Source organism: Cervus elaphus, chromosome 20 (genome assembly GCF_910594005.1).
Source record: "Cervus elaphus chromosome 20, mCerEla1.1, whole genome shotgun sequence".
Classification (NCBI taxonomy): domain Eukaryota; kingdom Metazoa; phylum Chordata; class Mammalia; order Artiodactyla; family Cervidae; genus Cervus; species Cervus elaphus.
Genome location: NC_057834.1, coordinates 77,105,007 through 77,238,938, shown reverse-complemented (window position 1 = coordinate 77,238,938; position 133,932 = coordinate 77,105,007). Strand labels below are relative to the sequence as shown.

The 133,932-nt window shown below is 39.4% G+C and overlaps 2 protein-coding genes, 1 long non-coding RNA gene and 1 pseudogene across 4 annotated transcripts; 1 reads left to right on the top strand and 3 right to left on the bottom strand.

The window, feature by feature from the left end:
* Positions 1-14,219: 14,219 nt before the first annotated feature.
* On the bottom strand, positions 14,220-14,320 carry LOC122678417 (annotated as a pseudogene).
* Positions 14,321-23,830: 9,510 nt separating this feature from the next.
* KYAT3 (kynurenine aminotransferase 3) lies at positions 23,831-97,616 on the bottom strand. Of its 2 annotated transcripts, XM_043876539.1 has the most exons (14): positions 97,481-97,616; positions 89,940-90,039; positions 66,401-66,459; positions 65,752-65,896; positions 56,118-56,267; positions 50,497-50,583; positions 49,337-49,462; positions 49,121-49,241; positions 43,452-43,528; positions 39,801-39,890; positions 36,240-36,426; positions 31,478-31,554; positions 30,983-31,069; positions 23,831-24,026 (listed from the first exon to the last, which is right to left on the bottom strand). In XM_043876539.1, exons 2-14 carry the CDS (start codon positions 90,036-90,038, stop codon positions 23,964-23,966), a joined length of 1,368 nt encoding a protein of 455 aa, XP_043732474.1. In that variant the 5' UTR covers position 90,039; positions 97,481-97,616; the 3' UTR covers positions 23,831-23,963. The 2 variants fall into 2 exon arrangements, with proteins under 2 accessions (XP_043732474.1, XP_043732475.1); XM_043876540.1 differs by lacking the exon at positions 89,940-90,039 and having other exon boundaries at positions 97,481-97,604.
* Positions 97,617-97,682: 66 nt separating this feature from the next.
* On the top strand, positions 97,683-125,792 carry LOC122676936. The gene is made up of 3 exons (XR_006335675.1): positions 97,683-97,804; positions 121,564-121,706; positions 125,674-125,792. It is a non-coding gene; the product is annotated as an uncharacterized LOC122676936 (long non-coding RNA).
* LOC122676934 (guanylate-binding protein 1-like) lies at positions 113,271-128,216 on the bottom strand. The gene is made up of 11 exons (XM_043876538.1): positions 128,059-128,216; positions 125,767-125,966; positions 122,983-123,110; positions 122,018-122,127; positions 121,554-121,750; positions 120,708-120,950; positions 119,593-119,873; positions 117,156-117,368; positions 116,494-116,596; positions 116,058-116,251; positions 113,271-114,928 (listed from the first exon to the last, which is right to left on the bottom strand). The coding sequence occupies exons 2-11, from the start codon at positions 125,954-125,956 to the stop codon at positions 114,812-114,814; spliced, it is 1,776 nt and encodes a 591-aa protein (XP_043732473.1). The 5' UTR covers positions 125,957-125,966; positions 128,059-128,216; the 3' UTR covers positions 113,271-114,811.
* Positions 128,217-133,932: the final 5,716 nt, after the last annotated feature.

Genomic DNA, 133,932 nt, shown 5'->3' with positions numbered 1-133,932 from the left:
ATATGATTAATTAATTTAAAATGTTTATTCAAATCAATTATTGAAACTAACATTTTTAAAAACAACTTTATTTTAAAACTTTATATCACTACTGTGAAATCACAACTTAATAGGTTATAGCTCTTCTCAAGTATAAAATGCTTTACATACCTAATAAATTTTTTTAAGTTTGTGATCCACTTAGATATATATTTTTTTAATTTATTGAAGTATGATTCCACACCATAGAATTTACCTGTTAAGAAATCAGTGATTTTTAGTAATTTTACTGAGTTGTGCAACCATCCCCACAGTCGAGTTTTAGCACAATTCCGTCATCCCATTAAGATCATTCGTGACCATGTACAGTTAATGCCCACTCCATTTCCAAGACTAAGAATCACTCATCTACTTTCTGTCTCTATGTTGTTGCTGTTTAGTGGCTAAGTTGTGTCCAACCCTTTGCAAGCCCATGCATTGCAGCATGCCAGGCTTCCCTGTCCTCCACTGTCTTCCTGAGTTTGCTCAAACTCATATCCATTGAGTCAACGATGCCATCCATCTCATCTTCTGTCACCCCTTTTCCTCTTGCCCTCAGTCTTTCCTAGCATCAGCTTCTTTTCCAATGAGTCAGCTCTTCACATCAAGTGGCCAAAGTATTTGAGCTTCAGCTTCAGCAGCAGTCCTTTCAATGAACATTCAAGACTCATTTCCTTTAGGATTTACTGGTTGGATCTCCTTACAGTCCAAGGGACTCTCAAGAGTCTTCTCCAAACACCACAGTTCAAAAGCATCAATTCTTTGGTGCTTAGCTTTCTTTATGATCTGACTCTATAGATTTGCCTTTTCTGTACTTTTCATGTAACTGGAACCATATTAAATGTGGTCTTTTATGTCCAGCTTCTTCCTCTTGGTTTAATGTTATCGAGGTTCATTAGATTTATCTTATGGCCTCAATTTTGGAAGCATTGATATGTAAGTGTCTGTTATAAAAGTGTCATATGATGATATTGCAGAAGAGGACAAATTCCTAACTTAAGCAAGATTTGACAAATATTTGACTGGAAATTATGGCATATTTGAAATATGTCATGTGACATATTCTGCTGGACTAGGAATAACTGAGGATTCACTGAAATGTGTGACTGGCTCTGACTAGGATTCTTTTGGAAATGAGATAAAATGCCTGGAACATTAGACAAACCTTGCTTGCCTGGTGGCTGAGTGGCCTTATTATTACTCCTAGAAATGTGAGGAGTTCTTATTTTAATTTTTAAAATGTTTTATTATGTATGAAGAGTTTTCAAACACACTAAAAATTAGAGAAAATACTATAATCCTCATATACCTATTATCCTGATTAAACAGTTATCATGGTTATCATAAATTTGCCACATTTGTTTTGTGTATCCTTTTCTTCTGTGTTTTCTCCTTTTGCTAGAGTATTTTAAAAAACAAATCCCATACATCATCTTGATGCATACATTACATTTCTAAAAAACCTGGACTTTTAAACCTTTTTATGTAGCTAAATTGTTGTTGTCATTGTTCAGTCACTAAGTCGTGTCCGACTCTCTGCGACCCGATGCTTTCATGGTGTTCTCATGGTAAGAATACTGGAATGGTCTGCCATTCCCTCTTCCAATGGGCCACATTTTGTCAGAACTTTCCACTATGACCCGTCCACCTTGGGTGGTCCTGCATGGTGTGGCTCATAGCTACATTGAGTTATGCAAGCCCCTTTGCCACAACAAGGCTCTGATCCATGAAGGGGATAGAGCATAATAACACTTACAAAATGACCAATGGTATTTTTGCTCACTAAGTTTCCAGGTGGTAATGGTCCTGGGCCTGCTTCTTTCTGGTTTGGCTACACTGGGCAGAAAGGTAAAGCCCTGCTGAAGGTGGCAGGGGGCCAGAGAGGGAAAGGGAAGGCCCCACATGGAACTTCAAGACCTAGGTAAGTTCTTAAAAGTAACTCTGAGATTCTTCTACATTGGGCCATCTGTCAGGCTCCTTACATTCATCATCTTACCTAGTTCTTAGTTATCTTGTCAGGCAAGAATTATTAGTCTCCTTTTAAAACCGTAAGTTGAATAGGTACATTGCCCAGGGTTACACAAATAAGTTAGTGCTGATGGTAGAGTTCAAAGCCAGGAATGACTGACCCCAAAATTGTCCTACTTCTCTGCAGGCCTACTATGTAACTGTTACTACAGGACTATATTTTTAAACCCAAATCACAGTGCCCGGGAAATACAGGTTACATCTGTAGAAGCATTCATTATCCTTTTGATTCTTTAATAAAGGCATATAGTTTTATTTAAATTCAGGTAGAAGTAGTCATAAACATTAATAATCATGATATTAATAGTATTAGTAAGCACTCATATAGCACTTACTATGTGCCAAGTACTATTTTAAGGCTTTGCCTATATTAAATATTAACTTATTTAATCTTTCCAACAACTTTATAAGTTGGATACTATTATTATCCCCACTTTATGCATGGATAAATTAAGGCACAGAATGGTTAAGTAACTAGCCTGAAGTCACACAGCTAGTGAATAGAAGAGCTTGGATTTAGAACCCAGCAATTTGGCTCCAGAGCCCTATTAGAAACTCAATTTACAGAAATTCAGCTTACAGATTTTAAGATCAGGAAATGAGTTTAACAAGCAGTGTACCTGCAGCTATTGTGTGGGCTTGATTTTGTGGGGCAGCTGTACTCCAAAATATTCTAGCCAGCTGTCTGCCTAGGGACCCTTGTGTTTGTCAGTTACTACACAATTACAGTAATTACAATTATTACCTAAACTGAAATGTGCTTGGCTCATGTGCTTAGTCCCTGCCTGGCTCATATCCTATTGCTAAATGTACTTGCATATGTGATCCTGAATTTAACCTTTCCATTTGTTTGTTGATTTATTTAAAAGCTTTGATTCTCCCATACTGGCAGCTTGTTGTCCATTTGAGAATAAATCTATTTTTCCATTGAGAAAAGGCAGCAGCTTCTTCAAGTGTTAGGAAGGAGAATATAGGTTTAAAACATTAATAATCTATAAGTAGAAAATATTGTCATTATCTCCTTACAGAATCAAGGAAGAAGAGTGCAGAAATTAACTCACTTTTTAATTCAGTGTTCAGTGGGCAGTAGTTTCTTTTAAACTTCTAAATTACTCTGCTAAAAACAAAACAGAGCTAAACAACTTTAAGGGGTTCACACTAGTAGCTTGTGACTTTTAATATCAATACTTTTTCCAAAAAGATGTCATTTGACAATAAGTATATGACTTCAAAAGTTATGCTACACTATTTAATGTCATTCTATTATATGTCTTGAAGTCAGTATTTTTTCCAAAAATAACAACATTCTCATTTTATAATTTTAAAAAATGGGGATATTGAATGCTATATGAGACTGTAATTTTCTAAAAATGTTTCTTAAGTCATTTATTTAATGTAAATAAGATTTGGCTTTAAAGTCCTACAATGGTTTTTGTGTAATGAACTATTGGGAGAAAATGAGAACATGAAATACATTCATGTGATCCATTCAGTTCAGTTCCATTACTCGATACTTTTTAAAGGCAGAATTTTAACACTACTGTTTCCATGAAAATCACATGCTAAAAACCTTATTGTATAAAATGCCTATTTTCAAATAATCTCTTATTTGTGTATTAAATTAAGTTTATTAATTATAAAGTATAACTATGTGATGAGAATATAAAATTGCTCTCATTACTGTTTCTCCTAATGGCCACGCATTGCTCACGGTATTATAAATTGATACAACTCCTTTAGAAAGAAATGAAATGATACTCCAAAACTATTTAGATGTAAAAGCCTCTTGAGCCAGTAATCTCACTTCTGAGATCTGGAGTAAGGAAATAATCTAAAATATGAGATACTATATTCATGAAGATATCCATTGCAATGTTATTTATAATTTTAGCAAGATAAATGATAAAAATAGGAAAATTGCAATTTTTGTTGTAACGTTATAAAACAGAAGCAACATTTACCTTTGAAACAGGAGAATAATATACAGACAGTCCCTAAAATCTGAGTACAATTTAGGCAGCAAAACCAATGCATGTGCCGAGACCCTTTTCTAAGCAGCGCTTTACCAGGGTTGATTCTGTTACTACAGGTGCTTGAAAATGAATGGTGGTGAGCTCACTGAGAGGTGAAGTATCCTAATTTATTGTTTGGACCTTTGTGACTAATTTTTCACATAGAGAAGACATCCAATAACTGTGGTTTAAGTGAGCTATTGGTTGATTGAATGAAAGAATAGAATTTAAAATATCATTATTCCGACTATTCTTCACAATAATTAAACCAAATTAGTGAAGTTTTACAGAGTTTTCCCATTGTGGCTAACTTTTCCTTTTTTTCCCCTCTAGTACTTTCTCTTGTCTATAGAATTGTATATTACCTGCTCATTCTTCCTATTTTCTGATCTTTTTCCTACTACCTAAGATTTTGCTCTTTTGCATTAACGAGATGAAAGGACCCTACCCACACTTGTGAAATAAAGCGTTTTTCACCCCGCCTTGCCACTAATCTCAGCCAAAATGGGTAGTCTCTCCTCAGTTTCTCATGTTCAGACATCAAAAGAGTCCATGTTATCACTACTAGTATCATTATTATCTGAGCATTAACAATCACTACTAGTATCATTATTATCTGAGTATTAACAGTGTGCCCACTATTTTTTCCTTTATTTTATTTATTCGGTTTTTTTTTTGGCTGCTCTGCACAGCATGTTGAAGAAGGCAATGGCACCCCACTCCAGTACTCTTGCCTGGAAAATCCCATGGACGGAGGAACCTGGTAGGCTACAGTCCATGGGGTCGCTGAGTCGAACACGACTAAGTGACTTCACTTTCACTTTCACTTTCACTCATTGGAGAAGGAAATGGCAACACACTCCAGTGTTCTTGCCTGGAGAATCCCAGGGACGGGGGAGCCTGGTGGGCTGCCGTCTATGGGGTCGCACAGAGTCGGACACGACTGAAGTGACTTAGCAGCAGCAGCACAGCATGTGGGATTTTAGTCCCCTGATCAGGGGTCCGATCCACATCCTCTGCACTAGGAGCGAGGAGCCTTAACTACTGGACCACTAGGGAAGTCCCAACAAGGTGCCCACTCTTAATGAGTATTTTAAACAACAGTATGGTAAGCTCCATATATAGCTTAATAGATGTGGTGTTTGATACACTATCAGTTATTTAAAATACTTTTATTGGGATGGGTTCTTTCAAGTTAAAAAAAAATGAAAACATGATTGTAGTTTTTCTATTAAAACTGCAAAACTGACAAAGGGTTGGCAATCTTCTACTGTTTTAATGACTTTATGGCATTTATATCCAGATGCAGTATAAAAAGCTGCATAGGAAGCCCCTGCCACTTAATTGAATTTATCTGTTCCCACCCAGTATTTCAACACCTCAGGCTAATTTTGTAGCATTCTCATCAAAATGCTCACTCCTAATATGTCTTTGGACTATCATCTTTACTTTTGCAGTTAGGTTAAACTCTGACTGTAGTCTGACGTTATTGTCTATTTTGTGAGTGAGGGATTGACTATGTCTTTCTGAGTTCTTTTCTGTTATGTGGAAGTTAATGTTAAAAAAAAAAATTCCCTACAAACCCGAGGTCAGTAGTTTGATTTTACAATACAGATCCTAAGAATTTCCCACTAAACTAAATGGTCTCAGCTTTCTACATCTAAAATAACTAAACTTGCTTGAGTCTTTCAAATTTTCATAAAATTGTTACAGAGTAAAATGATACAAGCTACACTTTAAGTTAATGAGAATTTAGTTATAACTTGCTTTCAGACAGCTACATACTCTGTGATAGATTATTCCTTTTACTCAAAAGTATTTGGATCTATTAATATGGCAATATACTTTTCCACTTAATTGATTATGAAATAGAGAGAGATAGATATGTAACTTCTTAAGATCATTTGTTGAGCACTGTATTCAGCTATTCCTATTTCCTGAACAAAACACTGAGCATGGGGATGTCACATCACACTCGCAGTCATTCAGTTCCTCTGACTTCCCAAGCTCCTTTCACCTCAGCATTTGGGCCAAAAGATGTCACTGTTTACAGCTCAAGTAATACTGCCATGTTGAAATTGTATAACCAATGGCCTGACAGTCTTGAAGTTATGTATTTTTTCAAATATTTTATTTGAGGAAATGAAAACTAAATTCTGAGCATAAGAAAGATTTTATTACTATTTTGATATGGTCCAATACTAATTTGCAAAATTCAAATTCATGTAAAAGGCATACATATCCTGCCTGGGCATAATCATCTATTAATATATTTTTATTTTCTTTGCACAAACAGGTCATATTCAATACTCTATTCATTTTTTTCAAGTAATGGAGATGAACTGCATTCTTTGACTAGATACCATAACCTAACAATTTTGCCAATAATGAAGGAATTAGTTGTTTCCAGTTTTGTGATATTATAGGTAATGCTGTCATGAACATCCTTGTTCATAATTTTGAGTGAAGTTTTGCATGTTCAAAGTGTAAATACCTAACAACAGAATCAGGGTATCAAAGGACATGTGTTACAACATTTTGATAGATATTGTGGAATTGCCCTCCAGAGATGATGCACCATTTCAAGTGTCCATTTCCCATGTTCAGAAGGAGATGAGAGAGCATTATCAGCATCATTTCAGACTGAGAACCAAGCCCTGATTTATTTCAGTTTAGTTAATTTGCTCAGTCATGTCCAACTCTTTGCAACCCCATGGACTGCAGCTCGCCAGGCTTCCCCATCCATCACCAACTCTTGGAACTTACTCAAACTCATGTCCATTGAGTCAGTGATGCCATCCAACCATCTCATCCTCTGTCGGCTGCTTCTCCTCCTGCCTTCAATCTTTCCTAAAATCAGGGTCTTTTCAAATGAGTCAGTTCTTCACATCTGGTGGCCAAAGTATTGGAGGTTCAGCTTTAGCATCAGTCCTTCCAATGAGTATTCATGACTGATTTCCTTTATGATGGACTGGTTGGATCTCCTTGCTGTCCAAGGGACTCTCAAGAGTCTTCTCCAACACCACCATTCAAAGCATCAATTCTTCAGCGCTCATCTTTCTTTATAGTCCAACTCTCACATCCATACATGACCACTGGAAAAACCATAGCTTAGACTAGATGAACCTGTGTTGGCAAAGTAAGGTCTCTGCTTTTTAATATGCTGTCTAGGTTAGTCATAACTTTTCTTCCAGGGTGCAAGCATCTTTTAATTTCATGGCTGCAGTCACCATCTGCAGTGATTTTGGAGCACCCCAAAATAAAGTCTGTTACTATTTTCCATTGTTTCCCCATCTATTTGCCATGAAGTGATGGGGCCAGATGCAATGATCTTAGTTTTCTGAATGTTGAATTTTAAGCCAACTTTTCATTCTCCTCTATCACTTTCATCAAGAGGCTCTTTAGTTCTTCTCTGCTTTCTGCCATAAGGGTGGCATCATCTGCATATCTGAGGTTATTGATAGTTCTCCCAGAAATCTTGATTCCAGTTTGTGCTTCTTCCAGCCTGGCATTTCTCACGATGTACTCTGCGTATAAGTTAAATAAGTAGGGTGACAATATACAGCCTTGACGTACTCCTTTTCCAATTTAGAACCAGTCTGTTGTTCCATGTCCAGTTCTAACTGTTGCTTTCTGAACTGCATACAGATTTCTCAGGAGGCAGGTCAGGAGGTCTGGTATTCCCATCTCTGGAAGAACTTTCCACAGTTTGTTGTGATCCACACAGTCAAAGGTTTGGCATAGTCAGTAAAGCAGATGTTTTTCTGGAACTCTCTTGCTTTTAAGTGATCCATCGGGTGTTGGCAATTTGATCACTGGATCCATGCCTTTTCTAAATCCAGCTTGAACATCTGGAAGTTCACGATTCACATACTGTTGAAGCCTGGCTTGGAGAATTTTGAGCATTATTTTGCTAGCATTAGACATGAGTGGAATTGTGCGGTAGCTTGAACATTCTCTGGCATTGACTTTCTTTGGGATTGGAATGAAAACTGACCTTTTCCAGTCCTATGGCCACTGCTCAGTTTTTCAAATTTGCTGGCATACTGAGTGTAGCACTTTAACAGCATCATCTTTTAGGATTTGAAATAGCTCAACTGGAATTTCATCACCTCCACTAGCCTTGTTCATAGTGATGCTTCCTAAGGCCCACTTGACTTCACATTCCAGGATATCTGGCTCTAGGTGAGTGACCACACCATTGTGGTTATCTGGGTCATGATGATCTTTTTTGTATAGTTCTGTGTATTCTTGCCACCTCTTCTTAATATCTTCTGATTCTATTAGGTCCATATCATTTCTGTCCTTTATTGTTCCTATCTTTTCACGAAATGTTCCCTTGGTAGCTCTAATTTTCTTGAAGAGATCTCCAGTCTTTCCCATTCTATTGTTTTCCTCTATTTCTTTGCACTGATCACTAAGGAAGACTTTCTTATCTCTCCTTGCTATTCTTTGAAACTCTGCATTCAAATGGCTATGATTTCCTTTTCTCCTTTGCTTTTAGTGTCTTTTCTTTTCTCAGCTTTTTGTAAGGCCTCCTCGGACAACCATTTTCCCTTTTTGCATTTCTTTTCCATGGGGATGGTCTTGACCACTGCCTCCTGTACAATGTCACGAACCTCTGTCCATAGTTCATCAGGTTCTCTATCAGATCTAATCCCCTGAATCTATTTCTCACTTCCACTGTATAATCATAAGGGATTTGATTTAGGTCAGACCTGCATGGTCTAGTGGTTTTCCCTACATTCTTCAATTTAAATCTGAATTTGGCAATAAGGAGTTCATGATCTGAGCCACAGTCAGCTCTCAGTCTTGTTTTTGCTGACTGTATAGAGCTTCTCCATCTTTGGCTGCAAAGAACATAATCAATCTGATTTCAGTATTGACCATCTGGTGATGCCTATGTGTAGAGTCTTCTCTCATGTTGTTGGAAGAGGGTGTCTGCCATGACCAGTGAGTTCTCTTGGCAAAACTCTGTTAGCCTTTGACCTGCTTTGTTTTGTACTGCAAGGCCAAATTAATCTGTTATTCTAAGTATCTCTTGACTCCCCACTTTTGTATTCCAGCCCCCTATAATGAAAAGGACGTTCTTTTGGGGTGCTAGTTCTAGAAGGTCTTGTAGGTCTTCATAGAACTGTTCAACTTCAGCTTCTTCAGCATCACTGGTCAGGGAATAGACTTGGATTACTGTGATGTTGAATGGTTTGCCTTGGAAACAAAGAGATTCTGTCATTTTTGAGAGTGCATCCAAGTACTGCATTTCAAATTGTTTTGTTGGCTATGATGGCTACTCCATTTCTTCTAAGGGATTCTTGCCTACAGTAGTAGATATAATGGTCATCTGAGTTAAATTCACCCATTCCAGTCCATTTTAGTTCTCTGATTCCTAAAATGTCGATGTTCACTCTTGCCATCTCCTGTTTGACCACTTCCAATTTGCCTTGATTCATGGACATTCCAGGTTCTATGCAATATTGCTCTTTATAGCATCAGACTTTACTTCTATCACCAGTCGCATCCACAACTAGGTATTGTTTTTGCTTTGGCTCCATTCCTTCATTCTTTCTGGAATTATTTCTTCACTGATCTCCAGTAGCATATTGGGCATCTACCAACCTGGGGAGATCATCTTTCAGTGTCCTATCTTTTTGCCTTTTCATACTGTTCATGGGGTTCTCAAGGCAAGAATACCGAAGTGGTTTGCCATTCCCTTCTCTGCTACTGCTAAGTCGCTTCAGTCGTGTCCAACTCTGTGAGACACCATAGACAGCAGCCCACCAGGCTCCTCCATCCCTGGGATTCTCCAGGCAAGAACACTGGAGTGGGTTGCCATTTCCTTCTCCAATTCCCTTCTCTAGTGGACCACATTTTGTCAGAACTCTGCACCATGACACATCCGTCTTGGGTGACCCTACACAGCATGGTTCGTAGTTTCATTGAGTTAGCCAAGGCTGTGGTCCATGTGATCAGATTGGTTAGTTTTCTCTGATGGTGGTTTTCATTCTGTCTGCCCTCTGATGGAGAAGGATAAGATGCTTATGGAAACTTCTGATGGGAGCGAGTGACTGAGGGGGAAAGTGGGTCTTGTTCTGATTTCTCACCTGACCTGCCTCTTGAGAAATCTGTATGCAGGTCAGGAAGCAACAGTTAGAACTGGACATGGAATAACAGACCTGTTCCAAATATGAAAAGGAGTATGTTAAGGCTGTATATTGTCACCCTGCTTATTTAACTTCTATGCAGAGTACATCATGAGAAACACTGGGCTGGATGAAGCACAAGCTGGAATCAAGATTCCTGGGAGAAATATCAATAACCTCAGATATACAGATGACACCACCCTTATAGCAGAAAGTGAAGAACTAAAGAACCTCTTGATGAAAGTGAAAGAAGAGAGTGAAAAAGTTGGCTTAAAGCTCAACATTCAGAAAACTAAGATCATGGCATCTGGTTCCATCACTTCATAAAAAATAGATGGGGAAACAGTGGAAACAGTGGCTGACTTTTTTGGGGGGAGCTCCAAAGTCACTGCAGATGGTGATTGCAGCCATGAAATTAAAAGACACTTACTCCTTGGAAGGAAAGTTATGACCAACCTAGACAGCATATTAAAAAGCAGAGACATTCTTTGCCAACAAAGGTCCATCTATCAAGGCTACGGTTTTTCCAGTAGTCATGTATGGATGTGAGAGTTGGACTGTAAAGAAAACTGAGTGGAAAAATTTATGCTTTTGAACCGTGGTGTTGGAGAAGACTCTTGAGAGTCCCTTGGACTGCAAGGAGATCCAACCAGTCCATCCTGAAGGAGACCAGTCCTGGGTGTTCGTTGGAAGGATGGATGTTGAAGCTGAAACTCCAATACTTTGTCCACCTGATGTGGAGAGCTGACTCACTGAAAAGACCCTGATGCTGGGAAAGATTGAGGGCAGGAGGAGAGGGGGATGACAGAGGATGAGATGGTTGGATGGAATCACCAACTCAGTGGATAAGAGTTTGGTAAACTCCAGGATTTATGATGGACAGGGAGGCCTGGCATGCTGCAGTCCATGGGATGGCAAAGAGTCGGACAGGACTGAGTGACTGAACTGATCTGATGGCCATGCTTATTAAATCTTTAATCCAATTTTCTGTTGATGGTCGGGGCTGTGTTCCCTCCCTTGTTTGACCTGAGGTCAAACTATGTAGAGTTAATAAAGATAATGGCAGCCTCCTTAAAAAGGTCCCGTGCATACACTGCTTCACTCAATGCCCCCAACCCTGCAGCAGGCCATCGCCAACCCATGCCTCCACCGGAGACTCCTGGACACTTGCAGGCAAGCATAAGTCAATCTCTTGTGGGGTCACTGCTCTTTTCTCCTGGGTCCTGGTGCACACAAGATTTTGCTCGTGCACTCCAAGAGTCTTTTTGCCCAGTCCTGTGTAAGTTCTGGTGGCTCTCTGGTGGGGTTAATGTCCACCTCCTCCAAGAGGGCTTATGCCATACCCAGGTCTACTGCACCCAGAGCCCCTGCCCCTGCATTAGTCCACTCTGACCTGTACCTCTGCAGGAGACACTCAGACACAGTTCTGTCTGTCTCTGTGGGGTCTCTGGGTCTCTGTGGCTCAAAATAAGGTTTGTTTGAGCCCTCCGAGCATCTCTGGTGGATACAGGGTTTTATTTCTAAGCCCTGATTAGAAATATTTATTTGCCAGGCCAAAGGAAAATATATGTAATTCCAAACTTGCATACGTGTGTGTGTGTATGTATACAAATTTATGTGTATGTGTACATGTGTGTGCATGTACATGTGAGTGCATATGCACATGTACATATGTACTCACTGACATAAAAATGCTTGCAGAACACTACTCTATTCAATTTAATTGTCTTGGAGCCAGGAACCAAGTGCAACTTTGAGTCCTGTATTCTGAGGTTGGGCTTCCAGAGGTCAGATAGAGAGTCCCACATAATTGATTAGCTGAGGCCTTCAGCACAGGTGATTCAGAAGCCTGGCTAAGCATATCTGCAGTTTTAGGAACAATATTTGGCACTTTAGAAAACTATTATTAAATGAAAGACAAGGGCCAAAGAAAGACCCAAGGTTAAAAACAAATCAGTATTAAAAAAATAACAACAACAAAAAAAAAACCAGTCGTGTTCTGAGGACCTATTTCAATTGCAGATACTCATTTATTCAGTGCTACTTTTTGCTGGAGTCTGCTTTAGGTGCTGCTGATACAGCCTTGAACAAAAAAATAAAAATTCTTGGCTTCATGGTATGTAAATTAGGAGGGGATAAAAATGATAAACAGATTGAGAGAAACATTTTAAGTTTAATAGTAGTAAATGCTAAGGAGAAAAATAAGGCAGGGAAAAGGGATGAGAAGAGCCAGGATTTATGATCTTAAATGGGAGATCAGGTAAGTTCTCCTGAGGTGACATCTGAGTATAGATTGGAAGAAGCCAAGTGGACACTGGGCAAAAAGTATGCAGGCAGAGGGAACCTTGGGGACAGAGGACCTAATCTGGAGCAGGTCCGGTGTCAGGGATGAGAAAGTGCACGGGGCGGAGGGTGGAGTGGTAGGAGGTGAGGTTAGGGGAGAGCGGGGTCAAGTACAGGGCTCCAAGGTCAGAGTGAGGATTTTGGCTTTTATTCTGAGTGAAACCAAGTCGCGTTGAAGGGCTTCCACAAGCAAAGTGTCATGTGCAGACTTTCCTTCAGAAATGTTCACTTCCCAGGGTAGAGCAGGCAGACAAGTATTTCACCAGGGCATTTCAGAGAGAAAAAAAGACTTCAGAAAACAGAATGGTTTTTATGAATTTAGTACTCTTCCATATATATATAGGTCAGCAGAATGCTCCAAGAATAATTATAAAAGTAGTCTTATAAGTCATCGGGGGAAATTCTCTGGCAGTCAAGTGGTTGTTAGGACTTGGCGCTTTCACTGCTGAGGGCATGGGTTCAATCCCTGGTCAGGAAACTAAGATCCCACATGCCATGCAGCACAGCCAAAAAAAGAAAAAACAGAAGTCGTTTCAGTAATTCACATAGAAAATGAGGTTATGTTGTTAGAAGTTATAGATCTAAGTTTTAAGCTAATATATGATTTTTATACTTCCAATGGATAATGAGAGGGGTAGATTTTAAAAGGATAACCACTCTCATTGACAAAAGGACAAAATTATTAATCTTTTTTACTATGAGATTTTGCTACAAATGATGTTTTACATATAAGAAAATGATGCTGTATTAAATATAAAAGAAAGTAGCAGCTGTATAATATGATAAAGTTAATATTGATTAGAAAATCCAATTATTTCTACAATTTATTCTGATCTATCCCAAGATAGCTGTTTGTCAGCAGGTGGAAGTTCCTATTTAATTGGCATGATTGAGTAATTAGATGTATTCTCAGAGCAGCAATAAAATGAAATTCTTATGTCTCAGGGACGTGGTTGAGGTTTTTGTTTTGTTTTACCCAGGTTTATCCAACTGAAACAAGACTTGTTTTATTTGGGGACAATTTTCGATTTAAAGTATTTGTTAATTGTGTCATTATGTAATTGCTTTTTATCATAAGAATGATGGGGAAAATTGTATGAATTTGACAAATATTTGTGATGATGTATCTTTCTCTCATACAAAATCCTTCAGGCCCTCACTATCCCCTTCCTGTAAGACCCTTCTGATTGGTCTCTCTCACTACCTCCAGGCCTTTTCATCAGATCAATTTATATTCTAGAAGAAAAAATTGATCTCTGTATCATATCTTCTATATCAGGTAGTAATTCATAATCATCTGTAAATAACAAAAAAAATGCTATTCTGGTGGATTGAAAAGTAGGGGTTCATTTGTCTCATGCATTGCAAACTCTGGAGATACAGTAACTCTAAATAGCTTCCAGGGTCTGGAAGCTATGTTTCTGCTCTATAGTTCTTATTATGTAGGCCTTCACTATGATGCCATTTGCTGCCTGAACGCAAGATGGCTGTTGTACCTCCAATCCTTACTTCCAGAAAGTTAGGAAGAAGGTAGAAGGATGAAGAGGACAGGAAAGACAAAAAAGTCTCAGGATAACTTTGCCTCTTTTTCCACAAAGAGGCTCTTTTCACGCACTTTTGACTAGTTCCAGGGAAGCTAAGAAAATTGGATACTTTGACTTTTAGCCTCAATAGTAGACACAGTCAAAGGAGAAAGTAGATTATTATTGGCTTTTGGATAGGCAAACTTATCTTCCACGGAAATCTTTAGTAAAAGGCGAAAGATTTCAAACTTATCTTCCAGAAAGAATCTTTAAAAATTCATTCTTGCTTACTGTGTGAAGTCCATATCTCTCATTATTAAACGATATAATGTCACAGAATGAGTTCTTACATAACTGGGAATCTGTAGACATCTTAGGGCTTCCCAGGTGGGTCAGATGGTAAAGAATCCACCATCAGTGCAGGAGACCTGGGTTTGATCCCTGGGTTGGGACGATCCCCTGGAGAAGAGAATGGTTACCCACTCCACTATTCTGGCCTGGAGAATTCCACGGCAAGAGGAGCCTGGAGGGCTACAGTGCACAGGGTCACAAAGAGTCAGACATGACTGAGTGACTAACACAAGTACATAAATACAAGTACACAATAGATTGCCTACATTAACCATGATTGAAGGTTAGGAAATGACGTTTGCTAAAAGGCAGAGAACAAAGGGCTCACTTAGAAACTGACCTGAGTTCAGTAAGACTGGACATTTGAGTAGGAAAAGATGAGAAAGATGCGACTGGGGGAGGAAAAGGGAAACCAGGTCATACAGGGCGCTGTAAGCCCTGATGAGGAGAGTTTGAGTAACTGAGGAGAAATGACCTCCAGGGGTGATTCCCTTACCTGACTAAGCAATGAACTCATTCTTTCCTCAATCAAGAAGAGTTTGCATCAGAGAATGATCTTCTAAAACCCCCAAACACCAAAAAACAAAACAAAATCGCAAAGCAACAGCAGCAAAAGACTAATTATGTCAAGAGCAATGGGGAGTAAAAAGTTTTAAGTCACTTAAGACATTTTCACATCCATTTCCTCCCTTTGTCATTCTGTCCCTTCTTTGAACCAATGTAGTTCATGTAGAGTTGATCTTGCATTGGCCTAAGTTATTTAGCATGTCCATTCCCATGGCTTCAGGAAGTAGCTCAGGAAAGAGCCAGTAAGACACAGTATACCATTTGCTGGAGCTTCCAAGAAAGTGTCCCCTTATTTGCTGGATTTTCTAGTGTCACCATATGATACTCATAAACTGCTGCAGCCATGTATCCAAGAGGTACCAGCTGGAGATAAAGCTGACACAGAGAAGACAGAATTACAAGCTGAAGAGCTTGGTTACATATTACAGTCTGAGTCTTGGATCAGTTCAGTTCAGTTCAGTTGCTCAGTCATGTCCAACTCTTTGCGACCCCATGGACTGCAACACGACAGACCTCCCTGTCCATCACCAACTCCCGGCGTTTACTCAAACTCATGTCCATTGATTCAGTATTGCCATCCAACCATCTCATCCTCTGTTGTTCCTTTCTCCTCCTGCCCTCAATCTTTCCCAGCATCAGGGTCTTTTCAGTGAGTCAGCTCTTTGCATCAGGTGGCCAAAGTATTGGAGTTTCAGCTTCAACATCCGTCCTTCCAATGAACACTCAGGACTGATTTCCTGTAGGATGGACTGGATGGATTTTCTTGCAGTCCAAGGGACTCTCAAGAGTCTTCTCCAACACCACAGTTCAAAAGTATCAATTCTTCAGCACTCAGCTTTCTTTATGGTCCAACTCTCACATCCATACATGACTACTGGAAAAATCATAACCTCGACTAGACTGAGCTTTGTTGGCAAAGTAATGTCTCTGCTTTTTAATATGCTATCTAAGTTGGTCATAACTTTTCTTCCAAGGAGTAAGCATCTTTTAATTTCACAGCTGCAGTCACCATCTGCAGTGATTTTGGAGCCCCAAAAAATAAAGTTGGCACTGTTTCCACTGTTTCCCCATCTATTTCCCATGAAGTGATGGAACCAGATGCCATGATCTTGAATGTTGAACTTTAAGCCAACTTTTTCACTCTCCTCTTTCACTTTCATCAAGAGGCTCTTTAGTTCTTCACTTTCTGCCATAAGGGTGGTGTCATCTGCATATCTGAGGTTATTGATATTTCTCCTGGTAATCTTGATTCCAGCTTGTGCTTCATCCAGCCCAGTGTTTCTCATGATTTACTCTGCATAGAAGTTAAATAAGCAGGGTGACAATATACAGCCTTGACATACTCCTTTTTCCTATTTGGAACCAGTCTGTTGTTCCATGTCCAGTTCTAACTGTTGCTTCCTGACCTGCATACAGGTTTCTCAAGAGGCAGGTCAGGTGGTCTGGTATTCCCATCTCTTTCAGAATTTTCCACAGTTTATTGTGATCCACACAGTCAAAGGCTTTGGCATAGTCAATAAAGCAAAAATAGATGTTTTTCTGTAACTCTCTTGCTTTTTTGATGATCCAGCAGATGTTGATTTCTGGTTCCTATGGCTTTTCTAAATCCAGCTTGAACATCTCGAAGTTCGCGGTTCATGTGTTGTTGAAGCCTGGCTTGGTGAATTTTGAGCATTACTTTCCTAGCTTGTGAGATGCGTGCAATTGTGCGGTAGTTTGAGCATTCTTTGGCATTGTCTTTCTTTGGGATTGGAATGAAAACTGACCTTTTCCAGTCCTGTGGCCACTGCTCAGTTTTCCAAATTTACTGGCATATTGAGTGCAGTACTTTCATAGCATCCTCTTTTAGGATTTGAAGTAGCTCAACTGGAATTCCATCACCTCCACTAGCTTTGTTTGTAGTGATGCTTCCTAAGGCCCACTTGACTTCACATTCCAGGATGTCTGGCTCTAGGTGAGTGACCACACCATTGTGGTTATCTTTTTTGTACAGTTCTTCTGTGTATTCTTGCCACCTCTTCTTAATAGCTTCTTTTTCTGTTACGTCCCTACAATTTCTGTCCTTTATTGAGCCCATCTTTGCATGAAATATTCCCTTGGTATCTCTGATTTTCTTGAAGAGATCTCTAGTCTTTCCCATTCTGTTGTTTCCCTCTATTTTTTTAAGGCTTTCTTAACTCTCCTTGCTACTCTGCATTTAAATGGGAATATCTTTCCTTTTCTTCTTTGCTTTTCACTTCCCTTCTTTTCACAGCTATTTGTAAGGCCTCCTCAGATAGCCATTTTGCTTTTTCACATTTCTTTTTCTTGGGGATGGTTGATTCCTGTCTCCTGTACAATGTCAGGAACCTCCATCCATAGTTCATCAGGCCCTCTGTCTATGAGATCTAGTCCCTTAAATCTATTTCTCACTTCCACTGTATAGTCATAAGGGATTTGATTTAGGTCATACCTGAATGGCCTAGTGGTTTTCTCCACTTTCTTCAATTTCAGTCAGAATTTCGCAATAAAGAGTTCGTGATCTGAAAGCGCTGCACTCAATATGCCAGGAAACTTGGAAAATGCAGCAGTGGCCACAGGACTGGAAAAGGTCAGTATTCATTCCAATCCCAAAGAAAGACAATGCCAAAGAATGCTCAAACCACCACACAATTGCAATCGTCTCACACACTAGTAAAGTAATGCCCAAAATTCTCCAAGCCAGGCTTCAACAACACATGAACCATGAACTTCCGTTCAAGCTGGTTTTAGAAAAGGCAGAGGAACCAGAGATCAAATTGCCAACATCTGCTGGATCATCGAAAAAGCAAGAGAGTTACAGAAGAACATCTATTTCTGCTTTATTGACTATGCCAAAGTCTTTGACTGTGTGGATCACAATAAACTGTGGAAAATTCTGAAAGAGATGGGAATACCAGACCACCTGACCTGCCTCTTGAGAAACCTGTATGCAGGTCAGGAAGCAACAGTTAGAACTGGACATGGAACAACAGACTGGTTCCAAATAGGAAAAGGCGTACATCAAGGCGATATATAGTCACCCTGCTTATTTAACTTCTATGCAGAGTACATCATGAGAAACGCTAGGATGGAAGAAGCACAAGCTGGAATCAAGATTACCAGGAGAAATATCAATAACCTCAGATATGCAGATGACACCACCCTTATGGCAGAAAGTGAAGAACTAAAGAGCCTCTTGATGAAAGTGAAAGAGGAGTGAAAAAGTTGGCTTAAAGTTCAACATTCAGAAAACTAAGATCATGGCATCCGGTTCCATCACTTCATGGCAAATAGATGGGGAAACAATGGAAACAGTGTCAGACTTTATTTTTTGGGGCTCCAAAATCACTGCAGATGGTGACTGCAGCCATGAAATTAAAAGACGCTTACTCTTTGGAAGAAAAGTTATGACCAAACTAGATAGCATATTAAAAAGCAGAGACATTACTTTGCCAACAAAGGTCCATCTAGTCAAGGCTATGGTTTTTCCAGTGGTCATGTATGGATGTGAGATTTGGACTGTGAAGAAAGCTGAGCAGAATTGACACTTTTGAACTGTGGTGTTGGAGAAGACTCTTGAGAGTCCCTTGGACTACAAGGAGATCCAACCAGTCCATCCTAAAGGAGATCAGTCCCGGATGTTCATTGGAAGGACTGATGCTGAAGCTGAAACTCCAATACCTTGGCCACCTCATGTGAACAGTTGACTCATTGGAAAAGACCCTGATGCTGGGAGGGATTGGGGGCAGGAGGAGAAGGGGACAACAGAGGATGAGATGGCTGAATGGTATCACCGACTTGATGGACATGGGTTTGAGTAAACTCTGGGAGTTGGTGATAGACAGGGAGGCCTGGTGTGCTGCGATTCATGGGGTCACAGGGTCGACACAACTGAGTGACTGAACTGAACTGACTGAACTATGATCGATGTGATTAGATTGGTTAGTTTTCTGTGATGGTGGTTTTCACTCTGTCTGCCCTCTGATGCAGAAGGCTAAGAGGCTTATTAAAGCTTTCTGATGGGATAGACTGACTGAGGGGGGTACTGGGTCTTTTCTGATGGGCAGGGCCATGCTCAGTAAATCTTTAATCCAATTTTCTGTTGATGGGTGGAGCTGTGTTCCCTCCCTGCTATTTACATGGGGCCAAACTATGGTGAAGGTAATGAAGACAATGGTGACCTCCCTCAAAAGATCCCATCCTTTTACTGCTACAGTTCTTTCCCCCAATCCTGCGGCAGGCCACCACCAACCCACGCCTTCGTCAGAGACACCCAGACACCCACAGACAAGTCTCCTGTCAGGTCACTGTTCCTTTCTCTTGGGTCTTGGTGCACAAAGTTCTGTTGTGCCCTCCAAGAGTCTATTTCCCAGTCCTATGTAAGTTCTGGCGACTCTATAGTGGGGTTTATGGTGACCTCCTCCAAGAAGACTTATGCCATACCCACACCCAGAGACCCTGTCCCTGTAGTAGACCACTGCCGACCCATACTGCCGCAGGAGACGCTCCAACAGTCTTTGACCAAGCTTTAACAAAACTAGACTACCCCTAAAATGCTCAGTTGAGACAGACAATTCTTTTTCACTTGATTTAAACCCATATGGGTTAGGCTTTCTGTCACTTGCAACAGGAATATTCTTAAGTAATATATGTAACATGATTACATTTACATTTTATAAAGCTTGTTTGGGCTACATGGATACATTGTAAGCAAGAAGGCTGGGAGAACTGTTAAAGAGTTGAACTGGTTGAGAGATGGTATGGCTGGTGGGGGCAGGGATGGGGGCAATTGGAGCAGAGAAAAGTGATAGATTTAAGGGATATTTAGGGTACTAGTTAGAGGATTTGGATGGAGAGAAAAGTTAAAAATGATTTGTGTCAATAGGCTTTCTGACCTGAGTTAGTAGATTGGGGGCACCATTCACTGAGGTGAGGAGATTGGATATTGTTTGCCAAACAATACTGGATATTGCTTATCCAATCCAGACTGGATAAGGTTTGCCTATAAAATGTCTGTGTGAGATGACAAATGGGGTGCTGGGTATATGGGTCTGAAATTCAACAGACAGGACTAGGCTGTTACAGATTTAAGAGTCACTAGTGGGCTTCCCCTGTGGCTCAGAGGTTAAAGCGTCTGCCTCCAATGCGGGAGACCCGGGTTAGATCCCTGGGTTGGGAAGATCCCCTGGAGAAGGAAATGGTAACTCACTCGTTTTCTTGCCTGGAGAATCCTATGGACGGAGGAGCCTGGTAGGCTACAGTCCACGGGGTCGCAAAGAGTCGGACACGACTGAGTGACTTCACTAGTGTATTCAGCGGAGAAGGCAGTACTCTTGCCTGGAAAATCCCATGGACGGAAGAGCCTGGTAGGCTGCAGTCCATGGGGTCACTAAGAGTCCAACATGACTGAGTGACTTAACTTTCACGCATTGGAGAAGGAAATGGCAACCCACTGCAGTGTTCTTGCCTGGAGAATCTCAGGGATGGGGGAGCCTGGTGGGCTCCCGTCTATGGGATCGAACAGAGTCGGACACAACTGAAGTGACTTAGCAGTAGCAGCAGCAGCAGCAGCAGTGTATTCAGAGTAAATGAAGTTGTTTACTGAGAAAGACAGAATATCAATATCTAAGAAAAGGTGAAGGAGATGAAGAAGGAACAGACAGAAGGTAATTCACGAATGTGCAGCATCACAGGAGCCAAAACAGAAAAAAAAAAGTGGGCTTACGAAGGCCGGAGTGGCAAATGCTGTTTTGTTCAACGCTCTGTGACCCCATGGACTGTAGCCCACCAGGCTCCTCTGTCTATGGAATTTTCCAGGCAAAATACCATAAGGGGTTGCCATTTCTACTCCAGGGGATCTTCTAGACCCAGGAATGGAACCCACATCTTTTGTGTCTCCTGTAATTACAGCTGGATTCTTTACCACTACTGCAACGTCGGAAGTAAGAGGTAAAGTTGGATGGAACTGGGAACGTTCTTTTAAATCTTAAGAACATGGAGGTCATTAGCAAATTTTGATCAATAATGGGTACAATCTAGATTATAGCAGGTTGAGGGTAAGTGAGGAGTGTGTGTTTGTGAGAAAGTAGAATCATCAAATGAGAAGAACTTTTTCAAGTTATTCCACTTTGCAGTCACATTTTTCAAAAAGTCCAGAGCTAAGTCATCAGCCCCCTTTAGTTTCTAATACTGACCTATTTGGTGCTCTTATCCAGTCTCATGTCTTTTGGGTGGTTACCAGTTTGGAGTAATTAGAAACCATGCTCCAATAAACGTTATTTTACTCATTAAAAAAAAAAAGTATGGATGAGATGGTATCAAAACATTATCCTTCCTCTAGTCCTTGAGGTCCTATGCTGCTACTCTGCCCTAATACCTACTACTCCATCCCTTGGTTATTTGGTACTCATCAAACAAAAGACGCCTTCCTGTTGTAGACCCTTTGCACTGGCTATTTCTTGTTCCTGGAGTGTTCCTCCCTAAGATCTTCACAAGGCTCTCTCCCTCTCCTCTTCTAAGTCTGTTCCTATGGCACCTCCATGAAACTCACCTGACCACACTATTTAAAATACCAATTTGCTTCCCTGATACTCTCATTCCCCTCTACCCTGCCTTACTTCTTTTCTTCACACAACTAACACGTATAAGTTTAACAAACAATGAATTTCATTATGTTTATGACAAAGATAAAATATTAAAAGCAACAAGAGAAAAATGACAAATAAGATACAAGGGAACTTCCATCAGGTTATCAGCTGATTTCTCAACAGAAACTCTACAAGCCAGAAGAGAATGGCATGATATATTTAACTGATGAAAGAGAAGAACCTACAACCAAGAATACTCTACCCAGCAAGACTCTCATTCAGATTTGATGGAAAAATCAAAAGTTTTCTGAAGAAGCAAAAGTTAAAATAATTCAACACCACCAAACCCGCTTTACAACAAATTCTAAAGGAACTCTAGGCAGGAAACAAGACAAGGAAAAGACCTACAGAAAATAAACCCAAACAATTAAGAAAATGGTAATAGGATCAAACATATCGATAACTACCTTGAATGTAAATGGATTAAATGCACCAACCAAAAGATACTGATGAAAACATGTGCCATACATGTACTTCCACTTACTACATCACTCTGTTTGATCCCCAAACTGTATGTAATTATTTTATAGTTAGGTTAATCATGTTCCCATCATGGCTTGCAATTGTCATTATCTTTTACTTTTTGTCTGGCTATTGATTGTGAAAACTGATAAACATCTTTTATTATTGTGATTGTGTAACTATTATTCACTTAATACCATTGTATCATGATTGGTCAACAGAAAAATAATAGAATTCTATATCACCAAAACTGTCATTTAATAGAAAAGCCTGTAATCACTTTTTAAAATCTAGATGCATATCAGAAGTATCTTAGAAATTTTTGAAAAATACAAATGCCCAGATATTGTTTTTTTGCTCCAAAACTCCAGATATGTTTCTAGAGAGCAGTCATGTTTAAAAACAACTGGATTATATGATGATCTTTTACTTTTATCTAGTTTTCTTTCACTTTTTCTATTTCATATTCAGTTCTCTCATTTCATTTAGTTTATGTTTTCCAATTTCTCCATCTCTCTTTTTTTGTTCTTTCTCAAGACTTTATCAAGTATAGTAGAAAAACTTTTGCATACATATATATATAATATGCATAACATACATCTTAGATAACATGAATTTTTGCCTAATTAAGAAAATTATGGCGTTAAATAAATCTAAGTTGGATAAGGAAGGGGGTGAAGATATAAACAGGCTGAGACGAATCAAAAGGTTCCACAAGCTACAGCAGTGACTGTCAAACTTTAGTGGTGTAAGAATCACCTGGAAAGGGGCAGATTCTGAATTATTCAGTAGGTCTGGGCTGAAGACCAAAATTTATTTTCAACAACGATTCTAGTTGATTCTGATGTCAGAGGGCCATGGACCGATTTTTGAGTAGTAGTGGATTTGAAATGATAATTTAAAGTGCTGTTTTGAAAGAAGCTGAGAGAAAGAGAGAGGGAAATAGTGGGGGATGGTGATATTTACTGCAGGAATAGGTGGTTACAGTGTGAGATGATTAACTTATTATCTCAAAGATGGAACAGCCTGGAATGATGAAAGGTTTAGAGTATGCCCAAGGGAGTGGGTGGCTGAAGTGGAGAGTGAAATGGAAATAAATATCACCAAAGGGGAGTGTCAAAAGTCTAGGTAATAATCCATGTGGATCCTAAAGCTGCCCCAGATGATGGCAGTACTTGTAAGCAACAGGCAAAAGTATGAACAAAGTTCAAAACCATTAGTAAATGAGGGGAAGGAACTATAGGTGGGTAGAGATCAAGCAAAAATATAAAGTTGAAGGACCTGTAATTAGCCAAGAGTTTTTACGCAATGGCAGAGAAGTGAAACTGGCCAATAGTATGTGAGTCCTTATTGTCTGGCAGGCTTTACATACATCAGTCCATTTCACTCTCACAAACAACAACTCAAACTTCATATAAAGTGAAAGTGAAGTTGCTCAGTTGTGCCGGACTCTTTGTGTCCCCATGGACTGTAGCCTACCAGGCTCCTCCATCCACGGGATTTTCCAGGCAAGAGTACTGGAGAGGGTTGCCATTTCCTTCTCCAGGGGATCTTCCCGACCCAGGGATCGAACCCAGGTCTCCTGCATTGTAGGGAGACACTTTACCGTCTGAGCCACTGGGGAAGTCGTATAAATAAAGTAGGTGCTATTTTTATTTCACTGTTATGAGGAAACAGAAGCTGTTTTAATACAGTTCAGCAAAAAAAAAAAAAAAAAGATCTCCAGAATATTGTTAGGGGTGAGATTACCAATGGAAATGTTCCTTTAAATTTTATTTGTATTGAAAGATTTTCTTTTCAATATCCAGCAAGTGGCAGCACCAAGTAATTTTACATTAGGTCACTGAATAGAAACAACACACTCTGTATGTATCAAGAGTTCTGTCTACTCCACGCCTTGATGATTTCTTCAGCAGCATCCAATGTACTGTCCTTCTGTAAATTAATGAAATAGTCATCATTACAAATCAAAATAAATTCAAGACAAAGTAAAGATTTAAATACAAACAGTATACCAAAGTCAGTCCATCTGTAAGAGTCATGTAGTGATTTGGGAACTGAGTGGTCCTCAACCCCTGATAACTTGACCCAGGCTTTAGCTGGTCCTTGGCCTCAGTAGCTGAGACAGAGTCCAACAGCATGGCATGGGGATGGGGGATACCTTGAGTAGTGTCACTGGAAGTTCTACCCCATTTTAAACCATTTAACCTTAGCAGGAACACAAAAACTGGGAAATGGCATCTACAGCATCATCCTTTGCCTTGGTGGCCAAATACACAAGTCACAAGCTCTTTAAGGAGCCTAGCAGCAAATCAAACAGGCCGAATATTTATAATGCTATTATCCCATTCCTGTCAGGCTAGAGAAGTGTATGAACCTCATAAGAATTCAATGTTGGGGAGCTATAGAAGTGTCAAAAGCAATCATTACATTATACTGTTTTGTGATGCTGGCTGCTGGTTCAGAGCACTTTATTACTACTATCCTGACACCAAAAGAACTCTACAAATTAACTAGTATGGGGCCAAGGAACATTACCAAGAAAATGATGAATAATCTGTATATACAGCTCAGTCTGAAAACAGCTTAACCTAATCCCAGCCAAAACCATGTCTGTCAGTGTGGACGCCCTCACTGCCAAAGACACAGACTTATAAATAACATTGATGCAGGAGGAGAGCCTGAAGGATGTACTGATGAGATCCTTATTTACTGTTTAGTTCATTTGCGTAGGAAGAGCACAAAATCACAGACTTCTTTCAAAGAGCCTTGTAGACAACAAAAGGAAACCCCTCCCTTAGCTCCCAACAAAGAGGATGCCAGGCGGAGTGAGACTACAGTAATAAATTAATATACAATTATAGAAAAAAGTCAAAGAATACAGAAGAGTTTACATTGAAAAATAATCATTGTTTCTTCCCTTCTCATGCCTTCCTACTACCCGCATCATCCTCTAAGTCAACTTCCTATGGCAATTTTGATTTTAGTTCTAGTGATTACCAACAAAATCTAAATAATGTATGCTCCTAGTTTTTTAATTTATCAACTTCAGACAATGTTTACCGTTCTCTGCTCTGAATGAGGATAAATTGGTTCTTTCACACTACTCTGCTCCCTCCTATTGAAGTCTCACAGTTACAAGCTCCTAACACCACAGTTAGAGGGCCAGCTGTAAAGATACAATTTATTTGTTTTTTGAATAGGTAATATGTACATATGATGTAAAATTAAATTGATGGATAAACTTCCTGTTGCTTTCTCCACTCTTTTCCTTTCTCTTCCATCTCTACAGAATGACTTACTCCAAAGCCGTTAGGTGGGGCTGAGGGAAACAGGAGATCACGTATGGGGGTGGGAGAGCCTCAGCAGCCTGGTGCAGGATGCCACAGCCAGAGTGAAGTAAGCAGACCTTCCAACAGCGGGGCGTGAGGTGGCGGTGAAGACGGTAGTGGCACTGGTCAGGAATAGGGCGTCAGAATCGACGGGGTAAGTAAGCAAGGCATCTGCATGGCAGGGTAGTTCCAGGCAGCACGCAGCCTGGAGGGGATGAGGCAGGCATCTGCCAGCGCAGACGGGTATGGAGCGTCAGAGCCTGTGAGGGAAGAGGGGCGCTGCCATGCAGTGGGTGACGGTGGCTTCGTGTGTGGTGGTGGAGACTCAGAGGAGGGTATCTCTGCAGGGAGGTGACGGAAGCAGGTCAGCACATGTGCTGAAGCTGAGGTGAGGCGAGGATGGTGACCGTACAAGGGACGGGGTGGAAGACTGGTCAAGTGGCAAAGCCGAGTAGGGAAAGGGTGCCTGTCGGGGTGGTGGGTGGAGCGGCAGCAGCACTGAGGAGACTGGTCACGCGCAGAGGTCCTGTTCAAGAAGTGGTTAAATGGTGAGCAGGTGTTTCCACTGTCAATACTGGCAAAGACGGGACTGACTAACATACATAGGGAGAAAGCGGGAATAAACTAGGAGGCGGTTTCTATGTATTTAGATAGACATAGGAATAAGTAGAATAGACAGACATAGAAAGTATGGACATACATTTACATGTTCCCTATCTCTGTCTTCTGGGAGGGCCTGGGAATACTAATACCCCAATGAGCACTTGTCATGCCCAGATCTTGGTTTCTTAACACCATTCTCCAGTAAAAGGTGATTTCAGGTTGAGTTGGACAATGACAAAGTGAACCTACTGCATCTTGAAATGCCAGAAAGTAAGAAAATGCTCAAAAAATTATGGAAGACAAGTCAAAGGAAACAGAGACCAGCTTAACAGGGCTCCTAATGGCCAAATTTTGGAAAATTTGAGCATTGAAATAAGTAATAATAATAAATTTTAACCCACTGAATAAAACAAGTTTATGAGTCCTTACATATATGAATGGCTAAATGAATAAATTATTTGATGTGATATGGAATATTTTCATAGTTTTAAAGTACTTTACCACAAAACATTCATTATTCATCAAGGAAAAAGTGAAACTTTACAGTAGAGAAGCCTGGCAGACACCACCTCAATAAAATGATTAAACTTAACATCACCAGTTGTAGATAAAACTAAAATCACATGCTATCTGATAGGATGCAAAACGAACAAAATATCACTTCTGTGGTTTCTACCAAAAGTGCATAACCTGAATCTATCCATGAGTAAATGTCAAACAAACGTGGAGGGACTTTCTTCAAAATAATTGGTCAATAATTTTCAAAAGTATCAAGATTATGAAAATCAAGGAAATCTGAGGAAACTTCTCAGCTTGAAGAAGATATGACAACTTAATGCAACGCATGATTCTGGCTTGGACTGACTGACTGATGACTGGTTGATTGATACAATTGTGACCTGGATTTATTTATTTATTTGCTTGTGATAAAAAAAAGACATTATTGGGACAATCAGTGAAACCTGAATTGGATCTGAGAATTAGAATAATATAGCACTCTTAAGTTCATGATGTTGATGGTTATATTGTAGAAGAATGTTGTATAATGGAGAATACATAATAAGATATTTGGCAGTAACAGAGGCATCAATAATTAAGTTAGGAACTTGCTCTACAATTGTTTGGAAAAACAGGTTTCAAAATTTATTTACTGAGATTAAACATATATTTCTTTAGGTAACCCTGCCTCTCACCCATGTCTCTCAGCCATTCAGTTTTCCTCCCCAGAAGCAACACTGGATTTTATTATGTATCCTTCCAGAGAGACAGTTGAGGCATTTAAAAGCTTCTTCTCCTTCCCTTCCTTCTTTTCCTTTTTATGTAAATGATATGGTTCCTCACAAACTAATCTGCTCCTTACTTTTCACTTATTCTCTAGCACTCCACAGAGCTGCTTCACTCGTTTAGGTATGTGAATGTACCATAATTTATTCAAGCAGTCTGCGCTGGTGAGTATTGTGGTTGTCTATTATAACTCTTTGATAGTACAAATAATGCTTCCCTGAAAATCCTTGAATACAGACCTTCAATATGTAAGTAAGTCCACAGAAAAAAATCCTACAAGCAGAATTGGTGGGCCAAAAGACATGTGCATTTACATTTAGATAATTTTCAAACTAACCCCATAGAGATTTTACAAATTATACTTGTACTCTCAATCAATGCATGAGAGCATCTTAGGGAACTTTCCAGTTGTTTTGGTTATTTCCAATCTAACAGATAATATAAAATTTCAAGGCAGTTTTCTTTTTCTTTTTTTTGGGCAGTTTTATTTTTCATTTGTTGTATTATTGAGATGCTCTATCCTTTTATATATTTGACAGCTACTTAGGATTTTACTAATAGCCATTGTAAAGTGCTGCCTTTGGCTTGTTCTGTCCTAAAATTCGCCCTGCTTTCTTTCAGTTTCCACTTTCTTGGCATGCTTTGCCCTCCTTTTATTTTTTGCTTTTCCAAGCAGTTGGGTTAGGTGTGTCAGCTTTCCCTAGGGGCTGGATGTTGCTCTGCCATCTTCCAATATTGAATGCTGATGCAAAGGTGAGTCTACACTGATCTTCCTCCTCTCCTGTCTCCATGGAGGCCTCGATCACCTTGTGTAGGTACCAAAGGATCATTTATAAAGCCCAATATATTAAACAAGGTACATCTCAGTGTTTTTCTGTGACATTCCTGAGACAAGCCATTTCCTTCCTTGTTTCAAATGGAAAGGATTCTCAAAGCTATAAAATTCTTTCCCAATTCTATTTGTTCTGCCCCCCTCACCCCTATCCTCCACTCCTCCAGGAACTCTAGATATATCATTTGTCTCCCACATTTATACTTTTTCTAACATTTAAAAACTCTTTGTTCCTGGGAATTCCCTGGCAGCCCAGTCCTTAGGACTCTATGCTTTCACTGCTGAGGGCCCAAGTTCAATTCCTGGTCAGGGAACTAAGATCCTACAAGCTGTATGGTATAGCCAAAAAAAAAAAAGAAATTCTTTGTTCCCTTCACTTCTTTTCACCCACTTTTCTCAATTCTCTGTGTGTTTACAGAAGAATTTAGTGTTCTCTATGCTGCTTCCAATGTCACTACCATTATCAATAGCTATATTTTTTCTCCTTCAATTTCTTACCTGATCTCTTGACAGCTATCATTTCATCTTCTTACATTATCTTACTACAGCTTCCCTGAATTTTAAAAAACTTCTGCTGTTAACTCTTGTTTTAAATGTTTTGAATTTGAAATATAACACTTTTTACTTGCTCTATGGCAACAGTTCTTTTTTGGTTTTGGTTTTTTGTTGTTGTTGAATATTCTCTGATACTTATTTTTCATTATATTTTTCTCCTTCTCCTTAATAGCATCTTTGTAGATTCAGAGTCGGGTCCTTTTTATTGCTCATTTTTGGGTGAATTCTCTTTGTAAGCTCCCACAGCCAGCACAATTATGGTTCCTATTGTTCTGGGTAATGAGTAAGCTAGTTGTTGGCTCTATGATTTGAACATGTAGTTGCAGATTTGTATAAAGGAGGAGACAGGAAAGAACTAGGAGGGAGTAGAAATTATCTTTGGCTCACAGTAAAGTTAAATATGATTGATGGAGAGTTCAGTGAAGGGGAGTTCTTTTAGACTTTATTTCTTTTTAACTAATGTAACTGTCTCCCTCCAATTTAATGTATCCACCTTGCCTCAACACAGCTTTAGCAAAAATGAGAGGAAAGAGTAAATCTATAGCCCTTTCTTTCCACTTGGTTCGCATAGGTACTAGATGACATGACCCTATGTTTCTACTCTGCCTTGTCCACGCTGCCAAATGGGTCTGGAGAAGTTTCCACTCCCAGTGCACTTACTGTTCCCGCTGCTCTGGATAATGAGTAGGCTACCTATTGGCTCTGCCTATTAGGACGTAGAAGCAGGAGCCTTTCTCCGTGTCTTCCCTCTGCCATTTCCTTCACTGTATCTGGCAACTCTTCCTCATTTCCTGGTGGATTTGGAATTTGTTTTCCATTTTCCTAGCTGTTCTTTTTAAAAAATAATTTCCAAGAAGAGAATGGGAGAAGGCCTGTTGACCGTGTCTAAAACTGGAAGTCTTATGTTACTTTTTTGTTCTATTAGTTCTGCTTATAACTTCAAATAATATATATTTATACCTCTATAAATCCACTATAAGATGCAAGTATTAATGGCCTTACCCTTTCTTCTACATTTCAGATAATTAAATGTTGACATTGTTAGGTTGTTAAAATTTATATTCTATTCTAAATAAGTCTCCCATAGTTTGTCTATATGGTGTCTCTAAAAGTTGAAAACAGTGTTTACATCATTCTGACCAGACTTATAGATGAGTGTGTTGGTATAGAGAGTGCCTTAATTTTGATAAGATTGTTTTCAGTAGTGATAACATCTTAAAAATAGCAACAATACATTCAGATTATTTTTTAGCACAGATCTGATGGTGCTGAATTCTCTTAGCTTTCATTTATCAGGGATGTATATTTTGTTTTCAGTGTAAAAGGATATTTTCCTGGATATAGAATATGTCAGCACTTTAAAGGTGCCACTTCATTGTCATCTGGTCTCTACTGTTTCTGATAAGAAATTAGTCAACATTCATATCTTTGCTCCCATGCATGTGAAGTATAGTTTTTCTCTGGCTGCTTTCGAGATCTTATCATTATCTATAGCTTTCAGCAGTTTAATTATGATGTGTCAAGTTGTGATTTTATTTGTATCCTGTGTGGTTCACTGAATTTTTAGATCTCTGAATTGCTATTCACCAAATATAGGGAAATATAGTCCTTTTAAAAAATATTTTTTTCTGCCACATTTTCTCTCTCTTTTTTTGGATACTACAGTTACATGTATATTATTACTTGACATTGACTCTGAGGCTCTGTTTATTTTTCGAAAATAATTTTCCCCTCTTTTTTCAGACTGGATGATTTCTATGGATCTGTATTAAGGTGAACACTTTTTTTCCTCACATCCTCAATCTTCTGTACGTTATGACTATATATATTTTTCATACCAAGTATTACATTTCAAAATTCTTTAAGTTCCATTTGGTTCTCTTTTTAATTGCTTTAATCTAGTTGCTCATTATGACCATATTTTCACATTTATAATATCTGCTTTAAAGTCCTTGTCTACTAATTCCTACATATGAGTAACCCTTAAGATCTGTTTCTATTGACTGTGTAGAAGTCACATTTTTTTCCTTTTCATTAAAGGTTGCATTTTCTTGTGTCTTCACATGTGTCTGGATATTTTAATGTTACAGGTAAGGAATCTAATTATATTGTAATCCAATAAACTCAGCTTCAAAAAGTGCTGAGTTTTTGTTCTGATAATTTTATGGTAGCAAGCCAAAACTTAAAAACTGCATATGAGCACATCATGCCTAGCAATAGAAAAAAAATGGTGCTTTATAAACCAGAAGGAAGGACATTATAAATGTGTAGAACAGGGAACTTACTTTAATGAAGCAAAATCGCACAAATTTCTCAAACTGTAATTTGGTCTCTGCATTACAGAATGCTGAAACTGGGATGGCTGACAGTTTCTGAAAAACAAATAGGAAAAATATGAAAACTACTTACACTTTAAATATTAATTTTTAGAGCACAAACATTAAAAACAAATAAATACTTCCAAATATTCACAGTAATTTCCAAAAGAAATATATTTTTAAAATCCTCCAGAGAATTCTCTAGTGAACCAATGGTTAGGATTCTCTGCTTTCACTGCCAAGGGCATAGGTTCAATCCTTGGTCACAGAACTAAGATCCTGTAAACCACATAATGTGGCCAAAAAATAAAATAAATAAATAAATAAAATCTTCCAAATAACTGTGAGTAGAATATCAGGGAATAAAACTACAGCTCACATTTTTCAAAGCATGTCAACAGGCTTCCTTCATAAATTAACTATAACATACAGCACAATATTGCAGAAGCCAATAAACATTACCTTATTTTTAATCATCCATTTCACGAATTTATAGTCATAAGGTTCATTGCTGTCCTTCATATCGAAGAGGTCTACATCTAAAACAATAATAAAAATTGGATGGGCTATGTATTATATCTGAGGCAAAGTGTATTTAATTTGTCTATTAAGATTCAAAATTTCCTCATGCTGGATTCATACTGCATGGTATAGTGGGAAGTAAGGAATTCCCAGAGAAGCTTTACAGATATGACACTCTAAGGCACTACTCACATATACATCTGGTTGATCATGTTTGTGTATACAGCTTTTAGCACTGGAAGACAGTAGGAAGGGGCAGGACAACGAGGAGTGTTACTCTTCCATTTATAAATAATACATGCCTCTATGATCATTATTAAGGAAATAACCTCAATTTTTAAGGTATTCATCTGTAAGAATTTTATTTCCAAATGGTAATTCATTATTAGATTGTGAGCTCCACAGGGATATTGCAATTTATCACTATCCCCATCTCCTAGGTCAGTATCTAGCATGTAAGTACTGAAAAGCATGTTTGTGGAATGAGTAAATTAATAAAATTCATTATTTATCAAGGGAAAATGTCTACATAGTTCTCCCAAGTGATATATTTATTGTTTCCCTCTTCCAAATACTATGCTTAATTTTTAAAAAATTTGGTGAAAAACTTCAAATACACATTCCTATATTTACCTCTTGTTCCAATCTTGCTTTAAGGTCTGGACAAGATATTTCTCTGGCATTGGGATTCAGTAACCTACATTTCATATTGTTTCAACTGTACTGACTTGTACTCAAGATCTTTTTGAATACCCCAAAGCAACAAACACTGATGGTCACTGTAATCAATTATTTTATCCTTTTTTTTGTGGCTACCCTCGTAGCTCAATTCACAAAGAATGTGCCTGCAATGCATGAGATCCAGGTTTGATCCCTAGGTAGGGAAGATCCTCTGGAGAAAGGACTGACAACCCACTCCAATATTCATTCTTGCCTGGAGAATTCCATGGACAGAGGAGCCTGTCGGCCTACAGTCCATGGGGTTGCAAAGAGTCAGACACGACTAAGCAACTAACACACACATACTTTATTGCTCAAAATAAATCAAGGCAGTTATCTTCTTTCTTTTATTTGCTAAATAATACTGGGTCCCTTCAAATTAATAGCGTAAAAACCTTGACACTAAAGAAAGTTTCACTTTTATTTTTTTAAATGACTTAATATGGCTTTCCTTAATGATTTTATTTCAATTTTCTCCTGTGATTTAAGAATGTAAAATTTCCATATAATAATGCTAATAATATGCTACCATTTATTACTATTTGTTAAACATGTTACATGATTCTCTCATTCATTTGTCCTATAATTCTGTGAGATGCAGCAATTCTCATTTTACAGATGAAGTTAAACTACTACTTTAAGTCATATGTATGTTTGTGTGTTTAATTCAGATTTGACTCTAAAAAAAATGACAACTTAAAACAGAGTCTAATTGCAAATTCTGTGAAAACTCCAAGTGACAATTACACGAGTAGCATACTCAAAGTTAACCTGGAGAGAGTAGTGATTACAACAGGAGAAGAAACAACAGGAGGGTACTGACATACTGTAATCAACACTGTCTATACTATTCATTTCTTCTTCTTTTAAATTTATTGAGGTATAGATAGTGAGGGACAGGGAGGCCTGGTGTGCTGTAGTCCATGGGGTCACAGAGTTGGACACAGCCTAGCGACTGAACAGCAACAACAGAGAGTTGATGTACAATGCTGTGTTAGTCTCTGCAGTATAGCAAAGTGAGTCAGTTCCGCACATACACATATCCACTCTTCTTCACATTCTTTTCCCATATAGGTGCCTAGAGTGTCCTGAGAAGAGTTCCCTGTGCTACACAGTAGGTCCTCACTAGTTATCTATTTTATATATAGTAGTGTGCATATGTCCAGTCTCAATGCTGCCATTTATCCCCCTCACCCAGCTTTCCCCCTTGGCACCCATAAGTTTCACTCAGTATAGTAACTGCTTATTTATTCTTGTAACACTTAGAAAAGAGAAATTTATTGCCACGGGACTCAAAGAAAAGGAAGGGAATAAATACAATTCTAAATATTTTATAGTTAGGAGAAAGTTGGAATCTACTTCTTTTCAATGCATCAGGGACAGATGTTCAAACAAACTAAAGAAAATATTTGTTTCCTGGAGGTAGGAGTTTGAACCATATTATAATAGCACTAGCTTATTTAAGTAATCTATGAAAACAAAAATCAGTTGTTCTATTCCCACTATCTCCTCCCTAATTTCACACCTTATCTTACTATCTTCCTATTTGTAACCTTGTCTTCTGATTAAATGTTTCCCTTTTTAGTTCTAGGATGATGCTCACTGGTCAGGGAAGTTGCTGAGTATAGCAGAAAATATATGTTTACTGGTTAGTACATGCATCTCTGCATTCAGAGTCCAGCTCTGATACTTATTAATTGATTAACTTCAGTAAATTTCTTGACTTTTAATGACATCTTTCTCAACTATTAATGGGGATATAACAGCACCAATCTTATGTGGCTTTTGTGAGATTTTGATATTTGTAAAGCAAACTACTGTATCATAAATGTTCAAAAAATATTAACTAGTTAGTCACTGCTATGAGCTATAAAGAGAATTACTATGTTCATGAATTTTATGGTTCATTTTTATCTTTAAGTTACCATCAAATGAAAGTTTTGTTTTCTTGCTTCTGTCTTTTGAAAAAGCTGGGACTAACCTCCAGTATATGGAAGAATTTCTATAATCAAAATAATCAGATGAAAGAGAAAAATAAACTTGTCTTCATATGTAGAAGGGTCTTATAGACATTAACATTCTTTCTCATACAGGTGAAGGATCATAAAGAACACACATCTTTTTCCCCATCATCATAAAAGTTGTTTTCTAGCCCAAATCCTTTCTGCTATTATAACCATACTAGTTCAAGATCTAGGACCTAAACCAACACTGCATGCAGGCTGGATCAACTGAGGATAAAATGGGAAACTATTTAAGAGCTTAATGCAAACAAAAGTTGCATTACTGTCTTTTTGATGTTTAATGTCAAAATGTGATAAATTTCTTTTAGAATTTACTATCTGCAAAAGTTTGGTTCCAGAAAAGATTTACTTGTATCTAAAAACCTGTTAAGTTTAATTTTATCCGAGAATCATGTAACTGATTCCATCTTTCTATTTGTCTTTATTGCCATGAAGTTTGGAACCAAGTTAATGCTAATTACAATACAGCTGACCCTTGAACAATACAGGTTTGAACTGTGTAAGTCCACTTATACACAGATTTTTTTCAATAGCAAACACCATGGTACATACAATCCATGGTTGGTTGAATCCACTTCTGTGGAACCTTAGATGAGGAGGGACTACATACACAGAAGGACCTCAGATATGGAGGGCCAACTATAAATTATACATGGATTTTCAACTGTACAGAGTCACCATCTTGCAACCCCTGCATTATTCTAGGGTCAACTACATATGAACCCAGGTGACTAAAATATTTGCTTTCCCTACTCCATGTTACTTTAACATATGAATATTTCTACTTACATATCATTGCATAGAAGAATTTAAATATGAATTAGCTCAAAGTTTTGTTGGAAGCAGATAAAAGTAAAATAATTTTCTTCTAAACAGATGAAAACTGTGCCATTTCTTTTTATCATTTCATGAAATGAGCTGCACATTTAAGCCCAATACAGGAAAAGTGGTTTCTAAACCTTAGAATATAGAACATCATAAGGGTTTTTATATAAGAAGAGAACTTAGGAGCCTAACAAATACAGCTCTCTGGCAATAGCAGAACCAAGAACCCCTGGTCACTCTGCTTTTCTCACAGCAAATGAGTAAATAATAATCACTGTTTTGTTAAAACATTGAAAGTTTCTAGCTTCATAAAATTTAGTATATATAAAAGAATTTTCAAGCTCACTAGCATATCACCTCACTGTTATAAAACCTTAAAACATTTAAAACTATGCAGAATTGCTGTAATTTCTGTCAAAATAAATTAGGCTCTTAAATTTACTGTGACTAACACTACAGTTCTGGGGAAGAAATATGTTATACATAAAATATTACTATGCTTCTAACTTTAGATTTGTACGGCATGTCAGAATTCCATATTGTAGCTTCAAGTAATGTAAAGGTCATCGTTTTTTGGAGACAAAACTATTTGGAATCTAGTTGTATGACTTCAGGCAAGTTATTCTCTAAGTCTCCATATCTTAAAAAACAGAGATAACAATGCTTTTTTTTAAAAAGGGTATTTGAAGCTTTGGCATGCAGTAGACCATCAATAAATATTACTTTCCTCCTTGACTTCATTTCTGTATACTCTAAAGTGACAAGTATTCTCCAATAGCATGAATATTCTAGAAATATTTTTTTTTCTTAAGTAAAAAGGAAACTAAAATTTTACTAAAAGGAACACAAAGGATACATATTTTTTATGTACCTGTTTTAAATTACATACCAGAACAAGGTAACAGCAAATTCTATGTTTATCAGAATACCTAGAACAAATAACTCCCTAATAGTCATATTCAAGGTCAATGGCCTAATCATCAAGATGATTGCAGAAAAACACTGACACTGTGGAAATCCATTTTCCCATAAATGAAAGGCTGATATTGGCTTTAGTACCAATCTTTTCTTCATAAATTTGATATAATTCCGCACCTAGGTTTCTGTATATTTGAATAAACACCTTTACAAACCTAGCAAAGACACGTCAGCAATGATGAAGTATCCCCCATCAGGAACTATGGGTTTTAGGCCAACACTTTCAAGTAAATGTACCATCCGATCTCTTTTTACTTCTAACTCTTTTGGCAAAGAATTGAAGTAACATTCTGGGTCATCCATGCGCTTGATGTCAATCCAGAGAGCTTGAGCCAAGGCTTCCTGTATGTTAAGATTGAAAAATATGGAAAGGAAATATGGCAATGTTATGTACTGCCAAGTTTACTGGTATAATAAATAAAGATTGTCTGAGTAATATTACTGACAAGAAAATGATTCAGGGAATTACAGTTGAACCTATGTGAAATTCTACAGACTAATGGAAGAACAAGTTACATGGAAATGATTAAATCTAATGTGAAGAACTGAGGATGAACCACAAAAATTCAAATTGAAATAGGGGTACAGTTGTCCCTTACTATTCACACAGGTGATTGGTTCCAGGGCCCCCGCAAATACCAAAATCCAAGGATGTTCAAGTATTTTATATGAAATGCATCCATGGGCTCTGCATCTGTGAATCCAACCAACCCTGGATCCACAATCTTTAGCTGAATCAATGGATGCAGAACCTGTGGATAGGGAGGGCCAACTGTATTATATAAAGATGCCTTACTTGGAAATGAAAAAGACAACCGTGTTTTCCACTAAGGTTAGCTTCAGAGTGATTTGCTAGATCTAAGCCTGAAAGACAATCAGAGAAATGATAAACTAGCCAGCATTTCCCCATTACCTTTCAGGGCAAGATAGTGTAAATGAAAGCTGATCGATCCACTGTGTCACTCTTCGTAAGTGTGTGAATCCCTGTACTAATCATTCACATTTTTTCTCCACTGCTTTTATCAACATCTGACATATTATGTTATTAAAACATCTACTTGCTTATTATCTGTGCTCCCCCAATAGTCTATAAGCTTCAAAAGGGCAGGAATTCTTGACCGCTTTATCTCTGACACTCAGTAAGTATTTTTTTATTAAGTGAATAGATTTATTTTGAGAATTAAAAGAGTTGAATACAATAAAAATCAATGTCTAACTAGCTTTTATCATATCATTCTATAGTCATTTGAAAAAAAATTTTATTAGGATTTTTTTTCTTATTCAGTATTTTTGATAGGAACAAAAAAGTTTATTGTAGCCAACATATTTCCCGGTTTTGGCTTTTTAACTGCTTCCCAAAAAAATAGTTTTCAGTATTCTGATTATTCACAGAATAATAGTACATAGATCCCTGTTTTACAGATATTAAAAAACTAGAAACAATATAAAAAAATATACGTTAAAAAGTCTTGCAACCCATCCCAGACCCTATCTACTAGTTTCATCTGTTCCCTTTACTCCTCAAATAGCCACTTTAACTAGTTTCATATGGTCCTTCCAGAGATTCTTTAAGAAAGTATAAGCAAATAGTTTTCTCCCTTTCTTATACAGAATATAACATAAATAATGATACATACTGCTCTGTATCTTGCTTTTATTTTTACAATATATCCTGGATATCTTTCCATATCAGTAATCACAGAGTTTTCTCATTCTTTTTTGTTTTTCCTTTCCTTTTCCTTTCTTTTCACTTTTTTTTTCATTTATTTTTATTAGTTGGAGGCTAATTACTTTACAATATTGTAGTGGGTTTTGTCATACATTGACATGAATCAGCCATGGATTTACATGTATTCCCCATCCCAATCCCTCTGGGTCTTCCCAGTGCACCAGGCCCAAGCACTTGTCTCATGTATCCAACCTGGGCTGGTGATCTGTTTCACCATAGATAATATACATGTTTCGATGCTGTTCTCTCGAAACATCCCACCCTCGCCTTCTCCTACAGAATCCAAAAGTCTGTTCTGTACATCTGTGTCTCTTTTTCTGTTTTGCATATAGAGTTATCATTACCATCTTTCTAAATTTCATATATATGTGTTAGTATGCTGTAATGTTCTTTATCTTTCTGGCTTACTTCACTCTGTATAATGGGCTCCAGTTTCATCCATCTCATTAGAACTGATTCAAATGAATTCTTTTTAATGGCTGAGTAATATTCCATGGTGTATATGTACCACAGCTTCCTTATCCATTCATCTGCTGATGGGCATCTAGGTTGCTTCCATGTCCTGGCTATTATAAACACTGCTGCAATGAACATTGGGGTGCACGTGTCTCTTTCAGAACTGGTTTCCTCAGTGTGTATGCCCAGCAGTGGGATTGCTGGGTCATATGGCAGTTCTAATTCCAGTTTTTTAAGAAATCTCCACACTGTTTTCCATAGTGGCTGTACTAGTTTGCATTCCCACCAACAGTGTAAGAGGGTTCCCTTTTCTCCACACCCTCTCCAGCATTTATTGCTTGTAGACTTTTGGATAGCAGCCATCCTGACTGGAGTGTAATGGTACCTCATTGAGGTTTTGATTTGCATTTCTCTGATAATGAGTGATGTTAAGCATCTTTTCATGTGTTTGTTAGCCATCTGTATGTCTTCTTTGGAGAAATGTCTGTTTAGTTCTTTGGCCCATTTTTTGGTTGGGTCATTTATTTTTCTGGAATTGAGCTGTAGGAGTTGCTTGTATATTTTTGAGATTAATCCTTTGTCTGTTGCTTCATTCGCTATTATTTTCTCCCAATCTGAGGGCTGTCTTTTCACCTTGCTTATAGTTTCCTTTGTTGTGCAAAAGCTTTTAAGTTTCATTAGGTCCCATTTGTTTAGTTTTGCTTTTATTGCCAATATTCTGGGAGGTGGGTCATAGAGGATCTTGCTGTGATTTATGTCGGAGAGTGTTTTGCCTATGTTCTCCTCTAGGAGTTTTATAGTTTCTGGTCTTACATTTAGATCTTTAATCCATTTTGAGTTTATTTTTGTGTATGGTATTAGAAAGTGTTCTAGTTTCATTCTTTTACAAGTGGTTGACCAGTTTTCCCAGCACCACTTGTTAAAGAGGTTGTCTTTTTTCCATTGTATATCCTTGCCTCCTTTGTCGAAGATAAGGTGTCCATAGGTTTGTGGATTTATCTCTGGGCTTTCTATTCTGTTCCATTGATCTATATTTCTGTCTTTGTGCCAGTACCATACTGTCTTGATGACTGTGGCTTTGTAGTAGAGTCTGAAGTCAGGCAGGTTGATTCCTCCAGTTCCATTCTTCTTTCTCAAGATTACTTTGGCTATTCGAGGTTTTTTGTATTTCCATACAAATTGTGAAATTATTTGTTCTAGTTCTGTGAAAAATACCGTTGGTAGCTTAATAGGTTTTGCATTGAATCTATAGATTGCTTTGGGTAGTATAGCCATTTTGACAATATTGATTCTTCCAATCCATGAACACGGCATTTTGCAATCCCCACCAGCAATGTATGAGTGATTAAAGTTAAAATTTTATGTGTTAAAACCAAAACCATTCTTGATAGCAATGAATATGTGTTTGCTTCTAAATTTCCAAATTATACTGAAAGGACATGAAGGAACTGAGCCAACTGAAGTACAGAACATAAAAATAACACCTCTGCCCAAAGACCATGCAGCAGCCCCAAATTACTGTAACACCTACCTGTAGAGGGGTTGCACAAGTATAAACAGTGTTTTGCTGAACTGTCTGTAAATGTTTTATCAAATGTTTAGGACCAATGGACCAGCCAAGCTGGAAAAGGAAAAGATTTAAAAATTAATCTAATTGTATGTACCAGATCTGATAGAGTAGTAGCTAAGCTTAATGCTATTATTAAATATATGCATTTCTAAAATGTTCACACTATGAAAGCTGTGCAGTCTTAGTAGCTAGAAACATTTCAACTTTGATCTTTTTGTGGAATAGTTTCCAACTGAAGTCACTAAATTCTGCCTTCAGAAGGCAAACAGTGCTTGCAATCATTAGTATCTACTTCTCTCTTTGAATTTGCTATTTTTGATATTCTGGAAGTCTAATAACTGGCAACAAAGCTTGTTTGAATATAGATAAAAGTAACTTTCAAAGAGGGCCTTAAGGGACTCTTCCATAATTTGGTTCTCCAAATTATGTTCTGGAAGACAATCAAGTTTCAATTTGATCAATTGTGATTGTATTACATAGTACAGTGGTTAAGTGCATGGATTCTAAACCTAGATTTCCTGCCCTGGCTGGAATTCAAATTTATTAGCAATGAAACCTTAGGCAAGTTGCTTAGATTCTCTGTACTTTAGTTTTAATGTCTGTAAAAGGGGAATAATAAATTACATCCAACTCAGAACATGGTTATGAGAATGAAAGAAATCAGTATGTGTAAATCTCTAGAACCTGGTACACAGTAAGCATTAAAACATTCAGTTCAGTTCAGTTCAATTCAGTCACTCAGGCGTGTCCAACTCTTTGTGACCCCATGAACTACAGCATGACAGGCCTCCCTGTCTATCACCAACTCCTGGAGTTTACTCAAACTCATGTCCATGAGCTGGTGATGCCATCCAACCATCTCATCCTCTGTCATCCCCTTCTCCTCCTGTCCTCAATCTTTCCCAGCATCAGGGTCTTTTCCTATGAGTCAGCTCTTCGCATCAGTGGGCCAAAGTATTGGAGTTTCAGCTTCAACATCAGTCCTTCCAATGAACACCCAGGACTGATCTCCTTTAGGATGGACTGGTTGGCTCTCCGTGCAGTCCAAGGGACTCTCAAGAGTCTTCTCCAATACCACAGTTCAAAAGCATAAATTCTTTGGCACTCAGCTTTCTTTACACTCCAACTCTCACATCCATACATGACCACTGGAAAAACCATGGCCTTGACTAGATGGACCTTTGTTGGCAAAGTAATGTCTCTGGTTTTTAATATGCTGTCTAGGTTGGTCATAACTTTCCTTTCAAGGAGTAAGAGTCTTTTAATTTCATGGCTGCAATCACCATCTGCAGTGATTTTGGAGCCCAAAAAAATAAAGTCAGCCACTGTTTCCACTGTTTCCCCATCTATTTGCCATGAAGTGATGGAACCAGATGCCATGATCTTAGTTTTCTGAATGTTGAACTTTAAGCCAACTTTTTCACTCTCCTCTTTCTCTTTCATCAAGAGGCTCTTCAGTTCTTTACTTTCTGCCATAAGGGTGGTGTCATCTGCATATTTGATGTTATTGATATTTCTCCCAGCAATCTTGATTCCAGCTTGTGCTTCTTCCATCCTAGCGTTTCTCATGATGTACTCTGCATATAAGTCAAATAAGCAAGGTGACAATATGCAGCCTTGACATACTCCTTTCCCTGTTTGGAACCAGTCTGTTGTCCCATGTCCAGTTCTAACTGTTGCTTCCTGACCTGCATACAGGTTTCTCAAGAGGCAGGTCAGGTGGTCTGGTATTCCCATCTCTTTCAGAATTTTCCACAGTTTATTGTGATCCACACAGTAAAAAGCTTTGGCATAGTCAATAAAGCAGAAATAGATGTTTTTCTGGAACTCTCATGCTTTTTCGATGTTCCAGTGGACATTGGCAATTTGATCTCTGGTTCCTCTGCCTTTCCTAAAACCAGCTTGAACATCTGGAAGTTCATGGTTCATGTATGGCTGAAGGCTGGCTTGGAGAATCTTGAGCATTACTTTGCTAGCATGTGAGATGAGTGCAATTGTGTGGTAGTTTGAGCATTCTTTGGCATTTCCTTTCTTTGGGATTGGAATGAAAACTGACCTTTTCCACTCCTGTGGCCACTGCTGGGTTTTCCAAGTTTGCTGACATATTAAGTGTAGCACTTCCACAGCATCATCTTTCAGGATTTGAAATAGCTCAACTGGGATTCTTGCCTCTTTCGAAAACTGACCTGCCTCTTGGGAAACCTGTATGCAGGTCAGGAAGCAACAATTAGAACTGGACATGGAACAGTAGACTGGTTCCAAATAGGAAAAGGAGCCCATCAAGGCTGTATATTGTCACCCTGCTTATTTAACTTATATGCAGAGTACATCATGAGAAATGCTGGGCTGGAAGAAGCACAAGCTGGAATCAAGATTGCCACGAGAAATATCAATAACCTTGGATATGCAGATGACACCACCCTTATGGCAGAAAGTAAAGAACTAAAGAGCCTTGATGAAAGTGAAAGAGCAGAGTGAAAGAGTTGGCTTAAAGCTCAACATTCAGAAAACTAAGATCATGGCATCTGGTTCCATCATTCCATGGCAAATAGATGAGGAAAGAGTGGAAACAGTGGCTGACTTTATTTTTCTGGGCTCCAAAATCACTGCAGATGGTGATGGCAGCCATGAAATTAAAAGACGCTTGCTCCTTGAAAGGAAAGGAGCAACCAACCTAGATAGCATATTAAAAAGCAGAGACATTACTTTGCCAACAAAGGTCCATCTAGTCAAGGCCATGGTTTTTCCAGTTGTCATGTATGGATGTGAGAGTTGGAGTGTAAAGAAAGCTGAGTGCTGAAGAATTGATGCTTTTGAACTGTGGTGTTGGAGAAGACTCTTGAGAGTCCCTTGGACTGCAAGGAGATCCAACCAGTCCATCCTAAAGGAGATCAGTCCTGGGTGTTCATTGGAAGGACTGATGTTGAAGCTGAAACTCCAATACTTTGGCCACCTGATGCAAAGAGTTGACTCATTTGAAAAGACCCTGATGCTGGGAAAGATTGAGGACAGGAGGAGAAGGGGATGACAGAGGATGAGATGGTTAGATGGCATCACTGACTTAATGGATATGGGTTTGGGTGGACTCCAGGAGTTGGCGATGGACAGGGAGGCCTGGCATGCTGTGGTTCATGGGTCACAAGGAGTCGGACACTACCGAGCCACTGAGCTGAACTGGGATTCCATCACTTCCACTACCTTTGTTTATATTGATGCTTCCCAAGGCCCACTTCACTTCACATTCCAGGATGTCTGGTCTAGGTGAGTGATCACACCATCGTGAATAACTAGGTCGTGAAGATCATTTTTGTACACTTCTTCACATTAGCTATTATTTTTTCTCCTTTTAATTAATATAATCAAACATTGCAAAGAAAAGAGTATCATCAGTTGGTTACTTATAAAATAAGAAAATTACCCTATGTGTCTTACTTTCAGAAGAATGATTACGTCTCAAAAAGGATAAAGACAATATGAAAACTGAATAAGAAAGCAGATCAGTAAGTATAAAAACCTGTGTAAACTAAGTATCTGTGTATTTAAAACACACAAAAAACTCTACAAGAAATAAGATATGTGCCTGTTTTCAAACAATTAAATTCTTCATCTTACCTTCCAGCCAGTTACACTGAAAGTCTTTCCAGCACTTCCTATGGTTATTGTTCTCTCCCACATACCTGGGAAAGTGGCTGAATAGCAAGAAAAGGGGGAAAACGGTTAGTTAATTGCTTTATAATCAGTCTACACTCAGTATAATCTAAAACCAAAAATGCCTTATAATATAGGCAGTATAGTTATTTCAATAGGTTTTTAAGAGATAATTTAGCTTTAACCCAAACTCAGCTGAAAATGTTACCAGGCTTGAAAACACTTAAGTGGCAAAATTATCTCCCAGGGCAGGAATGGTCAGAAGCCCCAGCCGCCAGCACTCCGGGCCGGTCCAGTGCAGCGGTCATCGGAGCAATAGCACCCGGCGTTCAGTGTTAGTGGTAGCTGGGGGCCAGCACGATCATTCTGTGGCACAGTTTTGGTTGTGGTTCTGGTAGTGTTTAGCTCACCTCTACTCTGTCCATTTTCTGAGTCTATTTCTACAGGATTCCTAGGGCAGTGGTTCTTAAAATACATTTCCCACCTAGCAATATCAGTATCACTGGGCTAGTCATTAAAAAGGCAAACTCTTGGATCCTCAGAAACTCTGGGGAAGGCCCAGCAATTTGCAGGCATGTGCAAGAGTGAGGGTGTGTATTTTAGAAATAGCACACTGAGATATAAATCCATGACATATAAGATATAAGGTAGCTAAAGAAAGTTCTAAAATATAAACATATGCAATTTCAGCCTATCATGAAATATCTGTCAATACTTATAAAGGTAGGAAAGCCATATAAATTGAAAGAGTTACCATTGTATTCTCTGTGAAACCCAAAAAAAAATCCCAAAAGGACAAATGAAAAAAATATTTAGAGGGTCCATTCAAAGACAGAATATTCTAACATATATCCTCTCAAGTTTTGAGACATTTCTATTCTTCCAAAATATTCCAAAGGACATGGCATGTCTTACTTTTCTATTTGACCACAGAAATATCTGAACTATGTATAAAGCAGAGTATCACTTCCTTTAAAGTAATAATATATATCCCAAATCAGGAACATCCATTATTAAGAACAAAAATTAGAAATAAATTCTTTGAAAATAAGAATTACCCAAACTAATACAAACCTAGCATGTTTTAACAATAAGTTAAACATGAAGTAAATAAAAACTATGTACACATCAAATGTAGGTTACATTCACAAAATATCAAAACTAATTAAAGTATTTAAAAGCTAAGTATTTTCTTGATGGCTATTTTGGCCATATAAAAGTGAATTTTTTTTTTTTCTTTCAAGGAGTAAGATGATCAGCTAAATAATTTATGAAGAATTCTATACTAATTTTCCAAATATCAAGGGATTAGTATATAAATACCAATGTATTAGTATAATCTCTTCCAGAACAGAGGTTTCTTTTGTTGAATGTAATGTCATTTTACTGAAACCTGGAGACACCATATGAGTCAAGAATGTGACGCAGTATGAACAAATTCTACAATTCCAATTAAAAGGGTCACAAGTAATTTAAAACATGGAGAATGAAGTGGCAACCCATTCCAGTATTCTTGCCTGGAAAATCCCAGGGACAGAAGAGCCTGGCAGGCTACAGTCTCCGGGGTCACAAAAGAGTCAGACATGACTTAGTGACTAAACACAGACACACAAGTAATTTAAGAATATCTAGATAAGCATGTCCTCTCCGTCTCAGAGATTTGGGGAGCTACAGAAGTTAAACAGAGTAGATGACCACAACACTGCATGTGAATATAGTAAAAGAAAAAAAAAAATCTTTACAGATCTGATGATTTAGAAAAACCATATCTAGTTCCAGTACTGCTAAGTTTAGCCTGCAGTTATATATGAAAGGCAACTGGTCTTTGCACTTCTCATGTATGACCCATCCTCCTTAAATCAACCACAGCAGCTATAACAGTTATTCACAGGCGACTTAGGCTTCAATAGAAGTCAGATAAAGATTAGAGACATGATGAAGAGTACAAGCCACACCTGGGAAAACTGTCTCTGTGACATGAAGGTGATGCTAATTTCATGATGTGTGGCCAGAATCTTATTGTATTAAAGAGTTACTATTGCACTCTGCAAATTGATGGAATAGCCATTTCTTATCTTTCATGTAACAAAGGCCACCGTATTTAACAGACTACATTTTCACATGTTTGCACTCTCTAAATAATGAAATAGAATGAATAATGAAATGAATAATAATGATAATGAAACAGAAATGAATAATGAAATCATTTTTTTCTTGTTTTAACATCCTGAGTTGTTACAACTAAAAAATCTGAGTTAAAAATATATGTCTTAAAAAAAAAATATATATATATGTCTTGATATCTTTAGCAAATAATATCACTTATACTTTTACCATGAAGTATTTATAAGGTTTAAACAATAAGTTTCAAGATCATTTAAAGCAATATTTTGAATAGAATATTGCTAAACTGAGTTAAATAAAATTTAAAAGCTTTGAGTTATTTCACAGACATGAACATTTGTAAAATGTACAAAATGTTAAGCATAAAATTATATTTATTCATTAGATAGATGCCTCTTCCTCTCTCTACTTAATCTTAAAAAAATTATCAAAAAATGTAATTGTCCATGTTGGCTTGATTTTCAACTGGGGAGTAATTAATGACCTGAGGCAGAGATCATCAACAAGATATGGGAAGGTGAACTCTGATGCAATTTTGACAAATAACAAAATGGGCTGTGCTAAGATACCATACCTTACAAATGTCTGGCCCTCTTTGTTTATACATTCTCCCTTAGAAGATACACTGCCTTCCATGTGTTCCACTATCAACAAAATTTTGATGACTGTCAAAAATAAATCCCTTCACAATTTGATCCTGGCAGTCAGGCCTATAATTCTACTTGTCTGTAGACATCTCCTCCCCTATGTCTCAAAGACACTGAAACAGCATCAGAAGCAGGAATTTCCTTTGCTCAGCTCTTCCCACAGGCCTGTCTCTTTCCATTTCCATCCCTGGTTAAGGCCTCATCACTGCTGAGTGGTCCAGGCTAGAGATCTCAGAATCATGCTTGCCTTCCCACCTTCAAATGCTATATTCTGTGCCCTACAGTTTATACTTCTAAACAACCCCAGCGTATGATCTCCACTGCCAGGGCATCTGACTTAAAATCCTCACCTGCAGCTGGTTCTTACCTTTATAAAACAAATCCAATACAGAACCAATTACCTTGCCTCATCACACCTCGTCATTGCCTGTTGTAGCTGTTCTCAAAGTACGCTCACTCGTACCCTGATGATCAAATTAATTATTGAGTTTTTTTAATAGAGCTTGAAAAATTCAACTTTAAGTTTTCCACAGAATTTTCTTTAGCGCTTCAAACTGCTACTGGTTATCTCAGTAGTAAAGAACCAGCCTGCCAATGCAGGAGACATGGGTTTGATCCCTGGGTTGGGAAGATCCCCTGGAGAAGGAAATGGCAACCCACTCCAGTATTCGTGCCTGGAAAATCCCATGGACAGAGGATTCTGGCAGGTTACAGCCCATGGGGGTCACAAAAAGAGAGTTGGACACGATTTAGTAACTAAAACAACAACTGGTTATCTGATGGTTATCTGATGGTGAATGGTTATCTGATGGTGAATGCTACCAATAGTGAAACAAATGAGCATCGGGAAATGAACAATAATGGCAAAAATCAGAAAAACTCAGATGTATTTATTTCAATAACACTTTGTTACAGGCAAACACACACAGATTTGGGATCTTTATATTGACTTCTAATTATTGAATTTCTGTTAAGAAAATTACCTCTAAAAAAAAAAAACAAAAAAAGAAAATTACCTCTAGCTTCATGATGAAATACAGTATATATTGTCACTAATTCATCATATGAACATTGTGACTTCACTATACTCTATCACTAAAATAAAATAAAAGTTTAAGAACCATTGGCTCCCTCTCAATGAAATTTAAGTTCTTTATATTCATATATAAATTCCTTCAGAATCACCCTACTCTTCCATTCTCATCTGTGCCAGTTATTGCAACACACTCTTATAAGCCAGTTAAGTATATCTTGATCTTTCATGCCGTCTCACCTTGGTACACAAGTTTATCTGAGAAGAATTTTCTTTCTACTTCTCTGACTAAGTCCATCTTTTGCCCACTTTGTTGATCTCCTCTGCGTCTCCACAACAGTTTGTAATTTACCGTGGATAATTATGATGTGTGCAACAACTATTTATGTATAAGTACACTAATTTTAAAATTTATTGGTTCCTGACAGTGATATTAGTTATTCTTCCCTCACCCTTTCATACTTACTATTCATTTTATTCAACGATTATTTTCTGATTGTCTACCATGCACAAGACCCTATTCTGGGAACTAAGGATTCAGAAGAGATCAAAACATTTAAAAATCCCTACCTCCTTGCAGGTTAGAAGTAAAAATATACAGATCCTGATATTTGTTATACAGGAAAACACAGGACAGAAGGGTTTTCCTGGTGGTCCAGTAGTTAAAAATCTGCCTTGCAATGCAGGGGACATGGGTTCGATCCCAGGTCCGGGAAGATCCCACATGCCTCAGAGCAACTAAGCCTGTGTGCCATAATTACTGAGTCTGCATTCTAGAGCCTGTGTTCTGCAACAAAAGAAGCCACTGCAATGAGAAGTCCGAACACCGCGATGAAGAGTAGCCCTGACTCTCTCCAACTAGAGAAAGCCTGAGTGCAGCAAAAAAGACCCATCACAGCCGAAAAAACAAAACGAAAGAACAGAAAAGGGACAAAGAAAATGCAGAGAGGTTTAAATCTTAAATGTTGTGGTCATAAAATCTGAAAACTGAATAAAGACCCCAGGGAGGTGACTCTGAGTCGTTTGGATATCTGAAGGAAAAGTGTTTCCAAGTATAGGAAGGGAAAGTACAAAGACCCAAAGACTGAAGCACAGTTATACCCCCGTAGCTGATATAAGTTTGGATCACCCCAGAAGACACCATGGTATCTGTGAGATGGCCTGGGTGTGTGTGTGTACACTCAGTCACTTCAGTCATGTCCAACTCTTTGTGACCCTACAGACTATAGCCCACCAGGCTCCTCTGTCCACAAGATTCTCCAGGCAAGAATACTGGAGTGGGCTGCCATGCTCTCCTCCAGGGGATCTTCCTGACCCAGGGATTGAACCCGCATCCCCTGCATTGCAGGCGGATTCTTTACCACTGAGCCACCGGGGAAACCCGAGATGGAGTAGAAATGGTGAAATCCATTGCAGCAATACCTTACTGTCACAGCAATTTCTTTCCTGTTCATCTGGCATTTCAGCATTTCCCTTAGTAGGGACAGACCAGCTCAGGAATAAGTAAGTTCCCGATGTCTTATATATGAAGTAATAGCTAGATTATTGGGGGGAAAAAAAAAGCTAAGAATAAAGGCAAAAGTACCACTTCTCTGGTTTCCTAGTTGTATCCTGTGATCTAAAATCTCGTCTCCTAAGTTTGTACTGCTTGTCCTTCAACCTGTTCATAAAACCACTCAAACATCATTCATTCAAGTCCCATTTTTAAATGCTCACAGACATCTATCCATTATAAAGACTATTCTAAAGCTGTTCTGGGATCCTTTCCAATCAGATATTCCACGTGTCCAAACACATTTAGATCTGTGACTCTACATAATAATTGGTACCTATTTTAAAATGCTTATTTCCAGTATATACAAGCCATTCATAAACCTCATCACTGATGCAGAGTGTGTCATATTTGATGCAAAGGTCGGCAATTACTTGGAGTTCCTCTTTGGTATACACCTACACATATGAAAGGAAACAGAAGAGCAGAGCCAGTTATTCAACGTGTGAGAGAATGACGGATCAGAAGACGTACAACGAGATCAAAGACTCACCTTGCCAAGTGGGTTATGTGGAGTATTTAGTATTATAGCTTTGGTTTTGGAATTAAATTTGCTTGCCAGTTCTTGAGGATCTAAGGTCCAGTCAGAACTAGAGCATTTTTTCCCATCAACAGGTTTCTAAACACGAAGAATGAAGATGTGATTTAATTCAGTTAATTCATGTTTGCTGTATTATAAATAAATAACCTAATAAGGAAAAAAAAAAGTAGAGAAAGGCATGGCAAAGGTAACTTAATAGATAACTAACAAAGGAAAGAAACAAAAATAACTAAGATTTATATCTGCCTTAAGAGCCCAACAGGACTTGAGTCCCATGCTCATACCTGTTAAATGGAAACATGAACTCTGTCAACATTAACAGCTGTAAAAGTGCCTAAATTCCTTCAGAGGAGCCAGCTATATGGTTATGGTTAACACGTCTTATTATGGTTAACAGCTATGATTAACACGTCTGACTCTATAAGGCTAATAGAAGATTCTGTGATTCACCTTAGTGTGTTACTTGTTTTAATAAGATTTTTTAAAAAGACAATGAAACTATACTGTATTCCTAAAGATAAAAGTAGAGTAAAAAAACCAGAACACTTCATTCAGAATTCAGTAAGTATTTATTGAACACCCAGCACATACCCTGGGATTCTCAGGGGGTTCAATAGTAAAGAATCAGCCTGCCAAGCAGCAAACCGGAGTTCAATCCCTGAGTCAGGAAGATCCCCTGGAGGAGGAAATGGCAACCCACTCCACTATTCTTGCCTGAAAAATCCCATGGAGAGAAGAGCCTGGAGGGCTACAATCCGTGGGGTCACAGAGTCAGCCACGACTTAATGACTAGACCACCACCAGCACATACCCTGCACTGTCCGTCACTGGGGACCAGAGCTATAAAAGTGAGTCAGAAGTGGCCTCTGACCTGGTGGTGCTCAGTCAGTAGGGCAGATACATAACCACAAAAAGTAGTATCACATACAATGCAGAAGCTGTTACAACAGATACATGGCAAACATATGATGAAGTAATCAAAGTTACCTTCAGTCATGGTAGAGATATATAGTAAATCCCAAAATGTAATTAAAGTAGAAACTTTATTGGCAACAAAGTAATTGGCATTTTCAAAACTTTTTAAAAAACGTAAATCATAGGGGCAGACTTACACATCTCAGGGGAACAAAAACAGGCGTTGCTCCAGCCATTCTCACCATGGGCTCATAGCAGTCATAGAAAGGCACTATCACTATGACCTGGAATCAAACCAAATAACAAATCTATCAATAATTAATCCATTTAACAAATACTGTGTACGTACTATGTGTTGGGCACTATACAACATGCTAAGATGCAGCAGTGAAGAAAGCAGGCTTTGTCTTCACACACCTGAGTGAAAAAGACCTTGGGAACAAACTTGTCAGGAGCCTTGATTGGACCCTTTGATTTCCCAGGGAGCTCTGTGGATAGGCTTGCAGTGGGACCCTTCAAATTGTATGCAAAATTTTCTACATGCATAGGTTTATTTTACTGGAGTAAGAGTCCATAGCTCTCATTACATTCTCAAAGGGATGATCTAGCCAAAAACAGTGAGTTTAAATTTCAAATTAAAAAACAAACGATCAGTGGCAGAGCAAGACCAGAAGGAAAGAGAGGACTGCAGGGATGCTCTCTGTTATGGAGTAGTAATTTCTAAGTATTATCCTGAGAGAAGAACAGGGAAGCCTGGCATGCAACAACAGTCCATGGGGTCACAAAGAGTTGGACACAATTGTGTGACTGAACACAACAAAGACGTTTCTCTTTTTTTCAAAAACATCCCCAAACAAAGACAGAATGCAAGAAGACAGGATGCTACCATTAATGTCTGACACCCACAATTTCCCTCCAGGTGACTTACATCTGGATTCTTTTTTCCTAGCTCCTTTGCTCCTACAAGGTCCTGGAGGCTCCTACAGGCTCTCTCAACCTACTCATGGCCTGTCTCTCAGGTCAGTGGGCCAGACCAACCTGTTCTGCAATATGCCAGTCTGGACCTAGTATCCCTGACCTTTTGCTTTTCTATAATGAGTTTAAACACATGATTTATATCCATTGTCGACATTCACTTTTTCTCTTTTTTACACACAGCAATACTTCACAAACATTTATTATTATTTAGTTTTAATGTATTGTTTTAATGGCTATTTGAGAGTCTCCTGAATTCTAGGATAAATTTTTTATAGTTTGTGTAAATAACAGTACAGTGTGAATTAGTGACTGCACAGTTTCTCCATTTTAGTGCTTGTTACTGCTAGACTAAAGAGTATTATAAACACCTTTTATGGTACCTTATTATATATATACATGTATGTATATATATATTCAAACTGCTTTTGAAAAATCTGGCAACAATGTATAATTTTACAAGTCTACACTTAAATTGAAGAAAGTAGGGAAAACTACTAGACCACTCAGGTTCTGACCTAAATCAAATCCCTTACGATTATACAGTGGAAGTGAGAAATAGATTTAAGGGACTAGATCTGATAGACAGAGTGCTTGATGAATTATGGATGGAGGTTCATGACATTGTACAGGAGACAGAGATCAGGACTATCCCCAAGAAAAAGAAATGCAAAAAAGCAAAATGGCTGTCTGAGGAGGCCTTACAAATAGCTGTGAAAAGAAAAGACGGGAAAAGCAAAGGAGAAAAGGAAAGATATACCCATTTGAATGCAGAGTTCCAAAGAATAGCAAGGAGAGATAAGAAAGCCTTTCTCAGTGATTAATGCAAAGAAATAGAGGTAAACAACAGAATGGGAAAGACTAGAGATCGCTTCAAGAAAATTAGAGATACCAAGGGAACATTTCATGCAAAGATGGGCTCAATAAAGGACAGAAATGGTATGGACCTAACAGAAGCAGAAGATATTAAGAAGAGGTGGCAAGATTATACAGTAGAACTGTACAAAAAAGATCTTCATGACCCAGATAATCACAAAGGTGTGATCACTCTTCTAGAGCCAGGCATCCTGGAATGCAAAGTCAAGTAGGCCTTAGGAAGCATCACTACAAACAAAGCTAGGGGAGGTAATGGAATTCCAATTGAGCTATTTCAAATGCTAAAAGATGATCCTGTGAAAGTGCTGCACTCAATATGTCAGCAAATTTGGAAAACTCAGCAGTGGCCACAGGAGTGGAAAAGGTCAGTTTTCATTCCAATCCCAAAGAAAGGCAATGCCAAAGAATGCTCAAACTACCGCACAGTTGCACTCATCTCACACGCTGGTAAAATAATGCTCAAAATTCTCCAAGCCAAGCTTCAACAATACGTGAACCGTGAATTACCAGAAGTTCAAGCTGGTTTTAGAAAAGCCAGAGGAACCACAGATCAAATTAACAACACCCACTGGATCATCAAAAAAGCAAAAGAGTTCCAGAAAAACATCTACTTCTGCTTTATTGACTATGCCAAAGCTTTTGACTGTGTGGATCACAAAAAACTGTGGAAAATTCTGAAAGAGATGGGAATGCCAGACCACCTGACCTGCCTCCTGAGAAATCTGTATGCAGGTTTAGAAAGCAACAGTTAGAACTGGACATGGGACAACAGACTGGTTCCAAATAAGGAAAGGAGTACGTCAAGGCTGTATATTGCCACCCTGCTTATTTAACTTCTACGCAGAGTACATCATGAGAAACGCTGGGCTGGATGAAGCACAAGCTGGAATCAAGACTGACGGGAGAAATATCAATAATCTCAGATATGCAGATGATACCACCCTTATGGCAGAAAGTGAAGAAGAACTAAAGAGCCTCTTGATGAAAGTGAAAGAGGAGAGTGAAAAAGCTGGCTTAAAGCTCAACATTCAGAAAACTAAGATCATGGCATCTGTTCCCATCACTTCATGGCAAATAGATGGGGAAACAGTGGAAACAGTGGCTGACTTTATTTTTTTGGGCTCCAAAATCACTGCAGATGGTGATTGCAGCCATGAAATTAAAAGACAATTGCTCCTTGGAAAGAACGTTATGACCAACCTAGACAGCATATTAAAAAGCAGAGACATTACTTTGCCCAAAGTAGTCAAGGCTATGGTTTTTCCAGTAGTAATGTATGGATGTGAGAGTTGGAGTGTAAAGAAACCTGAGCGCCAAAGAATTGATGCTTTTGAACTGTGGTGTTAGAGAAGACTCTTGAGAGTCCCTTGGACTACAAGGAGAAACAACCAATTCATTCTAAAGGAAATCAGTCTTGAATATTCATTGGAAGGACTGATGCTGAAGCTGAAACTCAAATACTTTGGCCACCTGATGCGAAGAGGTGACTCATTTGAAAAGACCCTGATGCTGGGAAAGATTGAAGGTGGGAGGAGAAGGGGATGACAGAGGATGAGATGGTTGGAGGGCATCACCGACTCACTGGACATGAGTTTGAGTATACTCCGGGAGTTGGTGATGGACAGGGAGACCTGGCGTGCTGCGGTTCATGGGGTTGCAAAGAGTCGGACACGACTGAGTGACTGAACTGAACTGAACACTAAACTGCCTTTAAGTTTGTGTTGGTTAAATTCATGGCACCTAATTATCATTCTAAATTTCTACTTTTTACTATTTATATTTCCTGTTCAAGGCCTGTCTCACTGGAGTCAATGGAGGCCCTTACATTCTAAAGTCCCTTTGTTTGTACTTGTCATCTAATTCACACTGAATATTTTCTATACAACATGCTATGTTAGGTGTTGGGTATTGTGGAGGACAAGACATGAGCCAGGAATATGTTTTCCTCAAGTTCATTAGACTGTGATATTCTTAGGGACTAAGATGACCCATCTTTGCAGCCCTGATGAGACACAGTGCCTGGTATGAAGTGAGAGCTCAATGAAGGAAAGGAAATGGGGGAGGCAGCGAGGTGGAACTGAGAATATACCTGACACTCTTCCCTGAAATTTCCTTATTTTTACAATGGAAATGACTCCCCTCTCTTTTTGAAGAATATTGACTGAGCACTCACTATTTCAAATGCTGGCTCTACAACAACAAACTAATTTTCCTGGAACTTAAATTCTACAGAGAGAGACATAATAAATAAGAAACAAGGAAGTAAATTAGATAATTTCAGATAGTAATAAATATTATAAGGAAAATAATAGGCCCATATGATGCAAAGTGATGTGTGTGGTTTCAAATATTAGATAAGTTGATAAGGCAAGAAGAATAGAGAAAAGAGGGCAAAGGGCTGAGCCTTGGGACACACCAACAGAGTGCAGAGATGGAGGAAGCAACACAGGAGTAACACGACCGAGGCCTGAGCTGAAACTTTCAGCTATTTTACAGGAATAAAGTAAATTACATACATGAGTGTATGACTATACTTCCTCACCAGGATTCCTTAAGTAACTTATTGTTTGGCCGAGCAGAGGGAACAGAGATATAAAAGAAAAGGTAATACAAAGTCACAGAGGTATCTTTCATAAAGGAGGTACAGATACAGTGCTGGCGGGGTGGGGGTGGTTCAGGACTTCCCTGGTGGCTCATTGATGAAGAATCTGCCTGCCAGTCCAAGGGGATACAGGTCCGATCCCTGGTCCGGGAAGATCCCACGTGCCCTGGAGCAGTGAAGCTCCTGCACCACAACTACTGAAGCCCCTGCTCTGCAATAAGAGAAGCCATCACAGTGAGAAGCCCACACACCACAACAAAGGCTAGCCCCTGCTCACCACAGCTAAAGAAAGCCTGCACTGAGCAATGAAGATCCAGTGCTGGAAGAGTTCAAAGGAGGGAATTAACAATACAGATCACGGCAAATATTCATTCCTCAGACTTGGCTTACCCAACACCTCTCTGGAGCTTTCTGGACTTATATTAGCAGAGTTCATCACTTCTTCCTCTCATCACCATGGTAACTTACACATTCCCCACCACTGCCTATCACAGTGCATCCTTCTGTATCTGTTTACAAATCCATCTCTTTCACTAAACAGGGAACCTCTTCCACATAGAAACAGTCTTTTTAAAAAATCTTCTCTCCCACATTGTCTAGCACACTCTCAATAAATTTTGAATAAATGGAAGGGGTGAGTAAATATGAAAGCAAGGGTACTGGAATGATAAGGGTACTGAGGAAGCAGGAGCAGAGCTACTGAGGTCAGTGCTAAAGTGGGTTTTATATCACCTCACTAAATAAAGAAGTCACTCAGTTGTCTTGTTATACATCCCTCACATGGTACTGCTAACAATACAGGGCACAAAAAAACAGTGACCAAATACTTGTTGATTGAGTTTTAAAAGTTGTTTTAGCAGCGAAAACTAAGATTCATCTTCCCATACTACTGCTAACCTCTTTTACCTGCCCTTATGTAAACAGGCAGTAAACAGAAGAACAAACAACATGCAACAAAAGTGAATGAATCTCACAGACAAAATGATAAATGAGAGAAGCCAGACTCAAGAGTATATACTGTATGATTCTATTACATCAGGTTAAAGAGCTAGTGAAATGAATCTCTGTTGACAGAACACAGAAGACTGTTACCTCTGGAGACTACAGACTAGGAAGGGGCAAAAGGGAGCCTTCCGGGTTGCTGGAAATGTACTATATCTTCATCTGGTTTGTGGTTACAGGGAGACAAACATGCACACATATAAACATTGACTAAGTTGTACTTAACAGTTTTTTGTGAACTTGACTGCATATGTACTATATTTGAAAAATACTTAAAATAAAAAAGCATTAAAAAAGTGAAAATAAAAGCAAGACAAATGATAGTGATTAATACAGGCAGCATGATAATGTTAATATACTTACTTCATCCCCCTCATCAATCAATCCTTGAATGGCATTAAAAAGAGATCCATATGCTCCTACAGTCACGAGGATTTCTTCATTTGGATTGATTTGATTTTGATAAAACTTTTCATACAGGCAGGACAGAGCTTTAACAAGTGATGGATGACCCTGTTGAGTGAAAAGGAAGAACAAACCCTTGGATTTAATTATGAGACCTACTTCTTTGAGATAGTTTGGCTCTGAAATGTTAAAAATTTTTAACATTTAGGTTTTACAATTCTCTAACGTGTATTTTTATGGCAACAAATTTAAAAAAATTGTTCCCCTTATTTTCAGAGGGTTCCTGAATGAATGGTCATGATGATTTGCTAATGATTAAAAACTTCCCTATTAAATGACTGATTTTTGAATACAAAATTTCAAGGTATCAGCTTTGTTATCTGATATCTTGATATCTGTTTTTTTCTGCCCAGCGTCTGCATCCTCTTTTTGCTTTCAGTAACCACCCTGATTTTCAGTCATTTGTAGAAAATATTAGTAAAGTGTCCAAGTGCAGGTGTTATGACTTTGTTAGGAAAGCACCCAGCTGTGGAGTAATAAACTGGGTCAGGATGCAGGAGAAGAGGGAGATTGCTTAGATATACCCTAGGTTGGTGAGGTAAAAGAGTATGGCTCCTTCTAAGTTGTCCATCCCAGTTCATACAAAGAAAAGGAGGAAGTTTTTTGTTAAGGGTGTATTTATTTGTCATCGTTTTATTTCTTTTGGAACAGTGGCATGTATGTCCCAGAGCCTCACCTGGTTAAAATCAATAAAAGTGAAGCCAGAGCACATTTTTCATATTTGAAATTAGGAAGTATTATAGTATTAGAGAAGCTGGTTGTAATTAGTAATAGAAGGTCAAAAAATATACACAAATTGTTGAAAGAGCAAGAGATAGTTGTCACCCCTCCCAGAAATCCAAAATTCTTTGAATGCATATTAATACTAGGTTTAACAAATTCTAGCAAAGGGTGATATGAAAGCAACTATAAACACTATACATCTGTCCTTATAGTAACAAGGATTTGTGTTTACATTTTTTAATTACAAAGTGACTCATGATTCATGTAAGTAAAATGAGGCAAAAGATACATAAAGAAAAATTATCTTTCCTCAAAATCTCTTATTTCCCATGCCCTGAGGTGACCAACGTCCACAGCCTGCTGACACTGCAACCCCATCCCCACTGCTACACAAATATAAACACACACACATTATATACACTCATATATATTCACAAAAGCTGGAAAATATACGAATGATGGGTATGGGTATGTTCCAAAAAAACCTCACTTACAAAGTCAGGGATTGGTTGGACTTGGCCCATGGACCATAGCTTGCCACTCTCTGCCATGGGTCAATTTAGGGAGAACTGACACCTTAACATACTTAGTCTTCCAATCTATGAACATCATATATCACTCCATTTATTCAGGTATCATTTAATATCTCTCAACAAAGTGATGCAGTTTTCAGTGAACAAATATTGTATATATCTAAAAAAATCAGTTCTAAATTTCAGTGTGTTTGGATACTATTGTAAATGGCATTTTAAACAATTTTATTTTATTTTATTTTATTTTTTTCTTTTTTCTGGCTATTTGCTTTTTTTTTTTATTTTATTTTATTATTATTATTTTTTTATTCTTTGAATCAGCCATGGATTTACATGTATTCCCAATCCCGATCCCCCCTCCCACCTCCCTCTCCACCCGATTCCTCTGGGTCTTCCCAGTGCACCAGGCCCGAGCACTTGTCTCATGCATCCCACCTGGGCTGGTGATCTGTTTCACCATAGATAGTATACATGCTGTTCTTTTGAAATATCCCACCCTCACCTTCTCCCACAGAGTTCAAAAGTCTGTTCTGTATTTCTGTGTCTCTTTTTCTGTTTTGCATATAGGGTTATCGTTATCACCTTTCTAAATTCCATATATATGTGTTAGTATGCTGTAATGTTCTTTATCTTTCTGGCTTACTTCACTCTGTATAATGGGCTCCAGCTTCATCCATCTCATTAGGACTGGTTCAAATGAATTCTTTTTAATGGCTGAGTAATATTCCATGGTGTATATGTACCACAGCTTCCTTATCCATTCATCTGCTGATGGGCATCTAGGTTGCTTCCATGTCCTGGCTATTATAAACAGTGCTGCGATGAACATTGGGGTGCACGTGTCTCTTTCAGAACTGGTTTCCTCAGTGTGTATGCCCAGAAGTGGGATTGCTGGGTCATATGGCAGTTCTATTTTCAGTTTTTTAAGAAATCTCCACACTGTTTTCCATAGCGGCTGTACTAGTTTGCATTCCCACCAACAGTGTAAGAGGGTTCCCTTTTCTCCACACCCTCTCCAGCATTTATTGCTTGTAGACTTTTGGATAGCAGCCATCCTGACTGGCGTGTAATGGTACCTCATTGTGGTTTTGATTTGCATTTCTCTAATAATGAGTGATGTTGAGCACCTTTTCATGTGTTTGTTAGCCATCTGTATGTCTTCTTTGGAGAAATGTCTGTTTAGTTCTTTGGCCCATTTTTTGATTGGGTCATTTATTTTTCTGGAATTGAGCTTCAGGAGTTGCTTGTATATTTTTGAGATTAATCCTTTGTCTGTTTCTTCATTTGCTATTATTTTCTCCCAATCTGAGGGCTGTCTTTTCACCTTACTTATCGTTTCCTTTGTAGTGCAAAAGCTTTTAAGTTTCATTAGGTCCCATTTGTTTAGTTTTGCTTTTATTGCCAATATTCTGGGAGGTGGGTCATAGAGGATCTTGCTGTGATTTATGTCGGAGAGTGTTTTGCCTATGTTCTCCTCTAGGAGTTTTATAGTTTCTGGTCTTACATTTAGATCTTTAACCCATTTTGAGTTTATTTTTGTGTATGGTGTTAGAAAGTGTTCTAGTTTCATTCTTTTACAAGTGGTTGACCAGTTTTCCCAGCACCACTTGTTAAAGAGGTTGTCTTTTTTCCATTGTATATCCTTGCCTCCTTTGTCAAAGATAAGGTGTCCACAGGTTCGTGGATTTATCTCTGGGCTTTCTATTCTGTTCCATTGATCTATATTTCTGTCTTTGTGCCAGTACCATACTGTCTTGATGACTGTGGCTTTGTAGTAGAGTCTGAAGTCAGGCAGGTTGATTCCTCCAGTTCCATTCTTCTTTCTCAAGATTACTTTGGCTATTCGAGGTTTTTTGTATTTCCATACAAATTGTGAAATTATTTGTTCTAGTTCTGTGAAAAATACCGTTGGTAGCTTGATAGGGATTGCATTGAATCTATAGACTGCTTTGGGTAGAATAGCCATTTTGACAATATTGATTCTTCCAATCCATGAACACGGTATGTTTCTCCATCTGTTTGTGTCCTCTTTGATTTCTTTCATCAGTGTTTTATAGTTTTCTATGTATAGGTCTTTTGTTTCTTTAGGTAGATATACTCCTAAGTATTTTATTCTTTTTGTTGCAATGGTGAATGGTATTGTTTCCTTAATTTCTCTTTCTGTTTTCTCATTGTTAGTATATAGGAATGCAAGGGATTTCTGTGTGTTAATTTTATATCCTGCAACTTTACTATATTCATTGATTAGCTCTAGTAATTTTCTGGTAGAGTCTTTAGGGTTTTCTATATAGAGGATCATGTCATCTGCAAACAGTGAGAGTTTTACTTCTTCTTTTCCTATCTGGATTCCTTTTATTTCTTTTTCTGCTCTGATTGCTGTGGCCAGAACTTCCAACACTATGTTGAATAGTAGTGGTGAGAGTGGGCACCCTTGTCTTGTTCCTGATTTCAGGGGAAATGCCTTCAATTTTTCACCATTGAGGGTGATGCTTGCTGTGGGTTTGTCATATATAGCTTTTATTATGTTGAGGTATGTTCCTTCTATTCCTGCTTTTTGGAGAGTTTTAATCATAAATGAGTGTTGAATTTTGTCAAAGGCTTTCTCTGCATCTATTGAGATAATCATATGGTTTTTATCTTTCAATTTGTTAATGTGGTGTATTACATTGATTGATTTACGGATATTAAAGAATCCTTGCATTCCTGGGATAAAGCCCACTTGGTCATGGTGTATGATTTTTTTAATATGTTGTTGGATTCTGTTTGCTAGAATTTTGTTAAGGATTTTTGCATCTATGTTCATCAGTGATATTGGCCTGTAGTTTTCTTTTTTTGTGGCATCTTTGTCTGGTTTTGGAATTAGGGTGATGGTGGCCTCATAGAATGAGTTTGGAAGCTTACCTTCATCTGCAATTTTCTGGAAGAGTTTGAGTAAGATAGGTGTTAGCTCTTCTCTAAATTTTTGGTAGAATTCAGCTGTGAAGCCATCTGGTCCTGGGCTTTTGTTTGCTGGAAGATTTTTGATTACAGTTTCGATTTCCTTGCTTGTGATGGGTCTGTTAAGATCTTCTATTTCTTCCTGGTTCAGTTTTGGAAAGTTATACTTTTCTAAGAATTTGTCCATTTCATCCAAGTTGTCCATTTTATTGGCATAGAGCTGCTGGTAGTAGTCTCTTATGATCCTTTGTATTTCAGTGTTGTCTGTTGTGATCTCTCCATTTTCATTTCTAATTTTGTTGATTTGGTTCTTCTCTCTTTGTTTCTTAATGAGTCTTGCTAATGGTTTGTCAATTTTGTTTATTTTTTCAAAAAACCAGCTTTTAGCTTTGTTGATTTTTGCTATGGTCTCTTTAGTTTCTTTTGCATTTATTTCTGCCCTGATTTTTAAGATTTCTTTCCTTCTGCTAACTCTGGGGTTCTTCATTTCTTCCTTCTCTAGTTGCTTTAGGTGTAGAGTTAGGTTATTTATTTGGTTTTTTTCTTGTTTCTTGATGTAAGCCTGTAATGCTATGAACCTTCCCCTTAGCACTGCTTTTACAGTGTCCCATAGGTTTTTGGTTGTTGTGTTTTCATTTTCACTCATTTCTATACATATTTTGATTTCTTTTTTGATTTCTTCTATGATTTGTTGGTTATTCAGAAGCGTGTTATTTAGCCTCCATATGTTTGAAGTTTTAACAATTTTTTTCCTGTAATTGAGATCTAATCTTACTGCACTGTGGTCAGAAAAGATGACTGGAATGATTTCAATTTTTTTGAATTTTCCAAGACCAGATTTATGGCCCAGGATGTGATCTATTCTGGAGAATGTTCCGTGTGCACTTGAGAAAAAGGTGAAGTTGATTGTTTTGGGGTGAAATGTCCTATAGATATCAATTAGGTCTAGCTGGTCCATTGTGTCATTTAAGGTTTGTGTTTCCTTGTTAATTTTCTGTTTAGTTGATCTATCCATAGTTGTGAGTGGGGTATTAAAGTCTCCCACTATTATTGTGTTACTATTAATTTCCTCTTTCATACTCGTTAGTGTTTGCCGTACATATTGCAGTGCTCCTATGTTGGGTGCATATATATTTATCATTGTTATATCTTCTTCTTTGATTGATCCTTTGATCATTATGTAGTGTCCTTCTTTGTCTCTTTTCACATCCTTTATTTGAAAGTCTATTTTATCTGATATGAGTATTGCGACTCCTGCTTTCTTTTGGTCTCCGTTTGCATGAAATATTTTTTTCCAGCCCTTCACTTTTAGTCTGTATGTGTCTCTTGTTTTGAGGTGGGTCTCCTGTAGACAGCATATATAGGGGTCTTGTTTTTGTATCCATTCAGCCAGTCTTTGTCTTTTGGTTGGGGCATTCAACCCATTTACATTTAAGGTAATTATTGATAGGTGTGGTCCCGTTGCCATTTACTTTGTTGTTTTGGGTTCACGTTTATACAACCTTTCTGCATTTCCTGTCTAGAGAAGATCCTTTAGCATTTGCTGAAGAGCTGGTTTGGTGGTGCTGAATTCTCTCAGCTTTTGCTTGTCTGTAAAGCTTTTGAATTCTCCTTCATATCTGAATGAGATCCTTGCTGGATACAGTAATCTAGGTTGTAGGTTATTCTCTTTCATTACTTTCAGGACGTCCTGCCATTCCCTTCTGGCCTGGAGGGTTTCTATTGATAGATCAGCTGTTATCCTTATGGGAATCCCTTTGTGTGTTATTTGTTGTTTTTCCCTTGCTGCTTTTAATATTTGTTCTTTGTGTTTGATCTTTGTTAATTTGATTAATATGTGTCTTGGGGTGTTTCGCCTTGGGTTTATCCTGTTTGGGACTCTCTGGGTTTCTTGGATTTGGGTGGCTATTTCCTTCCCCATTTTAGGGAAGTTTTCAGCTATTATCTTCTCGAGTATTTTCTCATGGCCTTTCTTTTTGTCTTCTTCTTCTGGAACTCCTATGATTCGAATGTTGGGGCGTTTCACAGTGTCCCAGAGGTCCCTGAGGTTGTCCTCATTTCTTTTGATCCTTTTTTCTTTTTTCCTCTCTGCTTCATTTATTTCCACCATTTTATCTTCTATCTCACTTATCCTATCTTCTGCCTCCGTTATTCTACTCTTGGTTCCCTCCAAAGTGTTTTTGATCTCATTCATTGCATTATTCATTTTTAATTGACTCTTTTTTATTTCTTCTAGGTCTTTATTAAACAGTTCTTGAATCTTTTCAATCTTTGTTTCCAGGCTATTTATCTGTAACTCCATTTTGTTTTCAAGATTTTGGATCATTTTTATTATCATTATTCTAAATTCTTTTTCAGGTAGATTCCCTATCTCCTCCTCTTTTGTTTGACTTGGTGGGCATTTTTCATGTTCCTTTACCTGTTGGGTATTTCTTTGCCTTTTCATCTTGTTTAGATTGCTGTATCTGGAGTGGGCTTTCTGTATTCTGGAGGTCTGTGGTTCCTTTTTGTTGTGGAGGATTAACCCAGTGGGTGGGGTTAGACGATTGGCTTGTCAAGATTTCCTGGTTAGGGAAGCGTGTGGGTGTTCTGGTGCGTGGAACTTGATTTCTTCTCTTTGGAGAGCAATGGAGTGCCCAGTAATGAGTTTTGAGATGGGTCTATGTGTTAGGTGTGACCTTGGGCAGCCTGTATGTTGATGTTCAGGGCTATGTTCCTGCGTTGCTGGAGAATTTGCGTGGTATGTCTTGCTCTAAAACTTATTGGCTCTTGGGTGGTGGTTGGTTTCAGTGTAGGTATGAAGGCTTTTGGACAGTCACTTATTACTTAAAGTTCCATGTAGTCAGGAGTTTTCTGGTGTTCTCAGGTTTTGGGCTTAAGTCTCCTGCCTCTGGATTTCAGTTTTATTCTTCCTGTAGTCTCAGGACTTCTCCAACTATACAGCCCTGATAAGAAAACTTCTAGGTTAATGGCTAAAAGATTCTCCCCCGTTAGGGACACCCAGAGAGGTTCACAGAGTTACATGAAGAAGAGGAGAGGGAGGAGGGAGATAGAGATGAGCAGGAGGAGAAAAAGGGGGACTCAAGAGGGGAGAGACAGATCTACGCAGCTGTCTGTTCCCAGAGTGTTCTCTGTAGCCCAGTCACCTACAAAGATTCACAGAATTGGATTGGGAAGAGAAGGGGAAAGGAGGAAATAGAGGTGTTCTGAGGTAGAAAACAGAGAGTCAAGATTGGGAGAGAATAATCTTCGGTTTAAAAATAGGGCTTCTCTTCTTTTTTTTTTTTTTTTGTAAGGTTATAGTGTATTGAAAATGAAAATTAAGGAGTAGTAGAGGAGTACTAGAGGACTTTAAAAGAAATAAGAGAAAAAGAAAAATAGAAAATAGAAGAGAAAAAGGAAAGAAAAAAAAGAAGAAAAAAGAAAAAAAAAAGAAAGAAAAAGAAAAAAAAAAAGAAAGAAAGAAAAAAATCCCCTAATTAAAAAATCGTAGAAGTCTATGGAAATGAAAGTTAAGGAGTAATGGGGGAGTAATAGGGGATTTTAAAGGAAAATAAAAGAGAAAAAATAAAAAATAAAAAATAAAAAAAGGAAAAAAAAGAAAAAAAAAAGAGAAAAATGTAAAATTGTATCTAGGAGTTTCTCTGGAGCTGTTGCGGTCAGTGTGGGTTCGGCTCAGTTTCAGATAGCTCCTCGTTCCAGCTTACGCTTCTCGATATCTACAGGCCACTTCCGGTGTAGTCAATGTTTCCTAGAGGGATTTTAATCTGTTGCACCAGTCCCTTCTGAAGCGGTTCCCTTTGTTTATTTGGCTTCTGTTTGCCGGTCTCTTCAGAGCCTCATTTCCGCCCTGACACAGGCGGGCGGAGGTGGACTCTAACTCAGGTAGCTAGTTCCGTCGCGCTGCCGGGAGGGGCTGGCGCTGCCGGAAGTGGCTGGTGCTATGGGGACGGGCTTGGGCTGCGGGGTCGGGCTGGCGCTGCCGGGAGGGGCTGACGCTGCTTTCTCCGTCTGCGCTGCTCAGGCTCCCGGCTGTTCTATATGGAGCGCGCCCCGCGCTGCGCGAGGCTCCAGCCCTCGGGTGTTCCACAAAAGCGCGGAGCGAAAAGCTGCGCCTGCTCTCTGTGCCTTTCCCGTCAGAGCGGTCCAGGCAGCCAGGGGCTTGGTGGGCGCACTCTCCCCAGGTGTGGCGCGCCCACTCCCTTCCACGGACCCAGTTTCAGTTTCCTCTGGCGCCAGTCGGGTGCGCGCGCCTTCTGCCCTCCGCGTCCCCAGCCCCAGTCCCCGCCCGCGCCGGTCGGGTGCCTGCGCCCTGTGTCTCGCCGCGACCTTCCCCTCCCCCCTGCCTCCTGCCTCCGGCGGGGCTGGGCCGGTCCACAGCCTGCCAGCTCCTTTCTGGACCCTCTCGGTCTCTGTTCTGCAAGCGGCCGGCAGTGTGTTTGGGCCGGTTAATTTACTCTCTCTCTTTTGGTCTCCCACAGTTCAAGTTGGCAACTCACAGAAGCTCCCTCCGATTGTCCTCAGGGCTCTCAGGCCCGGACCCTACCCCAAGCAATGCCGCCTAAGAGTTCCCAGGACGGATCTCCGTCCTTAGCTCTTTTGTCTCACTTTTTATCTTTTATATTTTGTCCTACCTCCTTTCGAAGACAATGGGCTGCTTTTCTGGGCGCCTGATGACCTCAGCTAGCGATCAGAAGTTGTTTCGCGAAGTTTGCTCTGTGTTCAGTTATTCTTTTGATGAATTTGTAGGAGAGAAAGTGATCTCCCCGTCCTACTCCTCCGCCATCTTGGCTCCTACCCCCAATTTTATTTTTTAACTTCACTTTTAGTACAACAGAAATACAACTGATTTTTGTACATTGACCTTGTGTCCCGAAACTTTGCTCAATTCACTTAGTAAGTTGTGGTACTTTTTTTTGGTAGAACCTGGGAACTCTCTGGCTATCACAGGCATTCTAGCAAGAAGGATGAGGTTGGGCTGAGGCAGAGAGGAAGTAACTAGTTGGAAATAGACGATATTAACGAAGAGACCAGTGCTGAGGCTGCATAAGTATGAAAGGAGAGAAAACACGTCTCAAGTGAATACTCTCCTTTCTTTGTTGCCATGGGAACTCCATCCTGGAACAGTAATTAAGGAGGGGCCAAGACAGGACTGTGGAGAAGCTGGAAGTAGGGGACAGCTCATCCTCGGAAATAAGGGCAAGGTGAGGGTTCCTCTGTCCATCAGGCTGGGATAGTTGGATCCAGAAAGCCAATTACAGAGAAGTGACAGAAGTACATTCACACACAATACGATATAAAACACACGCTCACACCACATACAGTGCTCATATACTTACAAAGCCCCTTGTGTACTGATTCAGATTATCAATTGCTGCAATCTTGGATAACTCTTCCTTTACATATACCGGAGGGGATATATCTGGAAGGCCTTGGCCAAGATTCACAACAGAGGGGTCTGCAGCCAGTTTGGTAAATTCAGTCCTAAGATAAAAACGACTAGTATTAGTAAGCACTATGATTACAAAGTTAGCTTTCTATATCTCTTAGTCTTATAAAACTGAAAAATAAGACTTAGTTTAGTCTTACAGATCAAAAAAAAATTAATGAGTTCAAGACAATTTTACCATCTACAAAATGACTTTGCCTAGAAAAATGATGGTTGAACTGATAAACTTAATGTTTCTTACAAATCTCAGTTCCATGATGCCCATATTTTAATCACTTTTTTTTTTTTTCTCAACCATCTGCTGCTAGGGTTCTCTCATTAGAGAGTAGAGCTAACAGGAAAAGTTCAGGATTAAGAAGGTAAGTTTCACAAGCTCATCACCCAATTTGTCCCTTTCACTGTCCATTTCTAGTGCCTAGCACAGGGACTGGCACAGTGTCTAAGGGAATAAAAAAGTGTATGAATCATTACTTCCATTACCAATGAATGGATGCAAAAAAACTTTACCCAATTATTATTGTTCATTGTAAGGTACTCACCATACATTGCTATCAAGGCCTTCAATTCGTTTTGCATTTTTGAATTTCAAAGACATTTTCTGAAATATATAAAATTGAAGGGGTTTTAAAAATTTTCTTCATCAAACAATAATGCCAGAAAATCATGGGTAACTCTTTCTTTTCTCTACTGGCACCATACAAAAAGCAGTACCATAGAGAAAAATGCTAGATGTCATTAAAAAATTCCGAAGAGGAATTCATCTCCCATCTACTGTTCTAAATAAATCAATTTAAAGGCCTGAAATGTACTGGAGAGAACAATGATGGTACTAAAAAGAAGTCAGTTAAAGCAATATCTTGAGTCATGCTCTGAAGATCATTTTAGGTCAGGGGGATCAACAGTCTCCCAAGTAAGTTCCGTATATGGCATACAGGAAGCACCAAAACAGATGGTTTCAAGACTACTCAATAAGGAGTTCTAAATAATAGTAGTAATAGGTAACATTATTGAGTGTGTACCAGGCACTGTTCTAAGGGTCTGAAATAATTAACTCAGTTAATATTTACAACAACCCCATGTTATGGTTCTATCACGAGCCATAATTTACATATGAGGAACGTGAGGTACAGAGAGGATAAGATCATGTAACTTTACATCTGCCCAAGTTCATGAAAGCAAATAGCATTTAAACCTAAACAGATTCAACTCAGGATATGAACCCAGGCAGTCTGACTTTAGAACTCACACTCAGCACTGTTTCCACACACTGCCTTTTGCAGAAGACATTCTAAAAGAGACTACTAGAATGTTGCCTTTTAAAAAAAGTATATCAGACATTTAGGTCAGGTCTACTCACATTAAGCAAGCTTGACATATTAAAAGCTAAAATTACAGCAAAGCATTCAATTTTTTACTTCTTTAAGATTCTAAAAGGAAGTTTAAATTATCTCTCAGAAGCATGGAGCTATCTTTGATTTCATTGTTAATAAGCTGCTGAAATAAAAAGAAATGATTGGCAGCATTTTTGCAAAGATTTTCTTAATAAAATAGTAAAGTAATTTGAATTCAATCTAGAAGGAAGATAGTGATAACAGTTATTAAATAGACCATTGTTCTCATTCTATTCTAATAATGGAACCAAGAAATATACCTTTTTGTTTCTCTCATATATTTTTTTTTAATCTTTGAAACTCCATTGAAGTAAATCACATGCAGATTCTCCAGAGGTTAATGTGCCTTCCAGAATGGCATTATGATTAAGTGCCCACCTGAACATGATGCTATTTTAGAGACTACAATTATAAAACTAAAAACGCCCAGAAAGATAAATAGAAAAAGACTAACTTTGCCGTGCTGCGTGGCATGTGGGATCTTAGTTTCCCAGCCAGGGTTTGAATCTGCCCCCTGCATTGGGAAGGCAGAGTCTTAACCACCGGACTGCTAGGAAAGTCCCAGAAAAAGATATTTCAATAATTGTCTTTTTCCATCTCTAAGAAAAAAAATTTTTTTAATATTTATTTACTTATTTAGGCTGCGCCAGGTCTTCCATCTTCTTTGCGATACTGGGGATGTTTAGTTGCAGCACGTGAACTCTTAGTTGCAGTATGTGGGGTCTAGTTCCTTAACCAGGGATTGACCCAGGCCCAGTGCACTGGAAGTGTCTTAGCCACTGGACCACCAAAGAGATCCCTCTAAGAAATTTTTAAATCTTAATGATTTATTCAGCATGTGCCTACAAAGTAAAGATTCATACATAAGAGTAAGCAGAGTCTATAGCAGATAATTTAGACTAAAAAGTCCAATTTTACCTAAATTATCTAGATAAGTCAAAATGCATTTCAGATTTAATTTTCTTTAAAATTTGTGTCTAGAACATTCTGATCTATCAAATATTCTATAGTCTTCTCTCACAAGATTCATATGTGATCCTTCCTCCACACAACTGATCTTTCTATACAAATGTTTCTCAGTCCTTTTTTTTTCTTTCTTTCTGGTCACCACTTTCCAACCATGGAGACTTTTTAGACATTTTTTCTAAACATGCCTCCCCATTTCTCTCATTAAATGTAAAGGAATAAGATTTTGTTAGACAGAGTTGAGCTCTGGATAATCAGAAAACATTGCAATAACCAAGATTTCTTTCACCTGCCAAGCAGCAGTTTCTCCTCCTTGGGGACAATAATGCCCCTGTTAAGAATGCATGCTCTACATTGAATCTAATCCCTGGTCTCCACAACCTTGTCCCTTCACTCCATTAATTCCTATTCTACCTGCCACCTTCAGTTCTCAGGTTAGACTCCGTTTCCTCCAGAGACCTTCTCTGATTCCATCAAGGTCAGATGCTCCTCCTCTGTGCTCCCATGACACGGAGTATCCAGCATTTACTACAAAACATTGTCTTTTTTATCTGTTTGCTTTTCTGTTTTTCCTCCCTTAGACTGTTAAGTCCTTGTGAGGACTACTTATAGCTTGTTTGCTGTTCACTGATGTGTGTATTAATTGAATTTTTCTATAGAGACAGAACCAATAGGATGTACATATATACAGTGATTTATTTTAAAGAATTGGCTCTCAAGATTGTGGGAGCCAGCAAATTCAAGCCCTGCAGAGCTCCAGCCAAGGAAGAGCTGGTGTTGCAGCTGAAGTCCAAAGACAGCTAGAGACAGAATTCCTCCTTCTTTGGGGATCCTCAGTCTTTTTCTCTACATCTTTTAACTGATTGAATCAAGGCTATGCACATCACAGAGAGTATTAATAATTCATTTTACTTAAACTGTAGTGATTGAAATGTTACTCTCAACTGAAAAATACCTTCATAGAAACATCCAGACTGGTGTTTGACCAAATATCTGGGTAGTGTGGCCTAGCCAAGTTGACAGATAAAATTAATCATCATGTATCCAACACATAGTACTATGCGGAGCACATTTGTTATTCAGTTGCTCAGTTGTGTCTGACTCTTTGTGACCCCATGGACTACAGCACACAAAGCTACACTGTCCTTCATTATCTCCCGGAGTTTACCCAAACTCATGTCCATTGGATTTTGGTGATGCCATCCAACCATCTCATCCTCTGCTGCCCACTTCTCCTGAGTCGGTTCTTCCTATCATCTGGCCAAAGTATTGGAGCTTCAGCTTCAGCATCAGTCCCTCCAATGAACATTCAGGGTTGATGTCCTTTAGGATTGACTGGTTTGATCTCCTTGCTGTCCAAGGGACTCTCAAGAGTCTTTTCCAGCAACACAATTCAAAAGCATCAATTTCCCAGCGATCAGCCTTCTTTATGGTCCAACTCTCACATCCATACATGGCTACTGGAAAAACCATAGCTTTGACTAGCCAGAGCAAGCTTTTATAAAATATCTCATGAACGAATGAGAAAATTCCACACATTAGGAGTGAACTTATGGTATCAGTTTCCTTAAGTTAACACTTCAGTAACATAGGACCCCAAAGTCTCCGTTGCTTAAAATAATAAAAGGTTTATTTTTTTTTCATGCTACACATCCGCTGGAGGTCACGTGCTACTCTGTTCCATGTCACTGTGACTCTGAGACATAAGACGATGAAACAGATTCTTTCTGCAGTACTGCCAGATTCACAGCAAAAGGAAAAAATTCTTAAAATTTTCTCCTTAGGTGTATACCCATCACTTCTACTCACATTTTATTGGCTAAAGCAATTTCATAGCTTAAAGTGAAAGTGTTAGTTACTCAGTCGTCTCCAACAATTTGTGAGTCCATGGACTGTAGCCCCCCAGGCTCCTCTGTCCATGGAATTTTCCAGGCAAGAATACTGGGTGGGTAGCCATTGCCTTGTCCAGGGGATCTTCCAGACCTGAGGATCAAACCCAGGTTTCCTGCATTGCAGGCAGATTCTTTCTAGGCCTGACTATATGGCAAAAATAAAATCCGGATAAACAATGAAACGGGTGGTTGTGATGGGTTGAACTTTGACACTTGTCTCCCTCCCTTACTTGTTATGTTGAGAGCACCTCAGAAATTGACCTTATTTAGAAATAGGTTCACTGCAGATGCGGGCTTCCCTGGTGGCTCAGACAGAAAAGAATCCACCTGCAATGTGGGAGACCTGGGTTCAATCCCTGGGTTGGGAAGATCCCATGGAGGAGGGTAAGGCCACCCACTCCAGTATCCTTGCCTAGAGAATTCCACGGACAGAACAGCCTGGTGGGCTATGATCCACGGGGTCACAGAGAAACAGCACTGAGCAACTAACACTTTCATTTTTTTCACTGCAGCTATAATTAATGAGCTCAGTTCAGTCGCTCAGTCGTGTCTGACTCTTTGCAACACCATGAACCGCAGCATGCCAGGCCTCCTTGTCCCTCACCAACTCCTCGAGTTTACTCAAACTCATGTCCATTGACTCAGTGATGCCATCCAACCATCTCATCCTCAGTCGGCCCCTTCTCCTCCTGCTGTCAATCTTTCTCAGCATCAGGGTCTTTTCTAATGAGTCAGTCAGTTATTCACATCAGGTGGCTAAAGTATTGGAGTTTCAGCTTCAGCATCAGTCCTCCCAATGATTATTCAGGACTAATTTCCTTTAGGATGAACTGGTTGGCTCTCCTTGCAGTCCAAGGGACTCTCAAGCGTCTTCTCCAACACCACAGTTCAAAAGCATCTATTCTTTGGCGCTCAGCTTTCTTCACGGTCCAACTCTCACATCTATACACGACTACTGGAAAAACCATAGCTTTGACTAGATGGACCTTTGTTGGCAAAGTAATGTCTCTGCTTTTTAATATGCTATCTAGGTTGGTCATAGCTTTTCTTCCAAGAAGTGAGTGTCTTTTAATTTCATGGCTGCAGTCACCATCTGCAGTGATTTTGGAGCCCAAAAAACAAAGTCTGACACTGTTTCCACGGTTTCCCCATCTATTTGCCATGAAGTGATGGAACCAGATGCCATGATCTTACTTTTCGTAATGCTCAGCTTTAAGCCAACTTTTTCACTCTCCTCTTTCTCTTTCATCAACAGGCTCTTTAGTTCTTCTTTGCTTTCGGCCATAAGGGTGGTGTCATCTGCATATCAAAGGTTATTGATATTTCTCCCGGCAATCCTGATTCCAGCTTGTGCTTCACCCAGTCCAGCATTTCTCATGATGTTCTTTGCATATAAGTTAAATAAGCAGGGTGACAATATGCAGCCTTGATGTGCTCCCTGTCCAATTTAGAACCAGTCTATTGCTCTATGTCCAGTTCTAACTGTTGCTTTCTGACCTGCATACAGATTTTTCAGGAGGCACATCAGGTGGTCTGGTATTCCCATCTCTTGAAGAATTTTCCACAGTTTGTTGTGTTCTACACAGTCAAAGGCTTTGGCATAGCCAATAAAGCAGAAGTAGATGTTTTTCTGGAATTATCTTGCTTTTTTGATGATCCAATGGATGTTGGAAATTTGATCTGTGGTTCCTCTGGCTTTTCTAAATACAGCTTGAACACATGGAAGTTCTCGGTTCACGTACTATTGAAGCCTGGTTTGGAGAATTTACAGCATTACTTTGCTATCATGTGAGACGAGTGCAATTGTGCAGTAGTTTGAGCATTCTTTGACATTGCCTTTCTTTGGGATTGGAGTGAAAACTGACCTTTCCAAGTCCTATGGCCAGTGCTCAGTTTTCCAAATTTGCTGGCATATTGAGTGCAGCACTTTCACAGCATCCTCTTTTAGAATTGAAATAGCTTAACTGGAATTTCACCACCTCCACTAGCTTTATTCGTAGTGATGCTTTCTAAGGCCCACCTGATTTCACATTCCAGGATGTCTGGCTCTAGGTGAGTGATCACACCATCATGATTATCTGGGTCGTGAAGATCTTTTTTGCATAATTCTTCTGTCTATTCTTGCCACCTCTTCTTAATATCTTCTGCTTCTGTTAGGTCCATACCATTTCTGTCCTTCATTGTGCCCATCTTTGCCTGAAATGTTCCCTTGGTTTCTCTGATTTTCTTGATGAGATCTCTAGTCTTTCCCATTCTATTGTTTCCTCTATTTCTTTGCATTGATCACTGAGAAAGGCTTTCTTATCTGTCCTTTCTATTCTTTGGAACTCTGCATTCAAATGGAAATATCTTTCCTTTTCTTCTTTGCTTTTTGCTTCTCTTCTTTTCACAGCTATTTCTAAGGTCTCCTCGGACAACCATTTTGCCTTTTTGCATTTCTTTTTCTTGGGGATGGTCTTGATCACTGCACCTGTACAAAGTCATGAACCTCCATCCACAGTTCTTCAGGCACTCTGTCTATCAGATCTAATCCCTTGAATCTGTTTCTCACTTCCACTGTAATGGATTTGATTTAGGTCATACCTGAATGGTCTAGTGGTTTTCCCTACTTTCTTCAATTTAAGTCTCAATTTGGCAATAAGGAGTTCATGATCTGAGCCACAGTCAGCTCTCAGTCTTGATTTTCCTGACTATATACAGCTTCTCCATCTTTGGTTGCAAAGAATATAATCAATCTGATTTTGGCACTGACCATCTGGTGATGTCCATGTGTAGAGTCTTCTTTTGTGTTGTTGGAAGAGGGTGTTTGCTATGACCAGTAGGTTCTCTTGGCAAAACTCTATTAGCCTTTCCCCTGCTTCGTTCTGTACTGCTAGGCCAAATTTGCCTGTTACTCCAGGTATCTCTAGACTTCCTGCTTTTGCATTCCAGTCCCCTATAATGAAAAGGACTTCTTTTTTGGGTGTTAGTTCTAGAAGGTCTTGTAGGTTCATAGAACCGTTCAACTTCAGCTTCTTCAGCATTACTGGTTGGGGCATAGACTTGGATTACTGTAGTATTGAATGGTTTGCCTTGAAAACAAACAGAGATCATTCCGTCATTTTTGAGAGTACATCCAAGTACTGCATTTTGGACTCTTGTTGACTATGATGGCTATTCCATTTCTTCTAAGCGATTCTTGCCCATAGTAGTAGATATAATGGTCATCTGAGTTAAATTCACCCATTCCAGTCCATTTTAGTTCACTGATTCCTAAAATGTTGATGTTCACTCTTGCCATCTCCTGTTTGACCACTTCCAATTTGCCTTGATTCATGGACCTAACATTCCCAGTTCCTATGCAGTATTGCTCTTTACAGCATTGGACTTTACTTCCATCACAAGTCACATCAACAACCAGGTGTTGTTTTTGCTTTGGCGCCATCCCTTCATTCTTTCTGGAGTTATTTCTCCACTGATCTCCAGTAGCATATTGGGCATCTACCAACCTGGGGAGTTCATCTTTCAGTGTCCTATCTTTTTGCCTTTTCATACTATTCATGGGGTTCTCAAGGCAAGAATACTGAAGTGGTTTGTCATTCCTTTCTCTAGTGGACCATGTTTTGTCAGAACTCTCCACCATGACCCATCTGTCTTGGGTGGCCCTACATGGCATGGCTCATAATTTCATTGAGTTAGCCAAGGCTGTGGTCCATGTGATCAGATTGTGATTGTGGTTTTCATTCTGTCTGCCCTGTGATGGAAAAGGTAAGAGACCTATGGAAGCTTCCTTAAGGGAGAGTCTGACTAAGGAGGAAACTGGCTTTTTCTGATGGGCTGGGCCATGCTCAGCAAATCTTTAATCCAATTTTCTGTTGATGGGCGGGGATGTGTTCCCTCCCTGTTATTTGACCTGAGGCCAAACTATGGTGGGGGTAATGAAGATAATGGCGACCTTCAAAAGGTCCCATACATGCACTGCTACATCAGTGCCCCCAACCCTGCAGCAGGCCACCACCCACCCACACCTCCACTCAAGACTCTTGGACACTCACAGGCAAGTCTGGGTCAGTTTCTTGTGGGATCACTGCTCCTTTCTCCTGGGTGCTGGTGCACACAAATTTCTGTTTGTTTCCTCCAAGAGTCTGTTGCCCCAGTCCTGTGTGAGTTCTGGCAGTTCTAGGGTGGGGTAAATGGCCCCCTCCTCCAAGAGGGCTTATGCCACACCCTGGTCTACTGCACCCAGAGCCCCTGCCCCTGCAGCAGTCCACTGCTGACCTACAGGTGACCTACAGCTGACCTCCTCAGGAGACACCCAAATACCGTTCTGTCTTAGTCTCTGTGGAGTCTCTGGGTCATGGTGGGCACTAGGTATATTTGAGCCCTCTGAGCATCTCTGACGGGTATTAGGGTGGGCCCTAATCCAAAACCAATGGCATCCAAATGAAAAGGGTAAATGTGGAGACGAGTAGCACACAGGAAGAATGGCACCTGGAGGTGAAGGCAGAGGTCAGGGTGATGCTTCTGTGAGTCAAGAAACACCAAAGACTGTCAGCTAATCACCAGAAGCTGGGAGACCAGCACGGGACAGATTCTGCCTCAGAGCCCTCAGAAGAAACCAACCTTGCCAACACCTTTATCCCGGACTTCTAGTGTCCTTAACTGTTCGGTAATACATTTTTGTTGTTTAAGCTACTTAGTTTGTGCTACTTTATTGTAAGGTAGCCTGAGGAAACAATTATTGTAGGGAAAAGGTAAAAGATACCCAACAATGCCCAGAGATGTCAAGATTCAGCAGTAGGGGTAATGCTCACTGTCTGAGACTTATTGTCCAGATTAGGTCCAATATTAGGAAAAGAAAATAAACCTGAAATACTATCAGGGATTAAACAGGAGTCCCAGTTGTACAATGGAACATCTACAGGGCCTGTATCATTTCTGGACAGCTAACTTCATGAAGTCACTTCTGTTCCCAGGTAGATGAATGCCTGGTATACATATACCGAAATGTTATGTAATAAATGCAAAACTGCTGGTAAAATAACAAGCAGTATCTTTTGCTGTTAATGTAAAGCTGAAAAATTGCAGTTCTACAGAATCACCACTAGATGCCACTCTTGGCAGAGATGAGAAAAAGCTCACTGTTAGTCTGTAAAACGTTTACTGGACCTGTCAAAACAGCTCTCACAAGGAACCCTGGTGCACCACTGGTGGGATTGTAAATTAGCACAGCCACCATGGAAGACATTAGGAGGTTCTTTTAAAAATGAAAAATAGGACTACTTACCATGTTCACATATGTGTGCATGCTTAGTCCCTAAGTTGTGTCTGACTCTTTGGGACCCCATGGACTAGCCTGCCAGGCTCCTCTCTCCATGGGATTTCCCAGGCAAGAATACTGGAGTGAGTTGCCATTTCCTCCTCCAGGAGATTTTCCCAACAGAGGGATCAAACCTGCACCTCCTATCACTGAGCCACCTGGGAAGCCCCAAAACTGAAGCTGCAAGTCAAAGTAGTGGGTATTGTTGTTACTGTCAAGCAATTTCACCTATGAGTATTTACCCGAAATAAACAAATGCACTAATTTGAAAAGATATATGTACTCCAATGTTCACTGCATCATTATTTACCAATGGCCAAGATAAGTGTCCACTGATAGATAAACCTCAGATGTGCAGATGACACCACCCTTATGGCAGTAAGTGAAGAAGAACTAAAGAGCCTCTTGATGAAAGTGAGACAGGAGAGTGAAAAAGTTGGCTTAAAGCTCAACATTCAGAAAACTAAGGTCATGGCATCTGGTCCCATCACTTCACGGCAAATAGATGGGGAAACATTGACAGACTTAGTTTTTCTGGGCTCCAAAATCACTGCAGATGGTGACTGCAGCCATGAAATTAAAAGACACTTGCTCCTTGGAAGGAAAGTTATGACTAACCTAGACAGCATATTAAAAAGCAGAGACACTACTTTGCCAACAAAGGTCCGTCTAATCAAGGCTATGGTTTTTCCAGTAGTCACGTATGGATGTGAGAGTTGGACTGTGAAGAAAGCTGAGCACCAGAGAGTTGATGCTTTTGAACTGTGGTGTTGGAGAAGACTCTTGAGAGTCCCTTGGACAGCAAGGAGCTCCAACCAGTCCATCCTGAAGGAAATCAGTACTGAATTCATTGGAAGGACTGGTGCTGAAGCTGAAACTCCAATACTTTAGCCACCTGATGTGAAGAACTGACTCATCTGAAAAGACCCTGATGCTGGGAAAGACTGAAGGCAGGAGGGGAAGGAGATGACAGAGGATGAGATGGTTGGATGGCATCACCGAGTCAATGGACATGAGTTTGAGTAAACTCTGGGAGTTGGTGACAAACAGGGAGGCCTGGTGTGCTGCAGTCCATGGGGTTGCAAAGAGTTGGGCATGACTGAACTGAACTGAACTGATAGATAAATGGAAAAACAAGATGTGGTATGTGTGAATACACACACACACACACACAGTAGAATATACTCAGTAATAAAAAAATAAATAAAATCTTGTCATTTATAACAACATGAGTGGATCTAGAGGGCATTATACTAAATGAGGGTTTTTCCTGGTGGCTCAGATGGTAAAGAATATGCCTACAAGGCAGGATATCTGGGTTCGATCCCTGGGTCAGGAAGATCCCCTGGAGAAGGGAATGGCAATCCCTTTCAGTATTCTAGCCTGGAAAATTCCACGGACAGAGGGTACAGTCCATGGGATCAGACTGAGAAATACAAACACCCCACCTATATATGGAATCTAAAAAAAAAACAAAAACAAATGAGCAAAATAAAAACAGTTCTACAGATACAAAGAACTCCCAGAAGGGAGAAGAGGATAGATAAAGGGGATGAAGAGGAACAAACCTGCAGTAATGCAGTAAATAAATCATGAGGATGTCATGGACAACATAAGGAATATGGTCAATAACATTGTAATAATGTTGTATGGGGACAGATGGTTACTATGTGTTGTTGTGATCATTTCACAATGTATACATATGTCAAATCATAATGTAATATAATTGAAACTAACACAGTAGTGTATGTCAAATACAGTTCAACTTAAAAAAAAAGTCTATTGCAATGGTCCTGGAATAGGAAAGTTTGGAAAGAAGAACTTAACCCATTATCCTAAGACTCAAAGATGCTCAGGTCAGCAGTATCTTATTTGAGGGCCCTGACTCTAAGATCTGACACATACAGATAGGATAGGGCAAATGTAGGGAAAAAAAACATAGTGAGCTCAAAGCGTGAAATCAAGGCAGCTGATAGCTATGACTCACAGGGTAGTCAAGTGTGAAACAGAAACGATGCAAGAAAAAGCCAGAAACAGAAATGACAGAGTTAATGGGTGGAGAGGTGAAGACAATAACCAGGCACGAGAAGCAAATGGATTCACACATTTTAAGACTAGGCTGGACCAGAGCGGAAGCACCCATGTAATGCATACCCCTTAATGCTAGGTTGCAGGGGTAGCCTAAACATCTATTATCTTTTAGATCTATGGGTTAGGTAGTCACGTAGAGATGTGAGAGTTGGACCACACAGAAGGCGGAGCACCGAAGAATTGATGCTTTCGAACTGTGATGCTGAAGAAGACTCTTGAGAGTCCCTTGGACTGCAAGGAGATCAAACCAGTCAATCCTAAAGGAAATCAACCCTGAATACTCACTGGGAGGACTGATGCTGAAAATGAAGCTCCAATACCTGATTCAAAGAGCCGACTAACTGGAAAAACCCTGATGTGGGCAAGATTGAGGGCAAATGGAGAAGGGGGTGATGGAGGATGAGACGATTGGATGGCATCACCAACTCAATGGACAGGAGTTTGAGCAAACCCCAGGAGACAGTGAAGGACAGGTAAGCCTGGCGTGCTGCAGTCCACAGGATCACAGGAGTTGGACACAACCTAGCAACTAAACAACAACAACTTCCCTGATGCGGTGACGACACAGTATCATTGGCTTCATTTCTTAGCACTTATAAAGCTTCCTCAGTGTCCTTTGTTTAAATACAGATCTGCTTTAAAAAGAAACTTTGTGTCTTTCCCTTTGGAAAGGTTAATTTATTGACACATTACCCGTTTGACAGTCCACTAGAAATTTGGTTGTTCCCCAATCTGACTGAAAAAAATAAATAAATAAAACCCAACAACAACAATAAAATACTTTGTTATGCTCTTTCCTGGCTTAGAAAATGAGAAGCAAACAAGTGCAGAGGTGCTCCAAAACTGTACAAATCAGATCTCTTAGTTGCAGAGACAGAAACTCAATCTGAACACTTTAGGGGAAAAAGAAATTTCTTAGAAGGCTCATGTCACCATGAGAAGGTAACTGGTGCAGCCAGACTCAAGGGTAACATTGAAACCAGAAACTTAATCCTCCTCAGGGTTCCGCTTTATCTACTTTCCCACACAATCTCAGCCCACTTTTCTCCACATGAAACAATACACATTGAGACTTCCCAATTTCACCACCGTAGAGCGACTGAGAGCTTTCTCTGGTGGCAGTTTCAAAAATCCTAGGGAAAAACACTGAGTGGCTTAACTTTGGCTAATGAATCATGGCCTTTTCCCCGTCTCCCTCCCATTTAAAAAGTATAATACAGTGATGAAAAGGTGAGAAAGAGCAGTGTGTAGGAAGATCATGACAGAAATGGGGATGCAGTCAAATGATAATGCCGATGTGTTTTTTTTTTTTTACATAACCAGCTTGTTATTAAATCTCCAGAGACTCCCCTCAGTCCATGGAATGTACCTCACAGTCCAACCTGGCATTCAAGGCCCTTACTCCCCTGAGCCTTCTCTCCCCCATCCTGCTGTCTCATACAGTGATGCAAGAGCGCAGGCCCTCCTGCCACTCTCTAATTATCTTCAATGAGTTTCCTTTCACTTGCTTTCAATCAAGTTCTTTCCTCTGTTGGAGATGATCTACTCCATAATCCTGCTATGCTTGGCTCAAAAACGACCTTCCCAAAGACATCTGCACCCAATCCTTGATATCTGTGAATGGTACTTTAGAAGGTGATACACATCCTTATATCCTTGCAGATGTGATTCAATTAAGGATCTTGAGATGGGGAGACAATTTTGGATTATCCAGGTGGGCCCTAAATTTAATCACAGGTGTCCTTATAAGAGGAGGCAGAGGTAGATTATACACACACAGAGAAGGCCATGTAAAGATGGATCAGAGACTTATTTGGAGATGCCGGCCATGAAGATTAGGGTGATGTGGCCATAAGACAAGGAGTAACAGCAGGTATCAGAAGCTGGAAGAGGCTAGAAATGGACTCTCTCCAGGGGGTTGGGGAGACTGTAGTCCTGGTGGTAGCTTAATTTTGACTCAGTGGATCCTGATCTTGGATTCTGGACCCTAGAACTGTGAGAGTAACTGTCACTATAATACAATCAAGTTTGTGGTAATTGTTATATCTGACGAGACATACCTTAGACTGAACATCTAATGAATGTTCTCAGATTCTAAGTAATCTTTCCTTCCTCTATTCTCCCTCTGACCTCTCTCCTCCTCCTTATCACAATTTCTATGGCACATGTGTAATGTCTGTTCTCAGGCTTTCTTTTAGAACCTGAACTGTGTCTCATGTGTTATCTTTCAGGTTGCCTAGGAAAAAAGTACACGTATATCTGTATATGTATCTATATATTTATATTCAAATCTTAGACTCTCAGTAAAATATATTTATTGAGTTATCAATAATTTTGCTTAGGAATATACAGTACAATGATTGAAGACACTGAAAATGTGACTAAAGAAAATCACCAAACCCTCCAAGACTGCATTTTCTTACCAGTAAATTGGAGAAAACAAAAGAGTGTTAACAATATACAGCTGTTACTGTGTATTAAAGGATTAAATGAGGTATCATGTAAAGCACATGGTGATCACGCAAAATGTTTATTATTATTGCTTGACTTAAAAAATATATAAAATCTATTATGGTATTATAGATCAGATATGCCAACCCAATCCATGCTACTTTGACATAAGGATCATTGTGAAACAAAGGAAATTGTGAAGAGGCACACACAAGAAAGGGTCTCCCTGATGGCTCGGCAGTAAAGAATTCGACTGCAATTCAGGAGATTCGGGCTTGATTCTTGGGTAGGAAAGATCCCCTAGAGGAGGAAATGGCAACCCACTCCAGTATTCTTGCCTGGGAAATCCCGTGAAGAGAGGAGCCTTGAGGGCTACAGTCCAAAGGGCCACAAAGAGTCTGACGTGACTGAGCATGCACATATAGGAAAATGTTTGCCCTCCCCCTTCCATCTGGATTAATAGGACAATTCTTAATCACCAGAGATAATTGTAGACTCCCATCAGCGGAGATAGCACCAGACTCTACAAGACAGACCTTGTTAATACAGCCCCTATTTTCATTCCTAAACTTTTTCCTTTGTCAAGTCCCTTCTCTACAAATCTACTGTTCCTTGTCAAGATGCTATTTATAAGCTCAATTTCTAATGACTCCTCTGAGGTACTAATCTCACTGAGTTCTCCTGTGTGTATACACAATGAGCATGTTAAACACTTTGTGTTTTACTCTTGTTTTAATCTTTCTTTTCAGTCTAATTCTTAGGGCCTCAGTCAGAAAACCTAGGATAGAGGAAAAAGTTGATTTTTCCCCCTTCCCCTATAATATCTTTCAGTAGGCTCAAATATCTCTTAAATAGTTGCCAGGTAAGTCACAATATTAAAGTGTTTGCAACATGTTATTTTACAGAAGACTTTTATTTAGAGTACATAAGTACACATTAAGAATACACAATTCAATAAGAAAGCAAACAATCCAGTCGAGAAAGGACAAAAATTCTGATAGTCACTTCACAAAAGGCATATGAAAGGCCAAAAGGCACTTATAAAGATGCTCAACATCATTAGTCATCAGGGAAGTGCAAATTAAAAGCACAATGAGCTTCCACTAGATACCCATCAAAATGGCTAAAATTATAGACATTGTGTGTTGACAAGGATGTGAGGCAGCTAGAACTCTTGTACAACCCTGAAAGAAATGTGAAATGATACAACCACTTTGGAAAACTGCCTAACAATTGCTTTAAAAATGAATATAAGTCTACCACAACCCAGTGATTCCACTGTTAGATACTTAAACAAGAGAAATGAAAACCTATGTTCACACAATCACATGTACTCAATGTTCATAACAACTTTACTCAAAATAGCTAAAACCTGGAAATAATACATAAGTCCATCAACAGGTGAATGAATGGTTAAACAAACAATACATCCATACAGTAGGATTCTTTTTAGCAATGAGCTCATAAAACAACAACATGGGTCCTTTTAAAATCATTATGCATGTGAAAGAACCCACACACAAATGAGTATATAGTACATGATCCACTTAAATAAAATAACAATTTAAAAAAAGCAAAATAATCTATGGTGACAAAGAGCAAATTAGCAGAGTGGACAGACTGTGAAGGAACATGAAGCATCTTTCAGGGATGATGGAAATATTCTATATGCTGATTGTGGCAGTGGTTTTATGGTATATACATTTAAAAATAATTATTGATTTACTGTGTCTCTTGTTTAAATACAGATCTGTTTTAAAAAGAAACTTTGTGTCTTTCCCTTTGGAAAGGTTAATTTATTGACACATTACCGTTTGACAGTCCATTAGAAATTTGGTTGTTCCCCAATCTGACTTAAAAAAATAAAACAAAACCCAACAACAACAATAAAATACTTTGTTATGCTCTTTCCTAGCTTAGAAAATGAGAAGCAAACAAATGCAGAGATGCTCCAAAACTATACAAATTAGATCTCTTAGTTGCAGAGACAGAAACTCAATCTGAACACTTTGCGTCACACTGTCAGTGTCTTCAATCTATGTTTTACTTTGCCATTATAAGCTGATTTTAGAAAGCTGACAGGGTAGTTTCTTAGAAAACTAAAGATACTCTTACCATACAATCTAGCAATCACTCTCCTTGGTATTTACCTAAAGGAGTTAAGAAATTATGTCCATATAAAATCCTAAACACTGAAGTTTATAGCATATTTATTCATAATTTCTAAAACTTGGAAGCAATTAGGATAGATGAATGGATCAATTGTGGTACATCCAAATAATGGAATACTCTTCCATGCAAAAAAGAAATGAGCCATCAAGCAAAGAAAAGACATTGAGGAAAATGCATATTACTAAGTGAAAGAAGCCAATTTGAAAAAGCCACATGTGTTATGATCACAAATGTATACACTTCGGAAAAGGCAAAATAGACAGCAAAAGGATTAGCGGTTTAGAGAACTTAAGAGCGAAGGAGGGACGAACAGGTAGAAGACAGAGGATTTTTAGGGCAGAGAAACTGTTCTGTGTCATTCTGTAAAAATGGATTCATGTAATTATACATTTGTCAAAACACACAGAATGCACAACGCCAAGAGTGAACCCCAATGTAAATTATGGACTTTGTGTGAACATAATGTGTCAAGGTAGTTTCAATGTTTGTAACTAATACACCATTCAGGTGAGGGATATTGATAGTAGGGGAGGCTATGCATGTCTCGGGCCAGGGGATATATGGGAACTCTGTACTGCTCAATTTTGATCTGAAGCTATAAAGGTTTCCCTGGTGGCTCAGCTGGTAAAGAATCCACTTGCAATGTGGGAGACCTGGGTTCGATCCCTAGGTTGGAAAAATCCCCTGGAGAAGGGAACGGCTACCCACTCCAGTATGCTGGCCTGGAGAATTTAGGGTTACAAAGAGTCAGACATGACTGAGCAACTTTCACTCACTTCACTATCATGCTCTAAAACATACAGTTCATTCAAATTTTAAAAAAAGAGCTGCCAGGATATTGTTAAACCATGTCCTCTTTCTTCTTCTGGATAAAATGCTGCCCAAGAAAGCAGATACAGACAGAATTCTCTCACAGATATTAAATGTTTTCTAAGGTATGGCTCTTAATTTAAAGAAGCAGACAAATTACATTATTTTGCCACTAGATGGCATAGGAAAATAACAGAAAGTTCCTGTAAGGGAAACACTGAAAGTGGAAACACAAAGTAAAGACATAGACTTAAAAGATTCACTATGATATAAAACACTCATACAGGTTACCCAGATTCAATAACGGCATCAAGATTTGCCTCATTTGCTTCATCTCTCCTCCTTTTCCTTTCCTTTTTTTTTTTTAATTGTGGAATAAAATAAAAGCAAATTCTAGACTTTAAGTCATTTCACTAAATATATACCTGGCATATATCTATACAAAATACTGATATTCTCTTGTATAACTTCAATGTCATCACCACACTAACAGTAATTCCTTAATATCATCTAATACCCAATCAACCATCATATTTCTCTGCTGCTGCCACTGCCGCTGCTAAGTCGCTTCAGTCGTGTCTGACTCTGTGTGACCCCATAGACAGCAGCCCACCAGGCTCCGCCCTCCCCGGGATTCTCCAGGCAAGAACACTGGAGTGGGTTGCCATTTCCTTCTCCAATGCATGAAAGTGAAAAGTGAAAGTGAAGTCGCTCAGTCGTGTCTGACTCTTCGCGACCCCATGACTGCAGCCCACCAGGCTCCTCTGCACATGGGATTTTCCAGGCAAGAGTACTGGAGTGGGTTGCCATTGTCTTCTCCATCATATTTCTCTAAATATCTTCAAAAGTATCTCTTTACATTTCTGTTGATTGGAACAAGCCCCTAAACAAGGTCCATACATCATTCTGGTGGTTGTGCTTTTTAATGTTCTTTTCATCTCAGAGCAGTTCCTCTGAAATACTACCCGCCCCCACTTATTCTCCATGCTACTGATTTGTTGAAGAAACCAAGTCAGGAATCAAACCTGTGGTTATGACCCACATCCTGGATTTGTTGGCTTTTCCAATTCATCATATAATCTGGTCCTCAAATCCACTGTATTTCCTACAATTGGGACTCATGGGGCCTGCACTTATAGTCACCAGATTACATTCTTTCTTAGCAGACAGAGCCAGACATTTAGAATGCATGCCAGAGCTAGAAAGGGGTAAATGTGGTATTTTGACCTTGGGTAAGATACTAAACCTACTTAAACTGCCACTGTTTCATATGTAAAAAGGATTATATAACAAATCATAATGTTAAGAATTTTATAAATATAAAGTGAAATAAGGGGACTGGATCAAGATGACATGAAGCTCACCTCCCCTAACAAACACATCAAAAATACATACATCCACATGTGGGACAATTCTCATGGAAGACTAACTGGAAACTGACAAAAGAACACCTATAAAACCAAAGCTGTAAGAAAGATTTTCATCTAATGAGGTGCGATGGAAAAAAAGCTTAGGGTTGGGAGCTCTGCGACGTGAGGGATCTGAAAGTTCTGAGAGAACTTTTACCCAGCAGAGCAAGCAAGTTGAATCACAGACTGGGTGTCCCAGTCCCAGGATCTTACATGGAGGAGACAAGCCCCCTGGCTACAGAGAGAATTGTTGAAACACACATAAGGGCTGGAGTAGCCTAGATTCTACCCATGAAGAGTATGTGGTGGCGACCTGCCAATAAGCAGGGCAGAGAGACCTCTGCATTGGTGGCTGCTGGCTCCCGACATTTCCTAACCCAAGCAGGAAGAGGACCCCTGCCCTACCCACTCCACATTAGAGCCTAGGGGATCTGGGGCAGATAGGTCCTGGGAGAAGACTTTACTTAGGGAAACAGATGGCGTAGGGGCCTGGGGCGTGGTCTAACTGGAAAGGTGGCCCTTGTTAGCACTTACTCCTGCACCACCTGGGAATCTACGCGACCAGCATAATGGGGTCCCTTTCCTAGCCACGTGAGTATACCAGCCGCACGCACCATACCAGAACTCAGCACTGGATGTGGGGCAGACAGGTCCCAGGAGAAGACTGCCACAGCGGCAGCCCAGGTCTCTGGTGGCAGCATCGTCACTTCATTTCCTACAGCCACAATGCTTCGACCCCAGTCCCAGTCACGTGAGTGCCTGGCTTGCCCAGTCCATGCCACAGCCTTGCACTAGAGCAGTGATGATCACAAGGGGGAATGGACCCTGGAGCCACAGATACCTATTCAGGAGGCACATCCGACTTCTGTGGGTACACAGAAGGCCTCACTTTCTCCAGCAATCCCCTCCTTTGGGGCAGGGCACATACTCAGGGGCAGGGAATCTGACTGAACCCAAACCTCGGGGCTTCCAGTCCAACAACTGGGGAGCAGACCCTGTCCCTGACAGGGTGGCAAAGCGGCAGAGCAACAGGAAGTCCTGTGTCACACACTGCACAGGCCTTAGATCCAACATCAACCACAAGCCCTGACAAGGAGACAGCGGCCAGCACACCCGGAGGAGAGACCTGATATCCACATCAAAACAGCCCCCGCACCAACGACAGTCTACACGGGGATGCTCCGACATAACAACACCCCTACAGGACCACAACAGATAACCGTTTCAGTTCACAGAGACAGAGAAAGTTAAATAAAATGAAAAGGTAGAGGAAATTCTCCCAATTGAAAGAGGAAGAGAATTCCTTGAAAGAATAATGAAACAGATAATTGTGTGTAGTGTCTTGTCGATTAGTCACCTCCGACTCTTTGCAATCCCATGGACTGTAGCCCACCAGCATCTCTGTCCACAGAATTTTCCAAGCAAAAATACTGGAGTCAGTTGCCAGTTCTTCCTTCTGGAGATCTTCACCACATGGGACTCAAACCTTTGTCTCTTGTATCTATGGCATTGGCAGGCAGAGTCTTTATCACTGGGCCACCTCGGAAGCCTGATAATTGGTCTACCAGACACTGAATTCAAAGAGTTAGTAATAAGAATGCTAAATGAATTAAGAAAGAGAATTGGTCTAAACACAGATTATTTCAACAAAGAACAATAGAACCTATAAAGAAGACCCAATCAAAAATAGATAATTGAATTTCTGAGATAAAAAGCACTCTAGAAGCAACGAATAGCTGTGTTAAATTACATAGAAGAAATGATCTGGAAGACAGAATAAATCACCCAATCAAACAACAAACAGAAAAATAAAAAACAAAAAAAGAAAGCAACATACAAGATTAATAAAATGTAAAATGTGCCAACCTTTCTATAACAGGAGTTCTAGAAGGTGAAGAAAGACAGAAGGGGATCAAAATGTATTTTAAAGAAGTATGGCAGAAAAATTTCCAACACTAAGGAAGCAAACAGATATCCAGGTACAGGAAGCACAGAGAGTCTCCAAAAAGATGAACCTAGACAGACACACAGTAAGACAGATAATTAAAATGGCAAAAGCAAAAGAGAGAATCAAAAGGCAGTAAGGAAAAAACAAAGAATCATGTACAAAGGAATACCTATAACACTATCAACAGGTAGTTCAGTTCAGTTCAGTTGCGTCCGACTCTGCAACCCCAGGCTTCCTGTCCATCACCAACTACCAGAGCTTGCTCAAACTCATGTCCATCAACAGGGAGAGGACCCAAATAAAACACAAGATCAAAGACAGGAAACCTCAATACCACAAAGATTTTAAAAAAAAAGAGAGAATACTATGAATGGTTATATGCCAACAGATTGGACAACTTAGAAAAAATGGACAAATTTCTAGACACATATGGCTTGCCAAGATGGAGTCAAAAAGAATTTAACCAGACCAATCACTAGAAGCAAAATGGAATCTGTAATAAACAAAACTCCCTTCATTCCCTGGTGGCTCAGTGGTAGAGAATCCACTTGTCAATGCAGGATACAAGGATTAGATCTCTGCTCTGGGAAGACCCCACATGCTGCAGAACAACTAAGCCCACAGCTGTGCCACAACTGCTGAGCCTGTGCTCCAGAGCTCAGGAACTGCAGCTGCTGAAGTCCGGGTGCTCTAGACTCTATGCTCTGAAACGAGAGAAGCCACCACAATGAGGAGCCCATGAATCACAACTAGAAAGTGGCCCCTGCTCACTGCAACTAGAGCAAAACTGCATGTAGCAATGAAGACTCAGCACAGCCAAAAGTAAATAACGTTAAAAAGGAAAAAAAACTCCCCTCAAACAAGTCTAGGACCTGCTTCAGTGGGAAATTCTACCAAACAAATAAAGAAGAACTTATTCTTTTCAAAGTATTCAAAAAAAAAAAAAGAAAAGAAGAGGGAAATCTCCCAAGTTCACTCTACAATGCCACCATTACTCTGATACCAAAACCAGACAGTCACTAACAAAACAAGAAAATTATTATAGGCCAGTATCCTTGATGAAAACAGAGGCAAAAATCCTCAACAAAATACTAGCAAACAGAATCCAATAATACATAAAAAAGATCACACACCATGATCAGGTTGGATTTATTCCAGTGTTACATGGATAAAGGGAAGTCGCTCAGTCGTGTCCAACTCTTTGAGACCCCATGGACAGTAGCGTGCACCAAGCTCCTCTGTCCATGGGATTTTCTAGGCAAGAATACTGGAGTGGGTTGCCATTTCCTTCTCCAGGGAATCTTCCCGACCCAGGGACCGAACCCAGGTCTCCCGCATTGTAGACAGACACTCGACCGTCTGAGCCACCAGGGAAGTCCTGTTACATGGATAATTCAACACACACAAATCAATGTGATACATCATTTCAACAAAAGGAAACAGAGAAACCACATATATTCTCAATAGCTGCAGAAAAAGCATCTGACAAAACACAACATGAATTCATGATAAACAGTCTTCTTAAAGTGGGTATAAAGGGTGCATAGCTCAACATAACACAGGTCATTTATGACAAACCTATAGCCAATGTAATATTCAACACTGAAAAGTCTAGAAATAACCTACTCAGCTTTGGTCAGCTAATCTACATAAAGGAGATAAGATCATACAGGGAGAAAAGACAATCTCTTCAATAAGTGGTGCTGGGAAAACTGGACAGCCACATGTAAAATAATGAGATTAGAACATTCTCTCATACCATATACAAAAACAAACTCAAAATGGCTTAAACACCTAAATGTAAGACATGATACCATAAAATACTTAGAAAAGAACATACGTGAAACAGTCTTTGACATAAGTCATAGCAATGTTTTCTTAGTCTCCCAAAGCAAAAGAAATAAAGGAAAAAATTAACAAATGGGACCTAATCAAAATTAAGTTTTTGCATAGCAACGGAAGTCATTAGTAAAATGAAAAGACAACCTACAGAATGGGAAAAAATACTTGCAAATGATGCAACCAACAAGGAGTTAACACCCAAAATATACAACCAGCTCACACAACTCAATATCAAAAAAACAAAGACCCAATCAAAAAATGGGCAGAAGACCTGAATAGATATTTTTCCAAAGAAGATATAGAGAGAGATGGCTACTAGGCACATAAAAAGATGCTCAACATCACTAGCCAACAGAAAAATGTAAAACAAAAGCACAATGAGCTATCAACTCATAGTGATCAGAAGGGCTATAATCAAAAATGTCTATAAATAATAAACGTGTAGAAAAAGGAGTCTTTGTACCCTGTTGGTAGAAATGTAAATAGGTACAGCCAGTATGGAAAACAGTATGGAGGTTCCTTAAAAAATTAAAAATAAAACTACTATATGATCCAGCAAGTCCACTCCTGTGTATATACCTGGGGGGGGGGGGGGGACACCTCTAATTCAAAAGGATGCACGCTCCTCAATGTTCATAGTATCACTATTTATAACAGCCAAGACATGGATGGCAGCCAAGCACCATCAACAGATGACTGGCTTAAGAAGATATGACACATAAACAAAGGAATATAACTCTCCATAAAAAAGAATGAAATACCAACATTTGCAGCAATGTGGATGGACCTAAAGAATATTATGCTAAGTAAAATAAACAGAGAAAAACAAATACTATATGATAGCACTTATATGTGGAATCTAAAAACTAATTAATCTAAAAACAAACGTGTGGTTATCAAAGCAGGTGGGGTGAAATGAGGAGCGTGTGATTAACAGATACAAACCACTATACAGAAAATAGATAAGCAATAAGGATTTGCTGTATAGCACAGGGAATTATACCCAATATCCCATAATAATCTATAATGGAATATAACCTGTAAAAAAAAAACTGAATCACTATGCCGTATATCTGAAAGTAACACAATATTGTAAATCAACTATACTTCAATTGAAAAAAAAAATACATAAATTGAGATAATGAATAAAATGCCCTGCACTATTCCTGACAAGGCTATGGTTTTTCCAGTAGTCATGTATGGATATGAGAGTTAGAATATAAAGAAAGCTGAGCGCCGAAGAATTGATGCTTTTGAACTGTGGCGTTGGAGAAGACTCTTGAGAGTCCCTTGGACTGCATGGAGATCCAACCAGTCCATCCTAAAGGAAATCAGTCCTGGGTGTTCACTGGAAGGACTGATGTTGAAGCTGAAACTCCAGTACTTTGGCCCGCTGATGTGAAGAGCTGACTCATTGGAAAAGACCCTGATGCTGGGAAAGACTGAAGGTGAGAGGAGAAGGGGACAACAGAGAATGAGATGGTTGGATGGCATCACCAACTTAAGAGTTTGGGTAAACTCTGGGAGTTGGTGATGGACAGGGAGGCCTGGCGTGCTGTGGTTCATGGGGTTGCAAAGAGTCGGACACGACTGAGCAATTAAATTGAACTGATGCCTGACATACAGACAGGCAAGCAGCTGTCTAGTCAAAGTCAGTTCTAGTTAATGACAAGAGATCGTTTCAACTTATATAACACAAATACTCATTCTAATAAAACAAGTACAAAATAGCCATGAAAAATTGTCTTTTTCAAACACTGCAGAATATGTGCAATTTTATTTCTCTAAGTGACTAAGCAATACCTACAGCAGAAGTAGAGAGTCCAAGGATTTTTGAAGCACAAACTGTCTTCAGGAATTCAGGTCTACTGCTAAGGGTGCAGAGTCTCCCCCAGGCCAAAAACATGCTACAGAATAAAAGAAAAAAATGTAAAGGGAGTAAATGTATACTTATACCACTATTAAACACAGCTACCCAACAGACCATAACCTTGTATAAAATAGAAATTAACTTTTTCTATAGCTGAGTTTTCTATGATATAATCTCTCATTATGAGAAATGTTCCAATTATTTCAACAGAATTCTTTTTTATACAAATTTATACATGTGTCATTTTAAACTAGATCTGTAAGGATATGATGAATTTAAAAAATAAAGCTCTACTTTAGTCTAGAGCATTAAACTATAGGAAGTAGAAGTTCTATTTCTAGTAGCCATAAAATCCATAATGTTTCAATCTAAGAACTACTGAAACTCAGAATCATCTGGAGAAGTCACTAGTAAAAGCACAATTCCTAACAGTAAATTAAAGTTGTTAGAAGCAGGTTGTTTAGAAAGCTATTTGAAAAGGACTATAGTAGATCCTTGAGAAATAAAAAGAATATATGAATGAAACTACCCTTATTTTTTCAGATGGTACTTCCCTCACCAATTCTATAATTAGCAAGCCCCATTAAGAGATTCCAGCTACCTAGCAGGCATGCATTCTGAATTACTTCTCTACCTGATTCTGAATTATTTCTCTACCTGTAAGGAAATTATTATCACTGTGGGTCAACAGAGGGAGATCAAAGCAAAATGGACTTCTTTTATGATACTGCCACTTACAGGTAAAAGAATTCAGGGCAGTAGAAATTTCCTGTAAGGTTCTACTCCAACAATATTCTATCAGTGGAGGGCATTTCCTTTATCTTTAATAATCAAACTTAAAAAAAGAAAAAAAGACATACTTTATGGATTCAAACCGCCTACTGAAACTAATTATGAATCTCCTTAAGTGACCAAAATTTGAAGGCTACAGAAAGCTTTAGATGTGAGAAATAACATATTTGATGTTTCTAAAAGAGTAAAATAGAAAATCCTGACCTTGTCAACAAAATCTCAGCTTAAATGACAGCCTCTTAGCCATTCTACATCACATGAGCCTAGGTTAACTCTCTGCAAAGCACTTTGTTTGGCTGACAACTCACTCGCTCATTTGGTAATTTAATGTAGGTGCCGTGAGTAGGGGCCTGGTATGTTTAGTTCACTTCTCTGGTACACAGGAGGCATGTTATAAATAAATGTGTCAAATGAATGAGTACATAAAATCACCATATAAATTAATGATTTCAGTGAACTATTTATAATGAGTCCTTTTATGAAATAGTGATTCCTTTGTAAATAACGACTTCTTAGGTTTCTTTCAAGTCAAAAAAGAAAGAAAAGTGAAGTTGCTCAGTCGTGTCCAACTCTTTAGGATCCCATGGACTGTAGCCTACCAGGCTCCTCCATTCATGGGATTTTCCAGGCAAGAGTACTGGAGTGGGTTGCCGTTGCCTTCTCCAGGGGATTTTGCTGACCCAGGGATCGAAACTGGGTCTCCCACATTGTAGGCAAATGATTTACCGTCTGAGCCACCGAGGAAGTCTCTTTGAAGTCAAAGTTTTCTTAAATCAAGATATGCCTATTCTTGGGTCATTAATAGTTTTGTTCAGGAATAAAATATTAATGGGATTAGGCAGCAGGGATAGTTCTGAGGAAAGGTATTACTGAACAACAGTAATAATATTGTTCATAGTTATTGTTCAATAACTATGTTGAACAATCTTCACTCAGTAGCAAGAAGTTATTTGAATTCAGACAATATGTTTTTCAACAAATTCCCAATTGTTTAAGTTCAGCCTAATTTCTTTGGTATTAAGGAAAGTGTAAGTAAAATATTTTCTTGCAAGTAGACAAGTGAGAGAAACCTCTTCTACGTTCTTCACATAAATGAGGGTTGGGGGCTGAGAGGGGAGCAAACAGGACTAGGAATCAGGACATGCTGTGCTTTGCTTAGTCACTCAGTCATGTCTGACTCTTTGTGAACCTATGGACTGTAGCCCACCAGGCTCCTCTGTCCATGGGAATTCTCCAGGCAAGAATACTGGAGTGGGTTGCCATGTCCTCCTCCAGGGGATCTTCTCAACCCAGGTCTCCCACGTTGCAGGCAGATTCTTTACTGTCTGAGCCACCAGAAAGAAAGAAAGAGAAGTCGCTCAGTCATGTCCAACTCTTTGCAATCCCATGGACTGTAGCCTACCAGGCTTCTCCGTCCATGGGATTTTCCAGGCAAGAATACTGGAGTGGGTTGCCATTTCCTTCTCCAGGAGGTCTTTCTGACCCAGGGATTGAACCCAGGTCTCCCACATTGTATGCAGACACTTCACAGTCTGAGCCACCAGGGAATTCACCACCAGGCAAGTCCGTAAATACTGGAATGGGTAGCCTATCCCCTCTCCAGGGGATCTTTCCAACCCAGGAATCAAACTGGGGTCTCCTGCATTACAGGCGGATTCTTTACCAGTCGAGTTACAAGGAATCAGGGTACCTGGATTCTAATCCATATTTTTTCTATTAAAAAAATTTTTTTTTTTTATTCTCAGACAATTCCCTAACTCTTGCTGGGCCTTAGTTTCCTCATATTTCTGAACAGATAAATAAACGAATCCTTGAAGGTAACCTCAGAAAGTACTGTTAAGTCACTGGCTGGTTGTGTGTGACCTCGGATAGCAGGTCTTGGGAGATTTCCCCTCAGATTGGGTAAGCCACGCCTTCTGGCCACCGGACCTCAGTACTGATTGCCCCTAGGAAGTTGACACTAAATCTGCTGGTTTTCATCTGGAAATTCAAAGCCTAAATCCCATCCCTCTCCCATTTTCCATAGCACATTACCTCTATAATGCAATGTATTGCCTGGAAACTGACACAGCTCTTCATTTCTCTTTCACTTATCAAACTTTCTACTGTGCCTCTTGGAACAGCTGTACCATTCTCATGAAATCCCATTATATATGTTTTCAGAGAGTTTCTTCTACCTCCTAGCTTGAACTCAAGCTTATTGCTCCCTGAGGATAGTACTTCTATACTCCTCAGTGTCAGCTTTTGTTTGTATATGTCCCACTTACCTCTTTCTTGTTGTCTATTCTACCATTACTGGCCTATTACTCCCCTCATCTGCCTCACTGATATTATTATTAATATCTCTGACCTGATGATAACTCCTTGTCATTTTAGAATTTTATCATTAGGCACAGTTTTCTTCTCAACTCTAAGTACTGTGATCACCCCAGGTAATTCCAATGTCTTCAGAGAGAACTCACCCAACAACTGATGTCCCAGTGCCCATTGCTCATTCCATTCTATGCACTGTCTCCGAAGTTCACACTGTACACCTTGCCATTACCACAATCTGATCTAATCCCAAAACAATTAATTGAAGTATTCTGTCCTTGACCATACACTACCTATCCTTTCAATTAAATTCTTCCAACTAATATTATTCATCAATATCTCTAGATCTCCAGGAGGCTGCCTCTCCTTTTCCCAATCAGCCCTCACCTTCCTTTATTTTCCAATTTAGATGCCAGTTCCACAGCTTCAGTAATGTTCTTGACAATGCCCTAGCTCCCCTTGTTTGTCTTTGCTCCCACCTATTGGGTTGGCCAAAAAGTTCCTTCCATTTTTTAAGTAAAAATAAAAGACACATTTTTTTTTCATTTTCACGAAGAACTTTATTGAATAATATATTCATCATTTTGTTCCACTACCTTCTACCATTTTCCAAGCAACTTCATAATTCCATCTCCCCCAAATTTTTATCTTTTTGAGCAAAGAAGTGTTCCAAGTGACTTTTACAATCTTCCAGGGAGTTGAAAATCTTTCCATTAAGAAAATTTTATAAGGACAGAAATAAATGGACATCTGAAGGTGCAATATCTGGTGAATACGATGAATGAATCAGAACTTCCCAGCCTAGCTATAACACTTTTTGACTGGTCATCAAAGAAACATGTGGTCTTGTGTTATCCTGATGAAAGACTATGGGTTTTTTGTTGACTAATTCTGGTTGGTTTTCCTCAAGTGCTGTTTTCAGTTTGTCTAAATGGGAACATTACTTGTTGGAATTAATCATCTGGTTTTCCAGAAGGAGATCATAATAGAGGATTCCCTTCCAATCCCACCATAAACACAACACCTTCTTTCGATGAAGAGCAGCCTTTGGTATGGTTGGTGGGTCATTCACTTGCCCCATGATCTCTTCTGTTCCACATTATTGTACAGTATCCATTTTTTAGTGTCCATCACAATTTTTTAAATTTATTTTTTGATTTTTTTAAATGCACATGGATACGACATATTATGGCTGTCGTAATACAATCTAACAAAATTGTTTCAAATGAAGTTAAAGACAACTAAGTGCTACTAGAGTCATCTTATGGAAAAAAGCAAATGCACCTTTTGGCCAACCCAATATAAAACCCTGACCCTAGAGGAACTCAATTATAGTGTCTGTTTTTTCCTATGGCCCATGAAACTTTGTACTGCTGCAGAAAATCACAAAGGATAGGATTGGTTTCACCAAAAATTGATGGTCATTAATTTCAAAATGACCCCCAAAACTCTCTAGCATTTCTCCTATATTATATAGGTAAAGATGGTAGAGGATGCCAACCCAAAATATGCCACTTTGGCCTAAGGTTTATTTTGACCTAAAGGCATGTGAAAAATAGTCGAGCCAAGAGGAGCCAAGAAGAGTGATCTGATCGTACCCTTTCTTCCTGAAAACAGGAGATAACATGCCCATGTGAAAGATACCTGCTCTGTATCGGGGGGGGGGGGGGGGGGGGGGGGGGGGCGGTGAGGTATGGAGAGAGACATTCTTACAGAGTTAAAGCTGAGAGAATTCTGTACAAACAGACCTAGTTAAAATAATTCTTATCTTCCTTTAAATTTCCCTATATTTTTTGGTTACTTTCCCACAAAGGCCTTTCTCTGTTCAACCTGCCTTAAAAGCATTTGATTTTGCCACTTCTTTGGGTCTTCATTTTCTCACAAAAGTGTCTCTGTCACATAGAACTTAAACTAAATGTGTGCTTTTCTCCTGTTAATCTGTCTTATGTCAGTTTAATTCTCGGCCTCAGCCAAAAGCCATTAAAAGAATAGGCAATATTTCTCTCCCATAGTACAAAATGATTATTTTAATTTTTCCAACACTCCTCTAACAGATAACCCTCTTTAGACTAAGCAGATGACCATGTTTTCTATCAGAGAGAAAACAGAAGCCATCATATGGAAATTTTTTCAACTTGCCCACATCTAAAAAAACTAAACCAAAAACATTCCTTTTTTCTTCCTATTATGATAAACTGATCCTGCTACAAAAGAACAGTCTCTCCTCCCATGACTTGGATGCTATTTCTCTCCCTTGCTCCATTGACTGTTACCACTCTCTTCTATATATTCGTTTCTCCTAGTTAAGAAGATACAATTTTATTGACTGTCCCTTTTCCTCAACCTATACTTCTTAGCCCAGGGCAATGCAACATTTGTACTGATTTCTCCAGAGAGGCAGCTCTGGCCCAAGTCAATTTTGACCTTCATACTGATAAATCCAGTGGACATTGTTAAATTCTCACTTTTCTTGAGTTCTCTTCAGCTTTATATCTGCTAGTTAAGCCCTATCTCCTCCCAGAAACACTATGTTCCCTTGGCTTTTGACACACTACAATCTCTCATTTTCCTCCCACGTCAATGACGAAATTCCTCAGTGCCCAGATACAGGCTCGATCTTCTTCTCACTCATTACTCTCACTAGGTAATTTTGTTGTAGAAGGAATCGTGGGGGCATCGGTGAAAAATTAGCTCCAAAGAAATCTAAGCAGGCTAACAGACATATTCAGAACCTCTAAGACTTACTTCTTTTGTACTTTAAACACTTTTGAGCAGCACTTTAAAGCAATTAACTTTCCCTATGCATATTCACTAATAAAAACACCTGAGATATCACTGAAAAGTTGGAAAAAAATAAAAAGGTATATGGCTTTTAATATTAAACCACATTTTCACTGTTTTGGTTTTTTTTCTCATTTATACTTAAAAACGATGCTCTGTGAAGAAAATCAGGAAACTGTGAATCAGTGTCATCTAGTAAACATGAATACGGCATATTATACGTAAGGTAAATTCCACTGTAATGTAGGCATGATCAACAGAAAATTTATTTATTATCTTTGGTGTAGATTGTTTAAAATGAAGATACTGAAGGTATGTGTGGTGCATCTGGGGGTGACCTGAAGTTGAGAAGGCTGATGAATTGTTACAGAATCCAGAGCCAAAAGGTGAGTAAAGCAATCTAAATGAATGGTAAAAAGTTTGAAGCTCTGGGCTTAAAATCCAAATGATGAATTTGTAACCACTCTACATACTGAGGAGGAGAGGTAGGAAGAGATGCAGTGAATCCCACAAAGTCCAGAATGTCCAGGTTAATTGCAAGCTCAAGGAAGATTAATGTATGACTGCCAAAAGAGCTAGTGCTAATTAATGTACAAAACAGGTTAAGAGTCTGATCAAAAGTTTATTTCCACTTCTTGCTCTGCCTGTTAGTCCACTTCTAGAATGTTTCTAAGGCTTACTGATAAAACAGAGGGAAAGTAGGAGGTGAAGAAGGTACTGGCAGGGAAAGTACAGTGGGAATAATAAACCTCAAAGCCTGAAGCAAGAATGGAAAAATCCGCCATATGGAGCCGGTTTAAGACAGGAGACATGAGCCTGAAAACGCTGAATGGCTGTTTTGTGAAAGCGGAATTCTAGCAATTATAAACTTCTGTAGAGGGCAGTAATACGGCGCTCGGTTTAAGTTGGCAGGAGTTCGGTTTTAGGCCCACGTGACTTAAAACTTAGTAATGGCGGGTGTGCAGCCAGGTGTGGATGGAGCCGGCTGCCCGGCTCAGGCAGAGGTGTAGGAGCCCAGCGCCTGCAAGACGGAGTGTCCGTACTCGGCGGGGGGCTCCAAAAGCACCAGACTGGACCGCTTTTCTTTAATCTAAAAACCATGGGTTCCACTAAGAGCCACTATGTGGTAAGTTAGCAGCCTGTGTTTCCTTTTTTTATTGAGAATCTCGGTTACAGATCAACTGGACTCGGTATCAGCTTCCTACACCTTTTACAAAACATCCAAATTGCAAAATCAAGCGCAAAAAGGGCAGACGAGGACCGGGGTCCCGGGGTCCCACTCTTGAAGGCCAGCACTTCGGTGCTCCTTCCTCTCCGTAGCAAACTCTGAAGCTCCAGCGCTGACCCTTTGCTACCAGGCCCGCAGTCCACCGAAGCCGAGAGTCAAGAGGCCCAACTCCGAGCTCCTGCCCCAGCTCGGGAAGGCGATTCCGAATCTTGTTGGAAATCTAACCCCGCTCTTCCTCCAACCTCGCCAGGCGCGCGGCACGGCAGCGCACCCCAACCGGTCTCCCGCCTCATCTCGCTCCCGGTGGGTCTGAGCCAAAACAGCAACCATGACCACCCGAGTGCCCTTCTAGCGCCACACTCACCTTTCTCGCGCGAACACGTCGCTTCTCGGAGCTCAAGTCCCGCGAGGGCTCGAGAGCCTGATGGGGCGGGATTCGGGTTTAGGGGCGGAGCCTGAACGGAGACTGATTGGGGTCGCGGACTCGATGCGATTGAGTAGGAACAGGGGTGAAAAAGGGGGCGGCGAGTGGTCGGAGGAGAGTAAGCCGGCAGGATGGAGCTTCGCTGCGATGTGATCAGGATTGTCTGAGGGGCTTGGATTCGGACGCGATTTGCTGTGCGGACAGCGGGATTGGGGTGGACCAGGCAGGTGGAGATGCGGAGCCAGATCGGAGCTGCTGAAGCAGGTCTGGTTAAGGGGTGGAATGGGGCGGGGGGTTGTCTAAGGCCGGGATTGGGTATGAAATTTAGGTCCACAGCTCTAATTGGATGTATGTGACCGATTGGTTTGGGGCGGATTCTAGGGCAAGGATTGATTTGGAAGAAAGGGCTAGAGGTGGGGCCACAGGACTTAGATAAGGGGAGGGTTGTAGTTAGAATGATGTTAGAAGGTGCCAGAGAGGGCAAGGCTAAAGAGAGTGTGTAAAAGGGTTTGTACGTGTATTTATCACCTGGCGGGGGCTGGGGGTGGGGGTGCGGGGTGCGGTTTGAACAAAAAAGCACAGAGGAACTTTACCTTCCTGAACGAGTTCGATCAGAGAACTGAAAATGGAATGTGGTATGAAACTGAGAAGCAAAGTAAGTGACACTTGAAACGGTGAAGGAAAAAAATCGGCTAGGAGAAAAAGGAACACCAGGAATTACTCATCTGTTGAGGGCGGTGTTTAGTGAAAGGAGGGGTTCTGGTAAGAATTGAGTTTCATAACTAGATTTTTCTTCCTCTCCTAACTTAAGAAGACGAGTGGATAGAAGGAGTGGGAAGAGCAGTAGCTTGTTATTCAACTACAGAGGAGAGAACAAAGATAATCTTTGGTTGAAGGAATCTACTCTGCAGCTAGGTACCAAGAGATTCAGAAGTTGATTAGGTGGGTGGAGAAATTATTGTGTACAGTAGGGAATCTACCCCAGACTGTGAGCTACTGTTGAGGCACAATGGTTTGTCAATACTCTCCACCAAGAGGCCACAAGGAACACACCTGTAGTTAAAAGGTTGGGTTTATTACTCCTTGCAAAAAGAGAGAGCTTACATCTTGGGGAACTGTGGGTCGTTTCAATAACAAACTGGTAGATGAGACCTAGAGGATTTGGGCTTATACTGAGTGATTTGGGGGGAGGGTCCAAGGAAATGGAGATCCATGCTGTTTTGGGTGCTGTCAGGAAGTGGGGGTAATCATTAGATCGGGTATCATAATATACCTCATGTAGAAGAAGGGAGGAAAATTGCAAAGCTAATTTTGTAATTGATAAAAAGCAATGTTTTTGCTAGTCAGGAGAGGAGGAAGTTTGCTGTTTTGGTAGTTGGCAGTGACCTTGTTTTATCTGGGTTTAGGCGCAATTATTGCTTGAGCTTGTCTGTTGTGTCACTTCATCATAATTGTAGAGTGTCTGATGTTAGTGTTCTGTCAGATTGCTATATTTTATTGGAAACACCTGGGCTAGTTCCTAACAATGTTGAAACCTTAAGGGTAAGTTTCAGTTCAGTCCCTCATACCAGGTACTAGTTTTCTTTTTCTCAGATTTAACAAATATACGAATTGACAGTGTAGATGCTGAGCCTTCTGGGGGTAATGGGGCACAGAAAGTGTCTCAGACCTTAAAGAGGAAGAAAGAGACAATAGTTAAATAAATACATACAGTGACTTCAGATGGTGATAAGTGCTCTGAAAGAAACAATGAGGGTTGCAGACTGCAGATAGTTTAAATATGATAGTCAGGAAGTCTTCTTTTTTGAGAAGGTAACGTTTGAACCAGAACTGAATGATAAAGAGACAGCCTTGTCAAAAATAATTCTTGAAAGGAAAATAGCAGTTGAAAAGGCTCTGATATATGAGTAAACTTGGCAAGTGAGGAACAGGAGAGAGGCAGGTGTGTATAAAACACAATAATCCAGGGGAAAGTGCTTCCAGATTAGGATGGAGAGGAAGACAGGGACCAGATCATGCAGATGAAGACCACAGAAATTTTTTATTTTATATTGAAGTAGCCATTGGAAAACCTTAAGCAGAGGGATAACGTAATCTTCAGTTCAGTTCAGTCACTCAGTCGTGTCCAACTCTTTGAGACCCCATGAATCGCAGCACGCCAGGCCTCCCTGTCCATCACCAACTCCTGGAGTTTGCCCAAACTCATGTCCATTGAGTCGGTGATGCCATCCAGGCAGCTCATCCTCTGTCATCGCCTTCTCCTCCTGCCCCCAATCCTTCCCAGCATCAGGGTCTTTTCCAGTGAGTCAACTCTTCATATCAGGTGGCCAAAGTATTGGAGTTTCAGCTTCAACATCAGTCCCTCCAATGAACACCCAGGATTGATCTTTAGGATGGACTGGGGACTCTCAAGAGTCTTCTCCAACACCACAGTTCACAAGCATCAATTCTTCAGCACTCAGCTTTCGTAACTTTCACATCCATACATGACTACTGGAAAAACCAAAGCCTTGACTAGATGACCTTTGTTGACAAAGTAATGTCTCTGCTTTTTAATATGCTATCTAGGTTGGTCATAACTTTCCTTCCAAGTAAGCTTCTTTTAATTTCATGGCTGCAGTCACCATCTGCAGTGATTTTAGAGCCCCCCAAAATAAAGTCTGACACTGTTTCCACTGTCTCCCCATCTATTTTCCATGAAGTGATGGGACCAGATACCATGATCTTAGTTTTCTGAATGTTGAGCTTTAAGCCAACTTTTTCACTCTCCTCTTTCACTTTCATCAAGAGGCTTTTTAGTTCCTCTTCACTTTCTGCCATAAAGGTGGTGTCATCTGCATATCTTAGTCACATTTATTATTATTATTTTTTTTCTTAGTCACATTTAAAATAGACACTCCAGTTCCTTTGGAGAAGAGACTTGTTGTTGGGCCCAGAGCAGAAGCAGAAACATCTGTGGAGGTTGTTAGAGGGATAGATGATGTTTTCTGGGCTCAAGTGATGGCAAAGGAGGGAAAGAGCGCTAAGGGTCACAATGTTCATTCTACCAACATCTACTTACTCCTCTATTTCAGCTCTACCCCTCCACAGTCACCTGTTGCCCTAACGATCCGGGAGCAAGTGACGAGAATGAAGACAAAACACGAAATCTGGTGCAATGGGTCAGGGGACATGCAGCCTCTACTGGACTGAGGTGCAGAGTCCACTCTGAGTCCAGCTTTTATTCCTAATTGCAGACTACAAGACTTTTTTTGATCTTATCTTTACCAAGACACTACACTGACATAGTCCAGATCTCCTTGTTTTTACCCCAGGCCATTCCCTTTTGGGCTTGTCTCAGGAACAATCAGCAAGTGCATAGGCAATGTTCAAGCCTGACCCCAATCCGGTGTTCCAAGGTCTCTGCTTTCATGATCCCAGTCATACTCCCTTCTGGGTCTGGTCTTGGGGTTTGTAACAAGGAGATTATTCTTAAGAAAAACATGAAAGATAATCATTAACACAGTTTCTTAACACATGCTGTTTTTCCAGGTGCTATTGCTGTGGAATTTCTCAAGGCTGTGAAAGTACATTTTTAGGAATTCCCACCACAGTCACCTCTGCCTACCTTCTCCTGACTTGGAGCCTCTCTGTTTGCAGTCTTCAGAGTGTAAACTGCAAATCTATTGCTGAAGTGAAGGACAACCAGTTATTGGGGGTGCATGAACTTGCCGTGGGGATCTGGGGATCTAGTTCTTTGTTAGAAAGGACTTTAAATGACCCTCCTGTGTTTAGTCCTGAATCTTTGAAGAGTTCTGTGAGGGTAGGTGTAGTTGCTTTCTTAACTTTCTTTGTGATTGATCTGGGATCCATGTTTTTTAATCTGCTCTAAATTCTACCTGCCTATTTGCTTTCTAACATCTTTAGTCTTGCTGTCACTGTCATTCCCCTTGTTTTGGCTCTTACGGGGTTATCACTTAAAAGAACTGCCTCAATGCTATTTCAGTGGGGTTTAAGTAGAGAGATCTCTAGTCTTTCCCATTCTATTGTTTTCCTCTATTTCTTTGCATTGATCACTTAGGAAGGCTTTCTTATCTCTCCTTGCTATTCTTTGGAACTCTGTATTGAGATAGATATAGCTTTCCTTTTCTCCTTATTTTCTTAACTCTTTGTAAGGCCTCCTCAGACAACCATTTTGCCTTTTTGCATTTCTTCTTCTTGGGGATGGTTTTGATCACTGCCTCCTGTACAATGTTACAAATCTCCATCCATAGTTCTTTAGGCAGTCCATCAGATCTATTCTCTTGAAAATTTTGTCACTTCAACTATATAGTCATAAGGGATTTGATTTAGGTCATACCTGAATGGTCTAGTGGTTTTCCCTGCTTTCTTCAGTTTAAGTCTGAATTTGGAAATAAGGAGTTCATGATCTGAGCCACAGTCAGCTCCCGGTCTTGTTTTTGCTGAGTGTATAGAGCTTCTTCATCTTAGGCTGCGAAGAATATAATCAATCTGATTTCAGTATTGACTATCTGGTGATGTCCATGTGTAGAATCGTCTCTTGTGTTGTTGGAAGAGGGTGTTTGCTATGACTAGTGCATTCTCTTGGCAAAATTCTGTTTGCCTTTGCCCTGCTTCATTTTGTACTCCAAGGTCAAACCTGCCTGTTAGTCCAGGTATCTCTTGACTTCCTACTTTTGCATCCCAGTCTTCTATGATGAAAAGGAGATCTTTTTTGTGTTTATGTGTGTGTTAGTTCTAGAAGGTCTTGTAGGTCTTCATAGAACTATTCAACTTCAGCTTCTTCAGCATTACTGGTCGGGACACAGACTTGGATTACTGTGATGCTGAATGGTTTGCCTTGGAAAAGAAAAGAAATCATTCTGTTGTTTTTGAGATTGCATCCAAATACTGCATTTTGGACTCTTGTTGACTATGAGGGCTACTTCATTTCTTCTAAGGGATTCTTGCCCACAGTAGTAGATATAATGGTCATCTGAGTTAAATTCACCCATTCCAGTCCATTTTAGTTCACTGATTCCTGAAATGTCTATGTTCACTCTTGCCATCTCCTGCTTAACCACTTCCAATTTACCTTGGTTCATGGACCTAACATTCCAGGCTCCTATGCAAAATTGTTCTTTATAGCATCAGACTTTACTGCCATCACCAGCCACATCCACAACTGGGTGTTGTTTTTGCTTTGACTCAGGCTCTTCATTCTTTCTGGGGCTGTTTCTTCATTCTTCTCCAGGAGCATATTGGGCTATAAGGAGTTCATCTTTCAGTGTCTTTATTTTTTGCCTTTTCATACTGTTCCTAAGATGATCAAGGCAAGAATGCTGAAGTGGTTTGCCATTCCATTTTCCAGTGAACCATATTTTGTCAGAACTCTTCACCATGACCTGTCCATCTTGGGTGGCCTTACATGGCATGGCTCATAGTTTCATTGAGTTAGACAAGGCTGTGATCCAAGTGATCAGTTTGGTTTGTTTTCTGTTATTGTAGTTTCCATTCTTTCTTCCCTCTGATGGATAAGGATATAAGGCTTGTGGAAAGATGCAAAGGTTGGCATGATAAAGGACAGAAATGTTATGAACCTAACAGATATTAAGATAGATATTAAGATATTATCTTAATATATCTATTATATATAATAGATATCTTAATATCTATCAAGATATTAAGATAGAAGATTTTAAGAAGTGATAGCAAAAATGCACAGAAGAACTATGCAAAAAAGATCTTCATGGCCAAATAACCACAATGGTGTGATCACTCACCTGGAGCCAAATATCCTGAAGTACGAAGTCAAGTGGGCCTTAGGAAGCATCACTATGAACAAAGCTAGTGGAGGTGATGGAATTCCAGTTGAGTGATTTCAAATCCTAAAAGACAATGCTGTGAATGTGTTGCAATCAGTACGCCAGCAAATTTGGAAAACTCAGCAGTGGCCACAGGACTGGAAAAGCTCAGTTTTCATTCCAAGGCCAAAGAATTTTCAAACTACCATACAGTTGCACTCATCTCACACTCTAGTAAAGTAATGCTCAAAATTCTCCAAGCCAGGCTTTAACAGTACGCGAACCGTGAACTTCCAGATGTTCAAGCTGGATTTAGAAAGGCAGAGGAACCAGAAATCAAATTGCCAACATCTGTTGGATCATAGAAAAAGCAAGTGAACTCCAGAAAAACATCTACTTCTGCTTCATTGATTATGCCAAAGCTTTTGACTGTGTGGATCACAACAAACTGTGGAAAATTCTTAAAGAGATGGGAATACCAGACATCCTGACCTGCCTCCTGAGAAATCTGTATGCAGGTCAAGAAGCAACAGTTAGAACCGGACACGGAGCAAGGGACTGGTTCCAAATCGGGAAAGGAGTACGTCAAGGTTGTACGTCGTCACCTTGATTATTTAACTGAAATGCAGAGTACATCATGTGAAATGCTGGGCTAGATGAAGCACAAGCTGGAATCAAGACTGCTGGGAGAAATAGCAATAACCTCAGATATGCAGATGACACCACCCTTATGGCAGAAAGTGAAGAGGAACTAAAGAGCCTCTTGATGAAACTGAAAGAGGAGAGTGAAAAAGCTGGTTTAGAACTCAGCCTTCAAAAAACTAAGACCATGGAATCCAGTCCCATCACTTCATGACAAATAGATGGGGAAACAATGGAAACAGTGAGAGACTTTATTTTTCTTAGGCTCCAAAATCACTGCAGATGGTGACTGTAACTATGAAATTAAAAGACTCTCTCTCCTTAAAGGAAAAGCTCTGACAAACCTAGACAGCATATTAAAGAGCAGAGACATTACTTTACAGACAAAGGTCTGTCTAGTCAAAGCTATAGTTTTCCTAGCAGTCATGTATGGATATGAGAGTTGGACCATAAAGAAGGCTGAGCACCAAAGAATTGATGCTTTGAAACTGTGATGTTGGGGAAGACTCTTGAGAGTCCCTTGGACTACAAGGAGATCTAACCAGTCCATCCTAAAGGAAATCAGTCCTGAATATTCATTGGAAGGACTGATCCTGAAGCTTAATTCCAATACTTTGGCCACCTGATGTGAAGAAATGACTCATTTGAAAAGACCCTGATGCTGGGAAAGATTGAAGGCAGGAAGAGAAGGGGACAACATTGGATGAGATGGATGGATGGCATCACCAACTGGATGGACATGAGTTTGAGTGTGTTCCAGGAGATGGTGAAGGACAGGGAAGCCTGGCATGCTGCAGTCCATGGGGTCACAAAGAGTCAGACAGGACTGAGTGACTAAAGTGACTAAGTAGAGACAGGAAGCATAAGTGTGTTTGATTCGTTGTTACTGGTTTTTATGCAGGTTCATTAAGTGATTGAAAGACCACATGCTGAGCATTCAAATAGTTGTGATATGTTAAGCCATGTATTATTCTTTATAGTCATGTTGGCATTTGAAAGAGCAATGTAAGGGACTCCTTTGAACTAATAGCTAATGAGTGTACTTTTATATCTTATGCTCATTTGTTTTCTGAATAAAAAGGCAATATCTCCCAAGGGCTTCCCTTGTGGCTCAGGTGGTAAAGAATCCACCTACAATGCGGGAGACCTGGGTTCTATCCCTATTTTGGGAAGATTTTCTGAAGAAGGGAAAGACTACCCATTCCAGTATTCTGGTCTGGAGAATTCCACAAACTGTATAATTCATGGAGTCGCAAAGAGTCGGATACGACTGAGTGACTTTCACTTCACATCACTTCATCTCCTTTACGGAGATAAAGCCTTTTCCATTGCTTCATAGAGAAGACTAAAAGTATTCTGAAATACAGCAGAGAGAAGGCAATATAGCCTACTTGGCAAGCCAGACTGTGTGGATCAGATCTCAGCTGTGCAGTTTTCTAGCTGTATAACCTTGGGCGAGTTACTTCATATCTCTGTGCTTCAGTTTCCTTATCTGTGGGATGTAGATTTTAGAACCTTACTTATAGTGCTATTTTGAGGATTGAATGACTCCATAGACCTAAAACAAACAAACAAAAAGAACTTAGAACTGTGCTCATTTCTTCCTAAGTACCGTACAATTGTTCCTTAAGAAAAAGGGAGAGTCTTTAGGATGGGGCTGCTAGTTATGCCCCAATATTTAGTGTTCTTTTCTTCTATAGCAGTATGACTCCCAAATTTCAGCAGAGTATTTGGATGCTTGCTTAAAGACTGCATTCCCAGTCTCTGTTGTAGCTGATGGGCCATAGGATATAAGTGGAAGCTGTCTGTGCTGTTTCTAGGAAATGTCTTGAGGAATCCTACACCCCTGTTGATCCCTAGGTTAGTGGTTTCTCTGACAGTTGGAGTGCAGACATGTTGGCTATTTGAACCCCCAGGTGGAATCTTCAAGTTGAAGGTGGTAGAACAATGGATGGGAGAGAAGGAGCCTGAGCTTTAATATCATGAAGCCACCATTCTAGCTCTGGGCCTCCTATATTGACATAAGAGAGAAATCAACCTCAGTTTTGTTGAACTCTTTCATATAGGTTTCCTGATATGCAGTCATGGTACTGCTGTGATTATTGACCCCTCTTGTTTGCTGACCAAAGGCACTTCACTTTACATGGACCTTCCAGATGACCATAGAGTGACAGAGGGGAGAACAAAGTGAAAGATATTAGCAATGCCTTATTATCTGGAAATGTTCTCAAGTGGCATTTGTCCCTTGTAGGTACTAAGGGTCAGGCAGTCAGAACTAACTTCTTCCTTTACTCATAATCCTAGAGCAGTACTAGGAAGGACCTGATCCAGAAGAAAGTGACAACTGAGTCTAAGTTTGCAAGTTTCTAGAACCTTTTCCATCTTACATTCCTGCTATAAAGAGTTATGGTCTTGAAAGTTGCTGAGAGTAAATCTTAAGCATTTTCAACACACACACACACAGAGACAAGAATTAACTATGTTAACTATGTGAGAGAGATGTATGTGTTAATTATCTTGATCTCCTTAATCATTCTACAGTGTATATGTATATGGAATCACCATGTTGCCTGCTTTAAATATATAAACTATGTCAAAAAAGAGTTACGTTTAGTTTTCAGTCTCATGCAGCTATTTTAAATGGATTACTTTGTGTGTGCATATATATTATTACAGTAAATTAGTGTTTTTTTGGCCAAATTATGATAGCTGTACAAACATTAGCTTAAACATTTCAAAAATTATAGTAGAAAGATTGGCCAGCATAACTATATATCTATTTTTTATATTTGTTTGTCTACCTGTGTACCTTCTCAAATACACATTTGGCAGGGTTTATAGCAATTTAGATTGATGTTGAGGCTGAAACTCCAATACTTTGGCCACCTCATGCAAAGAGCTGACTCATTGGAAAAGACCCTGATGCTGGGAGGGATTGGGGTCAGGAGGAGAAGGCAATGACCGAGGATGAGATGGCTGGATAGCATCACTGACTCGATGGACATGAGTTTGAGTAAACTCCAGGAGTTGGTGATGGACAGGGAGGCCTGGCATGCTGCGATTCATGGGGTCGCAAAGAGTTGGACACGACTGAGTGACTGAACTGAACTGAACTGAATAATAGCAATTCAAATATTAATGTTGGTTACTAAGGATGAGAAAGTCTTCACAGTTGTGGACAGTTTATAAAAAGCAAAAATGAATTGTGACTTTACAAATCAGTTGGGTAATAAAAATTCATTCAGGGCTTCCCTGGTGGTCCAGTGGTTAAGAAACCACTTGCCAATGCAGAGGACACAGGTTTGATCCCTGGTTGGGGAAGATTGCACATGCCACAGGGCATCTAAGCCTGTGTGACTCAACTGCTGAGCCCAAATGCCAAAACTACTGAAGCCCGTGCACTTGGAGCCTGTGCTCTGCAACAGCGGAAGCCACTGCAACAAGAAGACTGCACACCACAACTAAAGAAAGCCCATGCACAGCAATGAAGACCAAGAACAGGCAGAAATAAATATTTTTTTAAAAATTCATTCAAAACATGGGGACCATGTGTAAGGTGTAACAATAAAAATTGTGCTGGTAGAACATTGTGCCCTTCAAGACATGGGTTAGGTGTGTGGCTTCTGGCTAATGGTATTAGAAAATGATGCTACACAAGCACCCACTGTGTTAGACCCTGGTAGAAATTGCTCTTCTCAGTATGGTGTTTTTCTTCCTTTCTCAATCTGACTTTGCCTCTGGAATTCCTGGATCACATTGGAGCTTTTCAGCTTTCAGAGGCCCCTCTCTTAAGGGTTCTCAGCAGGTTCTCAGCTCCTGGAGCGTTTCTCTGGCTACTGCCCTTTCCCCCACAATTTGTCCTGGTGTGCAGTCCTTTTGGCAATGCTGCTGGTCCAAAATCCGTACTTCGTGCTTTATGACAGGCAGTTCCCCAGAGCAATGGCAGGACATAAACTGACACCTAGTTCTTTAGGTCTCTAAAGAAGGGATAACGAGAGTTTTTAAAGAACAATGTATTGGAGACAGTTACAAACAATTCTACTGTACCATAATTATGTGCTTTTTAATTTATCTGTCTTATTTTCTCTCTTAAGACTCAGAGAGGGGGGAGGAGGAGCCAAGATGGCGGAGTAGGACGGGGAGACCACTTTCTCTCCTACAAATTCATCAAAAGAATAACTGAACGCAGAGCAAACTTCGCAAAACAACTTCTGATCGCTAGTTGAGGTCATCAGGCGCCCAGAAAAGCAGCCCATTGTCTTCGAAAGGAGGTAGGACAAAATATAAAAGATAAAAAGTGAGACAAAAGAGCTAAGGACGGAGATCCGTCCCGGGAACTCTTAGGCGGCATTGCTTGGGGTAGGGTCCGGGCCTGAGTGCCCTGAGGACAATCAGAGGGCGCTTCGGTGAGTTGCCAACTTGAACTGTGGGAGACCAAAAGAGAGAGAGTAAATTAACCGGCCGAACACACTGCCGGCCGTTCGCAGAACAAAGAGACCGAGAAAATCCAGAGAAGAGCTCGCAGGCTGTGGACCGGCCCAGCCCCGCCGGAGGCAGGAGGCAGGGGGGAGGGGAAGGTCGGGCGAGACACAGGGCGCAGGCACCCGACCGGCGCGGGCGGGGACTGGGGCTGGGGACGCGGAGGGCGGAAGGCGCGCGCACCCGACTGGCGCCAGCGGAAACTGAGACTGGGTCCGTGGAAGGGAGTGGGCGCGCCACACCTGGGGAGAGTCCGCCCACCAAGCCCCTGGCTGCCTGGACCGCTCTGACAGGGAAGGCACAGAGAGCGGGCGCAGCTTTTCGTTCCGCGCTTTTGTGGAACCCCCGAGGGCTGGAACCGCGCGCAGCGCGGGCCGCGCTCCATATAGAACAGCCGGGAGCCTGAGCAGCACAGACGGAGAAAGCGGCGTCGGCCCCTCCCGGCAGCCCCAGCCCATCCCGGCAGCGCAAGCCCGCCCTCACAGCGCCAGCCCCTCCCTGCAGCGCCAGCCCATCCCCGCAGAGCGACGGAACTAGCTACCTGAATAAGAGTCCACTTCTGCCCGCCTGTGTCAGGGCGGAAATGAGGCTCTGAAGAGACCGGCAAACAGAAGCCAAATAAACAAAGGGAACCGCTTCAGAAAGGACTGGTGCAACAGATTAAAATCCCTCTAGGAAACATTGACTACACCGGAAGGGGCCTGTAGATATCGAGAAGCGTAAGCTGGAACGAAGAGCTATCTGAAACTGAGCCGAACCCACACTGACCGCAACAGCTCCAGAGAAACTCCTAGATATAATTTTACTTTTTTCTCTTTTTTTTTTCTTTTTTTTCTTTTTTATTTTTTCTCTTTTATTTTCCTTTAAAATCCCCTATTACTCCCCCATTACTCCTTAACTTTCATTTCCATAGACTTTTACGATTTTTAATTAGGGGAAAAAAAAAAATTTTTTTTTTCTTTTTTTTCTTCTTTTTCTTTCTTTTTTTTTCTTTCTTTTTTTCTTTTTCTTTCTTTTTTTTCTTTTTTTTCTTTCCTTTTTCTCTTCTATTTTCTATTTTTCTTTTTCTCTTATTTCTTTTAAAGTCCTCTAGTACTCCTCTACTACTCCTTAATTTTCATTTTCAATACACTATAACCTTACAAAAAAAAAAAAAAAAAGAGAAGCCCTATTTTTAAACCGAAGATTATTCTCTCCCAATCTTGACTCTCTGTTTTCTACCTCAGAACACCTCTATTTCCTCCTTTCCCCTTCTCTTCCCAATCCAATTCTGTGAATCTTTGTAGGTGACTGGGCTACGGAGAACACTCTGGGAACAGACAGCTGCGTAGATCTGTCTCTCTCCTCTTGAGTCCCCCTTTTTCTCCTCCTGCTCATCTCTATCTCCCTCCTCCCTCTCCTCTTCTTCATGTAACTCTGTGAACCTCTCTGGGTGTCCCTAACGGGGGAGAATCTTTTAGCCATTAACCTAGAAGTTTTCTTATCAGGGCTGTATAGTTGGAGAAGTCCTGAGACTACAGGAAGAATAAAACTGAAATCCAGAGGCAGGAGACTTAAGCCCAAAACCTGAGAACACCAGAAAACTCCTGACTACATGGAACTTTAAGTAATAAGTGACTGTCCAAAAGCCTTCATACCTACACTGAAACCAACCACCACCCAAGAGCCAATAAGTTTTAGAGCAAGACATACCACGCAAATTCTCCAGCAACGCAGGAACATAGCCCTGAACATCAACATACAGGCTGCCCAAGGTCACACCTAACACATAGACCCATCTCAAAACTCATTACTGGGCACTCCATTGCTCTCCAAAGAGAAGAAATCAAGTTCCACGCACCAGAACACCCACACGCTTCCCTAACCAGGAAATCTTGACAAGCCAATCGTCTAACCCCACCCACTGGGTTAATCCTCCACAACAAAAAGGAACCACAGACCTCCAGAATACAGAAAGCCCACTCCAGATACAGCAATCTAAACAAGATGAAAAGGCAAAGAAATACCCAACAGGTAAAGGAACATGAAAAATGCCCACCAAGTCAAGAAGGGATAACGAAGAAATCCTTTGTGGAGAGAGAGAAGATTCACTTCTAAATGGTACAAGGATACAAATGGCTATCAAAGTCTGGAAACATTCAATATGATGCTAAATAATCGAATGGTAAACTTTCAGGCAAAAACATCAGGAATGCAGTTGGGATGATAAATGCTGTGTATAAAATATTCGTTCATGTGTTTAAAAATTCTTATTGTATGGGAGGGCTTACTATGTATTTGGCAGCCTTCTAGATCCTGCTGATTCCATAATAACCAAAATAGAGAATGTTTCTGCCCACCTGGAGCTTATATTTTACTGAGGGAGTTAGGCAATAAATATGCACAAAGTTAAGAGGTTTCAGGAGTGATAAAATATGATGAAGAAAATTTAAAATACTGGCCACTAGATGGGGCTCATTGCTTTTTTTCATTTCTTTCACCAGTTGCCTCAAAAAGATAAGAGAAGCTGAGCGCAGGACACACTGTGTTATGTTTTGGGGCCCTGTGATAGACCCTTTGTTTCCTAAGTTTGTTTCTCTTCCTATTTCTCCCTCCCAATTTTGATTTTTTCCTACTAGTTGATTGATAAGGGGAAACCTAGTTAAGACATATTATGGCATCTGAGATATCTTGGTGTAGTTGGTTAGATCAACTCATTCCAAGTCATAGAAATGGTCTCCCCTCAATTTCCTGGGTATTTAATATCCTGTATTTATTTGTTTAATACCTGTCTTCATCATTAGACTGTTAGCTCCTTAACAGAGAAACTTCAACTGTGTTTTGCAGTCCTTGGCAGTGTACCTGGTAGGTCTTCAACAAATATTGTGAATGGATGAATCCCTTTAGTCTGAGCATTCCTGTTTTCCACATAGTCTCATCTAACTTTTCTTGTTGTTTTTCAGTCACTCAGTTGTGTCCGACTGTTTGTGACCATGTGAACTGCAGCATGCTAGGCTTCCCTGTCCTTCACCATCTCCCGGAACTTGCTCAAACTCATGTCCATTGAGCAGGTGATACCATTGAACCATCTTGTACTCTGTAATTCCCTTCTCCTCCTGCCTTCAGTCTTTCCCAGTATCAGGATCTTTTCCAGTGAGTCAGTTCTTTGCATCAGGTGGCCAAAGTATTGGAGTTTCAGCTTCAGCATCAGTTCTTCCAATGAATAGTCAAGATTGATTTACTTTAGGATTGACTGGTTTGATGTCCTTGAAGTCCAAGGGACTCTCAAGAGTCTTCTCCACCACCACAGTTCAAAAGCATCAATTCTTTGGTGCTCAGCCATCTTTAGAGTCCAACTCTCACATCCATACATGACTACTGGAAAAACCATAGCTTTGACTATATGGACCTTTCTCGGCAAAGTGATGTCTCTGCTTTTTAATACGCTGTCTAGGTTTGTCATAGCTTTTCTTCCAAGGAGTAAGCATCTTTAAATTTCATGGCTGCAGTCACCATATGCAGTGACTTTGGAGTCCAAGAGAATAAAGTTAGGCCATAAATCTAACTTTCTAGAGGGATTGTTTTGGAGTTAGGTTGGAAAAAATCTCCATAATAAAAACTGGACGAGTTTGCCTGTCTTTTGTTCTGTGACTGGCTCTGTCAAGATTGAAGGCGGGAGGAGAAGGGGACAACAGAGGATGAGATGGTTGGATGGCATCACCAACAGATGGACATGAGTTTGAGTAGTCTCTGGGAGTTGGTGATGGACAGGGAAGCCAGGTGTGCTGCAGTCCATGGGGTTGCAGAGTCGGACATGACAGCAACCGAACTGAACTGGACTGAACTTAGTTGTTGAAATTATGCATTTATTGTGGTAATGTTTTTTTTTTGTTTATCTCTTTATGTATCAAATATTCAAAATATTTCTTAAATCTTTATATTTGTGTGTTTTAGTAAATACATTTTCATTGATCTAATAGATTATTGACCCTGGACAAAGTAGGGCAGGGAGTTCTGCTGTTAATATTTTGCCAGTATCAGTTTATGGTGTGTCCCCTTCCTCTAGATCAGTGGAGCATATATTTCCTATATAAACTCATAGAAGGAAAAGTAATAATGTGTCACTTAGAGAAAATATACTTCTTTAGGCTAAAAAGAATTTTGACACAGAAACCCCATAAGGGTCAGCAAATATGGGCTCTAACATGTGGTATCTTTGGCAGATTGAAAGTGTATCACCTTGAATTGTGCTTTTGTCATTATGCTTCTCAATGACCCATATCAGATCTACTATATCACAAAGTCAGGGGAAGGGTAGGGGCCTGAAAATCTCCTTATATTTAATACATTTATTTTAATGCATAGCTAGATTAAGGACCATTGGTGAAAGTAACACACCTCCTTGGGAAGACAGCTGGATTTTGTTCCTGGATATATTATAGAAAAAGTGTTAAACCAGAGGTTAGATGATTTGGAATCTGTTAAAGAAACTCTTGCTACCATTCTAGAGAAGTTACCTAATTTAGTTTAGCTTTAATTTTCTGATTTTTAAATGATTAGCAAAGAAACCACTATTTGATCTTGAAGGAACAGTTATTCTTTTCTTTCATGAAGTCTCTTCAAGTGATAAAAATGTATTTGACTTACTCCTTTGTTGCAGTGCAGCTTGGAGAGTACAAAGAATTATCTACATACATACTGCATCTAATGTGCTTTGGGTCTCATGTGGTTTCCTATAAAGTTGCAATTTGAGTAAGGAAGTACTACTTAGCACTTGCCCAATTATGGAAGGAGGCATTCTCAATCCTGATGGGAGTGAAGGGGATTCAGTAGAGTAAGTCTCAAAACAACCAGAACAAACAGGTTTATTAATGTAGATTCAGTGGCATTAGCTGCATCCCTGCTTTTCTCTTATCATGTAATATTTTGAAGCCCTGTGTGATCTTTTCACAGTGCTCACATATGCAATCTAATTCATATGTTCCATACAAATTCAAGAAACATAAGGTAGGTATATAGAATTTTGACTAGTATTTCTATTACATAAAGCAAGGGTCTGCAAACTATGGCTCATGGGTACCAGCTGTTTTTGAAAACAGTATTTTCTTGAAGCATAGCCATGCCATCCATTTCTGTATCATCGATGGCTGCTTTATGGCAGAGTTGAGCAGTTGAGTCAGAGACCACATAGCTCACAAAGTCATGAATAGTTACTATCCCATCTTTTACAATAAAGTTAGCCAATTTATGGCTATGTAAAGTAAAACATTATTTTCTTGGTGAAATAATTTTAAAAATCAGAAATGTCAAGTTCAGTGAAGTATAATTTATTTCCAGATTAGAAATAATTCTTCATCACTTTAAGAAACTTCAACCACATACTTAGGAGTTTTGACAATTGTGATAAAGTCCTAAGTATTACCAAGAACATTATTTTACTGGTCAAAAGAAGTAAAAAACAACCCATATTCTCTTGGGGAAAAATAAGCAGGATTTCAAGTATGACTCTTAAGAATTGGGAAAAGATAGCCTAAAGTTTAAGGTTATAAACAATCTAATAATCAATTTAGCTCAGTTTTCTAACACATTGTCTGTCATCATTTTAAGTTCATCTTTGCAAGTTATAAATTGCTACAAACACACAATATATAGTTGTCATCCTGTTACTATGTTTAGTGTCACCTAAAGTTCTAAAGAGTCCCATTAAATTGTAACCTGAGTGAATTGAGCAAGAAGGAAAAGTTTCTTTCTCTAGCCCATTTATTTATGATTCAAGTTATAATCGTACTAAAGGCTTCTTCCATCTTCCTGTGAAAATGCTGTAGAGATTCTAGATCACTATGGAAGGTGATTTACTTTAGCTTGAAATTCACCACTAAGCATTGCCCATTCCCAGGCCCAGGAATCACATCACTGCTGACAGACTGTGCAGTCTGAAAACAATGGGACACCATACACTGTCTTCACTAAGAAACTAGAATGGTTGTCCCTGATATTGGAACCTCTTGTGTATTTGGTCAAAGTCATGACCAACTATGTTCCAAGACTTTGACCTAAGACTTTGCTCAGTACCCACTTGTCTAACTAGTGGTCATCTGGAAGAAGAAGCTCCTGATGGTATTAGTTTATGATGTCTCCTGTGCTGTCACAGAGGTAAAATACATCTTGTTACACAGTTGACAATATTGTGAGGAAGATGCACATGATTTCAATTATAGTGCTGCATGTCCTTGCAAATTTTAGTGTAATAAAATTGCAAAACCAAATAAAATAAAATAAAAATGCAAAACCTAAATATTATCAAATATGGTGACACTTTTCTTAGTTTTAAACTTCTTGAGTAATGCCTTTGATAAGAGTTACCAGGAAAGCTCTATTCTTTAATTCTTTAGCTTAGGACACATGGGTGCCTTGGCTTTTCCATCTTCTTCTGGAGATTCTGTATTTCATTTTGAAGTCGTTTGTTCTCCTCTTGGAATCCTTCCTGTAGTAGTCGGGACTGTTCCTAAAAAAGTACAAATGGAGACTGAATAACGCATATCATTAAGAAAATCTCTTAACTTCTGTCTAGTTTCCACATGTCATAGATTTTAAAAAAATATTTAATGTCTTCTTGAAATTTTTCCATCATTAATTTTTATCATTCTTTCTCTTGACCCTTCTAGCTCTGTGATTACTTTTCCTGAGTCTTCTTGAGTTAAGAAATATTTTTGACTCATATCTCCTGATATGGTGATGAATCTCAATTATCCTTCTAATTTTTTCTCCCATTAATTGTATACAAGCTTTGTGGTCAATCTTAATGAAATGTTTGACTTCAAATCTATGCATTTTGATTTTTAAATACACACACATACACATATAATGTAGAAATAAAAGAAGAATTTTCAAAATCTGATGCAGTCTGAATCTTAGATCAGGAAATTTGATCTAAGCTTCCACAACTTGGTGGTGGTGGGAGCAAAATATAGGTGAGGGAATATCAAGGTACCAGATTTGACCATACTGAATTTCTCCATATAATTCCCAACTTAACACATACTAGAAGCAGGGAACAGAAAAAAAGTAGGAGTAACAGATGGATACAGTGGTGTAAGAGTTAAGGAATCCTTCTACTTATGAAGGATCCCTGAGAGCTAAAATTCATCCCAGGTGTGACAGGAAAAAAAAAATCATAGATTCCTCTAAGTGGTGAATACAGTTCAGGTATCTTTCCAAGCATTGTGACCTAATAAAATTATTTAGTCTCATCTGAACCTCTCTTTAATTTCCAAAGTAATAGGGACATAACAGTTCTTGCTTTGTACAGTACTAAGTAAGAGATATGGATAAGACCATTTAAAAAAAATAATGCTTGGCAGATAATAGCTATTACTGATTGACAATATAGTGAAAAAGGACTGGGTATGACATAGTTGCAAGTAAAATCTTTCAACAACGAGATATTATAGGGGCCAGTTCAGGCAGGCAAATAGGGATTGAAAAGTACAAGTGAGCAAGCAAGGTCTTTCTTCTGGGCTTCATATTCTCTCCATATTCTCACATTCTTCATACTCTCATGTGCCACGTTTGTGAACAGGGAGTATCGCGGGAAAACAGAAGGACAGGAGCCACATGGTGTTGCAATTAAATACCTGCAGTTTGAGAGCAAGAGTTCTCTCTTGCTCTTCCAGTAACTGGGCCCTATCCCTCTCCATCTTCTCAGTCAGTTGTTTCACATGTTCCTGATAGCTCTTTTCTTTCTGTTCCATCATCTGCTGGTTCTTTATTTGCATTTCCTCCAGCATTTTTGCTGCAGCCTGTGCAGATTCAGCTTTCACACGTTCCACTGTCAGGAGGAAGAGGAAAAAGAAAAATGTATGTGGAGACCAAGTTGCTTCTTTCTTCCATCTACAGTTACCTATCACTGTTGCTACTGACTTCATATGCCCTAGTCAGAAATGACTTTAGCAAGTAAGAGACATCTTTTCTCATGTTGCTATGGTTTGAGGCTCCTAGGTTCACCCAGCAGAGTTAGTTTGAACTTTTAAGAGCTTTCGGAGCTATCTAGTCTCTTGACTAGCTCCTCACCTTCAATCAACTTTTCCTTCTCTGAAAGTGTCTGGTCTGTCTGTAGAATTGCATCAGTCACAGACTCCTTGGACTTCAAGTATTCCTGAAGAATCTCCTCAGCCTGGGACCCGGACAAAATGCAGTTAGTAGTAGGAAATGGCTGTAAGCACTCACTCCTGTTTGCCCACCACCTTTCCCTCTAGGAACTGCTCCTCTTGGCCCTGGTCTGCCTGGTGATCAGATTCCCTGGCACTCGGATGAGCACACGCTCCAGACTGGCCAAGCAAGGTGCCCTCCTGAGCAGGATCCTTTATAAAAGGTTGATATATATGTAAATAGCAATCCTCTGTTCTTTTAGACTGAGGGCTCTGATTTTGGAGCTGTGGGTGCTGTGGTCCCATATGGGGTGAGCTTGTTGGAGAAGGAAGGCATCATGGAGTAAGTGGATCTGAATAAAGGGGGTAGAGGGAGACTGAGAGGGAGGGAGGTGTGGGGCTGGGGGGAGCCATAGGCAAAGAGATAAATGATGACATTATTTGAAATTTTGGATACATCTGGTAATACAGTTTATAACTCAGTTGTTAATTGAGTGCAGACTCTTGGATGAGCACATAGGTTATACCTGGTGTAACAGGCTCCTTGTAGTGCTTATTAAATGAGAGTATATCAACCTTGCTTACCTGTATGCCCTTCCTGGGCTCCTGAAGATACTTCTTCTTCAGCTCTTGCATCTTCTCAATGAAGAAGCGATAGCCCCCTGATTTTGAATAAATCCCCTGTTTCACATCTTCTTCTAGAGGACTGAAAATATCCTTCAGTAAAGCAGAGCAACGATCTGATGATACTTTAAGATTCTGATTACAAAAGTCATCTCGCTTTTTGTCTAGCTGGGCCTTTAATGCAAAACAATAGAAAGTGTTAATAAACAGGAGTGACGAATAGCCAAAATAATCTTGAGAAAGAAGAATGGAACGGGAGGAATCAACCTGCCTGACTTCAGACTCTACTACAAAGCCACAGTCATCAAGACAGTATGGTACTGGCACAAAGACAGAAATATAGATCAATGGAACAGAATAGAAAGCCCAGAGATAAATCCACGAACCTATGGACACCTTATCTTTGACAAAGGAGGCAAGGATATACAATGGAAAAAAGACAACCTCTTTAACAAGTGGTGCTGGGAAAACTGGTCAACCACTTGTAAAAGAATGAAACTAGAACACTTTCTAACACCATACACAAAAATAAACTCAAAATGGATTAAAGATCTAAATGTAAGACCAGAAACTATAAAACTCCTAGAGGAGAACATAGGCAAAACACTCTCCGACATAAATCACAGCAAGATCCTCTATGACCCACCTCCCAGAATATTGGAAATAAAAGCAAAAATAAACAAATGGGACCTAATGAAACTTAAAAGCTTTTGCACTACAAAGGAAACTATAAGCAAGGTGAAAAGACAGCCCTCAGATTGGGAGAAAATAATAGCAAATGAAGAAACAGACAAAGGATTAATCTCAAAAATATACAAGCAACTCCTGCAGCTCAATTCCAGAAAAATAAATGACCCAATCAAAAAATGGGCCAAAGAACTAAACAGACATTTCTCCAAAGAAGACATACAGATGGCTAACAAACACATGAAAAGATGCTCAACATCACTCATTATCAGAGAAATGCAAATCAAAACCACAATGAGGTACCATTACACGCCAGTCAGGATGGCTGCTATCCAAAAGTCTACAAGCAATAAATGCTGGAGAGGGTGTGGAGAAAAGGGAACCCTCTTACACTGTTGGTGGGAATGCAAACTAGTACAGCCACTATGGAAAACAGTGTGGAGATTCCTTAAAAAACTGGAAATAGAACTGCCATATGACCCAGCAATCCCACTTCTGGGCATACACACTGAGGAAACCAGATCTGAAAGAGACACGTGCACCCCAATGTTCATTGCAGCAGTGTTTATAATAGCCAGGACATGGAAGCAACCTAGATGCCCATCAGCAGATGAATGGATAAGGAAGCTGTGGTACATGTACACCATGGAATATTACTCAGCCATTAAAAAGAATTCATTTGAACCAGTCCTAATGAGATGGATGAAGCTGGAGCCCATTATACAGAGTGAAGTAAGCCAGAAAGATAAAGAACATTACAGCATACTAACACATATATATGGAATTTAGAAAGGTGATAACGATAACCCTATATGCAAAACAGAAAAAGAGACACAGAAATACAGAACAGACTTTTGAACTTTGTGGGAGAATGTGAGGGTGGGATATTTCAAAAGAACAGCATGTATACTATCTATGGTGAAACAGATCACCAGCCCAGGTGGGATGCATGAGACAAGTGCTCCGGCCTGGTGCACTGGGAAGACCCAGAGGAATCGGGTGGAGAGGGAGGTGGGAGGGGGGATCGGGATTGGGAATAAAGACCTGCCCTCTGTAGTTGAAATAAAAAAAAAAAAATAAAGAAAAAAAAATAAACAGGAGTGAAAGATGTTAGCTTGATGTTGAAATTTCTGGAAAAGCATCTCAAAAAAATAAAAGTAAAAAAGGTCTCTGACCCCTAGACAGACTTATAGGCACTCAACAGGACCATATCCTTCCTCCAGATTCTGACTTTCTACTAAAGCCCTTTCACCATGGGGTGACCTTCAGAGCAGTGATTACTAGCCATGTGGTACACCTTTGGAGATAAATTCTGGCTTTTCACATTGGATCAGTGACTGCATATGAAATTAATGTGGCTCAATATAAGTCTGCTTGTGATAACTAAAACTAACATTTTCTTTATTGCCAAAATATCCAATGAGTCTGATAACAATGAGCATGTAATTTGATTAGAAGCTCTGCTACTTGTATATGCATGTAATGAAACTATAGGGAAAAGAATATTTGTTTATTCATGAAAGAAAAAAGTTTTAGTGCATAATAAGATATATCATAATAAAATTGGTTCTTCTTATGATAACGCAGATTGGTTTTCACCACTTAAATATCTAGTGAGAATTACTTTTCTCAAAATAAGCACCCATCTCATTTTCTTCTATTATTTTACTTTCTAAGAACCTAGTTTGTATAAACTTGAGAAAAAAATTACCGCTAAATCTTTTTGAAACAATTGGTCTATGTCTTTGAAGGAACTCTTCATGAAGACTTCAATGGCCTCTTTCTCGGTGGCCCTGTGCAGGTCCAGCAGTTCCTGCAGGGTTTCCGTGGGCAGCTGCAGCTTCTCGCCCATCTGCTGGTCATAATGGGCGATGGCCTTTTTCACTGCGGCAGAGTTCTCAATCTCAGCCAAGGCCAGGACTGCATTCTCCATGCAGGGCAGATCTCCACTGTTGATGGCATCGACATAGGTCTGCACCAGGGTCTCTAGACCTACAATAGAGAACAAATGATGATGTTTATTTTAGACGGGATGAGGAAACTTTCTATTCTGTGTAATTCTAATGTCTATTACCAACCATTTGTCTCACAGCATCAATGCCTCAGCAGCATCTGAAAACCTGCTAAAAATGCAGACTCTCAGCCTCTATCCCAGTTGGACTGACTTAGACCCTCCTTTTTGGCAAGATCCTCAAGTGGCATAAATATATCAAAGGTTGAGAACCTCTGTTCTAGATAGCGAAGTCCTGCATGCACATTCACTTTAGCAGCAGGCACTGTTAGGCCAGAAGCCATATCTCTCTCATTTATGTCTGTATCATCAGCCCTGGTAAACATTTGATTAATATTTGTGGAGCAAATAAAAATGAGTCCTCCATTGTGTTTATTCTAGCAGAAAATTGTTCCAGGAGAACCTTCTGTGATGATTTAAGTGTTCTGTGTGTGCTGTCCAGGGTGGGAGCCACTAGCCTCAGGTGTGTGAGCCCTTGAGATATAGCTGTGTGATCCGAATGTTAAATTTCTATATTTTTTATTAGCTACATTTAATTTAGATAGGCACACTTGTCTAGTGAAAACCATGTTGGATAGGGCAGGTCCAGTTTACTAGGACAATTTTCAGCTTTTAGAGCTTTTATTCTTTGCCTTTTGTATCTTTTCTCAACTATGAAGTCTGACTAATAAAACCTATCAGAAGTGTTGGTGCCACCTAGAATTTAACACGATAATAGCAGTAGATGTGCAGTTTTTAAAGTTGAAGCTACATGGATGTTATCACACCATCCTTTAGTCTTAACAGTGAGAGTGAAGACTGGGAATAGGACTCACGTGGTCCATCCACCTTGATGCCTCCTGAGAGAGTTTTAGTTTTGGAATTGCTAAAGATGTAGGAACAGAAGACCGCAGCTTGTTGCACAAATTCGGAGTCCAGCTCATCGTCACACAGTTCCTCAAGCTGGTTCAATTTCTTCCTGTGAGTGGGCCGATCAAAGATGAAGCATTTCTTCTTTGGGAAGAACTTTCGGATACAGAGTCGAGGCAGATTAAAAGTTTTATCTTTTGGGCTGGTACCTGGAGGAAGAAAAAAGGAGTTTGCCTAATGTAGGGTCTTGCAAACACTTCCTGTAAAGGGTCAAACAATAAATATTTTAGACTTTGCAAGCCAGATGATCTCTTTTCTGAGTACTCAAGTCTCCTATTGTAGCCTAAAAGTAGTCATAAAGAAACTATAAATGAATGGGTATGACATTATTCCAGTAAAATCTTATTTAGAAAACCAACTGGCAGGCTAGATTAGACAATATTTGCCTGTAGCAATCCATTACCACCCCTGAACTGTGCATGGTTCATGCTTGCATTTCTTTTCTTCAAATAAATGACCATTCTACTCCTATTCTTTGGCTAATTACAGCATCACAAGCCCTAAGCATGGAGATACCAATCTAATCACAGCATAGGGAAGGTGAAAGGAAAAGAAGTTTATTCTTAGAACAGGGAGAAAAGTAATCTAAAACCAAATCTATTAATTCAGATAGTAAACAAGCATTACTTCTTAGTAATCACCCCTTGAGAAGAAATAGAAACTATAAACAGAAGACAACTGTTGATAGATAACTAAGGAACAATAGTTTTTAGTGTTTTGTCATCTGTTTACCAATTCTAAGTCCCCTTTACCTTTCTTAAGCTTGAGTGAATTCTCCAGGTACTCATCTGCTGTGATGGACTGTCCATCTGCTTCCAAGTCGAGGGAGAAATCCCTCAGTGTCCATACGAAGTCTGGAAAGAAGCTCACAAAGTCAGCTGAATCCTCAACCCCATCCACATCAGGTGAGGATCTTGCCCTGATTTTATCTGTCAGTTCTGTCACATAGCTGAGTAGCAAAATAAGGAAAACTGGCATGAATGAAGAGTACCCCCCCAATCCTATATTAGTTCCACATACAAAACCTTTGTTTCTCCTTTGTTCTTAACCCAAGTATCCCAAGTATCAACTCTTCAGTAGGTTATAGGATTTTCCCCTTGCCATTGAATTCTTTTTTATATTTCTTGTGTTTGTTTCACCAGGATTCATAGTCAGCTATTTTTTAAATGTTGGTCTCCCCTCTGACTTTGATGTGGTTTGGATCCCAAAAGGATACTGCAGTTGGTCCATGGCCTGCTGGTTGATAGTTCCCATACTATTGTACACAAAAGTGCTGCTCAGGAGTATTGCTAGGGCAAAGATCCAGGAGTCATTCTGGTTGTCACCCTGAAAATCAGAACATATTTTACCAGGATTGTGTTTCATTCTTATGGCACTTTCCTGATTAGCAGTAGTAAAAGGATGCTCATTTAACTAGAGTTTTTTTTTTTTTTTAAGACAAATGACCTGTAAGAGCAGCTAAATCCCAGCAAAAATGACTGTTAATAGGACTTGAAATTTGAATAGTTTTGTAATTAGTGTTTTTGGTTTACCCTGATTCTCACTGGACTCTTATGATCATTGGCAGGTAGTTGCAAAACAAATAGTCATTGCAGGTGGACATTCTAAGGGCTTAAATATAATTCAAATTTAATTTTTTCTCTTTATTTTTACAGAACAATTGTCTTAATATGGGGGCAATAATACTTGTATTTATCTCATCAAACAATTGTTGTTCACCTAACACTTTGCACTTCTTATCTTTTAAATATTCCATACAATATCAGAGGCAAGTGTATATCTATTACATCTATTTTATAGATTAGAATAACTTGCTAAAGTCATTGAGGTACTGATAGACTTTAAATCCATGAGTATGGCACTTCAGAAGCTAAATCCTAAAGTTCTTTGCAGGATAAAATTCATCACTTGGAGTTTATCTGTACTCCCTTTGTGCATCTGTGTTAACTTGCTTAGCTTATAGCTTTTTATTAATTAGGATACTGTCTACTGACCACTATGCTCTTCTAGGATTCTGCCTTATGAATATTTTCCTAACCCCTGGTTCCTAGCTTGGTTTCATAGCATATAGACAGAAATGAAAAAACGTGGTTAAACAAAGGTCTTATTTAAAGGAAAATGAAAAGTGTAGAGGACATTCAGACACGAGGGCTTAGTCCAGATTGGAACCTCATTCCTTACCTTCTCCACATCCCCCAGGCCCTCCGTATCAAGCAGAACTAGAGTGCGGTTCGGCCTCTTGGGATGAGGCACACACCACATCCAGATGCCCTTCGTGTGTGACTGCACAGTGGAGCCCAGAGAGAAGCCTGCAGGGGGCATGGGGAAAGAGAGAGTGGGGTCCTGACATCAGGTGGCTCTGGGAGTGGGGATGACGGTTAACAAGATCAAGTTTAGGAGAACTGAAACCACCACAAGTATTCATCTTACAATCAGAGAAACAGGGCAATTAGAATATTGAATACATGAAAAGATTAAATACCTTTCATGATAAAAGCAATCAACAAGCTAGAAATAAAAGAAAATGATCTTAACATAGTAAATAACAATAACAACAACAAATAACAATTTAAAAAAGATACAGCCAACATTATACTGAATGGTGAAAGACAGAAATCATCCCTTCCACAAAAATTAACCAAAATGAACCAAAGATCTACAAGAAAATGAAAGTGAAAGTGAAGTCACTCAGTAGTGTCCAACTCTTTGCAACCCCATGAACTGTAGCCCACCAGGCTTCTCCGCCCATGGGACTTTCCAGGCAAGAGTACTGGAGTGGGTTGCCATTGCCTTCTCCAGGGGATCTTCCTGACCCAGGGATTGAACCCAGGTCTCCCACATTACAGGCAGACACTTTACCCTCTGAGCCACCAGGGAAGCCCTTAAAGACCTACATGTTAGAGCTGAAACACACAAAAGAACTTCACGATTTTGGATTTGCCAATGATTTCTTGGATATGATACCCAAAACATAAATAGCAAAATAAAAATATGTAAGTTGAACTTGATCAAAATTAAAACTTTTGTGTATCAAAGGACACTCTTTACAGATTTAGGTACATAACTCAGAATGGGAGAAAATATTTGCTTGTTATGAATCTGATAAGGGATTGATATCCAGAATATATAAAGAAGTCCTACAATGCAACACAAATAAGCAAATTAAAGATCATCCCACATAAAAGAATGAGCAGAGAACTTGAATATGTTTCTCCAAAGAAATTATTCAAGTGATCAATAAACATATGAAAACATGCTCAACATTCCTAGTCATTAGAGATGTACAAAGCAAAACCACAGTGTCTTGTAACAACCAATATTGGAAAGTAATCTGAAACATGTATACATATAACTGAGTCACTTTACTATACACCTGGAATTAACAAAATATTGTAAATCAACTGTACTTCAAAAAAAGCACTAGTGTAGATCTTAGTGAATCCTAAAAGTTAACAATATTTATAAGAAAGTTGGACAATTTAACACTGAATGAATTTGATAATATTAAATAATTTTTATTTAAAAAAAAACCCACGATGAAATACTATTTTATGCCCTTTAGGATGGCCAGTATGAAAAATCCAGAAAATAACAAGTACTGATGAGAACATGGAGGAATTAGAACCATTGTGTGTTTCTGGTGAGAATGTAAAATGGTATAGTTTTACATTTCCATCAGAATGTAAGCACCAGAATGGGACTTTCCTTGTAGCTCAGCTGGCAATCTGAGCTGCAGTGCTGGAAATCTGCCTGAGCCTGCAATGCTGGAAATCTGCATTGCTGGAAATCTGCCTGGAATCTGCCTGCAATGCTGGAAACCTGGGTTTGATTCTTGGGTTGGAAAGATTTGCTGAGAAGGGAACGGCTACCCACTCCAATATTCTTGCCTAGAGAATTCTGTGGACAGAGGAGCCTGGCAGGCTACAGTCCATAGGGTCCCAAAGAGTTGGACATGACTAAATGACTTCCACTTTCACTTTTCTGTGGAAAACAGTACGGCCGTTTCTTTTAAAAATGAGCACAGAATTGTCATATGATCCAGTAGTCCCACTTCTGGGTGTATACCCAAAGGAAGTGAAAGCGAGGACATGAATAGATGTTTGTGTACCCATGTTCTCAGTAACATCATTCATAGTAGCCAAAACAAGGGAACAGTCCAAATGTCCATCAGCTAGATGACTGGATAAACAAATTAGTATCACATACAATTATTCAGCCTTTAAAAGGAAGTGAATTTGACACATGCTACAACATTGTTGAACCTCGAAGACATTATCCTCAGTGAAATAAGCCAATCGTTAAAGGACACTCATGTCTAATTCCTCTTGTATGAGACCAATCAGATTTATATCCAATATAGAAGGGTGGTTGTCAAGGTGGTTGGGGCATTATTGTTTATTGGGGTACAGAGTTCCTGTTGGAGGAAGTTTTTTTTTTTTTTGGGAGGAAGTTTATGGAGATGGATGTTGGTGATGTTTACACAACAGTGTGAATTAACTTAATACCACAGAATTTTTAAAAAGTTACAGTGATAAATTTTGTGGTAAGTTTTATGTTATGTATATCTTACAACAATAGAAGAAAAGAAAAGAAAAAGAATAGCCAATACAAATTTAAACACATTTTTAAATCTTAAAGATCAGTGGAAATGTTCTTACTATACAAATATCTTTGTAAGAGTCTTATAGTTTATTGTTATATACATTACCTATTTTTTATTACCACATTAGTCTTTCTAGGAAAGGAACAATGTATGCTTTTAAAAAAGAAACTAAGGCAAAGTGCAAAGAGTGGTGAGCTGATTCTTTCAGGTCGTAGTGACAATGTGGACATAACTGTGGACTGAAAGTTAGCTTTCAATATTCCTCCCAGGTCTCTCACTTCCTCTCCTCACATCACTGTGCTGCGTGCTGGGGGTGTGGATGGACAGAAGGGACTTGGCTCGGCTCTGCTGGTGCCACTCACCCTTTTTCTTCCCGGCCAGCTTGTTCATCAGGTAGGACTTGCCCGTGCGGTAGAGGCCCACGATAGCCACCACCACAACAGGCTGCCTGATGGCAGACAGGATCTTCAGGGCTTTCGGATTAACCAGCAGTCGCCCATTAGTGTTCTCAATGAGGCACTCTGGGCCTGGCATGTGGATCTCTGAGGCCATGTCGCCTCGTCTGCAAGGGAAGAGATGGGTTGGATTAGAATTTCCAGTTTAAACAGATCAAGAGCTTTCATCAGGTTATTTTGCATTCAGAAGGAGGAATCGTAGAATCCCCCAACATGGCCAAAATTTGTATGTCAACAGTGAGAGAGATGAGGGAAAGATCTGCCTCCTTTTAGAAAGTTACAGAAGTACAATCAGAGTAGTTCGTTAAAGATATTGATACGACAGTGACTTATCAGCCAGCGTTCAGCTACCCTCATGCACAAAATCTTCCATTTAGTTTACATGGAAATCTTTCCTTTTGGATCCTCAATTAAAAATTTATACTAGACATTAAATGTAAAGCAGAATAGGATTCAGAGAGATTTGTTGTACTTACTATGTATGAGAGATTTGGTATTTATTTATTCACTAATTCTTACTATGAATAAAGAATTTCATGAATAAATGTTAATTGCTTGATATATATATCTCTGAACAATTTCTAATGATTTGAAATGCATGTTTTTCTCATTAGTTATCCTTATTTCTACTGGAATAAGTGTCCACAGAACTTCTCACACTGCTATTCTAGAAGTGGAACTTACTTTAGCAAATTTTATAAAAAATTTGTGAAACATGTGGCTTGTGAAACACGTGGCTCAAGACTCTTCCAAAACCTTGGTATGGCCTTGTGGAAGCAAGGGATCTGAAAGTTAAAATTCACTACCTTCAGAATAAATAGCCTACAACAATGTGGGGGTAAACCTTACATCTGCAAATACTGCATGTTGCTGAAAATTGTTTGTATATATGTATGTGTGTATGTTTGTAAGGGAAAAAGGACAATGAAATAAAGATTAAAAGATCAGGAAGCATATCAGGACAGCTAGAGAAGAAAGTTGTTGAAAGAAAATAGCTATATTTCCAGCCATACAGTTCTAAGTTTTCTGTTTTGTTCTTTTCCCCATGTTATAGAAGAGAAGTGAAGCAGGAAGAGAAGGAAGAGGGGTGGAAGTAAGGAGAGAGGGATGGGGAGGCAGAAAGGGAGGGGAAGCTGAAAAGGAGAGAGAGAGCTGTCAGAGGGTAAGTGATAAATAGAGCTAGTGCCAAATCAAGGAAGTCAGAGGAAGAATTTCTAGAAGGCAAGATCACAACTCCTTGAGAGCCCAGAGAGGGCAGAGGAAACAATGATGGTGCCTTTAGCACTGCACCACGATAGTCTTTAAAGAAGAAGCTTTTTAGTAAAGTAGTGAGGTTGAATTCCGCTCCTAAGGCATAAGACATCCTCAAGTTGGCACCAAGAAATTGAATGTAGTGAAACCTGTGGTATTTCTAAAGTAAGAAGTCCACTTTGAAACAAATTTCACAAGTAGGGCTGAAGAGTATGCTGTCTTCATGAATCTGTATCTTTCAGTCTGATTTTCAGCTTTTTCTCTGTCTTCAGAGTATCAGGTGGCTATTACCACTACATCTCATTTGGTATTATTTCCTTCTCATGAAAATAACATATTTGTCACCCTGTCAGTTTCTTAGCTGCAGTCAAATCAGTATTGAACAAATATAATAAAGACATTGGTAATATAACTACCCCAGTCAACACAGACAACATCAGCAAAGAGAAGGGTAATACTAATTTGTTTCAAGCTATTAGATTAGCCCAGTAATTCCACACAAGCACAGTCATGACCCAGGCATGCTGCCACCTGATAACACCAGGATGTCCTCCGACCTTGTGTCTCATGGCAGGATGAGCTACAGCCTGTCTTGGTGCTGATGATTTTTTAAAATTTTTATTTTATTTTTAATTGGAGGAAAATTACTCTAGAATATTGTGGTGGTTTCTGCCATACATAAGCATGAATCAGCCATTAAGTATACATATCCCCCCCTGCCAAGTTGTCCTCCCACCTAGTTCCCCATCCCAACCCTCTAGATCTTCACAGAGCACCAACTTTGTGTTCCCTGCATCATACGATGCAGATCATTTTTTAGAAAACTAACGAACCTTTGTAGACCCCTTCCCACCCCTGCACTAATCTTATCATGATCTCCTTCTCCCAGAGCAGGGCTCCTTTAGCACTGGAGAGAAAGATGCTCTGAGGAAAAAATAGAGTTCTTACCTGTTTTCTTCTCAGCTTAGTTGGCGTGGTTCTGCAACTTCTCTGTCTCTCACTAGATTTTAGACTTCTGTTTCACCCACTCGTATCCTAGGTCTTGCTTGCTTTGCTTTAGCTACCAGACAGAAGTCAAGCCACCTCTTAACAGCTTTAGAGTAATATGAAACTGAAAGCACTGCGAGCAAAGCAGTGAGTCAATAACCATAAAAGGAATTTTTGGAAGCTGTCCTAGTAGGAGGAAAGATGGGTTTGACACAATTTCTCAACTAGCACCTTCACATTAATTTCTTTGAAAGACATCTTAGAGATCATTTACTATTTGGAAAAGTGTCTATTAGATACTTAAGTATAATGGAATGTGTCTCAGAATTGGGGATCAGTTTAGGAAACCTAGAAGAGGAAGCATATCAATTTTTAGGTTTAATTTCCTTAAATAATGGACACACAGTGGACCTAGCTCCTCATTTATGCATGCCATAAGTGAGGAAAAAGACACATCTTATACATTTATGAATACACAGCCCCTGGAACTTAATACCAACTGCCCAGGCAGAAAGGAGTTCCATGTGTTGCACACAGGTTCCATGCTCTGTGCCAACAGCTCCACATGGATTAAATATTGATATCTCATAACAGACATTTCCCCACCATTTTATAGAAACTGAGACACAGAAAGATTTAATGTCTTGTCTCATATTACAGTACTGTAGATAATCTGAACCAAATCATTCTTGTTTCCAAACCCTCCTGTTTAACCTCTTCTATGTACTGCTTTTCCTTGTCTGTTCAGTGAATAGCAGTAGAAATAACAGCTTTATTTCTTGATTGCTCTAAGGAGCACACATGTTACAAGTCTAATTCAATCCTGAGTATAATCATGCAAAATAAGTGGTCTTGTCTCCATCTTACAGTGAGAAAACAGGAAGCCTTGAGGGAGGGTAAATAATATGCCTGGTCAAATTCACTAAGCACGTCGTAGAGGTGGGATGTGAATTTGAAACTGTGTTTGCCCTTAAACTCTTCTTTTTCTCCTCCTCAACAGGGCTTCTGAAGGAGGGAAAAGGAAAGTGAGGAGGAAGGGAGATATTCAAGGAAGAAGGGAAATATTTCTAAGTTCTTCTAATCTCACGGTACATTGGTGTTTCTCCCCATCTGGAAGCCAGTGTCTGAAATTTAACAAATAGAATTATTTGTTTTAATTATTTTATTTTGTTTTATTATTTTCTTTTCTTCCTTGCTATTATCTTTTAAAATGTCTCTGGGTAAGAAGTACTTCAACTTGCTTTGAAAAATATGATTTATCTGGGTCTTCCATTTGCTGGAAGGGCTTCCCTGGTGGCTCAGATGGTAAGTAAACTGCCTGCAATGTGGGAGACCTGGGTCTGATCCCTGGGTCTGGAAGATCCCCTGGAGAAGTGAATGGCTACCCATTCTAGTATTCTTGCCTGGAGAATCCCATGGACAGAGGAGCCCGGTAGCTACAGTTCATGGAGTCACAAAGAGTCAGACACAACTGAGTGACTAACACGTGCACTTTCAGTTGTTGGAACACATTCAGGTTCTTCTTGTCTTAGAAATCTGTGTATAACAATTTGCTGCATGTGAACCTGTCTTATGCCAGGTCTTGGCAAGACTGGTTCCTTCTTTTTCTACTGGTCTCAGCTAAATAGTATCTTCTCATTGAGGTCTTCCGTGATCGCTAATCTCCATCTTATCATCCTGTTTTTTTTGTTTTTTTGTTTTTTTACTTTTCCCTATGACTACCTAAAATTCAAGTTCAGAAAAGCATTGACTTCTTGTGTCAACTGATGTATTTCCAGCAATTAAAACACAGTTTGACTGAGTATAAGCTCAATGAGTATTATATGGGAGTAAGTATAAAACAACTTCAACTTTGAGAGTAACACCACCATTTACCAACTTGAAGTGTAGAAGAAATATTAAAATACTTATGTAAAGCACTTAATTTGTTAATTTACTTACATTTTAAAATTATATATTTTATATTTTATGTATATGTAAATCTACTGCTTTATTGACTATGCCATCACTTCATTGCAAATAGATGGGGAAACAGTGGAAACAGTGACAGATTTTACTTTTTTGGGCTTCAAAATCACTGCAGATGGTGACTGCAGCCATGAAATTAAATGATGCTTGCTCCTTGGAAGAAAAGTTATGACCAACCTAGACAGCATATTAAAAAGCAGAGACATTACTTTGCCAACAAGGGTCTGTCTAGTCAAGGCTACAGTTTTTCCAGTAGTCACATATGTATGTGAGAGTTGGACTCTAAAGAAAGCTGAGCACCAAAGAATTGATGCTTTTGAACTGTGGTGTTGGAGAAGACTCTTGAGAGTCCCTTGGATAGCAAGGAGTTCCAACCAGTCCATCCTAAAGGAAATCAGTCCTGAATATTCATTGGAAGGACTGATCCTGAAGCTGAAACTCCAGTACTTTGGCCACCTGATGTGAAGAACTGACTCACTGGAAAAGACCCTGATGCTGGGAAAGATTGAAGGTGGGAAGAGAAGGGGATGACAGAAGATGAGATGGTTGGATGGCATCACTGACTCAGTGGACATGAGTTTGAGTAAACTCAAGGAGTTGGTGATGGACAGGGAGGCTAGGCGAGCTGCAGTCCATGGGGTCACAAAGAGTTGGACACAACTAACTGACTCAACTGAACTGAATGCTGATATATTTTTCTTACATTTTATAAAATAACTTTTTGATTGAAATATAGTTGATATACAATATTACATTAGTGTTAAGTGTACTACATAATGACTTGACATATGCTACATTATGGAATGATCATCACAATAAATCTGTAACCATCAGTCCCCATACAAAGTTATTAAAATATCATTGACCATATAGCTTATTCAGTATATTACATTACTGTGGTTTATGCATTATATAACTGGAGCTTTGTAGCTCAATCCCCTTCACCCTTTTGCCTGCCATGGCTCTGTATTTGCAAAAGTGCACTGAAATACTGTGATGCTGTGGCCTTACTATACTGACTGTGACATTCCCATTAGTCATGTTATAAAGTAAAAAGTCTCTGACTCTCCTCTACTTTTTCTTACGAGACAGCACTTTCTTCCGTCAATTAAGGACAGCTTGCAACTGTTCTATTGAACACATGCCAGTCAAAAGAGAAAGCAAGCTTAGTTTCTCAGAAATGGACTAGATGTTAGGAAACCAGCTCCTTCCTGATTAGTACAATGAGTCATGTGCAGTTTTGTGTTTGGTTTTTTTGTGTGTGTGTGCGTGTGTCTCTCAAGCTGCTTGAAATATTTCCTAGGGACATTTTTTTCTAAATGCTGGCTAGGAGGAAGCTGTAATTCCTCACTTTCCTGTGTACTTGGAGTTGCAGTCTCTAGAACATTTACATTATTCTAAAAATATCCACAGATCAAGTTAATTTATAGGTTAGTACTATTGCATTAAAACTTTGTATGTGTATAAATGCTTAATGTTTTCAAATGCTGTCCAAATTTTAGTTTCCATAAAAGAGACTCTGAATTTTAGGTTTGCAATGTTTTTATATTAGATTGCTTGACATGTGAAAAACTTCATGTGGCCTGTTCTAGGGTACTCAATACCAGGGGTGTTATTCATCTGGAGGCAGTAAGTCTCATATACAAAGGAGTCAGGACATCACATGAGAAAACAATCTGCAATATATGTGTATGTACAGGAAACATATGTACTTGTGTGCACCTGTGCTAGGTGCAGTGGGGTGTGTAAAGATCAATTAGATGTAGCTGAAGCCCTAAATACAGCTTAATCTAGTGGGTGAGATTGACTTATACTCAAATAATAAAAGGAAAGGAATGGAAAGGATAGGAGGGAGGAGCACTATTATCCACATAGTAGTCTCAAGATCTCAGATTAGAACATTTAAAGCTTTACCCCATGAGGAATTTATTTTTATGTTAGTTATAGGAAATAGATTGAATTTTAAGTGTTTTTTAACAACAGCCTGACAGTTCTTATTAATATTTAACTTTATTTCTCAACCATCTATTCTGTCCTGTCTGTTCATCCTAGTAAACTCAGTACAACACTTCAAATAGCTATCATTTGTATGTTGTTTCAATAATTTAGTGAATTCTTTTGAATACATGTTTTGGTTCCTCTTACCCACAAATTCTTAGTGAAAATTAGGATCACTTTGTGAAATTCCTCCATGATTAGGATTATGTCACATATAACAGGAAAATACAAATGACTTATAGATACTATTTTTAGTTAATTGTTTTCATATTTGAGTATGGATTGCTACTTTATTTAAAACCGTTTTTCAGTCTTTCAGTATTAGTAGGTAGTTTTCTATAATTCTTTTCAAATTCAAATTTGAATTTGCCTTATTATTCATCCTGTTTATTTGTAATTAAAAAACAAATAACCAATATTACACTATTTTAAGTGTACAAATTAAGTATATTTAAATATTGATTATATTCACATCATTGTGGAACTGATCTCCAGAGCTTATTTTTCCTGCAAAACCAAACTCTATACCTACTGAACAACTTCCCATTACCCTCTAACCCTAGCCCTTCACAACCACCATCCCACCTTCTCTTTATATGAGTTTGGACTACCTTACATACTTCATGTGAGTGGAATCAGAAAGTATTGCTTGCTTTGGTAGCTTGCCTATTTTAGTTAAAATAGTGGTTTCATGGTCAACCCATGTTATAGCATGTGGCAAGATTTTTCTTTTTTAAAGCTAATGTTTTCCTTGTGTGTATCTACAGCAATTTTTTATCCATTCATCTGTTGACATGGGCATATAGTTTATTTCCACCTCTTGTGAAAAATGCTCAATGTGAATAATTCTCCTTGAGATACTGCTTTTAATTCTTGTGGGCATGTACCCAGTAGTGGAATTTCAGGCTCATATGATAACTCTACTTTGTTTGAGGACTCACTGTACAGTTTTCCATAGGAGCTGCATAATTTTTCATTTCCACTCACAATGCATAAGAGCTCCAATTTCTTCATGTGGTAATCAATATTTGTTATTTCCTATTTTTTAATAGTGGCCATGCTCATATATGGGGCTTCCCAGGTGGTGCTAGTGGTAAGGAATCTGCCTGTCAACACAGGAGACTCGAGAGACATGGGTTTGATCCCTGGGTTGGGAAGATTCCCTGGAGGAGGAAATGGCACTCTACTCCAACATTCTTCCTGGAAAATTCCATGGACAGAGGAGCCTGGTGGGCTACAGTCCATGGGGTTGCCAAGAGTTGGACACAATTGACCGACTGAGCACACACATGTATTGTTGTATACCTTTCAGCTCTAAATATTGTGTGATTTTGTTCTACAAGTGAGCTGATGGAAAAATAGCAGAGATTATATTTTTCCAGCACTTTACAGCTAAGTCTGGACATAATGATTAAGTTTGAAAGTGAAATATGAGCAGAAGCACATGTGTGTCTCTATGGAGGGGAGTTGTAGAATGCTGAGCCTATACTCTGCCAGCCTGTGTTTCCCTTCTTATTGTCTGAATTACAGATTTTGCAGTAGTCAAGTTCTGACCTTGTAGGTAAGCAATGTATCTTAGTGGGTACAGAACGTCAAACTGAAAGAAAATTGAATTCCTGAATGACCATTTCACATAAGCCTTGAGTGTTAGAACTATATCAATCATGCTTTCTAACCCATAGCAATAGCCTTTTGATCTCTATCTCCAGTATCCACTTTATTCTCTCCTCCTGCCATCAGAGAGACAGTCCTCTAGCACACCTCTGGGCAAGCCTAATAATAACCTTCAATATTCTACGTGTCTTGAAGCCCATGACTCAGGTCCCAACACATCTTTCAAACTCTTTTTCCATAAGCTGCTACATGACT

Coding starts and splice junctions, on each gene's coding strand:
- KYAT3 (XM_043876539.1), bottom strand. CDS start 90,038: ATGTTTTTGGCCTGGGGGAGACTCTGCACCCTTAGCAGTAGACCTGAA. Junction 50,584..56,117: donor TGATTGATGAGGGGGATGAA/GTAAGTATATTA, acceptor GTTTGATTCCAG/GTCATAGTGATAGTGCCTTT. Junction 31,070..31,477: donor AATGGATGATTAAAAATAAG/GTAATGTTTATT, acceptor TTTGTTTTTCAG/AAACTGTCAGCCATCCCAGT.
- LOC122676934 (XM_043876538.1), bottom strand. CDS start 125,956: ATGGCCTCAGAGATCCACATGCCAGGCCCAGAGTGCCTCATTGAGAAC. Junction 121,751..122,017: donor CAGGCCATGGACCAACTGCA/GTATCCTTTTGG, acceptor TTTGCTACTCAG/CTATGTGACAGAACTGACAG. Junction 116,597..117,155: donor AGCCCAGGAAGGGCATACAG/GTAAGCAAGGTT, acceptor TCCGGGTCCCAG/GCTGAGGAGATTCTTCAGGA.